At 33.2% G+C, this 144,179-nt stretch overlaps 7 protein-coding genes, 1 long non-coding RNA gene and 1 other non-coding gene across 11 annotated transcripts; 4 read left to right on the forward strand and 5 right to left on the reverse strand.

Moving 5' to 3' along the window:
• Positions 1 to 28,740: 28,740 nt before the first annotated feature.
• Positions 28,741 to 43,463, reverse strand: LOC112802118 (uncharacterized). Of its 2 annotated transcripts, none has more exons than XR_003202198.3 (4): positions 43,148 to 43,463; positions 42,765 to 42,904; positions 42,511 to 42,670; positions 28,741 to 29,000 (listed from the first exon to the last, which is right to left on the reverse strand). It is a non-coding gene; the product is annotated as an uncharacterized lncRNA (long non-coding RNA). The 2 variants fall into 2 exon arrangements; XR_011882284.1 differs by lacking the exon at positions 28,741 to 29,000 and adding an exon at positions 40,788 to 41,062.
• On the forward strand, positions 30,810 to 36,565 carry LOC112802117 (transcription factor bHLH68). The gene is made up of 9 exons (XM_025845169.3): positions 30,810 to 31,807; positions 32,167 to 32,461; positions 33,057 to 33,134; positions 33,492 to 33,557; positions 34,289 to 34,354; positions 34,619 to 34,678; positions 34,934 to 34,981; positions 35,249 to 35,296; positions 35,986 to 36,565. Exons 1-9 carry the CDS (start codon positions 31,566 to 31,568, stop codon positions 36,118 to 36,120), a joined length of 1,038 nt encoding a protein of 345 aa, XP_025700954.1. The 5' UTR covers positions 30,810 to 31,565; the 3' UTR covers positions 36,121 to 36,565.
• Positions 43,464 to 60,961: 17,498 nt separating the features above from the next.
• On the reverse strand, positions 60,962 to 61,564 carry LOC112803817 (uncharacterized). Its single transcript, XM_025847275.1, has one exon. The coding sequence runs from the start codon at positions 61,562 to 61,564 to the stop codon at positions 60,962 to 60,964; it is 603 nt and encodes a 200-aa protein (XP_025703060.1).
• Positions 61,565 to 62,935: 1,371 nt separating this feature from the next.
• Positions 62,936 to 67,148, forward strand: LOC112802119 (bark storage protein A). Its single transcript, XM_025845170.3, has 5 exons — positions 62,936 to 63,435; positions 64,596 to 64,663; positions 64,746 to 64,901; positions 65,612 to 65,872; positions 66,649 to 67,148. The coding sequence occupies exons 1-5, from the start codon at positions 63,258 to 63,260 to the stop codon at positions 66,994 to 66,996; spliced, it is 1,011 nt and encodes a 336-aa protein (XP_025700955.1). The 5' UTR covers positions 62,936 to 63,257; the 3' UTR covers positions 66,997 to 67,148.
• Positions 67,149 to 67,600: 452 nt separating this feature from the next.
• On the forward strand, positions 67,601 to 75,216 carry LOC112802120 (putative E3 ubiquitin-protein ligase LIN-1). 2 transcript variants are annotated; one of them, XM_025845171.3, is made up of 15 exons: positions 67,602 to 68,496; positions 68,699 to 69,124; positions 69,214 to 69,299; positions 69,422 to 70,549; positions 70,632 to 70,776; positions 71,215 to 71,472; positions 71,553 to 71,859; positions 72,063 to 72,187; positions 72,268 to 72,384; positions 72,627 to 72,758; positions 72,849 to 72,971; positions 73,279 to 73,389; positions 73,471 to 73,617; positions 74,017 to 74,271; positions 74,575 to 75,216. In XM_025845171.3, the coding sequence occupies exons 1-15, from the start codon at positions 67,726 to 67,728 to the stop codon at positions 74,590 to 74,592; spliced, it is 4,149 nt and encodes a 1,382-aa protein (XP_025700956.1). In that variant the 5' UTR covers positions 67,602 to 67,725; the 3' UTR covers positions 74,593 to 75,216. The 2 variants fall into 2 exon arrangements, with proteins under 2 accessions (XP_025700957.1, XP_025700956.1); XM_025845172.3 differs by lacking the exon at positions 68,699 to 69,124 and having other exon boundaries at positions 67,601 to 68,496.
• Positions 75,217 to 91,896: 16,680 nt separating this feature from the next.
• Positions 91,897 to 92,000, reverse strand: LOC112804920 (small nucleolar RNA R71). The gene has a single exon (XR_003203536.1). It is a non-coding gene; the product is annotated as a small nucleolar RNA R71 (small nucleolar RNA).
• Positions 92,001 to 101,974: 9,974 nt separating this feature from the next.
• LOC112803818 (uncharacterized) lies at positions 101,975 to 102,676 on the reverse strand. Its single transcript, XM_025847276.1, has one exon. It carries the CDS (start codon positions 102,674 to 102,676, stop codon positions 101,975 to 101,977), a length of 702 nt encoding a protein of 233 aa, XP_025703061.1.
• A 4,553-nt stretch (positions 102,677 to 107,229) lies between these two features.
• LOC112803819 (protein MAIN-LIKE 1-like) lies at positions 107,230 to 107,634 on the reverse strand. Its single transcript, XM_025847277.1, has 2 exons — positions 107,575 to 107,634; positions 107,230 to 107,505 (listed from the first exon to the last, which is right to left on the reverse strand). Exons 1-2 carry the CDS (start codon positions 107,632 to 107,634, stop codon positions 107,230 to 107,232), a joined length of 336 nt encoding a protein of 111 aa, XP_025703062.1.
• A 29,826-nt stretch (positions 107,635 to 137,460) lies between these two features.
• LOC112802121 (peroxiredoxin-2B) lies at positions 137,461 to 140,059 on the forward strand. Its single transcript, XM_025845174.3, has 3 exons — positions 137,461 to 137,808; positions 138,299 to 138,378; positions 139,641 to 140,059. The coding sequence occupies exons 1-3, from the start codon at positions 137,654 to 137,656 to the stop codon at positions 139,892 to 139,894; spliced, it is 489 nt and encodes a 162-aa protein (XP_025700959.1). The 5' UTR covers positions 137,461 to 137,653; the 3' UTR covers positions 139,895 to 140,059.
• The last annotated feature ends 4,120 nt before the right edge of the window (positions 140,060 to 144,179 follow it).

Genomic DNA, 144,179 nt, shown 5'->3' on the forward strand with positions numbered 1-144,179 from the left:
CCATATCATTAAACTATTTCTACTAAATATTTAACTAATAAGACATATATGAATAATTATACTTCTAAAATACTAAATAAACAACATCAACAGGATGCATAATATATTGTAGTTTGTATCGGTGTCTTTATTTAAAAATTCGGCCATGATGTTGATTTTTGTGATGTGTTTCACCTACTAAACCCTAAATTTTAACGTATCACGTGAATTGATTATTTCACCATAATTTTAGCACCGAATGGTTCCTGTTCCTTTGTTTCTTTGAGAGCATACATTATTGAGGCACCATGCAACTCCAATGTGATGGTGTTCTGATCAAGATTGAGAAATTGATAATTAGGATTCTTAAACTTTTGAAGATAAATGGAATATTTAAATATATATTTTTTTAAAAATAAGTTTGATATTTGAAATTAAGAAGATTTTAATTTTCCAAATAGACACTAAAAAAAACAGAAAAATAAAGAGATTTTAAATTTCAGTTTTTAAATATTTGTTTGTCATAATTTATGAAGTATGAATATTTATTCATCTAGAAGTGGATTTGAGTACGAGAAATAATGGTTTGCAAATCAATAGGTACAGAGGAGACAAAAAAAAAAAAAGGAACCCTAATCCTAAATACGGAACCGACCACCACAAAGTACAAATCACAATCTCTTGCTATATATTTATTTTGTTTTCTTCATCTAATATGTTGTCTATGATAAATCTTTTAATACTAGAATAATAATCATATTTGGGACCAACAAAAATCAGTTAAACTAATTTAAAATTATTTTATTTTATATTTTTAAATAATTTTTTACGTTATTTTGTATTTATTAATTATCAATAAAATAATTGAATAATATTAAATATAATAAATATATAATTATAAATATTACATATATAAATTATAGATATTAAATTAAATAAAATAATTTCGATTAATATTACCCTGACATGATCGATAATAGAATTATAGAAATAGTTATATTTATAATAAAGTCTCGATTTTGTAATTTTTTTATTTAGTCAATATCAAATTGCTTATTATTTAGACCAATCTTGTGTTGATGTTGTTTATTATTCTTTATTCTTAATACCATTTTTTTATAATTTATAGAAATATTAAGAAATATAAAATTAATAATGATTATCAAATTAATATTGATTAAAACACTTTTATTTAATAACTAATTTATTTTAGTAATTGCATTAGTATTTTATTGCCTATTATTTGATTTTACTTTATGTTTGATACATTTTCTTAATTTTATGTTGGAGGTTCTAAAACTAATTTATTATTGGTGTATTTGTTGTTATTATTTAATTTTGATATGTTGCACATTTATATCTTTGTTTGAATTGGAAGTTATTGATAATGTTAAATTGTATATTATGTAGCACCTACTGCATATTTTAGATTTTGATTAATGATTATTTTCTTTTATATTCAATGAGGTGGATCGATGGAGTTTCTAAAAAAAGTTTTAAAAACTGATTTTTTTTTTCCGTCCTTACCGACAAATTTTATCCATCACAGAATAAATATTTTGTGTTAAAAAATTATTATCGACAACAGTAATCTGTCGCTAGTAAAAAATTATTATTTATTTATTTATTATAGACAGATTCAATCCGTCGCTAAAAAATAATGACTTTAATATCTAATAAGTGACTAATATTGTTAAATAATTTGTTGCTATTTTAAAATTTGATGCTAATCGCCAATGACATCACTTTTAGCATTAGAATTTATCCGGTTACTATTTTAATCATTAACACTAATATCCGTTGTTAAATTAAAAAACTTCGTCAGTAAAATTAGCCAATAACTAAAAGATTCTAGTAATGTCTTTTTTTATTGGTTTTGCTAAAGATGAGTACTGTAAGTAATATTAAAATAATTTTTTAATATATATATAATTAAGTGAATTAATAAGAAAAATTTAATTTTCTTTGACAAAATTAAAGTTCTCAAAACCTCTTAACTAAATCCTTTTCTTATTTGCTTGCGTGTTTAGAATGTAATTTTACTAGATATATAGAATGTCAAAGCTTTAATTAACTTTACTTAATACACTAATTTTCAGTCCATGCATGAATATCATAAAGGTAGATTTTTGCAATAGTTGCATATCCAAATCATATGCAATTAAATGTACACGTGTAATTAGAGAAGAAATATATGTATAAAAAACTACATCCAAAGTGTATGAAAGTTTAGCTTTTAAAATTAATGAACGTAAAGTTTAATCATGAAATTGGACACAGGAACTTTAATTTGTTCGGAACTAAAAAGCAAGAGGCGTGCGTGCATGCCATAAAGGAAAGGATGATAATACTTTTAATAATTCTAAATGACTCTCTCTTACTGATTATGACTCAAACTAATTCAAAGTTTATTCCTCATTTGAATTCTCTCTTCGAAAAATCGGATCAGTCATCGAATCAACTTTGTCATTAGTTCACTAGTTTAATGGTTCAACCAATCTAACTGTGGTTCAATCAAAAAAATCGTTTTAGAATAAAATAATAAATAAATTATAAATATATATCCTAAAATTATAATTATAGCTTTTGGTAAAGATTTTTCTACCAATCTAATTCAACCAACAAACACCAAACTAAAAAAATATAAAACTGATTTCACTCCAAAATAGCTTCTTCTAAACTAACATCAAGTACCAAATCTTCGATGACGGCGACACTGTCTCCCTCCTTGCCGTGGTGGTGGAGGCTACTGTAAACTAGGGTTTCTTTTTGGGAGAAGAGAGTTTCATTTGAGAGAGTAAAAGTTGAGAGGAGTTGGAGGAAACAGGAGTTGGAGAGCTCAAGAACGACGACGATAGTGTCTCCCTCCTTGCGGCGGCGGTGGAGGCTACTGCTAGTCTGCTTGGATTTTTGTTTTGCGGGGGGAGAGAGCTACTTGAGAGAATGAGAGTTGAGAGAATGCACTGAACATCTGAAGGCTTCACATTTTTTCTTTTATCCAAAACGCGAAACGACACCGTTTTAGATAAATCAGACGGCTCTCTGTTTGGTCTGACCGACCAATTTTCAGTCGGTTCAACAGTTTCTAAACGTTTTTGTAGGACGATTTTATAAATTAAATCAAACTGTAAAACATTCAGTTCGTAGTTAAACTGATTGGATCGGCCGATCTGGTCCAATTTTCAGAACATTGCTATATATATATATATATATATTAAAAAAGATAATAAGAGCTCTGCTACGGCAACAAATTAACAAATTTTGAATATATTAATAAATCTTTAAGATTTAAAATATTTATGAATATTTATTAAATATAATTAATCATAATCTGATATCACATATTTTGTTAAAAATATAATGATTATTCATCTATCTTATTTTATCAATTTAAATTTTTAAAATAAACAAATAATCACAAATTGCAATTTTTTAATGGAAAAGATTTAAAACTAACTTTTCTTTTAGCTAATAGTTAGGTAATATTTTTTTCTTTTTTTAAATTTTTTTCTCTTTATATTATCACTTAAAATCTTTAACTTTTTTTGATCTATTATTTTATTAATTGTGTCGTGAAATCATCCATCCTAAAAAATTAAGCTAATAAATATGAGGACAAAAAAATCTGTAAATTATGCCTTATACTTGCAGCATCTTTTAAAGATTGATATATTTTACAGTATACTCACTTTAAAAAAATGTTTTCTATTCTATCATTTTTTGTAGAAACACTATTTTCTCACGATTTTAAAATTTTTTGAGACACTTCAGAACTTTACTTTATAAAATAATTTTACGTAATTGTCCTTAAAACTATATTTAAAAAAAAAGCATAGAGTAATAATTAAATTATGCAAATTGAAGGCTACCAATCTTGAGTTAGATCATAGAAAAAAATAAAAAGCGGTCCACGCTCATAAGTAATGCTTATATATTTGGCATAACCTGCTAGCTATATATATATAGGAGCAACAAAATTTGAGCTTAAAGATGATATCATCAGTAGTGGAACCCATAAAGGATATAACAATTAACCTAAAAGGCTAAAACAGCCACATACGTTCTTGTCTGTTTCTTACCTAAGAAGATAACCAACTTGTTCTTCTTACACATTTTCTTTTTTGCTTTCTTTTTTGTTCTCCTTTAAAGGGGAGATTAAGAAAAGAAAGTCGGAATAAGCTTATACTATTCTACGTTTTTATGGACATCATATAAAGCTTACTTGTTAAATTAAAATAATCCGTCTTGGGATCATCAAGCCGAATAATAATGCGAGTAATATTTTTATTTTGATTAAGTATGAATTCTAATCACTAGACAGGAATCCAATGAGGAAAATATATGTTCTCTTTGGGTATGTATGTGTTCCACAAGAGAAATTATCAATGGAAAAAGCAGTTATTATGCTTATAAATGTTTCGGTAGATTTTAATTGTCCCTACTTTTTTCAATTTGTTAAAATATTTTAATTTTGTTATTGTGACATTTCAATTTTTAACAGAAAAAGCTGTATAATGTTGAAAAAGATTTACTTGTTAATTGACTATTTAATTATATTTGAATGGGATGATATTGTTTGTCATTGTCTTTTTTTCGTGTATATAACTCTTCATATCACTCTTTTCATTCGTTTAAATTTTTAGAATAAAAATAATTTTATAACATGATATTAAAATTTTTATGACGTAAAGATCTATAGTTCAATTTGTATTCATTCTAAAAAAAAGAATTTTAACATAAGACAATTAAAATAAAAGAAAACTTCATGTTAAAATTATATAACTATTCGGATGTCTTCTGCTACTTAATCAGATGGATAAGAATAAAGAAAAAAAAAAAGCCGTATAGACAAAATTGATATCATTGTAAAATATTAAAAACAAAAATTATAATTTTTTGAATTATAAATCCTTTCAATTATTACTCTTTTGGGCTGTCCATGATATTTATATTTTAAAGTTAAATTTTTGTTTAAGAATATTTAGCATTTTAAAATTTCAATGTACTATTAATTAATTTTAAAAATGTGTCCTTTTTTAATTTTTTTATCAATTTGTAATACTTATTTCATAGTTTATTATGTAGTGCTTTTTCGCCAAAATTAACATAATTTTTAGAGTAATTACCCAAATTGGTCCTTGAGGTTTTTAAAATCGGACACTTTAGTCTCCAACTTTTGAAATACACAAAAAACTCCCCCAAGTTTAACTCCGGCGGACAAATCAGTCCTTGGCAATCTTTCTCCGTCAATGACAAACGGAGAACGCTGACGTAGAGCCCTGGGCTGGCACACGTGGCAGTTAGTGGTCCACGTGTGCAAAAAGACAGATCAGTCCCTGGGCCTAAACTGTGTCGTTTTGTAGTTTGGCCCCATGTACATCCCTCTTCTCAAAACCAAAATACTCAAAACCCACCCTTTCTTCTTCAATTTACAGAGAAAAGACGTAACCCCTCTTCATCCGTTTCATCTTCAACCTCTGTCACCCACATTCAACCGTCAGCATTTGGGGATGGAATCCCCCTTTGCGTGCATCTAGAGCCCTATTATTTGCACTCTATAATGGCCAATGTTTCAGCGACCGTTAGCGGCGAAAGCTCTGCTGCGTCTAGTCGCCGGCGAGGGAGACTAAGCCAGGATAGCATGGGCGAGAGAGGATTAAGCAAAATCGACTTCGCAAAGGGAAAACACCCGAATTGCTTCTGTGGGTATCACGCGATAATATGCAAGTCGACTACTACGGAGAATCCTGGAAGGTTGTTTTTTGGGTGCCCCATGTACAAGGTAAGAAACCCAAACTATTGCATAACAAGCTTTTTGGATTTGTAGAATGGTTCTAAGTAGAATCAGGAATTGGGTTCATTGCAGGAAAATCAACCATATTGCAAGTTCTTCGCTTGGGTTGACACTGTTTTTTATCTCAGCTTCAAGAAGGCTGCTGTGAAAGAACCTAGTGAATTGCAGGATTTAGTGGTTATTGTTGGTGGGTTCCAAGATAGATTAATAGAGTTGCAAAATAGGGTGTATGCACTAGAGATGTGTCAAAATACAGAGGCAAAAAAAGAATGCAAGAAGAGTTGGTTTAAGGCGGTTTACTTTATTTATGTATTTTGTGCTGCAAGTTGTGCTATTGTGTTTAAGTATATTGTTGGATCTTAGGTTTTTAGAAAATGTTAGTTATTTGGTGATGTAAATTGAAACTTATGAATGAATGAAATCCTTAAAAATTTCATTATTTTACTGAAGAATTTTAGGGAGTCAAACATTTTTGTAGGTTAAAAAATATTTGGAAATTTGTTGAAACTTAGTTGTAAAAGAACCATGATTTCTTAAATATAAAGATAATAAGCATATGTTATTTCAATTAGGACCATGAATGTTGAATCATTCCTGTGCATCAAACAATCATTGAATCTGTTACTGAAACAATAGTTATTATTGTATTTTTGCATTAACATATTATCTATGCACTAAAAATGAATACGTAGCACCAAATGAATAATGGAAAAAAACAACACCACCATTACTTATAACAGCGAATATATTGCTTTAATATCAGTTAGCAACTGCAAAATATAGGATGCAAGTCGCAGATTCAACCTAATAAAAACAACATAACTGTGACAGTAGCAACTTGAACTAAAGTCAGAAATTGGCCATACATTAGCCGAAACATAAGCCAAAAAAACAAATTAAAAGCTCTTATCAATCCTAAGTTACGAGTATTTTAAGTTTAGGTCCATCAACTTAAAAGCTCATTATCAAAATACAAACGAAACTATTACATCAAAAAAGCATAATCATTTGCCTTCAATCACTTTTGTCTCGGATGCTTGAACCCGGGATTGGGAATAAACTGGAACATCCTTGATGTAGTGCCCTTACTTGCCGCTGTAATTGTTGCTGCCGAGACGCCTTGACTTGGTCTAGGTGGTGGAATAGGAGGTGGAGTGCTAGACTGGACTGGTGCAGGATAATGTGGTCTAATGATAGGCTGCTTGACCCTTGCACTATGGGGAATTGTTGCTCCAGAATTTGCTGCACCCTGTGATAAAGAAGATAGCATATGCAAAGAGTAGACAATTATATGTTAGCAAACCTAACAGTGTAGTAACACAATGGGTGATTTTTAACTCCAATTTGACTCACCATACTAGACACAAAACCTGGTGCATTAGCTGCAGGCTGAATTGGATTAGGATGATCAACCACATTCTGCAATAATGAAAAAATAATCCAAATATAATTCCAAGTCAGTCCTTGTGGAATTTAGAAAAAGACATATAAGTCCCCAATGATTTTAAAAATATCCAACTAAGTCCCTATGGAAGCATGAAAAACCCAATTTAGTCCTCGCGATCAATAATTAGTACATTAATTATGGTGGTTTACCTGCACCTGGGGTGCTGATTGTGAGACATGCATCTCCTCTGCTGCTTGGTTAGTGGTTTTAGCCGTTGACTGAGCATTTGTACTTCTTCTTAACTTGGTTGATCTTCTATTTGGAGCGGCTGGACCTTTGCATGTTTTCTGGTTATGTCCAGTCTCTCCACATTTAGAGCATGTAACCCGAAATGTCTTCTTCACCTTTGAACCGCTTGTCTCATTCTCAAATGGCTCCTTCTTTCTTCTCTTCACTGGTCTTCCAACAGGTCTCTTCAACTTAGGTGGAATTGGATTAATAACTTCAATCTTGTCCCAATTCTCTTCTGAGTTCACCGGTTGGATGCAGGGTTGGTATGTGGTCCTTGCTGTCCCAATTTTCAGTAATGGATGTACATAGCCTTCAGGCCTGTCACCCCTCCTAGCAATAGCAGCTAAAGCATGAACGCACGGAATACCTGCAGTTTAACAAGTTTTGAGATTTTGTTACAAACATATACAATTATCAAAATTGTAATATAGTATATTATTGGAGTTTTTTACCAGTCAATTGCCACACGTTACATGTACACTTGTTCTGGGCCAAGTCCACAGACAGATTTTTTGTACCTCGCTGGACCTCAAATACTCTCCTCTCGTCATCACCAACCCACATTGGGTGCCAATACTTCACCTCCTTCATGATATCATCTAGTCTTTTCTGCTGCGTAGGAGCCAAGTCAGTACCTCCAAATGTGTCTAACACCTGTTTGTACTTTGTCATTCGTCTCATAATGTAACAGCGAAGCTCCTCACACATTGTGAGAATCGGTTTGGCTCGGTAGTTGACTATCTTTGCATTCCAAACCTCGCAAAGATTGTTGGTTAGATTGTCAGCCTTTGGTCCATGGCTAAAATGGGATTTTGTCCAGCATGCAGGGTCGAACTTCACAAGGTACACCTGATGAGTGAATTTTTGTCGGTATAGAAATTATCAAGTAATCAATCGTAGTATAGTCTAAACCGGTGCAAAATTCATCATCAAACAAATCTACAATCTATAATCGAGAGTATTAGTCCCGAGTCGTCTTCCCTTGGAATTGCCAAAATGTGCATCTTATTGCGTAGAAAGATTTGTTAAGGTTCTTTTGAAAGTTTTAGCAACGTAGTAGGGAATAAGCAATCAATCATTAAAGGACTTGGCTTAGAGTTGGCACTTGAATACATATCCTTATAGTTCTTTCAATGAAGATAACAATTAGGCCTTGCCTCATTTAGTTATCCCCTAGGTGTAGAGGAAAGTCAAATGAAGGTAATCAACTTGAGTCACAAGTCCTAGCTTCACCTCATGGGAATCTAGCTTTAGTGCACTCCAAGTCAATTAGCAATCCCTAATTCCAAATCAACAATTGACACAACTATTCAACTTCTTCTAATGATCCAACCCTATGCCAAGTGAGGATTCTCTACTCCATAACTAGTGTTGACATTTTATCAAACATGTGATGAGCAAGAAAGAAAGTCATAGTAAAATGAGAAGAAAAGTAGAATTAAAGGTATTGCAATACAAGGAATTAACAACAATTGTCAAAGAGCAATAATGAGGATCAAAATCTCAAAGTATTAATGAAATCCAAAAATCATAAAGTTGAATCCTAGATCCAAGGAATTTTAGCAATTACAACTACAACTTGAGATTGGAAAAGAAAACCTATTACATGAACAAAGTGGAGTGAAAGTTGCAATGGATCTCACCAAGGAGTGGGTGAAAATCCAGAATTTTGATGAAGAAGAACCCTAGTAAGAACTTGAGTCCTCTCTCTCTTCCCACAAGAGTGAAAACTCTCTCTCCAAAATATCTCAAAAACTAGAAAATGAACTAAGTGTCTTTGACCCTTGCCCCCCTAGTCCTCTTAAACTTTTCCCGCCAATACACTCCCCAAAAATTAGGATCTCTAACCAACTCCATGCCTGAGTCACGTGACTTCTAAAAAAATCATATTCGAACATCGGCGCGTACGCGCAAGGTACGCGCGCGCGCCATAGATGCATTTTGGAGTGTGCGCGGAGGCGAGACGTACGCGTGCGCGCCCAAGAAGATCATGGCTTAGCCGCTACGCAAGCCGACTCGTGGCTTGACTTTTGGCTTCGGCTTCTAGTTATTCTATCCACGCGGACGCGTCAATTGCGCGCACGCGCCCATGCTGAGATTTCCAAGGCTTGATTCTCTTGCTCCCTTCCTTTGCTCCCATCTTCCTTCTCTCTTCCGGTCTACTCCTGCCCTGTATTCTGGAACCACTTAACACACGGGTCACGGCATCGAATGGCATCGAGAGAGAGGATTAGAAATGTATCTATTTTAGTGCAAAATAAGTATGTTTTCATCCATGGTGCAAAACTAGGAAAGGAATGCAAATCCTTGTATTTTCATACAGAAAGTTGGTGAAATCATTGATAAAACCCTTGAAATTAGCACAAGATAATCCTTCAAAATGGGGTTTGTCAACACCCAGGCCTCTTCATTCACTCTCCGCAATCTCTCCATGCTTGCCTTGAACTCTGAAACAGTTGTGCACTTTGCACATTCCCAAACCATGTTCTTCACTCGCTTGTCCTTGAATCTGTTACTGAAATTCTTCCAAATGTGTCTGACACAGTTCCGGTGATGTGCATGCGGCATCACCTCCTTCAAGGCTGGTAACAAGCCCTACACAAAACAGTGAAATTGTATTCTCTATATCAATTTTTTATTTTAATTGTATATATCAAGTTTTTATTTTAACAAGTGTACATCAGTAAGCCTTAGCTTCTCAATCTCCCTGTCAATAATTAAAAAGATAATTTCACATCTTTCAAATTGAGTCATCTATCTCAGACCATTTTGAATCGGGTCAAGAAAGAAAACAAGATGAGATCTTCAAAGGTTATAACATGAACCAAATATATAGCCAAGGTTGAAAAAAATAATTACAGCCCATCATCAGAAATAAAAGAAATACTGTAAGGTTACTACGAAGGCAATGAACACATATAGTGTAGCATTATATAATAGCATTAAACTTCACACATATAGTATAACATTATATAATAGCATTATATAATAGCATTAAACTTCACATATATAGTATAACATTATATCATAGCATTATATGATAGCATTATATAATAGCATTAATCTGACATCCCATTTTATTACCTTCAGCAGATTATTATCAAACTTCACGAAGCAAGATTCTATATAATAGCATTATATATAATAAGGATTAAAAATGCTGTTTATTAATTTAAATGAGGATTAAAACAAAATTAAGTGAATTGACCTTTTGTTGATCGGATATGAAGTTCCAGCCATGAATGTAATGATCTCCATGGTCCTCTTGCAGTAAGGTAAGAAATCACTTCCAATTATCTTTTGTCTCACTGTCAACCACCGCATATGCAATCACATAAAAGTGATTATTCGCATCTTGTCCTACGGCTGACAAGAGTTGTTCACCAAAATAACCCTTCAGGAAACACCCGTCAAGCCCAATCAGCTTTCTACAACCGGCTTTAAAGCCTCTCTTGCAAGCGTCTAGACATATGTATAGATTGTTGAATATCGGAGGAGATTCAGGTATTGGTGTCACACCCAACAGTGCAGTGCTACCAGGATTACTCCTCAAAATCTCAAGAAGGTAATGTCTCAGCTTGCTGTATTGTGCTTTCTCATTCCCAATGACACGCTCTCTGGCTTCTTTAAGTGCTCTATAAATCATCTTCCCGTTGATCATCACATTATAGTCAATTTTGATGTGCTCATAGGCTTCATTCAATGTCATGTGTGGTTGAGTCAATAGCCTCTTTTCCAACTTCTTGGCAACCCACTTCTGGTCAGCCATATTACTCCCAAACTCTCTGCCACATGTATGATTAGGAACATAAGTCTTGATCTGGTATGACTTGTGTTGATTATCCCAAGCACAATAGATAAGCCATGGACAAGGATTTAGAATGATAACCTGAGTTGTCCCGGATACTACAACGGTAGAGTCATTTGTCTCTTTAGCAGTTTCTTTACTTCCACCATCAACATGTCCCTCTTCCACAGTTGCACGCTCTTCAACATTCCCAGAGTCACCATCAATTGCATCTTCACCATTGTCCTTGTTAGACTCTTCATTTTCTTTAGATGCATCATTGTCTTTCTTGGATTTCCTTGGCTTCTTAATCCTCTCAACCCCGTGTTCACAATCACATTTGACTCTCCTTTGATCATTCTTGATATACCTAATCTTCCTCCCCTCAAATATCACATGGTCCTTTAAAGCATTCTTGAAGGACTCAATTGTTGCAAATTCCATGCCCAACTCAAAATACACCTCTCCAAAACCTGATGCTTCATTGTATTGTGGAAACTCATACTTCTCTCTTTCATCTTCAGAGTTTTCTGGTGTCACTAAAGTTTCTGACTCATAGTCAAATACAGGGTCAGGCTCAACCTCTTCTTCAGCCTCTTCTTGTTCATATCACTTGCTCCAGCCATTCTTGGGCCACCACCACTTGACCCAGCATGGTTGTGTCTAGTTGCACTTGGGCCACTAAATTTAGGCCCAATATCATCAGACTGCCTAATATGAGGCCCATCAGTAGTTGGCCCAACATGAGGTTTGTTGTTAGTTTTTGAAGCCTTTGTAGTCTTGGAGCCCTTATTAACCTCCTTCTGAGACATCTTCTTCTTCATAATTTGTTGTTTCCTCCTCGAAGCATTACTTATACTCTCTGTTTTTTTTCCTCCTCTTTTAGGCTTTTTCTTCAGAACCACACACTCTTCTTCACTGCTTTCATCATCAAAACCTGGGGGAGGTGGTCTATAAGGCTCATCCTCCGTGCTTTCATACCCATCGTCACTAGACTCATTGCTAGACTCATCACCAGCTTCATCTCCAGCTTCATCAATAGGTTCATCAACAGCCTCCTCAACTGGGGTTTCCATGACTCGGTGATCAAAGAAAATGCACATTTCATCAGTTTCCCTGTTCTTCATTAACCCTTCGCGCATTTGATTAATCTCTAAGTCTCCTTTAATAGGATGCAATCCAAACTCCATATTACCAGCAGCTTGATCATACCAATACATCTCTTTGTAATCTATATATCCTAAACCTTTGAATAGAGTCAGCAGATCAAAAAAACAAATGAGATCAATGTCCATCCTTGGAAACCTCTCTACTTTACCATCCATATATAGTAGTGCTCCATTGTTATCCCTCTCAAAATGACCACCATGGTGGAATACAGGAACCACAAAATCCTCCATCACTGGACATAATGCATAATAATTTATTAAAAACAAGCACCACTGCAAAGTTCAATGAGAATTCCTATTTGCTAGTTTATTTTTTTTCGTTTTATGTCATAATAATAACCAAAATAGAGAGGATGAATAACTATTACAATATTCCATCACAGATTTCTAAACCCTAGGCCAAATTATAAAATACTCATCACTATTACTATAATGGTAGCTAAGAATAATTAACGAGTTTCTAATCTTCTTCAATGCAAGTCTTCAGTGGTCACATCCACTTGTTTGTTGCGTCTGACTAGGCGCTAACAGTAATGGCGACGAACGGAATGGTGACGTTGGGGTGACAAGGTTGAATGTGGGTGATGGAGGTTGAAGATGAAACGGCTGAAATGGGATGATGGCGATGATGTGGGCAATGACCTGGAGTTTAACGTTGAAGATGAAACGGATGAAGAGGGGTTACGTCTTTTCTCTGTAAATTGAGGAAGAAAGGGTGGGTTTTGAGTATTTTGGTTTTGAGAAGAGGGATGTACATGGGGCCAACCTACAAAACGACACAGTTTAGGCCCAGGGACTGATCTGTCTTTTTGCACACGTGGACCACTGACTGCCACGTGTGCCAGCCCAGGGCTCCACGTCAGCGTTCTCCGTTTGTCATTGACGGAGAAAGATTGCCAAGAACTGATTTGTCCGCCGGAGTTAAACTTGGGAGAGGTTTTTGTGTATTTCAAAAGCTGGGGGACTAAAGTGTCCGATTTTAAAAACCTCAGGGATCAATTTGAGTAATTACTCTAATTTTTATAGTAGTAACAGCCTTTTTATTATTTATTGATTCATGTACAAAATTTTAATAAACAGTTTGCGCTAACAGAACATATCAACACTCAAAGAACAAATAATACTAGTACTAGTACAAGATTTTGAGTCATTAATTCAACAATCCAATGAGTATTATCTTTGAACATGACAAAAAGTTTGTGGACACACCATTGTCGGTGGTGGGTGCTAATATTAATTCTTTTATCGATTTCGTCATGACAAAAATGTTTGGCGACATACACACCTCAAGTTCTTTATTTATATATAATTGTATAATCTATTATATATTTATCGATATTATTATATATATTATAATGTCAGTTATATAATTTTTTTATGGTAATTAAAAAGATTTTTATTGATAATCGTATAATGGTCGTTAAAATTTATTAACGATAAAATATAAGACGACTAATATCTAATTATCGATAAATATTAACAGCTAATTTATTACTGTTAAAAATAAAATAAAAATAATTTTTTTTAGAGTGTAGTTATACTAAAAAAAATAATATGATACATTTTATATGCGGCAATCAAGTTAAATTAATTTTATTTTGAACATATTCATTTGAAAATAAAAAAAGAAATATAATTAAATAAACTGCTATACTTAAAAATTATAAAAATGTTATTCAATTAAGGCTTGTCATAAAATTATTTTTTTATTAAACAATTCTTTTAAAAAAATTTAAGTTGATAAAAATATATAATTTTTAACATAGTTTTTTTAAATAAGAGTCTCTTTTTAAATTTTTTTATATATAGATCTTTTTTTTTGTTTTATATGATTTTTTTTAAATTCACTAAGAATGAAATTTGATCTAGAATTCTAATATAATATTATGACGTAATTTTTCTCAAAAATTTAAATTAATAGAAGAAGACAACACAAATAATTATATATCTAATACATTTTTTTCAAAAATTTAAGCCGATGAAAAGAGACAAATAAATAGTTATTATATTTTTAACATATTTTTTTATACAATAACTTTTTTTGGATTTGCATGAATTTTTATATAAGTTTATTTTTTCTTTTCATAAGTCTTATTCTGATTTTTTTTATAATTTAATAAAAATCTAACTCTAAACCTTTAAATCAGAACAATTTTAATACTGTATCATTAAATTTCTTCCAAAAACTTAGACTCTCAAAAAAAAATTTAAATAATTATATCTTTAACAAATCTCAAATATCTTTTCGGCCCAAACACATCTGTGGGGCATCGCAAGATAACAAGATACCATAATCAAAGTATATTTCAAGACCAAAAAAAAAAAAAAGTATATTTTATCATATTCGACTAAGATTTATTAAAAATATTCCTCCAAACTCATTAGAGACATGATATAAATATTGGGTGAAATAATCATCCATTCATCTATGTATATATATTTTTTAAACAATAAAAGTAGATGCAACATATATGGGATTTTTTATTTAAATAAATAAAATAAATATAATAATTATCGAAATAAATAAATTTAAAAATATTTATCATTTTCCATTTTCAAATTATATTTCGTTTACAGTGTAAACGAGATGATATTGCATATATCTCATTTACAGTATAAATGAGATACGACAGGTTAGCGGCAACGTGGCTATCTCGTTTACACTGTAAACGAGATACATAAAATGTTCATCTCATTTACAATATAAACGAGATATATAGAAGACAATTGAAGCAGCTATAAAAGAATGTCTAACTCTTAGTATTTTTCATAAACTTTTTCTATCCTTTTTGAATCTCATATTTCTCACGAATAGAAGGCATTAATGGCCAGTAATAGTCCATACATAGTTTTGCTTATTTATCCGAATTGTTGTATGAGAAATGACGAAAATGGGGTGACATTTGAGTGTGAGGATCCGATATTGTTTCGCACTCAGCGTGTGGAAACATTGTCGGATTTGAAGAGTTTGATATTGAGCAAGCTCGGTGGAACACAAGCGAGAAAAATCGGAAGCGTGGCGTATAGGTTGCTGGCATCCATGGGTAACAGAATCTTACGATTTCGACCATTCCGACTTCAAGGGGACGAGCATGTGCGATTGATGTTTGACATCCATGAGAGGATCATGGTGGAGCAGGTAATCGAGCTTTCCGCAGAGGTGGTGGGAGTTCCGTACACTCGACCTATGTACAGGACGACCGACCTCTCGCACCACCGCCCTTTCATGTCGCCATTCCAGTGGATGAGGCAGAGGAGGGCGAGGAGGAGTCGGACAAAGATTACGTGGCGGACAGTGCGGACAGCGACTCGTCCGATGGTGGGGATGAGGATGAGTGTGTTCCGGAGACACCTGTCTAGACTGTGGTGTGCCATGTCCTGCCTCCACCTCACCCAATTCCGCCACTATCGGCAGTGCCAGCTCACTATCACAGTCTGGATCTGGACGCCATGAATGAGAGGACTCCGTTTCCTGACATGGGTGAAGAGGATTACAACCTAGACGGCGGTGTAGAGTTTCAGGTCGACTACAAGTTTGGAAGCCAAGAGGCAGTGTTCCAGGGTGTGAATAACTACAGTATTCGCAGGAGTGCGGAATACCGCGTAATCGAATCGGAATGGTTAAAGTACCATGTGCAGTATCGTCAAGCTGATAATGGAAGTCAATAGAGCCTTCGTGTATCCCTTCGGCAGAATCTCGGATATTGGTAAGCTTAAATTTAGTTGCGCTTTTCAGTACTTCTGTATGATATATTAAATAGGTGTACGACATGGCTAAATACTATAAGAAAAAGCAATATTTGTAACAAAAAAAATTGTTACAAAAAATCGAAAGTTTGAAACAAAAGGATTTTGTAACAAAAAAAGGGGCCGTTGCAGTATGTCCCGTTACAAAAAGTTTTTGTAACAAAAAATTGGAACTGTTACAATTTAAAGTAATATTTTGTAACAAATTTTTCTGATACAAAAAACCAAAAGTCATTACAAAAGTGATAACAAATTTTGATCTTCAAAATGTTTTTCGTAACAATTTAAACTTTTGCGTCATAATATTTTGTTACAAAATACTACTTACTTTTGTAACATTTTTTTATTCTTAGTTACAAAAATAGAAAATTCATTTTAAAATATTTAATTAAATAATTGATATATCAATTAATTTTCTAAACACACTAACTTAACATTTATATAATATATAATCATATAGATAATTAGAATATCTTACGTGTCATTAAGATTTTTTTTACAATAAAATAAGTTCTACAAATTCAACTAAACACAACTTTTTTCTAACATAAAATTGTATCATATCAGATTTATAATTCTTGACTCTTCTAGCATATTTCAGTCAATATAAAGTCTAGTATGTTAGCATCAATTTTATACCCCTGCAAATATGAGCAATGAAAACCAAAATTAAAAAATCACATATAACACTATCTTCATCAGAGTAAAAATAAAATTAGAACTTACAAGTTAAAATTAACTAATTCTTTAAGAATCTATTCTCAAAGTTTAAAACTAGCCAATCAAAAATGCAAAGTATCAAAAATTGACAATTCAATATATAAACTCGACCTAATTAATCATAATTCAATTCATTAAATTTACATAAGTATCAATTGTCTAAAAATCACTACAAAGTACAATTTCCACCGAAATCCTCATAACAAATATACTTGACTTTTGGAAATAGTTTGGAAATAGAGAAGTATAGCAAGAATGGAAAAATAAAACCGAATAACAACTTGACAGCTAAGTCACACTATCTTGAACTTTTTTGACAGCTACGCCACACTAATTTAGAGATCTCTTTTGCCACCTAAATTACTTTTATATGATTTTTTTTAAAATCGGCTACTGATTTAGTACACTTCAGAAAAACAGCAAGAAGTAACCAATTTAAAAAAATAAAATAAAATCTATCTTTTATTGGATTCTCCTAAATTTTAGTGTGATTGAACTAGAATTACCCATCTTTCACTCAATTCAAGTCCCAGAGAATTTTTACTTCTTTAGAAAAAATTATGCCTCTTAAAATATGGTTTTGTTTTAAGGAAATAATGCTGTCACAGTAGTGAACAGCGCTGCTTCCAGAAAGCACAACTTTCTATACAAAACTCGAATTGTCCTGAAATTTGGACATAAAATACTAGACATCTTAATATTTCAGTCATCTTTGGTTTTATCTCCAAAGAATTTCAGAGTATTAAGATATGTGATTTTAAAGTTGCTGTTTCAGAATTCGGACAACAATATTTATGCAGAAAATGACCATTTTCTAAAAATCATATCTCCCAAACCACACATCGAAAAGTTCTGAAATTTTAGAGGAACAATATAGACATATCAAAGTTTTATAGAAAAATAATTTCACCCATTTTGAGTGGCTAGATTGCTCCCAATTTTATTCACAAAGTGCGGTCCAAAATCGCATAATTCTGTAACATGTAACCTTGGATTTTGAGAGGTCAAAAATTGATTCCTAACTTTTCACTCACTCTAACCTTGCATTCTAACTTTCTTTTACCTATTGTGACTTGTTGAAAAGATTAAATTACCCCCAAGTGCTCAAGATTGATAAATCACCATTTTAGTCATTTTTCACATTTAAACATACTCATATGAAATCAACAATTTCTGCATTACTTAACACAATCCAGCCACAAATCACTCAAACAATTCACATATATTATCATCAATTTACTACATCATATATAACAAATAGTCCAACTTCATCTCAAGTAATCATTAGCATGTATCATCAATTAATTCAATCATGAAACTTGACTTTTAGTCTTTTAACAAATTCTGTACTCTAACAAACAGAATTTTTAGCATCATCGTCATTTAATAAATCAAACACAGCATCATTTAATTAGTTAAAACAAAAAAAATTTCTAAAGTTGCAACTAGCTTTTGATTTCTTAGCCCCTTTCCTAACTAGTTTTATTTCTTAACTTTCATCATTCTCAAAGGTCATCATGCAGTGGTATTTATTTACACACAAAAAATATAAATAAAAATTAACTAAACCAAAATAGTAGTAACATCACAAAATGAGTTGAAATACTAAAATATATATGATCATCAAACTATTCTAAAATAATAAAATAAATTTAAAATTCGTATTAGAATTTAGATTTGAAACAACAAAAGTAGCTTGAATAGCAATCACTAATTAAAAATTTCTTAACCAATATCGTTTGGTGTGAAAAGACTAGATTCTACTACTATATGAAAAAGCCATAAAACCATTAGCAGGTACTTTCAAAATCAGATAACAACTTTCATATAACTATAATTAACAAAGAGACGGCTACTTACAATTATGTTTCTCTTGCAGTTTGTTGCTTGTTTAATAATGTATACATATTTCTGCATGACTCCAAAAATAGAACAATAAAAAAATTATACTATATTATCTAAATTTTATTCCATTCATTGAGTCAAGCACACAATTATAGAACCCTAATGAAGCTCCAATCTCTTAATCTTCAATTCTTTAACATAAAAGCAAATAAGCACACACACAAATAAGCATTCAGCCATAAACCAAAGAAATCCACAAACACCTCATAATCTATTCAATTAATCCATCATCCAAAACATAATCTATGCAGTACCAATCCAAAATGCTCTCATATTTGAATATTATCATTAAGCATTCTAAAAATGCCATCATGAAAAAGTAACTACAGGACATTAAGCATTCAAAAAATGCTATCATGTTTATTTGAGCTAACATCAGTAGATTATCATGTAACTAACAATACAGTTAACAATACTCAAATAAATTGTACTTACCTTCAGCAGAGAAGCAATCGAACCATACTAGACCAGCAGCAGAGGAAGAAAAGCCGAATCAAACCAGCAGAAGCAGATCAGAGCACAATGTGCAGGACGCAGAGGAGCAGAGATGACGGAACGGTGACCACGAACGGCGCCGACAACCACCACCACGAAGGCCACCACAACGACGACCACACCACACAACTACGGCACACAAGACGGGACGAAGACCACCGAAGACCCCGACTCCAATGCACACGACACGACGGTGGAGTAAACGATGGTAGAAGAGGAAAGGAGACGAAGATGAAGCAGACTGTTCACTATCAGAGGCTACGCTGGTGTTTCATCTTGCCGCAGGAGCTCCATTATGCTTGGTGAAGTAGACAGCGCAGAGATGAGTAGTGAGGCGCGAGTTAGAAGTTGAGCACTTAGGATTTTCTTACTGATTCACCCTATTACTTTTTACATTCTTGCAACTTGGTAACTTAGTTTTTTTTTCTTTTATATTTCATTATTGGAGTTTATAAATATAATTTAATTAAATTTTTTTATGCTTTTTTAAATTAATTTTTAGTTAATATTAAAAATCTGATTATGAATAAAAATTATATATTAACTTTTTTAAAAATATAAAATAATATTTACAATTTTTAAAAATTAATGAATATAAATAATATGTAAAAAAATTTAATTTTTTATACAAAATAAAATTATTCTAAAAGAGATTATATAAACAAATTTTTTTTTATTTTCAAAGTATTTAACATTTTGAAAGAAAAATTTTGTTATAAAATATACTTACATTTTGTGAGAAACAAATAACTTATTACAAACAATATTGAATTTTGTGGCAAATTTATTTTTTGTTACAAAATAATTAGAGTTTTTGAAACAAAAAAAATGTTACAAAACAATTGGAGTTTTTGAAACAAAAGGTATTTTGTTACACAATATTACGAATTTTTGCAACTTCTTTATTATAATATTTTGTAACAAAACAACAGTTCGTTACAAAAACTAACATGATTTGTAACAACTTATAATGTTGTTACAAAACATTCTTCTTCTGTAACAATTACCAATTATTATTACAAAAAATCATTTTTTTGTAATAATTTTAAATTTGATACAAAATTTTTGTTACAAATGTTTCATTTTCTTGTAGTAAAAGCAATACTATTTTGTTGTGTTCAGGGAGATTCGAAGGGTTGGTGGAGTGTACAGTTGTCCAGCACCTACCATGTCTCAAGACCATCGTCAGTTAGACAGCAGTCTGATCTGCAGGGTCATCTTGCCGTTGATTCAGTCCAACCCCTCTGTAAGCATTTCAGTTTTGCCAGGTGCGGTTCAGACAAGCTATCACTTCAAACCATCCTACAAAAAAGGTGTGGATAGCCAAGCAAAAGGCAATTGCACAGATATACCGAGATTGAGAAGAGTCATACAATAAGGTACCGAACAAGTTCGACTCGATTCAGATCTTCATGAGACGGATCTTTCTGTTGGATTACAAATCTTCAATTGATTTTGTGATTTTATTGTCCGATTAACCAATTTTTTCTTTCTAATTTTAAAATATTTTAAAATTAAAACAAATCAAAATTTAAATTTAAAAATAAAATAATTAATAAATCAAAACCTAAATCTACTTACCGTTTGTCTTTGGTAGCTTACTTATTCACTAGCTTAAAATTTTTTATTTTTTTAATAATTACATAATTTTAAGACTTTTTTATGCAACTCTATTTACTCTTATATTTACAATATGATATTTTATTAATTTAATATATTATTTAAATTTTAATTCACAACGTATCCTAAACGTGTCGTATCCAATTTTTTATAAAAAGAACGTGTCGGCGTATCCGTGTCGTGTCCTGTCCGTATCGCGTGTCGTATCGATGCTTCCTAGTATGCGACTGCAGTATGTTCGATAAGGTATTTTAGGCTTTCCCGTCATGTGTCGAAGCCTTCAAGCATTGCAAGTCCTTTGTCTCTGTAGATGGTACGCATCTGTATTGTAGGTACGGTTGAGTGTTGCTTATTGTGGTGGCGTAAGATGGGAATAGCAACATCCTGCCTATTGATTTTGCCATTGTGGACTCCGAGAGCACCGAGTCATGGTCGTTCTTCCTTACTAATCTGAGACGCCGAGTCATGGCTGCGAGTTTCATGACTTGGTTCAAGTCAGTCGAGGGCAAGAGATACCTCATTAACGTTGCTTATAGTCCAAGCAAGGCTGGGTACAAGTGGTACATGGATGTCTTGAGAGGAGTCTCCCCGTCGATAGTGGACTGGGTGGGTTGTTTCAACAAGGAGATTTGGCTACAACATTGCTACAGCGAGCGGCGGTTTGGTCACATGACCAAAAATCTGTCCGAGTGCATCAAAGCAGTGTTGAAGGGGACCCAATACTTGCTGATTTCTGCCATTGTGCGCATCACGTACGAAAGGATTGCAAAAGTTGTTTGTGATGAAGGGCAGAGAGACGCAGTTACAGCTGGCGGCTGGATGCTGATTCTCACAGAGACTCTTGGTCGCCATTGAGAAGAATAGAGAAGGGATACTGAAGATGCATGTCACTCATTGTGACAGGCGGGCCTCTGTGTTTGTTGTGGAGGAGCTAGAGCCGTTCGAGGGATGGGAAAATTCCTTTCCGTGTTCGGCTATCGGACGGTACGGTGATTGTAGCTTATTCCAATCTGTCCACTATCTGTGCCGCCACACACTTGCCAGGTGTGCCGCAGCTAGCATTGAGTGGGTCCCGTATGTGCATCATGTGTACAAACAGGAAGCTATGTTCAAGGTGTACGAGATGGAGTTTCCCCCTATCCCTGACGAGTCGATGTGGGCGGAGTGTAAAAAAAAAAATATTTAACTTATAAAGAGATAATCATACATTTTTGTAGTCTATTTAAGAACATAGAGCTACTTCTACTTAATAACATACTTCCATGTTTCTAGTCTACACATGTGTCTAAATTACATATGCCAGTAAGCAAATCCTAATTAAGTCATAACAATCTTACACAAGCAAATACGGTTCTAAATACATCCTGCAAACCAATCCCTAAAGCATTTTACTCAGTACTTGTCACTACAGGACTACCCTAACAATGTCCACATAATTAGATTAACCAAACAGAACGCAACTAACCTCGAAGTCTGCTGGTTCGGCGTAATGCGACGTCTCGTTCAGTCTGTTGATGTCTCCGTCGTTTTTCGCCTAGCGTGCCATCACCGTATCAGTTTTAAATATGGTAGGAAAGGGTGAAAAGAGCGAAGAAAGTGGTTGACTAAGTCAAAATGTGGCCCAAACACACGCTGTAAACGACTTATACTTATAGGCGCGGTCAGACTCTATTTTGTTTACAGAGTAAATGAGATAAGGGGTCTATTTCATTTACAGTGTAAACAAAATAGCTGCAGTGCATCTGACGTGTCTTTTCTCGTTTACACTATAAACGAGATACATGCAATGTCATCTCGTTTACATTATAAATAAGATATGACTTAGAAATACAAAACGGTAAATATTTTTTAAATTATTTATTTTGATAATTATTATATTTATTTTATTTATTTAAATAAAAAATCCAACATATATGTTATTAGAAAGATCAAAACTAAAATTGGCAGCACTACCGTATTCGTGAATATCTATCATGCTCTAAATTTTCAATCCTATTGGAGCGGTTGATAACCTGACCTAAAACGAGTAGAGTTGGCTTGGAGCAAATGAAGTTGCAGAGGTGAGATAGATTCCAGTGCAAGATTAATCTTATCCGATTAATGCGCATCTCTATGTGGTGTTCAACTATTCACGTTGATATATATATATATATATATATATATATATATTAGAACTAAAATGATAATCAACTCGATCACACAATCGGATTATTAATTCAATCGTTGAGTTATTAATTAAATCGGTTGACTTGGTTTAATTAAATATAAATATAAAATTATAAAAAAATTAAATTTAAAATTAAAAGTTTAAAAGTATATCTTTACAAATACATTAACAAAAATTAAGTATTAATTTTTAAATATAATTAATATTATAAAAATATATAATAAATTAGTTATTAATATAAAATAATTTTTAATTTAAATAAAAAAATATAACACAATAAATAAATTAAAGTTCAATAATAATTTATAGTAACAAAAAATTTAACTACAAAAATAATTTACAGCAACAAAATCATGTTCTATAAAATGAAGGCTAGACATCTCTTTACCTAAGCTTTTTGGACCACTAATCTAGACATGCATATAAAATCAAATATATAAAAATAACATTTAATTACCATAAAAATAATTTTTTTTTGCAATTAGGACCAGATGAAAAATTACTTTGCAAATAGAATTCGAATAGAAAAATTTTAAATCCGCAAATAAATAGAATAAGTGTTTAAAAAATTTTTAACTTGCAAATAAAATTAGAATAGTATTTAAATTCTATCATATCCAAAGGGAGAACTAGAACTAGAAGAGAACTAGCATGCTGTCAATGGTAATGGTCCCTGCCCATTTACCATTTTAAGTCTTACAAAGAGAAAATATGTATTCCCTATTAAAAGAAAGCAAGAAAGAAAGAAAATGAACTAGAATACAAGAATCATCATCAAGTAGCCATAACCAAAAAAAAAAAAAAACAGCATTAAATTCAAAGTGCAATTGCAATGGTAATTTAAAATATGAGTGAGATACATATAAATGAATATACCCAAATTAAAAACATTTTAATACTAGAATAATAATGAATAAGGGGGAATATATGAGGAAGAAGATGAGGACAAGAAGGAAGTGTTTGTTTCTTGGGAAGACAAGGAGGAAAGCCAAAGAAAAAAAAAAAAATAGAAAAAGGTTTGGAGGATAAAAGGTAATGTTGTATGCTACAAAAGACACATAGCCTCCGACAAAGATATGGCATTAAGGCGATGACAAAATGCCATTATTTATTCCTAGCTAGTAAGGTAGCTTCCTTCACCCTTCCCTTCATATTTGATCAATTATTATGAGAATGTGAATATTATGGAGGAAACTATAATCTATAAAATCAGGTCAGGGGAGTAGTGGATGTTAATTATATATTGCTCGAGATTTAAGGGTTTGTTTGTTTGTTAGTATCATCAAAATGCGGTTTAAAGGAATGTTTGCCTCTGGAATTTGAACTCATTAATATATAATATTATTTTTGTTGATTTGTGATGGATTTAGCTTGCCAAAGGAATAACTCAACCATTGGTTTTTGTTCTTTTCTTTACTGTATATGCCAAAGAATGTTCATAGAAATAAGAAATTGCAGGCAAGCATGTGTATGAGTGATCTAGGGCTTCCTTCAAAAATAACAACTTGTTGGGAAGAAAACTTATTCTTAACTGTTTATATTTATCATAAATTTACCATTTTTTTTAAATTTAAATCAATGGAAGAATGTAATACATTTTTAACACGTTCTCTCATGCAATAATTTTTTTGGATGTCAAAGTATAAATTGTGTATAGGTCCTTTTCTTTCGATTTTAGTTTGTTGTATATTGAATTTATTATTTTTTTAGGAATAACAAAAGTTTAATTTTAAATTTTTTTATTATAAAAATTCTAATACTATATCACAAAATTACTTTTCTAAAAACTTTAAACTAATAACAGAAATAATTACACCTGTAATAATTTGCTAGATTATTTATTTCATTATTGGAATATACAACTTAAGAATACAGTACATACACTCTTTTATTGGGTCGATTTAATTCAAGCAAACAAATTTTGGTGAGCATGATAAGAATATTATAATTAAGGATAAATTATTATTTCGATCCTAATGTTTAGGTTAAAATTTAATTTGATTCTTAATATTTTATTTTTGTCTTAAAAAATTTTAAACGAATTTAATATTATCATACTATTAATAAATTTGACAAGAATAATTAACGAAATGAGTGACATAAATGTTAACAATATTTTTAAGTCATATTTTTTTTTGTGTTAAAAAAATATAATCAAAATTTTTTTATAATACTTTTCTTCTCGATATCCTTTTTATAGAAAAACTTTAAAATTCTATCTATTAATTAATCATCAACGATCCATAATTAAAAAAAAACTTTTTAGTTATAATTAGTGAACTAATTTTACTTATATACTGAAATCAAACATTATTATTGATATGAGAAATGAGTTAACTTTTAAATTTCTGTTTAATAAATAAAAATGGAGGAATTTGTTACGGGAATTAGTCTCCCCATAAAGTATTAGTATCTTTAACTTAATTAATAGTTTAACATTCTATTTTTAAAATTTTAAACATAACTAAATTAAATTTACTTAGTGAGATTATACATTACTATTTTTCAATATCACACACTGCAAAGGTACTAGATACCGAAATTAATTATTTTTAGAAAGTAGTAAAGATATTGGTTTATTAAACTTTTACTTTATACATAAATATTAAGGAATGAGATTCTAATAATTTGAATGCCAAAAGGAATGTCTAAAAGGTTTGGTTCGGTGGCAGTTTAAAATTCTTGGAAATTGGAAATCAGTTTCTTGAAGAACACTAGCAATTGTTTTGAGCCTTGACCTCTTTGGTAAGTGTGGTGTCAGCTGAAGTTGTTCCTCCTCGATCTCTCACGTTACCCCAAAATAATATATACTCACTATTTGCAATTTGCATGCTTGCTTTTCTCAAATACTCAAAGAAAAATTTATATTCCATCCCTCTTTCTGTTTCAAAATATGCTTTATAAGAATTACAATGCCCTGTCCATGAAGTAGTACTGTTAGAGATAAAAATATATTAAATAATATTAGTCTCATTGGACATGCACAAATATTATTGACGGTAACGATTACTGAAGTTCCAGCTGTTGATAAAAAATTAATAAAATAAATTTAAATTTAATTTATATATTGAATATCACTGACGAATGTGAAAAAAATTTAAATAAAATAAATGGTTATAACATTACAATTTATCGACGGCTAAATTATTTATCCCGTAATTTTATCGACAATTTAATCTTCAATAAAATAAATTACTGACACTAAAACTATCAATACGATTCATGATCCAAATCTTTAATGTATTTGCTTCAATAATCACTAATTATTTATAAATATAATAGAGGTAATAATAAATCGGATTATTTCATTATGAACAACTTTTCTTGCACTCTAGGGTTTTAAATATTAGAAAATTATGTGGTTTAGGGATAACAAGGTTTAACCTGTATTTTAATTACTTATATATAGTAAAATGATTTACTTGATCGATTTTATTGAAAAATTATTAATTTGTTTTTTAAGATTTTTTTTAATAATGTTTGGTATATATAAATATGTTATTATGACTTAATTAAGTGAGACTCTAATACCAAACACAAACAGGCTATTACTAACAATCTAACATATTCTTTAGTGATACATAGAGTTTAATCATTAAGCCTAATTAAATATTTCGTTACATGACTAACTTATTTTAGTAATTAAATTTAACTAAATTAATTTAATAGTTTATTTGTACAATAAAAATCAATTGAAGAAAATTGAAGAAATACATGAGAAAAAAAATTATTGATTAACCTTGTTTACAAAAATAATTGAATATCCATATATATTATTGAGTTATTCTTTTACTGAATATAAGATTCATGGTATCACCATTAAAAAAAAAAAAACGATTCACTTATCAATGCAATATTTGGTATAATAATGGTCTCACTATCCTATCCTATTTCAGATTATTTAATTGATAGATATATATTCCTTTAAGTATAGTTGAAAGTGAAATTTCGTTGAAAAATCTCTCTATAATATAATTATTAAACTTTTGTCCTCTCTTTGATCAAATTAAACTGGACCCTAAAACTCATCATCAAATCCATCTAATCAGAATTTCGTAACCCTAAATATCAATTATAATGAATAAAAATTTGGTTATATGACAAAACTAGAACAAATCTTCTCATATGTGATAATTATAATCACCTGATGACTTAGCTTCGCCTGCTTAATAATAATTATTATTGATTAGAAATTTTCTTTTAATTGCTATCATCACAATCATGTTTAATTTGATATTGTTATATTTAGTTAGATCTTAACTAATCTGAGTCCAACAGCAGGCATGACTTATTAACTATTAGCATTATATATATATATATATATATATATATATATATATATATATATATATATATATATATTCATGCACAAAAGAGCTAGTTTTTTTAGTCAATATTAACTAACATTTTTAAAATTATTATTTTTATCTTAAATTATAAATCCCAAATATTAAATATTAGAGTAATTCTCCACGTACAAGTAATTTTCCATACAAGTCATACAAGTTATTTATAAACACGTCGTTTTACGTTTTTTTTGTACCTCTTTTTCTTCTTTTTCTTTTTCCGTGCTTCCTCTTCCTCTTCCTCTTTTTCTTCTTTTATTGTGTCTCTTTTTCTTCTCTTCCTCCTTTTTTTTTATTGAAATTTCTTCTCCTCTTTTCATTTTCTCTTTCTCCTTCATCAAAATCACCAGAAAAAACGAAGAAACATTATTCAAGGTACGTTTTTTGCCTTCTCTTTCTCCTTCTTCTTCTTCTTGCTACACGTTCTTCTTCCTCTTCCTGTTATTCTTCTTCATTTATGTGCTTTTCTCTTTGTTTTCTTTCTTCGTTATTCTCGGTTTCCATTGTTTTTTGACATCAACCTCTGAAATCGTTTTTGAAGGAGAAGAAGCAGCAGCAGAAGATGAGGAGGAAAAAGAGAAAGAGTTCTGAATTATGCATAAGGTGTACTTCAACGAATTTTGGGTGTATTTCTTAAATTCTTTGGGTATATTTTTGTAATCCTTTGGGTGTATTTTTATAATTCTTTGGGTGTATTGATTTCAAGAAGAAATATACTGTCTCTCCCTATATTGGGTGTATTTCTTAAATCCTTTGGGTGTATTTCTGTAATCGTTTGGTTTATTTCTGTAACTGTTTGGGTGTATTTCTGTAATCTTTTGGATGTATTTCTATAATCGTTTGGGTGTATTTTTGTAATCGTTCGGGTGTATTTCTGAAGTTCCATCATCTTCAAAACAATTTCAAAGCTTGATTTCAGAAATCATGAAAATCGAAAAAAACAGAAGGAGATCGAAGGCAAAGAGAGAACGCTTTTCCATACAAATCATACAAGTCATTTATATTCACGCTTCTTCTTCTTCTTCTATAACGTACGTGTTAGGTCCAACTTCTTCTATGTGTTAGGCCCAACTTGTAAGACTTATAAACAAAAATGACTTATATGTGTAACACTCCTCTAAATATTAAATATTCAACCATAAACGTTAAATTTTAAATTTTAAATTATAAATTTTTTAAAAAATAAGAATTTTTACAATAGAAGTAAAAATTAACCAATTAATAATCGATTCTTTATACTAATTCTTCTAAAAGAATACGTACTAAATATAACAACAACAAAATATTATCCCACTAAATAGATTCAGTATAATAATACATACAAAATAATTTAAATTAATCAAGATTATGAGATCATTGAATGTAAGAGGAGGGGACATAAGCTACCAACTAAAGTACAGTATTGTTATTTAATTGGAAAATACTTAATTATTTAATATTTTGAATGAATTCCGTAACATTACAACTATGCATATGAAGCATGAAATTTTGAAAAGCTGAAGTAACAGCAGAGATTGGCGCTATGCATTTGAAGCCAGCCATAACCCCTTCACATCAAAAACCAGTGTGGTCGTTGATACCATTATCATGTTTCTGATTCATTGGTCAATCATAGAATCGTTAACAAAGTTATTTCATTTGACTTATGCATGACTTTAATTTTCCAATAATGTATTATATACATACAATCTTAATACAAAGATGTATGTGGAAAAATTAAAAATAGAGAATTGTTATACATAGAAGAAAATTAATTTGATTGCTTTAGGTAAACGTTATTCCAACAACTTAATATTATATGCTTAATACACTAGGCAATACACAATAGGTTTCTCTTGCGTCTAACATTCTTCTAGTTTTTTTTTTTTCTAATTTAATTTTGATATAAATTAAAAAACCTCATGGCATCATAATTAATGTGCAAATATATAATAATTAAATAATATTTCTTTATCTCTGTTGATAATAACTATAGGGGCGGGGGAATCGGTGGAATGATCAATGATCACACTTTTTTGTTTTTGGAAGAACTATTTATTAATTTTGCAGGTAAATAAAACAGAGAAACTTTTGAGTTGGATCAGTCTTATGAATCATCCCATCACAAAGCATTTATTAGGTGAAGAGAAAAAATGCATCCATCGTTTATGTAGTTAGTTCTAAAAATCATATAGGGACAAAAAAGATTAGTTATTAATCAACGGTCGAATAAGAACACATATGAAAATATAATAATTATATATTTACATGAATAATTAAATTTATAGACAATATAATTAAAAATGATAAATAATATAATCAAATTTCATAAATTATATCGTGAAACTAGATTTTATATTTATCTACGAATTAAATATAATAAAATTTGACAAAAATTAAAAAAAATAAAAGATATATAGATTAATTCTTTAAAAATCTTAATTATGAGAAGGTAAAATAGCAACAAATTTTAAGAGTTTTACGGCAGTTTCAAATTGTCACAATATAGATTAACGGTGTTTGGTGAAATGACGACTTTTAGGTTTTAAGATACCAGCAAATAGATTTTTAATAATTACCAACAATCCCTAATATAACCGTCACTATATCTAATATCGTGTGGTTTGTATTTTCAGAAATTTTAAATAGTTATTATTTGAAAACATGAAATTTTCATTGTTGCCTTTCTATTTTCGCCTTTATTAAGATTTAAGACAATTTGTGTTTCCCCACATACACGATACAAACATGATAGTCAATTGCCATTATGATTTAAAGGTGCGCTAAAATTTGACTTAATTTATTTGATTTTGAGATTAGGATTAGGTTCATCTATATTATGTTGCTAGTGTAAATGTTTTACCCGTGCGTAATAAACATTTTGGTATAATTTATACTTGAACCTCAATCAATCTTTTATTCAAAGCAACTTTACGATCTAAAAAAAATTATGAGTAAAGAATAAATCGGTCTCTATATTTTATCTTAAAAATAAATAAATTATCGACTAATTAAAAATATAAAAATGTATTTTAATTTTTAAAATATAAAATTTTTAAATTCATTTGAGGGACCGATTTGTCCTTATATATTTTACACGAAAAAATTTAGATGTCTCATATTTTAAAATGTCATATTTGTTTTTATATTTCTAATTAGTCAATAATTTATACATATTCGAATTAAAAAATTAGAGACTTAATTATAAGTATACAAAGAAGGTTTAATTAATTATTTTAAAATATTACAGTTATTTTCTTAATTCAAGTTAATATTCAAATTTGAATACTTATTGCCATGGACAACCACTTAATGGAATGAGTATGATTGTTTTGAGTCAAGGATGAATAAGAAGGTTTGTTTAGCTTGGATAAGTCAAATTAATTTGTTTTAAAAACATCCATCCTTAAAAGTTCTTGTAATGTGAAAGCCTTCATAGAATGCCACGTGGCTCGATATGATCGAAATATCATTCACCTATATAGTTATTTTTTCTGAGACGTATGCATATATCTTGAAAAGTTTGGAAAATATATACCTTCTTAAATCATTTTCCTAAATATTCATTTAGCTTCCAAATGAGAGAAATTGTTTTTTTTTTTTGGTTTAATATATTTTTCAAATATTAAATACATAAAAAATTTCACTATTTAAAAATTAAAATAATAAAACATCATTAGTTTATTATTACACATATTAAGAGATTTTATCACTGCTCTCCACATATGTTTTTGGGTTTTCTTAATTATGCGAAATGCTACCACCTTTTCTGTCCCACTTTAAGATAAAGCAAAAGCAAGAAAAGAAATTACACGAAAGGAAGAAACAAATAAAGAAAAAAAATGGAAAAAGAAAAGCAATAAAGAAAGGAAAGAAAACAAAGACTCAAAGCTCCATGATTATTCAAATTCTTTCAAAAACAGCTCCTTGGAGTGGTGGTGTTCTCCTTACTACTTAATCAACCTCAAGGAGCACCTCTCAAAGTTTCTACACAAAAGAACTTTATTCTTTTTAAGAGGGGCAAGAACATCAAGAAAGCAAAGGGAGGGAAAGAAAAAAAAAAAAGAAAGGAAAAATTTATTTTGTTCCTTTCTAAGACGAAATTTTTTTTTTTATAAAAAAACGAAAGAAGAGGAAGAGAAGGAGAAGCAGAAGCAGAAGAAAGAAGAAAGACAAAAAATGAATAGAGGAGTTGTTCATGGGTCGCCGGTGCAACAAATAATGGCGGCCGGAAACCCTAATTGGTGGAACATCAATAGCATGAGGCCTCCACCTCTTCCACAAGCTCCTCCTTTCTTGTCTACAACTCCTAATTCTTCAAACTTTCTCACCCAATATTCTTCTTCTTCTTCCTCTCTTCCTTTGCCTCCTTCTTGGCATGAAAATCAAGAGCTTCCTGAGTCATGGAGCCAGCTACTCATGTATATATATATCTATATCTCTCTCTTTCAATTCATAGCTTCTTAGCTTTTTAATTTCCTCTCTCACATGTAGTATACACACACTAAAGATCACTAACAACATCACTGCATGGCAGGCCTAACAATTATTATTTCAAGAAACAAAATTTTATTATCTTTTAAAAATTTCACATGATCTAAGTAAAGTATATCACATCTTTATTATTATTATTAATTTTTTTTTTGGAATTTTTTTAGTTCTTGCTTAATATAACTCAACTAATATTAAAAATATCTGAAAATTTTCCACACAAGAATCTTTATTTATTTATTTATTTTCCTTGATGGTGTGGTTTTAATTTGGAGTTTTGGGTTGAAAGGGGTGGACTTGTGGGTGAAGAAGATCATCATCAAATGCTAAGTCATCAAGGTGCAAATAACAATGCTTCTCTTGTTGATGTTAAGCAAGAAAGCTCAGTTAACAGCTATGTATATGGCCATGGTGGTGCAAATGAAGAACTTCAGCCATCAAAGACTGCATCTTGGTCTCCAAATTCATGTGTCACAAGCTTCAGCAGCAACATGCTTGATTTTTCAAGCAATAATAATAGTGATCATAAGACTAATATTGATGCAAGGCATCCACCACCACCACCACCAGATCGATCATCTGAGGTACCCATATTAGTCAACATTAATTACAATATTTGTTTTTTTTTTTTCCTTTCTTTTTTTTTTTTATATAACTACCAACTGAAAAATGTTTAACTCTCTTGAATAAATAATTAATTACACCAAATAAACTTGCTTTTTGATGAAACTTAATGAAGGATTCTTGATTGAATTGAGCTTCTATGTATCAAAAAAATTAAAAAAAAATCTGTATTTTTCATTATTAGCTTTTCTTGGTCAATGAGTTATTACACCAACTTACTTTCTGATGAAACTTTACCAATTAGCACCTTTGATTTTGTCCATAGAAAAGCTATCATATTTTACAATATTAAAAAATATAACATTTTCCATAAAAACATCCACTAAAGGAAATTAAATAAAGAACCATCTTCCTCTCCTTTTTTTTTCCTGATAAAAAAAGTGATGATATCACATTTTATTTTTTAAAAAAATGTTGATTAAATTTGTTTTCTTACTATTAATTATGTCTTACAACTACAAAAATTCCACATTTTTTTTATTTCAGTTTAATTCAACAAATCAATTTTTGTTATAATTAATAAAACTAAAATTTCTTTGGTTGTGAAAATTAAAGTGTAACAGCAGTGGAAGTGGTGGGGCAGTGAAGAAAGCTAGGGTTCAACCTTCCACAACTACTCAATCCACTTTCAAGGTATGTATGTATGTATGTATGTATCTATGTATGTGTTAATGCAAACTAATAACTATGAAGAAACTTCCAACCCTTGAATTCTCTTTCAGGCAAAAAAACACACACAAAATTAGAACATCATGTGGATGCTAACTGTTGTCTTTCTTGGTTGTCCATTACCCAATCATGATTATTCTCTTTATCTCTCTTTTTATTTTTTTTCTTTAACATAGCCCTTTTTTTTTCCTTATCATAAAATGGAAAAAAAAAAGGAATCGGAAAAAGTCAAATGAAACAAGAAAATAGAGCCAATTTTTGAGCATGTGCTTGAGCCCGACACAAATTAACATGTTATGTTCATCTTCTCATGAATTTCAGGTCAGGAAGGAGAAGTTAGGTGACAGAATTACTGCACTTCATCAGCTGGTTTCCCCATTTGGGAAGGTAATTAATTAATAATTTTATTAATTAATTAAGCCTTGTTTAATCAGTTCAATATGAATGCAACCATGCATATTGATTAAATAAATTAATAAAATAGGCCCATTTTATTTTAAAATAAAAAATAATGACTATAAATAAAATGTGTCTGAATTACATTTTATTTTTAAAATTTTATAAAAAAGTTAAAAATAATAAAAACAGAAAAATGTTAGAGCAAAAAATTGTAAAAATAAAAAAATAAAAAGACACATCAAAGGCAACCTAATTTTTTATTTAGTCTATCTTATATATCCACTAGCGAGCAATAGTTGATGTAATCATCCACCGTCCAAAGGAAAGAAATTAATTTTTTTAAAATATACATAGTATGTTTTTTAATATATTATTAGAGATATAATTATTTATACCGTCTTCTTTTTTTAGTTTAAGTTTTTGAAAAGAGAGATTTTATGATATAATATTAGAAGTTTATATCCAAAAAATTTAAAATTCGATTCTTGGTAAACTTCAAAAATAAAAAGATAGCATAAGATAAAAAAAAAACATACAAAAAATGAAGTAAATTTAAAAAAAACTCTTACTTAAAAAAAATATTAAAAATATAATCATTTATACTGTTTTCTCTTATTAACTTAAGTTTTTAGATGAGTGGTTTTATGATATAATAAAATATGACTATGGAGGATTTAAATTTTATGGTGTGTGGTATTTATATTTTACTTTTTTTGCAGACTGACACAGCCTCAGTGTTGTTAGAAGCTATCGGGTATATCAGATTCCTTCAGAGTCAAATTGAGGTCATTTATGTTCCTTCAATTCTCACATATTTGTACCATACATACACATTCCTTTACTAATAATCAGTTTTCCCAAACAACTATGATGAGTCAGTGATATATATATATATATCTGTGTGTGTGTGTACATAGCACGCTGTTAAAGGTTCACTTTACTTTTTTTTTTCAACAACACACCCTTTATTATTTATTATTTATTGAAGTTCTAAAACTATGTTAAACTATTTATTTTTTATTAAAAAAATTCCTTGGATATTATTTCAGGCCCTTAGTTTACCATACTTGAGCAATGGATCAGGGAACACAAGGCATCAACAACATTCTGTAAGAATATTATATATTAATTTATGATAAATCCATTTCTGGTTAATTAATTAATTTAGCATTAAGTATAATTAGCACTTCTGATGAAAGTAATTATGAAGAATAATATCACACACTCTCTAGCTCTGAGCCTTGTTGATTCTTTTTGTTCTTGCAAGTGCATCTGTGAGAATGTTATTAATTAATTAGAAATTGATGAGTAATTATGTGGTAGTAATTGAGTGATGATTGTAATTAATTATCTAATGTTATTAGGTTCATCAGGGAGAGAAAAATTGTTTATTCCCTGAAGACCCCGGTCAGGTATGCTTTTTACATTGGATCCATTAAATCTTTTAAGGGTTTTGGTGATTTTGAATTTCGAAATTTTAAAGAATTTACCTTCATTATATATTATTAAATAAAGAAAAGCATATAATTAAAGAGAAATATTGTATCAAAAGCGAGCTTTATCTGATATAATATTATTTTAATTAAACTAATGTCTTCCTTTACTACTTTACTAATTGCAAAAAGTTGAACATGGTTTATTAGATTCTCATTTTAATTTGTTTTACTTTTTGGTTATAGCTACTGCATGAAAACTGCTTGAAGAGGAAAGCACCTACTAGTGAACAGGTATGATTATTGCCCTCTTCAACTTTAATATTTTAATTTTTTTTTTGGGTTTTCTTTCATGATTTTACAATGAGAGTTTCTGTTTCATAACCCTCTTCTACTATTTCAGACCCCTTTTGTAGTATATTTTTTTATTTTAATTTTTTTGTGAATAAAAAAAAATTAAGAAAAAAAAATTACTTCTGCTTTAACAAATCTTGAAAACAAACAACACTAAAAATATAAACAAAAACAAAGCATTAATTATGTGGTAAAAATAAAATATTTTCTTCCTTAACCTTATACTCAAGGGCAAAGTCCAAAAAAGAAAAAATGCTTTAGGATACTGATTTGTGAAACTCTTTTAAAAAATTACATCAATATTTTTAAATCTTATTCTTATACTAAGAACAATGTTACATGGTTAGTAAATATTATTATTTTTTATTATTATTTATCCATCAATAATTTATATCTATATTTATATAAATTTTACATATAAACTATATTTATTAGAATTTATACACATAAATCAATATATTTTGTATTCATATTTTTTAAAATTTGTACACATAAATTATTAAAATTTATTTATTAAAAATAATATAATATTTATACTAATAAATTGATGATAACAAAAATATTAAAAATTACTGGTCCGTTAGATTTTCCTTACGCTAATTTTATTGCCTTGGATGTTATCTAATTAGGATTCTAAAGAAGAGACTAAGAAGGACCTAAGGAGTAGAGGGTTGTGTTTGGTTCCGGTTTCATGCACACTTCAAGTTGGAAGTGACAATGGTGCTGATTATTGGGCTCCAGCACTTGGTGGCGGTTTTCGGTAGATCAAGTTTAATTAATTATAATTAATTAATTAATTAAGTAGGGGGCAGCATATATATATATATATAACTAATATATATATGTTTGTACATGCATGGCATCATCACACATAAAAGTAAAATTCATGAACATGATATAACATCATGAGCAGTCAATCTGCTAAGGAAAACAAACTAAGGCTGATTGCTCATGATGCTATACTTCATAAATCCTGAATAATAATAAAACAAAATGTGTGTTCTTGCTTGCTGTGACAAATTAAATTATTAATGTATTTTGCAAGCCCTTGGAGTGCTTTATTTAAATTCATGGAAATCATGATCATGCTCTTATATTTATTTTGTTAGCTTAATTAATTAAGATGCTGGTACAATATGCAATATATTTCAATGTATATGCAAATATTTGTATTATTAATCATTTCATGCTACTCCTTTTCTAGCGCCATTATTTGAACCGTTCATTATTATCTTCATTTTCATTTATATATATGCTAATGTTAGGAAAAAAAATATTAGAACTTACCTTATTATTTAGTATTTATTAATTATTATAATAATTAATAAATTTTAAATTAAATAAAATAAATTTTAATTATTTTTAGTTAATTTTTGTTACCAAATATTTTATATCTCATTAGATTTATCTTGCTAGCCAGGACACTATACTACTATTTTCATATAAACAAATTGTTCAATCCCATTGGATCCTTTATAAATTCACTTCTTTTAGAAGTTTGAAGTAACAGAAAGTAGTATATAAACGATTATATTTTTAAAGTCTTTTGAAATTTGGATGGATTTTTTGTTTATATATATATTTTTATGTTAAAGTTTTTTTAAAAGTCAACTAAATTAAATTTGAAATTTTTTTATCTAAAGCTTCTGATAATATATTATGTATTATTTTTTAAAACATTTAAATTAATAAAAAATACATATAAATAATTATATCTCTGGTAGCAGAATTATTACAGAAAATAGGAAAAGGTAATTAAATTAAAAATTATGAACTATAATCATGATGAGCTACTATATAATAATCATTTGAGAAGAACAAAGAATCTTTATACGTACGTCTTAAGCTCTCTTAACTTTTGGATAAAAAAATATATATTAGTATCCTATATTAAGTGCACATCTAAAAAATACTGACCATGAACAAAATTCAATAAGATTCCGGGGTACTTTAATTTTTGAAATATGGTCAAGTTGTGAATGGTACACTTTGGGTACATAACAGCATAGTTAACTATTCATCACAAGTTATTAATATTCGTACGTCGTTAAAGTTAGTTTAGGGCCACATGTCCACAATCAAATATATTCTATGTACTCTACCTTTTCTTTTGAAAAATCTTAGTATATAGACAGATAAACTTTTTTGCTTATTGTTCATGTCGTGAATGAACAGAAGTAAAGGTGTTCACACTTGGAATAATATGTCACACTTATATAAAAGCTCACTCACTAGCTAGTGTACATTGCTTTAGATTATGGTTTAATTACCAAATTTATATGTAACCCTAATAACTTGACTAGGTTTAGGGTTAATACATCAAGGACTATATAATATTCCTATTTGAAACAAAGACAAAATATGTGTAGCTAGTAATTAATTAATTAATTTTTTAGTTATATATAGATATAGTGAAAGGAGTACTAATTCGGGATTAGGGATAATATAGGGGAAATTATTATTATTTTGACTGTGCTTCTTTAAAGATAATAGCTAATCATGTTAATATAAGATATAACTAATCTTTTATAATTTGATCTACAATTTGCCTTTTCTTTTTTGGCCCTTTTAGGAGATTGAGACCTAGCTATCTAGTGTTGAGTTTAAGATTATTTGAGTTTTAATTAACATCAGCTTTAATTTTCGGATGCATAATCGTAAAAATTTTGATACTATATTATGATATTATTTTTTTAAAAATAAATGCTCTTTTCGATCCTTAATCATTTGTTTGATAAATTTTACACTTCTTAACAAATATAAAAATTCAAATTAATTTTTATTTATTTTAATATATGTATATTTCAGTTTCTGTAATTGATTTCAATAAGGTCATTTGCTGACGTATCAGTCACTTACTTGTTCATCTTCTTCATTATTGTAGGAACAAGTTACTGACACATATACTAAAGTAACTTATTTAAAATTAGAGACTAAAATGTATATATATTAAAATAAATAAAAATTAAATTGAATTTTTATATTTATTAGGAAGTGTGAAGTCCATCAAACAAATGATTACAAAACGAAAAGAACATTTACTTTTTTTAAAAAAAAATTATGCGGAGAAGAGTAGACACATGATATAGATATAAGTATAGATTTTTCTCACTATATATATGTACATCTATCACGCTTCTATATGTATAGATATCTAAAAATAGCCATATATATATAGGCCATCCTATCAATCTAATTGAAACCCAAAACCATTTAAATAAGGAAAAGTATGAGGAGCCAATGAAATATTTATACAATGTGCACAATGGAGATTTATGGAGTATTAGAGATATAATTATTAGTGTTACATTTTTTCATCAGCTGAAGCTTTTGGGATGAGTGGTATCATGATATGGTATTAAAGTCTTAGATCCGAAAGATCAAAAGTTCGATCCTTGGTGAACCCAAAAATTAAACTAATTTTTCGAGAAGATGTTTATTATCCCTTGTACTCGGATGGTTATTGTACACATTGTACAAATAGTCTATTGTCTCCCTAGCTGGATCCTTTAAATAATTAATTTGTCCTCATTAGTAGTAGTGTAGAGAGATTATTAAGAAATTAAATTGGTGACGAAACAGCTACACGTGATGACATGAAAAATATCTGTATTTACATATGAGAATATAAGGATACTTAATCTTTCATTCAGCACAATCTTAGAAAGAATATACATTGAAAACGAAATAGCAACCCCCTATCACATCTAGTACGTACATGTTTTCCGTCTTTGCTTCAAACTATCCTTTAATTTATTCCTATCCAAGAACATATGCGTTCATACAAATTAATTTGTTCCATCCCAAAAGTCTCACCACCCACACTTTAATTCATTTTTTATATTAATTTAGTCCTAAACATTGTTCATTCTTCCGTCTTCATAGAGCAAGAGTTCTATTTTTTTTTTCTTTGTAATTAAGAAAATAAGCATGGTAACATTTTTTCAATTTTAATCGCTCGTATTTATTAATTTTTTTATAACCATTCATGTGATTTTTTTTATTGGCTTAAATTTTTAAGAGAAGTAATTTCATAACATGAAACCAAAATTTCTATGGTCGAAACGTCTAGAATTTGATCATTGTTTAATCCTATAAGAAAAAATAATTAGCATAAGATAAATTAATAAAAAAAGATAAAATTTACCACAAAAATTTACACAAATTTAAAAGAGACTCTTATATAAAAAAACGTGTTATAGATATAATTATTATATATCTTTCTCTATTAACTTAAATTTTTTAAAAAAGTGATTTTAGGATAAAAATTATAAAAGTAATTTCAAAAGACTTTAGATTTTTTAGTTAAAGAAATTCTGATGCATTATGGTATGACACTATTTGCTCTAAAAGTTTAAACTAACAAAAAAGTATATAAATTAAATAATATATTTTTATTGATTTTAATGTGCGTCATATAAGTGGACAGATGTCAATTGCTTATTAGCCACTAAACCTGTAGATAGCTTAGCTATTCTAATTTCCAAGTATGGATATCATGAAAGTGAGCTAATATTAATACGTAAGGTAAGGAGAGAAAACATATATAGAAGAAAATGATGGCCGGCAAATAAAAGCAAAAGCATAATTTTATGGAAGATGTGAGGAATTAGCTAGACTTGAAACAAGCATTCATCCAACCATGGGAGAGACCCTTGTTCTCATCTTAACTATATCTCCAATTATTGTTTATTTTGATTTATGTTATTATTAGGATGTGACATACATGCATGCCTTGTTGCGTTGGTCATAGTTTTCTTGTTTCACGTTTGTTTCTGCTTTCTATGTGATGTGCACAGTGCATTTCTTCTTGTCTTTCTATCTTTGTATTAAAGTTAGGTTTCACTTTCCAATGAGATTAGCTAGAGGTGTAGATATTGGTATTTTTGTGGTTTTATTTATTAATTTTAAAATTTAAAATAAATAATTTTATAACATAATATCAAAGATTCAGAATTTTTATGATTAAAAAATTTGGAATTTGATATTTATTTGTCAACCAAATTTCAAAGGAAAAAACTATTATTTGTCGCCCTAAATAAGGTGAATAATTCAATGGTCCTCAATCCTCATATAGTTTTGCACCAATAATAGTGAAATGTAATTAAACTGCCAATGTGTTGGGTCCATTTTTATTGCAATTAGGCTTTTTCTCTTTTTTTTAATGTAAATTTCAGTATAAGCCCAATAAAACTGTTTTTTTTTTAATTCTATTGCGAATCACAAAATCTTCTCTGTACATAATCCTTAATTATAGGTTGTCAAAGCTTTTTGTCTTTTTTTTTTTGTTTTTTTTTTTGTAAAAAAGCTCATTTTAACAAAATTGGAAGGGGGAGGGGGAAAAGAACCATTGTTGATTATTGGACCTGGAAACAGGCCCACAATGCTACGGAGCTGAAACTGCAATAACTAATTACATAAAGAAGCCCAGTTAAATAGAGATTATGTTATTGAACAAAGATGATAAAGTAAACAAAAAAAAAATGGATAAAACAGAAGGTTAGTATCCAGCCCAAAAAAAAGGTTAGTCTACGCCCAACAAAAATATAATGCACATTATTTTTTAGTAGATGTAATATTAGTCAATAGTCTTTTTTCTTTCCGTACCATCTCTCTAGCCTTTTCTAACGGTCAAATCTCTTCTTCCTAGCCGGCCCCATAACCGGACCGGAATCACTGAAAGACCCATCTGAACAGGAGCGAGATCTGCTATAGCGGAGTGTGAAGAAAGTGCGAAAAAGAGACATAGAATTTTCTATACTGTAAGTACTGGTTCCAAAATTAAAAGACTAGATGGAGCATGTTAAGAAAGGAACACTAAGCAAGTCATATGTAGAAATTGTTGCGGGCAAGGACCAAAATTTGGAAGATGACCCCTTGGAGTTTGAAAATGACGAAATGGAGAGTGACGAGGAGATAATCTTTAAATCAGAAAACAACAATGAAAATGATCATCCAGAGAATCAAAAGAAAGAAAATAGGCAAACCTGAATTCACTGTAGAAGATATGGGGAACGGTCTCTACAATATCATCATAAATGAAGAGGCAAAAAAGGACTATGGAAGCCATGGTGGAGGTTCCTTATCGTTAGACTCGTGGAAAGGAAAATTGGCTATGCAGCCATGAAGAGGAGGATAGAAAATATGTGGGGAAGACTAGGAAAACTTGAGTCATTGACTTGGAAAATGACTTTTATCTGGTTAAGTTCTATGGCCGGGAAGATCTTGATTATGCCCTTTTGGAAGGACCTTGGAAAATATACGATCATTCCTTGGCTGTGAGATTATGGGAGCCAAATTTCAACCCCCTCATGACCACCATCGATAAAATCACAGCATGGGTGAGACTTTCAAGACTTCTCATAGAGCTATACAGTGAGAAAATACTAAGAAAAATTGGTGATCTAGTTGGAAAAACATGCAAAATCGACTATAACACTTCTCACCTATGCTGGAGAAAATTTGCTAGGCTATGTATTGAAGTAGACCTAACTCAACCACTAATAGGGAGATATATGGTAAACGGCAAAGAGTACAGTGTAGAGTATGAAGGAATTCACCAAATCTGTTTCACATGTGGGAGAGCAGACCATGAACAAAAGACTTGCACCATTTGAAAAGAGATAATCGAAAAAACTAAGAGAAATCAAATGGATGACAAAAAAACAGCAGACAAGAAGAGGGAAAAAGCAGAATCCAGGAGATGCTTCATGAGAAAAATTAGAAAAATGATCAAAGAAGCCAAAACAAAGGAAAGGTCATTCTGGAAGTGAATAGCGATAATTATGGACCATGGATGGTGATCCAAAAGCATAAAAGAAATAGAAAAGAGATAGCCAAAGATGGAGCAGGCCCTAGCAACCCAAACAGAGAAAAAGAGCACAACACAACATCCAAAACTAGATTCAACATGCTTGAGATAGAGCAAACCAACATAGAGGAAGAAGATAAGAATGATACAAATACAATGAGAACCCTGGAGCACAGAAAAGAAAACACAATGCCTGACAAGTTGTCTAGAAAGCTCAAATATCAAATGAGACAAACACTAGAGAATCCCTATCCAAGTCACACAACAAGCAAAACCAAGAAGGCAACATAGCAGTAGCGGAGGCTCAGCCCCAACCAAAAGAAAATAGGGAGAAACAACATACCAATAGAGGAAAAGTGAGCAATATTAGAAATAATCATATAGAAAACTGCATTGCCGAAGATGACGCCACCCCAACATCAGATCAGCATCATGAACAGGAAGACATGAATAACGAGCAACACCAAAATCCCCCTCAAATTAAGGAGCATAAACCACCAGACCTGGATAAACAGGGAAAAAATAGGAGTGAAGATATGGAAACTCACATGCAACACGATATAGAAAACCTTGTTAAGAATGTGAACTTTACCACACCTATCGGTAACAAGCTGAGGCAACTTGAAGCTACTGATATGCAGCTGAATTAATCATCCTGCCAGTTTTTTAATGATTATTTTGGCTTGGAATGTAAAAGGTGCAGCCAGCTCAGAATTCAGGCGCACCTTAAGAGAGATCTGCAAACAAAATAAACCAGATATTGTGATTCTTGAAACAAAATTTAGTGGTGAAAGGGCTAAAACTGTTATCTGAATTTTTGGTTTCAACAACTTGATTATTGAAGAGGCATATGGTTTCTCAAGAGGTATATAGATCTACTGGAATGATAATAGGACGTATATAAATCTACTGGAATGATAATAGTATCACTATTACTCCCATAGAAACTGACCAACAGTACATACACACAAAAATTGAACCTTTTGAAGAAGAGGATTGGTTTATGACAGTTGTGTACGCCGGCCTCCAACCCCAAAACAAAAGATCCCTATGGACGAAACTGTTAAACATTTCCAACAGAACTCATAGCCCTTAGATTGTCACAGGGAATTTAATGAGATAAAAGACGTTACAGAGAAAAAGGGAGGTAGTTGATAAACCACTATTTCATGATTTATTTTGTGCTCAATTGAGTGGATTTTATCAACTCTTTACCCACTTATTCATACTATTCGCATGTTTTACATTTGCCTTCCTAATTATGTGCTTTGATTGAAAACATGCTTCTTTGATCTTATATTTGCTTATTATTAATCCTCCTTTTATACCATTAGATGCCTTGATATGTGTGTTAAGTGTTTTCAGAGATTACAAGGCAGGAATGGCTCAGAGGATGGAAAGGAAGCATGCAAAAGTGGAAGGAATACAAGAAGTTGGAGAAACTGCTAAGCTGTCCAGCCTGACCTCTTTGCACTCAAACAGCAATAACTTTAGCTACAGAGGTCCAAACGACGCGGTTTCAGTTGCGTTAGAAAGCTAACGTCCGAGGCTTCGATTTGATATATAATTTGCCATAGCTGCCCTGACGCCAGGCGACACGAACGCGTGAGTTACGCGGACGCGTGACCTGGCAGGAACGCAACCCGCGTGGCCGCGTCACTTTTCCGCGACCTGTACGGACCAAAAAGCGCTGGAAGTGACTTCTGGGCTATTTTTGACCCAGTTTTCAGCCCAAAACACACAGATTAGAGGCTATAAAGTGGGGGAATGCATGTATTCATAAGGATGCACTCATAATTCACTTTCCATGATTTAGATTTAGTTTTGAGAGAGGGTCTCTCCTCTCTCTCTTAGGATTAGAAATTAGAATTTTTAGAAACTAGGATTTAGGACTTCTCTTAGCTTTCTAGAGTGACTTTCGATCCAGGTTCAATATTCCTTTTTCTATTTAAATCTCTCTTTTATATTTTGATTACCTTGAAGCTTTTATTATGTTTAATTGATGTTGTCCAATTGGTTGTTGATATTTTCCGTGTTAGAATTGACATTTTTATTTAATGATATTTGAGGTATTTCAGTTTACTATTGCTCTCTTTGATTTATGTTATTGTTGCTTCGCATCTGAGGATATTTTCACTCTAGTAATTTTACTTTTTTCCCCTTTTGGCTTTGGTTAAATAATTGGTAACTCTTGATTTATCAAACTCATTGTTGATTGAAAATTGGAATTAATTCATCCACTTAACTTACCTTCATAGTTAGAGGTTAACAAAGTGGGAGAAGAATCCAATTCTCATCACAATTGATAAGGATAACTGGGATAGGACCTCCAGTTCTTATACCTTGCCAAGAGATTTTATTAGTATTACTTTATTTTACTTATCATATAACATATTCGCACCTTACTTCCAAAACCCCAATTTACAGACTCATAACCAATAATAAGAACATACCTCACTGTAATTCCTTAAGAAGACGACCCGAGGTTTAAATACTCGGTTATCAATTTTAAAGGGGTTTGTTACTTGTGACAACCAAAACGTTTGTACGAAGGGATTTTTGTCGGTTTAGAGACTATATCTACAACGCGACTGTTGTTATGAAATTCTTTACTGGCAAAAATCCTAACGTCAAAATGGCGCCGTTGCCGGGGAATTGCAAACGTGTGCCTTATTATTGGTTATTGTAAATAATAAAAAAAAAATTATTTTGCTTGTTTATTTATTTTTGTTTTTAATTTTTATTAATTACTATGAATTCTCACCCCTCTCGCTTTGAGTTTGGTTCTAATTTTGTTGAAGGAGATAGAAACCACAGCAGGAATATGCATCAAGGTCAGACCAATCAAGGATGGATAGAGCCAAGAGGATCTAATCAACCCTTTAGGCAACAACACCATCCTAGATATCATGGACAAAGACTAGGCTACAATGCATCCCAAGCTGATAGATATGGTGGACCAACTTGTAGCTACCAACAAGCCCCACCCTATGCTCAGAGATCATCCTTTCAACACAACCCCAACCCACCACACTCACAAGCCCCTTTCCACCATTCACCTCCATATAACCCTAACCCTTAACCACCATACCAACCACCTTATGAGCCATATGAACCATATATAGAACCACCCCAATTCCAACCTAATTACTCACAAGAACCACCACTTCAATATTCACCATCTCCATATCCATCAATCCAAGAGCATTATGATCCTACTTATGAAAACCGAGTGCATCAAGAGGCAAAGGATCGTCTCAAGGAAATAATGGATCGATTTCAGGCAACCACTCAACAACTAGGGCAAGTATTAATTCAACGGGCTTCTAGACGCTTAAATACACAAGGATCAGCCACAGCCCCATGTGGACAGTCTAGTGAAGAGCATAGCATAAAGGAGATACCAGAAACTCCAGTGGAGAAGACAGAGCGTGAATTCATACTAGAACAAGTAGAAGAAGAGTTGGTTAAAGACTTAGGAGACGCAGAACCTCCATGGGAAAGACAAGACATAGAGCCTCCTTCTAAGACGGTTGAAATTGATGCTGAAGAGGGTGTACAACCTCCAAAGCATATCATAGTTGAAGACTTGGAAGAGGTTGATCAAGAGATGGAGATTCAAGAAGAAAAAGCACAACCTCCCATGCCCTTGGAAAGCAATGAAAAGGAGATTGAATTGAAAGAGAGCTACCAAGAGGAAGAGGTTGAAATTGAAGAAGCTTGCAAAGAGGTGGTAGTTATCCGAAAAGAGCACAAGGGAGTAAAGCTTGCAATTTCATTAAAAATACCTCCCCCTAAGTTGCCATCATCCTTCACAACATTCAAGTGGGTAAAATTCATATCCCTTAGCTTTCTAATTCCACTTGAATATGGGCTACTAGAGACGGATGGTCAACTTAGAGCTCTTTGTGGCATTAAGAGTAAAAGGAAGATGGTCAGTGGTAAGAATTGTTCTGCAAGGTTCATCATGGTTGGAAGCTTTAAGTTCAAACGCAAAGGTTGGTATAAAGCTCAACTGAATGGGTTTAGGAAGCTGTTTGGTCGCTGCAGTGAAAATTCAGATCACCTTTCACCCGGCCGGAAAAATGCAGATCGAAACAAAAACGGGTGTAAAAGTAAAGTTTGGGATCCTGGAATCTGTTCTGGCATTTGTCACCCCAGGAGCCTAAGAATCTGTTTGAAGCTTCTTAAGGGCTTTACATGCTTAGTTTGGGACCCCGGAGGCTACTGGAAATACAAACATTGGTGGGGATTCCTGGATCAGTACAAGCATAAGTCACCATGACAGGAAGCTCATCAAATGTCCAACTTAAGGACTTTAACTAAAAGTGCTAGGTGGGAGACAACCCACCATGGTATGATCGTCCTTTTTCATTTTCATTTTTATTTAGTTTTATTTGTTTTTGAATTTTATTTTATTTTGTTATATTGAACCTGGAATTTTGCATCTCATTCACATTAAGCATTGCATTCTGCATTCTGCATTTTTCAGTTATTAAAAAAAAATTTTCGCTACGCGACGCGACCGCATCAACGACGCGTCCGCGTCACAAGGGGAGAAGAGAAAAAAAAACGAACAGAGAGTCACGCTGGAGCATGGCTGGAGGCGTGCCAGTGGCACAAATCGACCCACGCGATCGCGTCGTTGACGCGTCCGCGTCACATGGGCATAATGGCCTCCCACGCGACCGCGTGACCCACGCGGCCGCGTGCCCTGATTTTCGACGTCAAAAAGGTGCATGGCCGAAAGTTGTGCTGGAATTGGGCTGGACTCGTGCTAGAAGCCCAAGCCCTCCCACGTGACTGCGTGCCCCACGCGGCCGCGTCATTTTCCAAAAATGGCCATCCACGCGATCACGTCACCCCAATTTTGGCAAATAAATTAATTTGAACAGAGAGTTGTGCAGGCGCAAGGCTGCACTCGCGCCAGAAGCATCACATGGGTCACGCGACCGCGTGACCGACGCGACCGCGTCCCCTTACTTAAAGCGCAATCACGCGAACGCGTGCCCCACGCGTCCGCGTTGCCTGCGCCGCACAACATATCCCAGTTTGCCAAATATCTTATCTCTTCTTCCCTAATCCTAATTTTTCCCTCCCTCTTTTCTTCCTTACTTCTTCTTCCCTTCTTTCCCTTCTAATTCTTCTTATTTTTCTTTTTATTTTATTTTAATTCATTTGCATACTTTCATTCATTGCATTATTTTCATTGGTGTTAGAAATTTATTTGGGTAATTATTTACCATATTTTGCTTGTGGATTATTAAGGGAATTGTTTGACAATTATATTAATTTTTAAAGGGTTGCTTGCATGTTCAATTTAATACTTTCAAATAGATTATTTCCCGTGCATACTATGTGTTTGTGAAAACGCCCGTATGGCATTGTGCACTATTTTTAAGATTTCTTTTAATCTACTACTATAAATGCCTGATTTTCACAAATTTTCTTTACTATTTTATTAATTAAATATAATTGTTAATACAAACGTTATTGTTAGTTTCTCACGACTAACAATACATTAAAAGCTTTTGATGCTTGATCTATGCTACTCATGCCCTTGCCGGCATGCTAATAAACATCTTGCATCCAATACTCCCCATGCCTTGCTATATTTCCATTGATGAACTGATCACATGGAATCGCGACCATGTCTTTCATTCACTATTTCTTTTGCTTGGCATGATTATCACTCGTACCGCCCTCCTCTTTGCTCCACCCCTTTGACTTCATGTGCCTTTCTCTTCTCTCTTTTTCAGGCTGGCCACCAAAACGGGTAAAGAGAAAGCCTCTACAAGAGAGCACCAGCTGAGGAACCACAACGCCCGCCCACCTGTACTTCTCAGCATGCACCGAGGACGGTGCAATCTTTAAGTGTGGGGAGGTCAATACCGATCTCCACAGGTTCGTTAGCCCCTTCTCAACACCAAATTTTTGTTTTTCATTGTTGCATTTGCATGCTTGTTTCTTTTTGTGCATATTTTACCACTTGGTTAAAGTAATATTTTCTTTTTCAAGAAATTTTTTAGTATCTCACTAATTTGAATAAAATTTTTTGAAAAACTTGTATGAAAGAAATATTATTTTGGAACATGGTTTAAAGCTCGAACACACAAAACCAGTGAGATCTTGAGCCTATTTGGTTGGTTGTATTTTATCAACCAATATTTTATTTTTGGTGTGTGTTTCTCTCTCTAAAATTGTGATCTTTGTCTTGCTTAATTCTATATTTCCATTGTTTAATGTATGCATACACTTATATGATTGAGGCCTTGTTTCACTGAGCTTACATACCCACATGGCCTTAACATTTTCATTATCTATTGCAAACCAATTTTGAGCCTATTTTACCCCTTTTGTTCTTTATTTTAGCACATCATTAACTCTAAGTGAAAAATAATAATGTCCTTAATTTGAATCCTTGGTTAGCTTAGACTAATGAGAATGCTTATGATTTAAGTGTGGGAAAGTGGGTTTCGAAACATTTGGTTTGAATAATTGGGTGTTGTATATTTTAGTGAAAATGTGCAAAATAATGGTTGAGCACATGTTATTGCATTCAATACTTTAATCATATGCATTGAAAAAAAAAAGAAAAAGAAAAATAAAAAAAATAAAAAGAAAAAAAGAAAAGAGCAATTAATAAAAGGGGACAAAATGCCCCAAAATAAATAGTGAAATCAATGCATATGAGCTGTACTCAAAACTTTGAATGCATAAACATGTGAGAAGCACAGTTAATGGGAAGATAGATTTTGTATTTTAATTAAATGGATTGTCTTAAGTTAGGTGGAAAGTTTATGTTAATTAAGGATTCAAATTTTAGTCCACTTGGCCAAATACAATCCTACCTTGACCCTAACCCCATTACAACCCTTAAAAGACCTCTTGATATGTGTATTTATGCATTAAATTTATGTTGATTGTTAGATGAAGAGCAAGCCTTAGAAAGCAAGGTTAGTAGAGAATTGAGAGAATCGAACCTAAAACACTTGAGTGATTAGAGTGATATACACTACTAAGTGAGGGTTCGATGCTCGATTCTTTGTTCCCGGCTTTCATGAGCTATTTTCTTCTACAAGTCTATTTGTACTTCATTTTTATGATTTGAATTAGTGAAATCTAGTTCATATTTATTCTTGGGGATTTATTTGCTTTTAACCAAGTAAGTAGAAATATTTTTTATTTAGTTGCATTCATAGGTTGCATTTCATGCATTCTACCATTCCTCTTCATTCCTTTATAGTTTCTCTTGAGCTTAGCATGAGGACATGCTATTGTTTAAGTGTGGGGAGGTTGATAAACCACTATTTCATGGTTTATTTTGTGCTCAATTGAGTGGATTTTATCAACTCTTTACCCACTTATTCATACTATTCGCATATTTTACATTTGCCTTCCTAATTATGTGCTTTGATTGAAAACATGCTTCTTTGATCTTATATTTGCTTATTATTAATCCTCCTTTTATACCATTAGATGCCTTGATATGTGTGTTAAGTACTTTTAGAGATTACAAGGCAGGAATGGCTCAGAGGATGGAAAGGAAGCATGCAAAAGTGGAAGGAATACAAGAAGTTGGAGAAACTGCTAAGCTGTCCAGCCTGACCTCTTCGCACTCAAACAACAATAACTTTAGCTACAGAGGTCCAAACGACGCGGTTCCAGTTGCGTTGGAAAGCTAACGTCCGGGGCTTCGATTTGATATATAATTTGCCATATCTGCCCCGACGCCAAGCGACGCGAACGCGTGAGTTACGCGGACGCGTGACCTGGCAGGAACGCAACCCGCGCAGCCGCATGAACCATGCGGCCGCGTCACTTTTCCGCGACCTGTACGGACCAGAAAGCGCTGGAAGTGACTTCTGGGCTGTTTTTGACCCAGTTTTCAGCCTAGAACACACAGATTCGAGGCTATAAAGTGGGGGAATGCATGTATTCATAAGGATGCACTCATAATTCACTTTCCATGATTTAGATTTAGTTTTGAGAGAGGGTCTCTCCTCTCTCTCTTAGGATTAGAAATTAGGATTTTTAGAAACTAGGATTTAGGACTTCTCTTAGCTTTCTAGAGTGACTTTCGATCCAGGTTCAATATTCCTTTTTCTATTTAAATCTCTCTTTTATATTTTGATTACTTTGAAGCTTTTATTATGTTTAATTGATGTTGCCCAATTGGTTGTTGATATTTTCCGTGTTAGAATTGACATTTTTATTTAATGATATTTGAGGTATTTCAGTTTACTATTGCTCTCTTTGATTTATGTTATTGTTGCTTCCCATCTGAGGATATTTTCACTTTAGTAATTTTACTTTTTTCCCCTTTTGGCTTTGGTTAAATAATTGGTAACTCTTGATTTATCAAACTCATTGTTGATTAAAAATTGGAATTAATTCATCTATTTAACTTACCTTCATAGTTAGAGGTTAACAAAGTGGGAGAAGAATCCAATTCTCATCACAATTGATAAGGATAACTGGGATAGGACCTCCAGTTCTTATACCTTGCCAAGAGATTTTATTAATATTACTTTATTTTACTTATCATATAACATATTCGCACCTTACTTCCAAAACCCCAATTTACAGACTCATAACCAATAATAAGAACATACCTCCCTGCAATTCCTTGAGAAGACGACCCGAGGTTTAAATACTCGGTTATCAATTTTAAAGGGGTTTGTTACTTGTGACAACCAAAACGTTTGTATGAAAGGACTTTTGAAGGTTTAGAAACTATACTTGCAACGAGGATTTATCCGCAAATTTCTAGACCACGCAAAAGTTCTCTCATCAGTAGTACTAATGATAATAGAGCATGCAACTGTTTTGATAACTGGATCAATGACAGCGGTCTTATTAATCTAGGTTTCAATGGAAATAGATTCACCTAGAAGGGTCCGCTTTGGAATGGTCATGAGAGAGTCTTCAAGAGACTTGACCGTGCCCTTTCTAACTCAACTTGGAGACTTCTCCGTCATGAAGTAGTGGTCAAGGTCTTGCCGAGAACTAACTCGGACCACCACCCTCTCCTCATTACGAAAAATGATTCTGGAAACCTTAACCACAAAAGACCTTTTAGATTTGAGTTAATATGGACACACCACCTAGAGTTTGATTCTTTCCTAACACAAAAATAGAGCAACAACATCAACAACAGCCTCTTGAGCACTCTCCCTAATATTAAACAAGAAATGATCACTTAGAATAAAGAAGTTTTTGGAAATATCTTTAAAGTTAAGAGGAGGATCCTGAACAGATTGGTAGGCATACAAAGATGCAACAGCTTTGGCCAAAACCCTTTTCTGGACTAGCTCGGAGTCAACCTTTATAAGGAGCTCAATAAAATTCTTGACACAGAAGAAACGTTCTGGCTTCAGAAATTCAGAGAATAATGGATAGTTGAGGGAGATAGAAACACCTGGTTCTATCACACCAAAATTGTCATCAGAAGGAGGAAGAACAAAATCTTAAAGCCGAGGAACCTAAATGGTAAATGGATAGAGGATGAACAAAGCTTAAAAAACTACATAATCAGTTTCTTCCAAAACCTTCATAAAGAAGATGTAAGCAACTGTTCTTTGGTTTTTGACTCCATTACTATACCTAACTTGGATCCCCTTTTTGGTAGGTGTATGGAAGCCCCTCCTACAGTCGCAGAAATAAAAAAAGAACTTTCTAGCATTGGGTCCACCAAAGCTCCCGAAGAAGATGGTTTTCCAGTAGCCTTTTTCAAACACAACTGAAATCTCATAAAAAACAAGATTGTGGAGTTCACACAGACCTTTTGGGTAGAACCCACTACCATAAAAGAAACCAATGTAACTCTCCTAGCCCTCATACCCAAAACACATTACCCAGAGTTCATAAATCAATTTAGACCCATCGTACTCTGCAATGTGAAATACAAGATAGTTTCTAAAGTTATTGTTCAGAGAATCAAATCCCTCTTGAATGATAGAATATCACCTCACCAATCTAGTTTCATACCGGGACGGAAGATCCATGACAACATCGTCATAGCTAAAGAAGTGATGCATTTGATGAGGAGGCTGAGAGGGAAAAAGGATACACGGCGACAAAAATCGACTTTGAGAAAGCTTATGATAGGATCAATTGGAACTTCATTCAACAAACTCAAAGAAATTGGAATTCCTCACAAACTCAGCAGCATAATAATGGAAGGAGTGAGATCAGTTGATTACAATGTGCTTTGGAATGGGGACAAAACTGAGACCTTTTATCCAACAAGAGGAATAAGACAAGGGGATCCATTATTCGCATACTTCTTCGTCATCTGTATGGATAAACTCTCTCAGTACATTGAACAGGGAGTAAATGAGGAATTTTGGTCTCCGTTTATATTAGAAAAATGGTATTAACATATCTCATTTAATGTTTGTTGACGATTTGTTACTTTTTGTAGAAGCAGCAACTGAACAAATAGAGAACATTAAAGAAACCATATAAATATTTTGCAAAGCAGGGAGCTTGAAAATTAGCACAGCAAAATCTTCTATAATTTTTTTAAAAAATACCGATCCGGCCACCAGAAGAAATATTTTAAATCAGATAGAGTTCAAAGAAAGCAAAACACTTGGAAAATACCTTGGAACTATGTTAAACAACAAGAGGAAGGGAAAGGAAAATTTCAAAACAATGTTAGAAAGAGTGCAAGAAAAATTAAAAGGGTGGAAGAGAAAATGCCTTTCCATAGCTAGGCGGATAACCCTTGCACAATTTGTCACCAGTCCAAGTGTAAAGTTTGATATGCAACATGAAAAATTAAGTCGGTGTGCAATGAAATCGAAAAACTACATAAAAAACTTCGTGTGGGGAGAAACAAACAACAAAAGAGGTCTTCATGCAGTGAATTGGAAAACATTGTGCCTTCCAAATCATGAAGGAGGACTAGGATTCAAAAAGCTAGAACTTATGAATGAGGCTTTTTCGCTAAAGATCATTTGGCAGCTATAAGAACAACCTAATATTCTATGGGCAAAAATTTTTCATTAGAAATACAATAACAGCATCAATAATAGTACCACAACTCAACAAATTACCAGAAAGTTAGATTTTGACCTATGGAAAGAACTAATGAAGACCGGGCCAACTTTTCTGAAGCACTCAATTTCTTTCATTGGAGATGGGCGCTTAACTTTCTTCTAGACAGACAATTGGGTGGAAGGCGGAGGGACTCTGGAAAATTTTGCAACCCATACCAATTTAGACATTCATAGCAAAGTAGGAGAATAGGGAGACGATACTAGAGGATGGAATTTAATCAAATTGAGCAGTGCTTTTCCTGATGATGCAGTGCAAAAAATCATAGCTCAACCACCTCCAAGAAGCAACGGCAAAGAAGACAGGAGGGGCTAGAAGCTATTAGAGGATGACGACTTTTCTATGGCAGCCCTAGCAAATTAGATAACCCCTTCAAAAATCATATGGATAACGATATGGAGCTGGAAGGGTCACCAAAAGGCGAAACTCCTAATATGGAAAGTGATGCATGATCGGGTATTCACAAATCAGAGAAGGAGTAGAATATTTGGGGGAAGCGGAAATTGCCCCTTCTGCGAACACCAAATGGAGAGTGCGATCCATACCTTTGGGGATTGCGTGAAAGCTGCCACTATATAGAATCAACTCATTAACCTGAATGCAATGCAGAGCTTCTTCATGATAAATTAGGACCAATGGCTGGAGCTAAACCTCAGAATTCGATTGAGCAAACATGCAACTCAAGAATTGCTAGACTACTTCATCGTCACTTGCTGGAAGCTATGGGATTGGAGAAACAGAAAAGTTTTGGCTACACTAGGCCACCTACTCCCCACCACGAAATTGAGAAGAAAGTGAAGGAAATTCGAGAGGCTTTTGATAGGAGAATGAAGAAGAGAATTATCAACCAAAAGGAGAAAAGACAAATTAAATAGAATCCACCTCTTCAGGGCTGAATAACTCTAAATATAGATGGGTCTAGACAAAATAACAAAGTTGGATGTGGTGGGATTCTAAGAAACAAAATTCGCAAATGGGTAGGAGGATTCTCATACTACATAAGAGATTGTACAACATACAAATCAGAACTGTGGAGAATAGACCAAGGATTGAAGATTGCTTGGACTTTGGGGCTAAAGAATATTATTGTGGAATGTGATTCTAGAGCAGTCATAGCCATCCTCAACAGCAACAAAAACCTAACAAATCACCCAAATGCACTAATTAGAAACATTCACAATTGGAGAGAAAAGGAGTGGAACATATATTTTGTAAATATCTACAGAGAATGCATCAAATGTGCTAATTGTTTAGCGCGTAAAAATCTATCCTTAGAATTGGGGTTACACTTTAGGGATATACCTCTGATAAACCCCGATTTCATGGTTTATTTTGTACTTAATTTGGAGGATTTTATCACCTTTTTCCACATTTATTCAATAAAATAGCATGGTTTTGTAATTCTCTCTTGAATTGTGCTTAAGTGTAAAAACATGCTTTTTAGGCCTTAAATAGCTAAATTTGACTCACTTTAATTACATCCGATGCCTTGATATGTTGTTGAGTGATTTTAGGTTCATAAGGCAAGTATTGGATGGAAGAAATAAGAGAAAAGTATGCAAAGTGGAAAATGCATGAGGAAACAAGAATTGGAAATGCATCGATGGGTGCGCACGCGAACTAGGCGCGCGCGCGCAAAAGTGAGTTCGCCTCGCCATGCGCACATGGCGCGTACTGGTAGCGCGAAATTGTGATCAATACTTTTCACAACACAAATAATCCCCGGTGATGAATCCAAAAACTTGGTGTTCAATACCATGGCATAAACACAACTTCGCACAACTAACCAGCAAGTGTACTGGGTCGTCCAAGTAATAAACCTTACGCGAGTAAGGGTCGATCCCACAAAGATTGTTGGTATGAAGCAAGCTATGGTCACCTTGTAAATCTTAGTCAGGCAGACTCAAATGGATATGAATGATGATATACGAAAACATAAAGGTAAAGATAGAGATACTTATGTAATTCATTGGTAGGAATTTCAGATAAGCGTATGAAGATGCTTGTCCCTTCCGTCTCTCTGCTTTCCTACTGTCTTCATCCAATCCTTCTTACTCCTTTCCATGGCAAGCTTATGCAAGGGTTTCACTGTTGTCAGTGGCTACCTCCCATCCTCTCAGTGGAAATGTTCAACGCACCCTGTCACGGCACGGCTATCCATCTGTCGGTTCTCAATCAGGCCGGAATAGAATCCAGTGATTCTTTTGCGTCTGTCACTAACGCCCCGCCTTCAGGAGTTTGAAGCTCGTCACAGTCATTCAATCATTGAATCCTACTCAGAATACCACAGACAAGGTTAGACCTTCCGGATTCTCTTGAATGCCGCCATCAGTTCTAGCCTATACCACGAAGACTCTGATCTCACGGAATGGCTGGCTCGGTTGTCAGGCGAGCACTCGGTTGTCAGGCGATCAACCATGCATCGTGTATCAGGAATCCAAGAGATATTCACCCAATCTAAGGTAGAACGGAGGTGGTTGTCAGGCACACGTTCATAGGTGAGAATGATGATGAGTGTCACGGATCATCACATTCATCAAGTTGAAGAACAAGTGATATCTTGGAACAAGAACAAGCGGAATTGAATAGAAGAACAATAGTAATTGCATTAATACTCGAGGTACAGCAGAGCTCCACACCTTAATCTATGGTGTGTAGAAACTCCACCGTTGAAAATACATAAGTGATAGTGTGATCATTGGTTTCGGCCCCAGAGAGGGAACCAGAAGAACCAAGATGATAATACAATAGTAAAAGGTCCTACTTATAGAAAACTAGTAGCCTAGGGTTTACAGAGATGAGTAAATGACATAAAAATCCACTTCCGGGCCCACTTGGTGTATGCTTGGGCTGAGCATTGAAGCATTTTTGTGTAGAGACTCTTCTTGGAGTTAAACGCCAGCTTTTATGCCAGTTTGGGCGTTTAACTCCCATTCTTGTGCCAGTTCCGGCGTTTAACGCTGGAAATTCTGAGGGTGACTTTGAACGCCGGTTTGGGCCATCAAATCTTGGGCAAAGTATGGACTATCATATATTGCTGGAAAGCCCAGGATGTCTACTTTCCAACGCCATTGAGAGCGCGCCAATTGGGCTTCTGTAGCTCCAGAAAATTCGCTTCGAGTGCAGGGAGGTCAGAATCCAACAGCATCTGCAGTCCTTTTTAGTCTCTGAATCAGATTTTTGCTCAGGTCCCTCAATTTCAGCCAGAAAATACCTGAAATCACAGAAAAACACACAAACTCATAGTAAAGTCCAGAAAAGTGAATTTTAACTAAAAACTAATAAAAATATACTAAAAACTAACTAGATCATACTAAAAACATACTAAAAACAATGCCAAAAAGCGTACAAATTATCCGCTCATCACGTACGCGCCGATACTCGCACGTGACTCACTTAAAGGCAAAATGCTGGGGACAATTTTTGAGCAGTCCAAGCCCAATTCCAACCTGTTTCTGAGTGTATTTCATGCAGAATTGAAGCCCAAGCAAGGGGGAGCAATTGATTGTAGCATTAGCATCATGTAGTGTAATTTCTAGAGAGAGAAGCTCCCTCTTCTCTCTAGAATTAGGGTAGATTAGGTTAATTTCATCTTAAATCTAGTTCCGATTTCATGTTCTCATCTTATTTTCTCTACAATTTCATGTTTCTATTCTTGATCCCTCTTAGTTTTCATGTTAATTCCCTTTTTTGCTATCTTTTGTGATGATGAACTCTTGTTGGATTTGAACCTTTTCTTTAATGCAATTTAATGTTGATGCTCTTTTATTGTTGATTTGAGTTGAGATTTTACCTTCCTTGCAATTGGTAGTTGTTAGATTTCACTAATTCTTGCCATTTATTATGCTTTCCTTTTATGCCTTCCAAGTGTTTGACAAAATGCTTGGAAGGATTTTAGAGTAGAATTCTATGCTCTTGGCTTGGGAAGATAATTTAGGAACTCTTGAGTTGCTAATGTCCAAGTGATTGATGATTGGGAGCCATTGACCTTAGATCTCACTAATTGAATTGGTGGAGACCTAGGACTTATGGACTTGGATTGACATAACTCATTTGACTCTCCTTTATTAGTTAGAGGATGACTTAATGGGGTTGATCCTTGCCAATTTTCATGTTGTGGTTAGTGATAAGGATAGAGATCCTTGACCACCAACCCTTGCCAAGGCCCTTTTGTTATTTGAGTTTCCTTACCATTTATTTTTCATGTCTCTTATTCCAAAAAACCCCAAAATATCCCTTCATAGCCAATAATTGACCACTTCATTGCAATCCTCGTGAGACGACTCAGAGTCCAAATACTCCGGTTAATTCTTATTTGGGGTTTGTACATGTGACAACTCAAAATTTTTTATTGGGAGAATTGTTTGTTGGTTTGGAGCTATACTTGCAACGAAGTAGTTCTTATTTCTATAAGAAAGAAATCTAAACTGACACTCAAGGCTCATTATTAACCTCCTCGGGAGGTTGTTCACATCTTTTTTGATGCACAAATCAACTTGGGTTGGTCGTCAGCTCACTTGTTCACTTAAGCAAGTGTTAGGTGTTCGAATCCCGTCTTATGCATACAACAACTCATTGGACAGTGGCAGACCTTTAAATAGAGCTCAGATCCACAACAGATTAGTCTTTGATCTGTCGGATTAGGAGATACTGTGGGCAACAAAAAAAAATATAATGCACAAAAAGAAAATAAATAAATCAAGAATTGTGAAGAAAAAGCTCCATGCTAAAAGGTTTTATCTGTACGGCCACTATGGCAAATTATATATCAAATCGAAGCTCCGGACGTTAGCTTTCCAACACAACTAAAACCGCATCATTTGGACCTCTGTAGCTCAAGTTATGGTCATTTGAGTGTGAAGAGGTCAGGTTGGACAGCTTAGCAATTTCTTCAACTTCTTGTATTCCTTCTACTTTTGCATGCTTCCTTTCCATCCTCTAAGCCATTCTTGCCCTGTAATTCCTGAAATCACTTAACACACATATCAAGGCATTGAATGATAATAAGAGAGGATTCAAATAAAAGAAAATAAAAGCCAAAGAAGCATGTTTTCAATCATAGCACAAAATCAGGAAGGAAAACGTAAACTCATGCAATTAGTATGAATAAGTGTACGAAAGATTTATAAAATCCACTCAATTTAGCACAATATAAACCATAAAATAGTGGCTTATCAACAAGCTGCACATCCCACCATACCAGCTTCTTCAAGAGCTCGCCAACATACTTCTACTGTGTGAGAACTAAACCTCCATCTTTTGTCTTGGTTACTTGGATTCCAAGAAAATAGTGCAGATCTTCCAGGTCTTTGAGAGCAAACTTTGAATTTAGCTACTGTATTACTTCCTTAACACTCTCAGCTGATTCATCAGTTACAATTATGTCATCTACATATAAAAGGATGTAGGTTTTTATATTGGTAGCATTTCGAATGAACACTGCTACATCTAAATTTGTGGCTATAAATTCAAGCTCCTTAAGGCCATTAGCAAGCCTACAGTACCACTCTCTTGGAGCCTATTTCAGCCCATAGAGAGCTTTGATGAGCTTACATACTAGTGAAGGGTCCCCTTGTTCATAGTCTTGGGGATGCTTCATGTACACTTCCTCAACTAGATCACCATGTAGAAAGGTATTGTTTACATCTAACTGCCTGATTATCCATGACTTTGATAGAGCAACTGACAGTAACATTCTTATAGAAGTAGGCTTCACCACTGGGCTACAGGTTTCTAAGAAATCAGAACCTGGTTTTTGAACAAACCCTTGAGCAATTAGTCTTGCTTTATGCTTTTGCAGGGAGCCATCTGCATTATACTTGATTATGAAGACCCATTTGCTTCCAATGGCATCTTTGTTTGGTGGAAGCTTGACTAGCTCCCAGGTATTGTTCTTGATCAAGGCTTCATATTCAAGATCCATTGCTGCCTTCCATTCAGGTACCTTGAGAGCGTGTTTGACACTTCTTGGTTTAACACTTGCCAAGAAGAGTTTTGACTTAACAATTTCAGCTTTGCCTTTGGTTATCATAGGCTGGATGTTTTGTGGAGCTGTTGTGGGGGCAGGTTCAGGTTCACAGCTAGTAAGCACAATTTCAAAGTCATTTATAGGAAAGGGGACTGGTATTGATGATGCTGCTATGGGAGCTTGTGGGCTGGGTGAAGGGTTTAGTGATTGGAGGGTGCTAGTAGTACTGCCATTTACAGGTTTTTGTTGATTTTTTGAAGGCTGGTTTAGGCAGGAGGGAGACTGATGGTGATTGCTTTCAGGTAAGTTTGGTGAGAGCTTTGGTAGTTTTGGAATTGTAGGCAATAATAGTTTATTTACTGAGGGTTCTGGGTTAGCTTTGATAGTGTTTTGGTTATAGAGAAATTGATCTTCGAAGAACACAACATTAGGAGTGACTATGACCTTGCCTTGTTGAGTGAGGCACTTGTACCTTTTATGTACTATTCCATAGCCAATAAAGGTGCAAGGGGACGACATGAAATCTAATTTGTGCTTGTTATATGGTCTTTAATGTGGGAAGCACAGGCAACCAAACACACGCAGGTTTTCATATGAAGGCTTCCTTCCAAATAGCTTTTCTGTCGGGGATACACCATTTAGAACTAGTGTTGGGAGGATATTAATCAGCTTTGCAGCAGTGCAAAAAGCTTCTCCCCAGAACTTGGTAGGCATAGAGGCTCCAGCTAGTAGAGTGAGTCCCATCTCTACAATATGCCTGTGCTTTCTCTCTGCTGATCCATTCTATTGATGGACATGTAGGCAGGAAAACCTATGCAGCACTTCCTTTTCCTGCAGTATCTTTGATAGACTAATGTACTCAACAGCATTATCACTTTGTAACATTTTGAATTTAGTGTTTAATTGCAATTTAACTGTTTGTTGGAAATTTTCAAAAACTGTTTTCAATTGAGCTCTAGATTTGATTAAATAAAGTCAGGTATATTTTAAAAATGCATCAATAAAGTTGACAAAGTACCAGTTTCTATTACTATCTGACATAGGAGCAGGCCCCCAAATGTCTGACTACACAAGTTCTAAAAGGTATTTATACAAGATTTGTGAAGAGGAAAACGGTAAATGATGAGATTTTTCAATGCAACAAGCTAAGCAATTAATTTTCTCAGGTAAGGCAGCAATTTTACAAGCTTTCAGGCCTTTAGAGACAACTAAATGGTTGGCATGGCCTAATCTAGCATGCCACATCACAAATTTGTTCTTGTTTCTTACTGAAGAGGTATAGGTAGCTAGTATTTGTAGGTTGTAAAGATTAGTAAATCTATAAAGACCTTTGTTTATAGTGCGTGGAAGCACCACCTTCCTTGTCTCTTTAGTCTTTATACAACACCTATCATTATGGAATTCAAAGAAAATTTGATTGTCATAGCATAATTGATGCACACTCATTAAATTCTTTGTAATTTCAGGCATACACAACAGTTTTCTCATGTGCAGTAATCTAGAGCTCAAATTAGTCTTAAAACATGAATTTCCAACAAAAGAAATTTGCAAACCTATGCCATTGCCGATTACAATCTCCTCTTTGTCACAGTATTCTTCTTTTTCCATCAGATTTTTTGCATCATGTGTCATGTGATGTGTAGCACCTGAGTCAGGATACCAGCTGGAATCTTGCACTGTTGCTAGTGTTGCAGAAGTTTGCTTCAGGTTGAGACACCTGATTATTGCTGTTATTGTAGACTTCTCTTCCATAATCCTCCTTTTAATATTGATCTTCACTGTATCTGTACCAACAGGTTCTTGCAATGTGTCCAACTTTGTCGCATAATTGACACTGTGGCCTATTACTATTTTCCCTTGCATTGTACATTCTTTGCCCTCTGCTGTATTGACCCCTTCCATTTGAAAATTGTGCATCATTGTTGAACTGTCCACTACCTGTTCTTTCTTGCATCTGACTTCCTTCAGAGTAACTCCTACCTCCTCTAAATGTTCGACCTCCTCTTCCTCTGAAACTGCCTCTGAAGCCTCTCCTAGCTTGATAATTTTGATCATAGTTCCTGAATTGTGCTATATTAGCTTGCATAAACACCTTAGGTTTTCTAAATTTTGCAAGCATGCTTTCATGAGCAAGCAATAGTGCCTCTAATTCTGCCACAGTAATGCTTTTAGATCTAGCTAGTACTGATGTATATACTGAAGAATACTCCTCAGTCAAGCCATGCAAGATTGCATTAACATGATCACTTTCCTTCACTAATTCACCTACTAAGGCCAATGCATCACTTGTACCTTTGATCATTAAGAAATATTTAGTTACAGATCCTCCAATTTGGAGAGTGTTGAGCTTGTTCTTCAACTGCATCACCTTAGCTTTGATCTATGAGGAGAAATGATCTTCCTATCTTTTCCATACTTAATGTGTATACACGCAACCTACCATTTTTGTAGTGAAAAGTTTGCTCATTGAAGCCAATAACCACGACTTAATTAAGGAGTGCATCTTGCCGTTTCCATTGTTGATAATCTGGATTGATTGTTGTGTCTATGCCATTCTCCAAAGCTATGAACTGCTAAGGAATTCCTCTCTCTCTGTGACATGACTTAGCATATCATTTCCTTCTATAGTTGAGATTGCTTGATCCTTCCACCGCAAGAAGTTGTCCTTATCTAGTTTTATGGAGATTGGTGTTGCGACGAAGCTTTGTGCCATTGTTGATTGAACGGCTTGTAGTTACTTGTGGCGTATTGAATCTTGTGAAGCCAATGGCTCTGATACCATAAAAAGTACTAAACTCCAGAGGCAACTTTTAGAAGAAGAGTAAATAGAAAGGAGAGAGTAGAGTTAAGGGTAAATGGAATTTCATTGAACTGAAAAACTTGAGCAGTAAGTTACAGAGAGTGAGAACATTTATAGATAGTTGAAACCTTCTGGTACATAGACTAATTAACTTAGCACTCTGATAACTAGCATCTATTTGTAACTAACTGAGACACACTTCTAAAAGTTTTTGTAAATACAGTTCAACAGAAAGCACAAAAAAAAAAATAACTAAAAAATAGAATAATTAACTGAAATAGAGAGAGGCAGAACTAGTGAGCCTTCCTTGCTGCTAGCTTAACATGACCTCTAACAATAAAAAAAAATACAAGACCAAGTCAAAAGTTACGATTTTAAATAGAATATATATATAGGTGAGAAAAACTTAAAAGAAAAAGTATATAATATCACAGTTTTGGTCTTGGAAGTTAGAGCAAAGTATTAGTCTACTCTTGCATAATAATTCTTTCAAGGAATCCTTATGATTATTGATGTCATTTAGTTTAGTGAAGTCCTTAATAATGTTCAGAACAAAAACTCGTGTATCTTACATTCTCATATTTCAATGATTAAGACCGTATATACAAAGTAATTATCAATTTTATTTAAAAACTTTCGTGTCCTAATATATAGTTCTTTATTTTCAATGGACACTAGCTAGTTAGAGGTCAACTTCTATCACCGTGAAGGAATGGACAATGGAGAGATACAATTCAAATTGCTCACTACGTCATCATTATCAAGTCTTCTCCATTAGGCTGTAGTATTGATAAACCTTGATTGGGACATAGCTTGGGGCAAAAGAAATGATAATACATTATATTTTATTTTTAAAAGATTTGATGATTGGTCTTTGGAAGCTATTGGCTTGCTCCTGTTTTCAAATATAGCCAGTTGGAATTAAGGACACAACGTAACTAATTAAATTAAAAATATTCCCATTTTTTTTTCCATAACCAAAGGCCACGATGCTTTTTGCTTAGTACGTAGTCATAGGTTTATATATATATATATATATATATATATACGTGGACACGTGATCAAGTTGTATACTTCTTCTTATACTATATATGCATGAGATAAAATAAACTTTATTATTAAAATATTATTAGAATCGTTAACAGTTGAAAATGAAGTTAATAATTAATAAATGAATATTTATGAGGGTAGTTGATAATATCCTATATTTATAAAATTTGTAGTTGGGTTACTATATGGTGTTGTGGTATTGGGAATAATGATGATCTATGTGTATGGTTCAGTTATTCCAGAAGCTACATGGAAAGAAATAATGAATGTGAATAAGGAAGGGACATATATTGGAATAGTGGTGCCAAATGCCTTTGAGCTCAAACCTCTTCTTCAATCACCTAGCTTTGTGCCTCATCACAAGTTTCCTAACCTTGATTTTGCCGGTAACATTTTATAAACTCTTGTTAATTATTTGATATTATTATATGAATTTAATTAGTATGCATTGATAGTGTAAAATATTTTATAAAATCATCTAAGTATATCTGTTCTTTTAAATGAATATTTATACGATTATGTAAACTAACATGCATGCATCAAAATTAATTCTACTTGATATTGTTATGTGTGCTTTTTAACTATTTTCTTCCTCTTTCTTGTTCATGCAAAATTAAAAGCTGGTTATTGTTCTTGGGAAGTTGGTCTTTTAATTTTTTCATAAGTAAATCTTTAATCTCGTCACTCGTTCGTCATTAAAAGTAATACCTCAAGATCGAAAAGTAAAGAAAAAATTGTTCATCATCATCAGAGAAATTTGTCTCTAGTTATTTTTTACTGGATAAATTTATTTGCCCTTCACTAATTGATCAAACAAGTGATATATTTGTTCTCTTCATACATGTATGAATTTTATACCATATGACTAACTTGTTATTCTTTTTCGAATGGTGGGAGTCAAATTTATTGTGAGGCACATGTTTTTCTTTTTTCAAATTATATTTTTATTACACATACATTTTTTAACATATTTTGTACGATATGACTAATATTGTATTATATTTATACCTACATAATTTTAGTATTTGAATTAAATAAATTACATTCATATCTAAATATATAAAAGTTAGCCCATTAATAATTACAAATTAGATAAACACTTAATTTTGTTCAATCAAACACTTAACTCTAATAATTTTTATTATTCTAAATTTTTTTTAAAATTATTCATGTCAGACAAATTAGTCTGATTTATCCGTCATTTTGAACGGAGGCTAATTTATCTTATAATAATATTTATTAAATTTAATAATCATCTTATAATAAAATTTATTAATAATTATTTGTTTAATATACATATATTGAAAATCTTAATGAAAGCGGCAAAAAGATCAATTTGTTGAGAACGTTTAAAAATAATAAAAAAATTATTAAAAATAAAAATATTCGATCTAAAATTATTAAAAGTAATTTAAATATTTACTCTTAAGAATTTGTTTGATCTCATTGATTTTTAGGGTGTAGATAATAATAATAATAATAATAATAATAATAATAATAATAATAATAATAATAATAATAATAATAATAATATATAACAATGCAGGAAAACGTTTTCGCATTGGTGAATTGAAAAAGAAGAGGGTTGTAGTTGTTATGTCAGGTTTGAGCATGGTAAGCTTCGGTTTAACTTTTGATTTATATTTCCATTTTTTTTTAATTGTTTGTCTAAGTTTTTTTTTTTCTTCTTATGTAGCTTAATTCCGGGCTTTCAACTCAATTGTTGCTTACTCTCTTCAATGTAGAAGGAGTTCTTCATTATGGAATTGCAGGAAATTTGAATCCAAATCTCCAGATTGGAGATGTTACTATTCCTAAGTATTGGGCCCACACAGGACTTTGGAATTGGCAGGTAGACTTATATTACATACTTGAATAATTATATATATATATATATATATATATATATATATATATATATATATATATATATAATCTCTTAATCCTTTTCCTAATTAATACCTATTCTACTAATTTATCTACAAATAAGTAAATGAGACAAAAAATTAAGATATGTTTAATATTTTTAGAACAAAAAAATTAATCAAGATTTTCCTTGTTTATTAATTAGTAATTAGAGTGATATATCATTATCGTATTTGAAAGTAACTTATAAATAAGTTATTTTGTATTTGGATTTTTATTTTTAAAAATATTTATTTAAAAAAAAGTGATAAAAAGTTTTTTATTTGATAAATAAGTTAATCATCGCATGGTAAATAAATTGATCTAAAAGCTTATTATCACAATATTTTTTCTTTATAAAATTTAGTAGGGACTCTATTTATTATCCATAACACAATCAATTTAGTCCTAGTTAGTTGTATGTTACTAGTCACCATTATTCAATAGTCAGAGCAATAGAAAAGTTCTAAACTTAGAACTGAAAGCCATGTAAACCAGCCAAAACTATAGTTTATAGTGTAATAAATGAGAATTCTTGGGACAAGTAATTTTTAGTATTTTTTTTATTATTTAGTTAACATAAATATTAAATTATTTTTAACATTATTCATAATAAATTTGATGTGACTACTAATCTACTATGATATAAGTGAGCAGAGGTTTGGAGATGGTCCTAATGATGAACTTGCTTTGGAAGTCAATGGTGATTACAGTAGAAAATATGGTTATCTTAAATTTTCCAATTACAATAACTACACAAAAGATTCCAATTATTCTAAGCCAGTGAGGAATCTCCTAAACAATGTATGGTATCAAGCAGAGGAAATTTTCCCAGTGAATGGTGTTCCTGAAGTTAGGCAGCATGCTTTCTGGGTTCCAGTTCACAAGAAATACTATCAAATCGCAAAGCAGCTTAAGGTAAAATATAATTTCAAACCCAATTTCCCCTTGTAAGAAAATGTAGAACTTTTTTTGGTTAAATTATTCTAGACATGCCTATAATTTTATTTAATTTTTAGTTAGGTATTTTTAGTTTAAAAGTGTGTAATGATGTCTTTGTATTATATACATATTTTTTAACCTAATCTCTATAGTGCAAATTATTAGAGTATTATTAGAATTGTTAGTAGTTAGAAATATGGCGGTTGATAATTCTAGGTTTATCTATGATAGTTAGTTATGTCTCTATAAATGACTTTGTATTGTCTTATTATTATGAATATACAATTCATTTTCTTAGTCCCTTCTCATGAGTTCTAACATAAACATTGCTAATCATATTTATATAGATTAAAAATTTTGTATTCAAAACCTCTGTATTGGATGATAAATTTGTAGGTTTTCTAAAAAAATATGTACCATATAGAATTTAAATTAGAAAGACTTTTTTAAAAAATGTTTGTATAATGTTAAGATAGTTAGAAATAATTAAAGTTATAGGAATTTGATTGAAAAATTCTACACAATATAAAATTTAATCACAAGATTTTAAATTAATAGAATGTAATTAAAAATTTATTGAGATAACAACTATCTCAAAAACAGTTAATTAAATCTGATTACTGATATATCAACCTAACTATAGGCCTAAATTTATTATTATAGAACCCAAAAAAAAAAAAAAACTAAACTTTTCCTCAAATTTTAATCTCTAATTTTGTGTAACTGATTGCTTTGTTTATGATTCACTACAGAATGTTAAATTGAGTGGCTGTGTGAACACTACAACATGCTTGCCAAGAAATCCAAGTGTGGTGAGAGTGAAGAAAGGGATTACTGCCAATGTGTTTGTTGACAACCAAGCTTATAGAGAATTCTTGAACTCCAAATTTGGTGCCACCCCAGTGGACATGGAAACCGCCGCAGTTGCTTTAGTTTGTTTTCAGCAGAGAATACCTTTCATTGCCATTAGAGCACTATCCGATTTAGCTGGTGGCGGTTCTGCATTGTCCAATGAAGCAGCTTTGTTCACCTCTTTAGCTTCCCAAAATGCATTTGATGTTCTTCTCTCATTCATCTCCCTATTGAAAATTAATTCTTAGCTTTGCCTTCCTTTGTTTTTTTTAATTGTTGAATTAGCTTTTCAATTAATCAAAAAGTGTAACCCCTAGTTATTCTCAACGGTTATGGGAATTTTACTATATTATTGTTTAACTTTCTCTTAATAATCTAAAATCAAATCACTCTTGTTTAACTTGCTGGTGAAGGGAATTGTTTGGTTCTTTATAATAATAATAAGAACAATATATGGTGATTAATTACTTTCTTTCCTTTAAATATTTCTGAATTAAAAAATTAAATAAATATCTAAATTAACCTTCAAAAAATTTTAGATCTAACATTTAGATTCTTATATCTTTTAAAAATCTTCAAAAATTACTCTCGTCGAACATATTAATTCCATTATTATTTTAAAAATGGACTAATTTATCTTATAATAATATTTTTGAGACATAATTATTTTATAGTAGAATCTATTAAGATTGTATTTATCTAACACATATATTAAAAATTTAATTAAATGAACAAATTTTCATACAAAAATATAATTATCAAACATTTTTAGAAAATAAAAATGTATTCGATTTAAAATTTTATGAAAAGTAATTTCGAGGTTTTCTCTAAACAATCTGACTAGAGGGTGCAAATGGTCATTTCACATTGCCGTCCAAACCATTTCGCGCCTTCAAATACCATCAGAATATTACTGAGTGTACTATACTCAACTGAAATCTTAACCGTTATTTCCGTTAGAACCGTCCTCCGCCGCTATGACTACAGCCGTCACGGCCGCCGAGATTCTCCGCCACACCACCGCCTTCCTCTCCGACGTCATTTCCAACCGCGATCTCCGCCACCGCCTAATCTCCATCCTCCACCGAGACACCACCACCGCCGCAATCTCCGACGAATCTGCCGCAAAACTCGCCGCGGATACTCTTGAAACCGCGATCATGCTCTCCAACTTCGCCTCCCGCTCCTGCTCCCTTTCCCTTGCTGAGAAGCTCCTCCTCCCTCTGTCCGACCACCCGCTTCCTTTCTTCCTCCTCTCACTTGTCCACACCCTCCACAACCGCCACCTCGATGCCGCTGTTTCTCTCCTCCGTTTCTTCCGTTCTAACCCTTCCCTCGCCCGATCGGAGATCGCACCGGTCCTCTACGACCGTCTTTTCTCGCTACAGCTACTCTCCGTGTTCCGGTGGCTGCTGGAACGGAGAGCGCAGATCCTCTCATCATCTTCAGTTTCGGAAGACGCTACTCACTCGCTGTCGAAGGTGAGCGAGGAGCAGGCGTCGAAACTGAGGGAGCTGGAGAGAGAGTACGAGGAGATTCTCGATGAGAATTGCAGGGCTGTTGCGGCGCGTTTCGAAGAGGTTTTGGCCAGTGAAAATGCGTCCATTAGTCCACCATTGCTGGCGAGGAAGAGCTCCGGGGAAGCCGGCGGGGCGGAGAACAATGTGGAGGTGGAGGAGGACGAGGAGGAGCAGTTAGTGATGGAGGAAACAGAAATGATTGCGTTGAAGAGCGGACACTACGATAATGTAAGGATTAATATGCTAATTTTTTTATGACCAACAGATTAATTAAACTGAGACTTCTTTAACATTGAAGGTTTAGAATTTGATCATAATTTTTTTGAGAGAAGCCAAATTAAACCATTCACTGCTCTATAAACAAGAGACAATTAGGATTCTCTTGAATTTGGTTGATGAGTTTTGAACGATCATTATGTCACTGTTGTAGCCAATATGGAGCGAAAGGGAAGAAGCCTCCATTGAGTTTTTGAGCAGTGGTTCTTGCAGCAATTCCTCCTACGCACCATTTTATCCACGAAGAGTCTCTCCCACAATCCTCAAACCCCAAAACTCTTCACAAAACTTGGCATCACTCGCTGATGAAACCGAGTCTTCATTGGTTGACAAGAGTTTGACTAGTTCCTCCTCAGAATCAGAAGCAGAAAGAGAGATCACTAGTACTTCATGTTCGAAAAGGACCCCGAATCTGGTTAGAACCGGAAACAAATCCTTGAGTACTCCCAAAATCCTTAAACCACAAAAATCTGCAAAATGTTTGAAACCACCACCCTATTTAACAAACTTAGCTGATGAAGCAGAATCTTTGGATAAGAATTTACCTTGTTCATACTCCGAATCTGAAGCAGAAAGTGAGGTAGTGGGGACTAAATTTCTTATATATGATAGCCATTTTAGACTTTTAGTGCTATAAGCTGCTGAACTGGTGAAATTTTGTCCCTGTAGGAAAAGGACGAAAAGATATCACTACTGGAGCCTCAGAAATTCCAAACCCCAAAACAAACAAAAAATATTTGTTCAGGATCCATGTGGTATGTCATGCTTAATTGTTTCTGCATTTTCTAATTAAAAAAAATTATGGCTATATATACATGTACCTTAATATTCACCTAAAAAGTTTCATTTTCTAAGCTTGCATTTCTCCTGTTTTTAGTTCTCCAGATTATAACATGGAAGACGAACATGTGCCTCCAGAGGACTTTGTCTGTCCATTAACAAGTAACCTATTTGATGATCCTGTGACCCTTGAGACAGGACACACATTTGAACGCCATGCTATTGAAGAATGGCTTAAAAGGGGAAACTTAACTTGTCCCATCACTCGCAAGAAGCTGCGAAAGACTCGCTTACCGAAAACAAATCTCGTGCTCAAACAAATAATCTCAAGCTGGAAAGAACAAAATCTCAATTCAGTAGTCGAAATGCCATGTGACAGTCCACATGGAGATACCGAGCTGAAAGTGGAGTGTTCAACTTCTCCTAACAGTGTCATATCAGAGGCGACGCTTGACGGAATGATGAGCGAGTTGCGCAATGCAATCAACAAACTGTATATGTCAGAGGTGCTTGCGGAATCTGAAATGGCTGTGCTTCAAATTGAGAAGATTTGGAGAGAACTGAACCTAATAGTTGTTGATATCCATAGTATGCTATCAAAACCTGCTATCATCAATGGATTCATGGGGGTGCTTCTTAAGTCTTTTGATCCAAAGGTGCTGCAAACAGCAGTTTTCTTGTTAACTGAGATGGGTTGCGTAGACAGTAATGTAATTCAGACGCTTAGCCATGTTGACACTGATGTAGAATGGATCAAGACTCTTTTCAAGAAAGGTGTAAAAGAGGCTGTGGTGTTAATGTATCTTCTGAAACCTTCCACTATCATTCTTTCAGATATGGCAACAGTGGAGGCTCTCATTGCAGTTGTAAATATGAAAGAGGAAGAATTTCTAGAGATGTGTTTGAGTCCCAAAACGGCTGCAGTGCTTTTACTTGCGCAGGTTGTTGGAAGCAGTGAAGAGAGCATTGCATCTTCAGTTGCACAGGCTGTGTTATCCGAAAGAGAAATTGAAGCTATAGTTGGCAGTTTGGGAGCAGAATGGGCAGAGGAGAGGGTTGCTGCGGTTGAGATCTTGTTAAAATGCATGCAAGAAGATGGTACTTGCAGGAATATCATTGCTGATAAGGCACAATTATCTACCTTTTTGGAAAGCCTTGTAGGTGCAACTGAGGGAGAACTTTTCAAGATAGTTAAATTTTTATCTGAGTTGGTAAAACTGAATAGGTAAGTTTACATTTTACAAACATGAATTAAGCTGTATTGTTTATGATTGGGGTTTGATTCTCTCGTATATGGTTCTGTCCAGGAGAACATTCAATGAACAAATCCTTCACATTATAAAGGAAGAAGGTCCTTTAAGCACAATGCACACTCTCCTCATTTCTCTGCAGACAGCTCATCAATTCCATTTTCCAGTAGTGGCTGGCCTCTTACTCCAACTTGATCTTCTGGTTTGAATCTGTCTCTTACTGCCTGATCCTGACTATATCCTCTTTGATCCCTTCATCTTTGTGCAAGTCACTTTAGAGTTCACTAACTTATAGACTTATTGATAGGAAAAAAATTGGATGTTTTCTGGGATACAATTCTCTGAATGATTGCCTCTAGGTCCGAAATGCTGAATTTGTTAGATAAACCATAAAAATTGAATGTTTTCTGGGATACAATTTCTGAATGATTGCCTCTAGGTCCGAAATGCTCTGAATTCGTTAATAAACCATAAAAATGGAATTTCATCGCAATATGTAAGATGAGGCTCTCCAAGGCCTAAACATGCTCATGTGAGGGGGTATAATAGATATAAAACCTTTTGGGAGAGATGGTTTTGTGATAGATATTTTATTGATAATAGAGAGTTAATATTCACTTCTTGCTCATGGCATTTGCAGGTGGAGCAAACAAAGATGAGCATATACTCTGAGGAGGCAATAGATACTCTTATCTCATGCTTGAGAAAGACTGATTACCCTGCTGTCCAATTAGAAGCTGCCAAGATAATTGCGTCACTGCAAGGGAGATTCAACTATGCCGGAAAGTCTCTTAGCCGAGAAGTCCTTCTTGAACGTGCTGGTCTTGACAGAAGCTACAACAATTTTCTACAGATGGACCAGATCAGCAACTTCAACGAAGGAATTGAAGCATCTATGGTAATGTACAGTTCCAAAGAAACCGTGTTTCTGAATTAATGATAAGAAATGCTATAAGCCTAATTAACCATTATCAACAGAAAGAAGAGAATGCAGCTGAGGACTGGGAAAGAAAAGCTGCATCAGTTCTAGTTAGCCATGACTGTGGTTTACTTTTTGAGGCTTTAGCAGATGGCTTGAAGAGCCAAAATGAAGAACTACGCTCTGCATGCTTTATATCAGCTACATGGCTCATATATATGATCACCATTCTACCAGATACTGGAATACAAGGGGCAGCACGAGTCTTCTTTCTCAAACACTTCATATTCATATTGAAATCTGCCGAGGACACTGAAGACAGAATCCTTGCCATGCTTGCTCTTAAGAGCTTTCTTCATTTTGATGGTAATTCTTGTATATGTTATTTTTGCCTTCTGAATTACTTAATTATTCAAAAAATTACAGTATAAAGCTGTCTCTGTATATATATAAGCCTTCCAGTTCCAGCAGAATAATTTTCTCTATCTGTTTTGAAATAAATACTCGAATGCTGGATGTCATTGGTTTAAAGTTTAGGAAATGATTACTGTGCTTCTTTTGAATTTCAGATGGCTTACGTGATCTTACTTCCTATGCGAAGGATATCCTCAAAGCACTGAGAGAATTAGAGGGGTTCTCTCCCATGGCATCAGAAATTATGAAGGTTTTGGTTGAAGAACCTGAATCTAAAGCAGTAAGTTCAATTTGTGCTTGAACCATTTTTAAGATACAGGAATAGAAAATCACACACTTTAACGTCCTTGATTGGAACAGGACATCTGGATTCATAAAGAGGTAACTAAAATAGATTGCAGTGGGAATGGAGAAGTTCTTTCTATCATTTGCTTTGAAGATAAAATCTTTTCAGGGCATTCAGATGGAACTATTAAGGTACTTAAGAGATAAAAGATTGTTCTTGTCTTCTTAATTCTACCGAGTTGGAACAATAGTTGAGTTGTCTCTTTGTGGTCTCACGAGATCATGAGTTCAAATCCTGAAATAAGCCACTGATATAATTATTAGATTAGGTGCCTACATTTTACCTTTGGGTGTGGTCTTTTCCCGAATCTTGTGTTAATGTAGGATGTTTATGCACCAAATTGCCCTTTAATATTTATTGTGCATGTTTGAAGGTGTGGAAAGTAAAGGAAAGCATAGTCGATCTCTTGCAAGAGATTAAAAGGCATACGAAGGATGTTACAAGCTTGGCAATTTCGGAATCTGGCGACAGATTATACAGCGGTTCACTTGATAGAACTGTAAAGGTAATATATTTTAATTTGCAGCAGTAAGTAACTAATTTCAATGACATGCAACATGCTTATGTAATATGTATGTGATTTCTTGAATATCAGGTCTGGTCCATTGAAATGGCTGCAATACATCATGTACAAGAACATGATATGAAGGACCACATTCATAATTTAGTTGTGACCAATAGTATGTGTTGCTTCAGTCCTCATGGAAGTGGCATCAAGGTACTCAATTAATCATTTGTTTACTCAGCGATGACAAAGTGGTTAATATGTGAGATATGCCATATCCCAAGATAAATGTAACTGATAAATAAATATCATGCTTGACACGTTTGTCGGATCTGCAATTTGTACTACTCCCTCTGGTGTACAATATCCATGACTTAAGTAGATAAACTTTTGTCTAATTTTGGAACAGATTTAGATACTTCACCCAAATAATGGAAATTCTTTGCATGTAGCCCTTCCTCTCATACTAATAGAATCATCACTGTTATGCACTAAACTACTTTATTTGCAATTTCTTCAGGTTAAGTCATGGAATGGAGAATCTAAGTTGTTAAATTCTAATAAACATGCAAAGTGCTTGGCTCTTGTTCAGGGGAAATTATACTGTGGATGCCATGATAGCAGCATTCAGGTATGAAACTATCAACAGTAGTTATGAATTTTGTGCAAGTCCATTGTGATTCTATTTCAACAGGACATTGTTATATTTCAGGAGATCGATTTAGCCACAGGAAAACTCATCAGCATTCAAAGTGGTTCCAAAAAGTTACTTGGGAAAGCAAATCCTATTCATGCACTGAAACTTCATGGTGAATTCATATACGCTACTAGCTCTTCCTTTGATGGATCTGTCATAAAGGTATTCTTTGATTTTTCAATATAGCACATTAAATATCAACCATCTCATTAACGTTTTTTTTTTTAATTCTCCTTATAAACATTATGGTTTTGTGTGTGCAACAAATTTTTGGATGTTCATATGTTAATATAATTACAACGAAAAAGAAAATAATTTCTTAAGATTCAAGTAGTTTATTATTAATTTAAACTCTTATTTAAAATGATATTTGATTTTATGATTTATGAACACAATTCACATGATACCCCAAAAATACAGAAGAATTTCTCCTTGAATAATGACTCCATAGAAACATGGTGAATATATTATATATGTAGCATAGAAGATGCTTTGACTAGTTGATCTATGTGTTTTTCACATCTGATAAAATGTTAATTTCTAAAACAAATATATGTACAGATATGGAACACATCCAATAATAATCGTATACATATGGTTGGATCATTGCAAACTTCATTGGAAGTGCGAGCTATGGCAGTAAGCTCAGAACTAATTTATTTGGGGTGTAAGGGAGGAGCTGTGGAAATCTGGGATAGAAAGAAATACAATAGAATTAACACATTGCACACCGGATCCAATTATAGGGTTGTTTGCATGGCTTTGAATAGCACTGAGGATATTTTGGTAATTGGAACCTCGGACGGTCAAATTCAGGTAATGCTGCCGGCTGCCCTTTTTCAATAAAAACTCTAGTTTGAAAAAATTAATTTTTTTTTGTTCATATATAAAGTTAGCATATCAAAGCTTCCAATAACTGCCACAACAGTTTTTGAAATTACATATAAGCAATCATTTCTATAGAAGGATTGACTACTACTAGTAAATTTAATCCAATTATCACCATGATTTTGGTTAACTAAACATTTTTCTTTTCTTTTCTTTTTTTCTTTCATGCTACTCCCCCGTTTAAGACTTACAATACAAGTACTAATAAATTAATCTCTGGTAATTCCGCAGGCATGGGGTGTCAAGTAAAGAAGCTAAGGCTCGAAGTTTTGTTAGAGAAGGCAACATAAATTTGAGTTAATATTTAAAGTGGTTCTTAAATTTGTAGTTAAACTTTAATGTTGTCTCTAAATTTAAAATTGTCTAAATTTATTCCTAAATTTAACAACGATCGTTTAGACAGAAATCACACTGAAAGTCATGCTAGATCAGTAAAACGTTATTATTTTATTTTTGGCACTTAAATAGAACATAAATGACGTCGTTTAGAGTATTTTGAGAAATTTTAGTATGTTTGAGGGTAGAAAGCCCTCAAGATACTCTAAACAATGTTGTTTCTGTTCTATTTAAAAACAAAAAATGTAATGATGATATTTTATCCGTTCAGTGTAATTTCTATCTAACTACGTCATTATTTTATCGGCAAAAAATACTTTAAGGATGACTATTGTTAAGTTTAGAAACAAATTTGAGACGATTTTAAATTTAAAAACAATATTAAAACTCGACTGTAAATTTAAAAATCACTTTGAGAATTAACTCTATAAATCTAGCTTAAATGTGAAATGAAATACATTTAACATTATGAAGGCTTTCTATTGGAATATCCTTCATTACAATCGTATATGACTGAAAAATTATATTTTGGTCCAATTTCTTGAAAAATATGTGCTGTAACGAATCGGTCCAAATCAAAAGCGTTTTTAAGATGTAGTGAAATTAATTAAGCGAATTAAGAATTTAAATTAAATTAGATTATTTCATAAAAAAAGAGAAAAAATTATATGGTGATCTTTTCTACTCTTGAGATGTCAACTAATATAAAATACACATTAGTGAAAACGATTGAAACGAAGAAAATATACCGTAAAAAAGGTTACAAAGACAATATTTTTAAAATAAATGGTCAAATTAATTTCTAAAAAATTATCTATTTTTTAAATTAGCTCTTAAAAAAATTTTTTAATCAAATTTATTTTTTAAAAATTTTAAATTAATTTTATTAGTCTTTTCGTTTTTTTTATTGTTAAGGGTGTCAAAGTTTATTGATGTTATAGGTTAATTAACATCACAACATACCTAATAGTTCTAATTTATTATTAACATGATTAATTTATGAAATTGGATCAAATCAACTTTAAATTGAAAAATTTTAATACACCTCAAGTTCTTTCTTCAATTAGGCTTTAATTTGATCAAATTTCATAAATGTATTATGTTAATAGTCAATTGAGATTTTTAGGAGTGTGTTGTGATGTTACTTAACATGCTACATTAACAAATTTTGACATTGTCAACAAAAATTAACATGACTAGTTTAAAATTTTTAAAACACAAATTTAATTGAAAAAATCTTTTGATGACTAATTTAAAAAACAAGTGATATTTTAAGGCTTAATTTAACTATTTACTCAATATTTTTATCAATACTAGTTAATTCTTTAGAGCTAACGTTTTAATTTTATATTATTAGAATTTAGAGTTTAAAATTTATGATTTAGAATTTAATATAAAAAATTTTGTTAGTTATGTATTATGATACATCGATACTGACACAAACATGGGACACGATATGATACGGGATACGCTGACACGCGAATTTTAAAATCTTAGATGACACAGAAACACGCATACATATAAATATAAAGTATTTTTTAGATAAATCGTAATGATATTTTGATATTTTATTGATATTAAAATATAAATTAAAATTTTTAATTATTTTTAATATCTCATTTTAATTATATAAAGTATTTAAAATATTTTTTGTTTTAATAAAAAATAATATATACTATATTTAAATTTATTTTAAGAATAAGATTTCACACACTAACACATGATGATATTTAAGTGTGTTTATACGTGTCCGGAAAAAAACTTTTTATTTTTTATTAAAACACGGTTGGACACAACAGATACACATGTTAAACAAATGTTAATAAATATCATATCCAAAATATATCTAACACATAAATACAACAATTAAACAAAATATCCATAGTTTATAGCTTACGTAACATTGTTCATATTAGCCAGAGATTGGTCTGGCTACGCGACGGATTTCCTAGTTCAACTCGATTTATAATTAATTAATTAATTAAATTTAGAATTAAAATTAAATTAGATATTTTCATGAGAATGTATTATACTGTGGCCTGCCGTTATTTATGAATCTTTACTCGTGAGGTCAACTAATATAAAATTCACCATGGGGTTTAACGATTCATATGCCGTAAAATATTCTAAAAAAAAAAACACATAGATAGATCAAGGAGTATACCATTAAGCATAGCAAATATATCTAAAAACCACTCCAATCATTTAGATATATTTATCCATCTATCTATCAAATTATTGATTTTCATCCTCCTCGGCCCTCACAACTAGAAAAAAAAAATGGCTCCAATTAAAGTAGGTGATTCAATTCCAGATGGCATTCTTAATTACCTGGACGATAAAAACAATGCACAAAGAGTATCCATTCCCTCACTTGCAGGTGTGATCTAAATTTGATGCTTCACCCCTTGTGCTCTCTAATTTGGGAAAGAAGTTTTTCTTCTTTGTATTAGGAGAAGAATGATTTGAAAATTTTTTTTTTATTATTATTAAAAATTACACAATCACTCATTTTAAATAATAACTCAATTACAAAATATCTTATTATAGTTAAAATATTAATTCTAAATTAAAGTAATTCAAGTTACTAATATAGTTAATAATCAAATTAAAATATTATATAATTAAAAATTGATATATTATAGAAAGTAAATTATAAATTAATTTAGAAAAAAAGTTAGATAAAATTTATCTTATCATAATTATATTTGATTTTTTAATTAATGACGACTATTCTAAATACCATACATGATATGCAATTTTCTTTATCTTTAATTTGTTCCTTTGTCAAGTCACCAAAAAATAATACGTAATATGCAACTTATTCAAAACTATGAATCATATCCTTTTTATTACTAAATACATTTTTTCATTGTTTGAAATTGATTTAATTTTATCTCTAATATTTGAATAATTAATACAATATGTCGAAATATTAATAGAATTAACTTTTTATTAATTATTTTTAACAACACTTTAATTATTCTTATTCTAAAAAATATCATTCATTATGCACTATTTTTTTTATACTAAACGGGGCCTAAGGTCCAAAGCAACAAAAAAAAAAAAACTAAACAACAATATTTTTAGAAAACTTCATCCCTTTTTCATCTGCACAAACCAACGGTACTATCATGGCTGGAGCTTCTTTAAACCACCTAATCCCCTTTTCTATAATTTGTCCATGCTTAGCCAAAGCGTCAGCACATTGGTTAGCCTCTCTGAAAACATGCCGAATCACCACCCTGTGCGGTCTAGTCATAAGCTCTTTTATGAAACGCACCAACGAAACTCCCACATGATTCTCCATCACGGCACTTGAAGAAGGTGAACGGCGCAACTAGAAGCAGACTCCACCACAAGGTAGAGGATGCTCATTTCCACAGCTAATTTCATACCCAAAAAGAACCCCCAAAATTCTACAATTGTGATTGTACACTTCCCGATGTTCATGCTAAATCCGGCGAGAAACTTACCTCTGAAGTCACGGATGATGCCGCCATTAGCTCCTCTGCTACCTGGTTGTAAGACAGAGCCATCAACATTTAGCTTGGCCCAGTCCTCTTCAGGTGGTTCCCACCCAATCTCCACAGTCCTGATAAGTCTGAGAATTTTGCTACTCTGTTCAGTAATGCTGAGAATGTAATTGTAGTTTGCTGCTAGAATTGTAACCATATGTTGAATTGGGGCTTGTTGACTATTCTGATTATTGAAAACAAGCTCATTTCTGCATCTCCAAGCTGTGTTGCAGGTAGTAATAAAGATGATGGTCCATGGTGTACCATTGTGGGGAGGAGTAAACTTTAAAAGATTACTCTCCAGCCATTCCTTGTGGGTTTGGTTGAAGAAGTCAGGCTTCAAGTTACTATTGACAATGCTATTCCAGACGGTGCGGATGAAAGGACAGTCACGCAACACATGGAGCAGAGTCTCATCATCATTTCGGCATCTTGGACAGCTTCCATCATTGGTAAGTCCTCTCTTTTTTCTCTTGAAATTTTTCATCAGAGCATCATGAGTAATCAACCAGCTAAAAGACTTGAGTCTTTGTGGGAGTTTTGCTTTCCAAATATGTTTATAGAGTCTGTTGTCTTCTCCCCTATCACTGTAGAAAGTTTCATATGCTGATTTGACAGAAAAATTACCGCTCGGATTAGCTAGCCAGCTGATGAAATCATCTCCAACATAGGGATTGGGTGCTTTAATAGTATGAATAATGTCTGTGACCTCCTCAGGTAGGACCATATTTAACGCTTCCCAGTCCCACTCGCCATCTTCTGTTACATAATCTGCTACTTTTTCATTTAGTTTGTTTTCATCTAACTCAACCAGAGACACTTTCGACGGCTCTGTAAAGCCTGGAACCCATTGTTCTTTCCAAAAAGAAGCCATACCTCTATTTCCCAGCCTCCAAATAAGGCCACTTTTAAATTTCTCTCAAACTTTAGCAATCCTGAGCCATGCATTAGAATCACTTGATCTGCGTTTAATATTAGGCATGATACCTTCGCCACAACCATACTTTGCCCGCATAACCTTGACTCAGAGTGCTTCTCTATTGTGGATGAGGCCCCAAGCAAGCTTCATTAGGAAAAGGGAATTTGATTCTTGTGCCTTTATGATGCATAACCCCCCTTTTCTTTCGGTTTACACACGCTGTCCCAGCTAAGAAGATGAATTTTCTTCTCCTCATCACTACTTCCCCATAAGAAATCTCTGTAAATTTTGTCTATCTTGTTGCACACTGCTACTGGAATCTTCATGGTTTGCATGCAATAGCTAGGAATAATTGATAGCACTGATTGCACAAGTGTGCACCTTCCAGCTAAGGAGAGAGTCTTTCTATTTCAGCTAGATAACTTGCTTTGCATCTTGTCAATAACAAATTAAAAGTGTTGTTGCTTGCATCTTTCAAGAATGAGAGGGACTCCTAAGTATTTTCCCAAGTTAGTTGTGAGGTTGATTCCTAGGTCCTGGCTCAGCATTTGTCTCATGGTATGATTAATATTGTTGGAGAAGTACACACAAGATTTTCTAAGGTTGATTTTCTGTCCCGAACACTCACAGAAATGGTTTAAAGCCTCCTTGATAATCTGAACTTGTTTCCTATCCATTTTTGCAAATAGAACTAGATCATTTGCAAAACAGAGATGAGAGATTTTAGGTCCCCCTCTTGATAAAGTTATAGGTTTCCATTTCTTATCATGAACTAACTTATTTATCAAATGGGATAAGCGTTTAATATACAAAACAAAGAGGTATGGGGAAAGAGGATCTCCCTGTCTGATTCCTCTATTTAGAATGAAGCTTTCTGATGGAGAGCCATTCCAAATAAGGTTCATGGATGTCGTTGATATACAAAGGCTAATAACACTTTGAATTGGATCTGGGATCCCTACGTCTTTGAGGGAGTCCATCACAAAGAGCCAATTCAGTCTGTCATAAGCCTTTTCAAGGTCTATTTTTATCGCCATCAAACCTTTTCCATGTTTTTTATTCCTCATGGTGTGAACTACCTCTTGTGCTACTAAGATATTATCTGCACTAACCCTGCCAGGCACAAAACTTGACTGCCTATTAGAAATAAGAGAAGGCATATATTTTTTCAATCTAGATGCAATGAGTTTAGTCACTATTTTATAGCAAACATTACAAAGACTAATAGGTCTAAAATGCCCAAAATTTTCCGGTGAGGGAATTTCAGGAATAATAGGTCTAAAAGAGAGTTTAGTCTTCTCTTTGTATTCCCCCTTTGCCAAGTAAAAGGGGTCCAGAGAATCCTAAATCCTTAAGCTCACAATTAAGTAAAACATCATTAAAAATACTAGTATCAAGAGAAAGGTTAAAAGAACCCCTGTATCATTCATCGAAAGAATAGAGTTGAAATCTCCTCCTAAACACCAAGGTCCATTAATATTCTTAGCTAAATACTTGATCTTTGTTCAAAACTCTCTTCTGTTTCCGACCCTAGGGCTGGCGTAAATAGCAGTAAAAAACCAAGGAGCATTATTTTGCCACTGTATTTCCATATGAACAAATTGTTTGTGAATGATGAGTGGCTTTATGTTCCATAAATTTGACCTCCATAGACACCAGATGCCACCTGAAAAACCTTTAGCATCACTAATACACCACGAGTCAAACCCCAATTTTTTTATAATAGCCTCAGCCTTAGTGCCCGAGACATGGGTTTCCAACAAGATACAAAAATTAGTTTTGTATCTAAACATAAGATCATTTAAGATAGATTTGAAGCCTTTCGAAGAGGCTCCTCTACAATTCCAAGATAAGATATTCATAGATATTAAAATTAAACAAAAATAAAAATCCACTCGGAGATAAGAAACTCCTTGGTGCAAAAGAGTCCCCTCTATGCTTCCATAGCCTTAGGCTCTGATAAGCGGATAATTTATACGCTTTTTGGCATTATTTTTAGGTAGTTTCTAGTATGTTTTAGTTACTTTTTAGTATATTTTTATTAGTTTTTATGCAAAAATCACATTTCTGGACTTCACTATGAGTTTGTGTATTTTTTTGTGATTTCAGGTATTTTCTGGCTGAAATTGAGGGACCTGAGCAAAAATCTGATTTAGAGGCTGAGAAAGGACTGCAGATGCTGTTGGATTCTGACCTCCCTGAGCAAAGAGGTAGCATTCTGGGTGTTAAACGCTAGAATGGATAGCATTCTGGGCGTTTAACGCCATGATGGCACAAGGGAGGTAATTTTGTTTCCAATTCGATTTTTTTCAATTTTTCATGTTTTAATTCATAACTTTTTACATCAAACATATTTTAAACTTTCATTTTTCATTTTTCATTTAATGTTTTTAAAAAATTTCAAACTAATTTTTCAAAAATCTTTTTCTTAATCTTATCTCATATTTTCAAAAATCCTTGTTAACAATTAATGTTTTGATTCAAAAAATTGCAAGTTGTTACTTTCTTATTAAGAAAGGATCAATCTTTAAATTTCAGAATCATATCTTTTAATTTCTTGTTAGTCAAGTCATCAATTTTAAAAATCAAATCTTTTTCAATCATATCTTTTCAATCATATCTTTTTAAAATCATATCTTTTTCAATCAAATCTTTTTTTAATTATATCTTTTTCAAATTTTGATTTCAAAATCAAATCTTTTCAATCATATCTTTTTAAAATCAACTCTTTTTCAATCATATCTCTTTTAATTTGATTTCAAAATATTTTTTTCCCTAACTTCTCATCTTTTCAAAATTATTTTCAAATCTTTTTCAACAAAATACTATTTCTTATCTTTTTCAAAACCACCTAACCACTTTTTCACTTGCAATTTTCGAAAATCACCAACCACTTTTTCAAAAATCTTTTTAATTAACTAAATATTTTAATTTTCGAAAACTCTCTCTCTCATCCCTTTCTATTTATTTGCTAAGACCTCTCTTCTACTTATAATTCGAACCCTCTCTCTCCCTTTGTATTCAAATTCTTCTTGTTCTTTTTCTACCTCATTCTTCTATTCTTCTTTTCTTCTGACACATTAAGGAATCTCTATACTGTGACATAGAGGATTCCACTACTTCCTTTTATTTTCTTCTTTTTCATATGAGCAGAAACAGGATAAAAATATTCTTGTTGAAGCCGATCCTGAACCTGAAAGGACTCTGAAGAAGAAGCTAAGAGAAGCTAAAGCACAACGCTCCGAAGAGGACCTTACAGAGAATTTCAAAAAAGAAGTAGACATGGCAACCGAACCCAACAACAATGCTAGAGATGCAAAAAAGATGCTTGGTGACTATGTTGTACCAACTTCCAACTTCTATGGAAGAAGCATCTCAATTCCTGCCATTGAAGCAAACAACTTTGAGCTTAAGCCTCAATTAGTTTCTCTAATGCAGCAGAACTGCAAGTTTTATGGACTTCCATCAGAAGATCCTCATCAGTTCTTAGCTGAATTCTTGCAGATCTGTGATACTGTTAAGACCAATGGGGTTGATCCTGAGGTCTACAGACTTATGTTTTTCCCCTTTGCTGTGAAAGACAGAGCTATGACATGGTTGGACTCACAACCTAAAGAAAGCCTGAACTCTTGAAAAAAGTTAGTCAATGCCTTCTTGACCAAATTCTTTCCACCTCAAAAGATGAGTAAGCTCAGAGTGGACGTCCAAACCTTCTGTCTGGTGAATCCCTCTACGAAGCTTAGGAAAGATACAAGCAATTAACCAAAATATGTCCTTCTGACATGTTTCCAGAACAGAGCATCATATGTATATTCTATGATGGTCTGTCTGAAATGTCCAAGATGTCATTGGACCATTCTGCTGGTGGATCTCTTCATCCGAAAACCCCTGCAGAAGCCCAGGAACTCATTGAGATGGTTGCAAATAATCAGTTCATGTACACTTTTAAAAGGAATCCTGTGAATAATGGGGTGACTCAGAAGAAAGGAGTTCTTGAGATTGATACTCTGAATGCCATATTGGCTCAGAACAAAATATTGACTCAGCAAGTCAATATGATTTCTCAGAATCTGACTAGATTGCAAGCCGCATCCGACAGTGCTAAAGAAGCCTCCTCTGAAGGAGAAGCTTATGACCCTGAGAATCCTATAATGGAAGAGGTGAATTACATGGGAGAATCCTATGGAAACACCTATAATCCTTCATGGAGGAATCATCCAAATTTCTCATGGAAGGATCAACAGAAGTGATGAGCGGATAATTTGTACGCTTTTTGGCATTGTTTTTAGTATGTTTTTAGTATGATCTAGTTAGTTTTTAGTATATTTTTATTAGTTTTTAGTTAAAATTCACTTTTCTGGACTTTACTATGAGTTTGTGTGTTTTTCTGTGATTTCAGGTATTTTCTGGCTGAAATTGAGGGACCTGAGCAAAAATCTGATTCAGAGACAGAAAAAGACTGCAGATGCTGTTGGATTCTGACCTCCCTGCACTCGAAGTGGATTTTCTGGAGCTAAAAAATCCCAATTGGCGCGCTCTCAACGGCGTTGGAAAGTAGACATCCTGGGCTTTCCAGCAATATATGATAGTCCATACTTTACCCAAGATTTGATGGCCCAAACCGGCGTTCAAAGTCACCCTCAGAATTCCCAGCGTTAAACGCCGGAACTGGCACAAGAATGGGAGTTAAACGCCCAAACTGGCATAAAAGCTGGCGTTTAACTCCAAGAAGAGTCTCTACACGAAAATGCTTCATTGCTCAGCCCAAGCACACACCAAGTGGGCCCAGAAGTGGATTTTTTATGTCATTTACTCATCTCTGTAAACCTTAGGCTACTAGTTTTCTATAAGTAGGACCTTTTACTATTGTATTTTCATCTTTGGATCATCTTTAGATCTTTGGATCCTTTGATCATCTTTTGATCATTTTAGATCTTTTGATCATGTTTTGGGGGCTGGCCTCACGGCCATGCCTAGACCTTGTTCTTATGTATTTTCAACGGTGGAGTTTCTACACACCATAGATTAAGTTGTGGAGCTCTGCTGTACCTCGAGTATTAATGCAATTACTAGTGTTCTTCTATTCAATTCCGCTTGTTCTTGTTCTAAGATATCACTTGTTCTTCAACTTGATGAATGTGATGATCCGTGACACTCATCATCATTCTCACCTATGAACGTGTGACTGACAACCACCTCCGTTCTACCTTAGATTGGGTGAATATCTCTTGGATTCCTGATACACGATGCATGGTTGATCGCCTGACAACCGAGTGCTCGCCTGACAACCGAGCCAGCCATTCCGTGAGATCAGAGTCTTCGTGGTATAGGCTAGAACTGATGGCAGCATTCAAGAGAATCCGGAAGGTCTAACCTTGTCTGTGGTATTCTGAGTAGGATTCAATGATTGAATGACTGTGACGTGCTTCAAACTCCTGAAGGCGGGGCGTTAGTGACAGACGCAAAAGAATCACTGGATTCTATTCCGGCCTGATCGAGAACCGACAGATGGATAGTCGTGCCGTGATAGGGTGCGTTGAACATTTCCACTGAGAGGATGGGAGGTAGCCACTGACAACGGTGAAACCCTTGCATAAGCTTGCCATGGAAAGGAGTAAGAAGGATTGGATGAAGACAGTAGGAAAGCAGAGAGACGGAAGGGACACAGCATCTTCATGCGCTTATCTGAAATTCCCACCAATGAATTACATAAGTATCTCTATCTTTATCTTTATGTTTCATTCGTATATCACACATATCCATTTGAGTTTGCCTGACTAAGATTTACAAGATGACTATAGCTTGCTTCATACTAACAATCTCCGCGGGATCGACCCTTACTCGCGTAAGGTTTATTACTTGGACGACCCAGTGCACTTGCTGGTTAGTTGTGCGAAGTTGTGTTTATGCCATGGTATTGAACACCAAGTTTTTAGGGTTCATTACCGGGGATTATGAGAGTTGTGAAAAGTATTGTTCACAATTTCGCGCACTAAAAAGCCTCAACAAGGCTTCAATAACAATAATGGTGGGAGAAACAGGTTTGGCAATAGCAAACCTTTTCTATCATCTTCTCAGCAACAAACAGAGAATTCTGAGCAGAGCCTCTCTGGCTTAGCAAATATAGTCTTTGATCTATCTAAGGCCACTCTTAGAATGAAACAAGATCCTCCATCAGAAATTTAGAGGCACAAGTGGGTCAGCTGAGTAAAAGAGTTACTGAAAATCCTCCTAGTACTCTCCCAAGCAATACAGAAGAGAATCCCAAAAGAGAGTGCAAGGCCATAACTATAACCAACATGGCCAAACCTGGAGAGAGTGAAAAGGCAGTGATTCTTAGTGAGAAAGATCTCAAGGGACGTCCACTGACCAATAAGAAGTTTCCTGTTGAGGAACCAAAGGAATCCGAGGCTCCTACAGAGACCATAGATATTCCACTGAACTTACTATTGTCATTCATGAGCTCTGATGAATATTCTTCCTCTGAAGAGGACGAAGATACTGTTGAAGAACACGTTGCTCAGTATCTAGCAGTAATCATGAAGCTGAATGCCAAGTTATTTGGTAATGAGACTTGGGAGGATGAACCTCCATTGCTCATCAATGAACTGAATACATGGATTCAGCAAACATTGCCTCAAAGGAAACCGTATCCCGGAAAGTTCTTAATACCTTGCACCATAGGCACCATGACTTTTGAAAAGGCTCTGTGTGACCTGAGGTCAGGTATCAACCTCATGCCACTCTCTGTAATGGAGAAACTAGGGATCTTTGAGGTACAAGCTGTAAGAATCTCACTAGAGATGGCAGACAAATCAATGAAAAGGGCTTATGGACTTGTAGAGGATGTCTTAGTGAAGGTTGAAGGCATTTACATCCCTGATGACTTCATAATCCTAGACACTGGTAGGGATGAGGATAAATCCATCATCCTTGGAAGACCCTTCCTAGCCACAGCAAGGGCTGTGATTGATGTGGACAGAAGAAAGTTAGTCCTGTAACTGAATGAGGACTACCTTGTGTTCAAGACTCAAGGATCTTCCTCTGTAACCATGGAGAGGAAGCATGAAAAGCTTCTCTCAATACAGAGTCAAGCAGAGCCCACACACTCAAACTCTAAGTTTGGTGTTGGGAGGTCACAATCATGCTCTGAGCATCTGTAAAGCTCTATAAGAGCTTCCTGTCAAGTTATTGACATTAAAGAAGCGCTTATTGGGAGGCAACCCAATTTTATTTATCTATGTTCATTTAAGTTTTCTATAGAGTGATGATCATGTGAAGTCATAAAAACAACTGCAAAATTAAAGCAGAATGAAAAACAGCATCAAAAATAGCATACCCTGGATGACAAGCTTACTGGCGTTTAAATGCCAGTAAGGATAGCAGAATGGCCATTTAATGCCCAGTCTGGCATCATTCTGGGCGTTAAATGCCAGAATTGGCAGCCAAACTGGCGTTTAATGCCAGAAAGGGCTGTCTGGTGTCTGGCTGGCATTAAACGCCAGAAAGGGGCACTAGCCTGGCGTTTAACACCAGGAAAGGGAGTAGAATTGGCGTTTAACGCCAGATTTGGCACACAGTGGGCGTTTAAACCCCAGAAAGGTGCAGGGATGAGAATTCCTTGACACCTCAGGATCTGTGGACCCCACAGAATTCCCACCTACCCCACCTCACTCTCCCTCTTCTTCACATCTTTCCATAACATTATTCCCCAACACCCACCTACCTCACCATTCAAATTCAAACCATTTTCCTCCCAAACCCACCCATTCTCCACACAGTTACCCTCTCTCCCTTACCCTATAAATAACCCTCCTTACCACCTTCCATTTCACACATCTCCAACACTTAACCCCCTTGGCCGAATTACCACACAGTTCTATCTCCTCTATTTCTTCTTCTTCTCTTCTTTTCTTTCTTCTTTTGTTCGAGGACGAGCAAATCTTTTAAGTTTGGTGTGGAAAAAAGTGTTGCTTTTTATTTTTCCATAACCATTAATGACACCTAAGGCCGGAGAAACCTCTAGGAAGAGAAAAGGAAAGGCAGTTGCTTCCAACTCCGAGTCATGGGAGATGGAGAGATTCATCTCAAAAGCCCATCACTAGAAAGAGGATGAGGCAAATAAGAGAGCCCACTCATGAACCTCAACAAGAGCATGAGGAAGTCCCTCATCAAGAAATCCCTAATATGCCTCAAGGGATGCATTTTCCTCCACACAACTAATGGGAGCAACTCAACACCTCTTTAGGAGATTTGAGCTCCAACATGGAGCAACTACGGATGGAGCACCAAGAGCACTCCATTATCATCCATGAAATTAGAGAGGACCAAAGAGCCATGAGGGAAGAGCAACAAAGGCAAGGAAGAGATATTGAGGAGCTCAAGCACTCCATAGGATCTTCAAGAGGAAGAACTAGCCGCCATCAGTAAGGTGGACCCGTTCTTTAATTTCCTTGTTCTTATTTTCCTGTTTTTCGGTTTTTTTGTGCTTTATGTTTTGTCTATATTTGTGTCTTTATTACATGATCATTAGTGTCTAGTGTCTATGCCTTGAAGTTATGAATATCCCATGAATCCTTCACCTTTCTTAAATGAAAAATGTTTCTAATTGCAAAAGAACAAGAAGTACATGAATTTTGAATTCTATGTTGAAATTAATTTAATTATTTTGATGTGGTGGCAATACTTTTTGTTTTCTAAATGAATGCTTGAACAGTGCATATTTTTTATAGTGAAGTTTATGAATGTTAAAATTGTTGGCTCTTGAAAGAATAATGAAAAAAGTGAAATGTTATTGATGATCTGAAAAATCATAAAATTGATTCTTGAAGTAAGAAAAAGCAGTGAAAAATGCAAAGCTTGCGGAAAAAAAAATAGGCAAAAAAAAGAAGAAGAAGAAAGAAAAAGAAAAAGTAAGCAGAAAAAGCCAAAAGCTCTTTAAACTAAAAGGCAAGAGCAAAAAGCCAGTAACCCTTTAAACTAAAAGGCAAGGATAAAAAGGATCCAAGGCTTTGAGCATTAATGGATAGGAGGGCCCAAAGGAATAAAATCCTGGCCTAAGCGGCTAAATCAAGCTGTCCCTAACCATGTGCTTGTGTCATGAAGGTCCAAGTGAAAAGCTTGAGACTGAGTGGTTAAAGTTGTGATCCAAAGCAAAAAGAGTGTGCTTAAGAACTCTGGACACCTCTAACTGGGGACTCTAGCAAAGCTGAGTCACAATCTGAAAAGGTTCACCCAGTTTTGTGTCTATGGCATTTATGTATCCGGTGGTAATACTGGAAAACAAGATGCTTAGGGTCACGGTCAAGACTCATAAAGTAGCTGTGTTCAAGAATCAACATACTAAACTAGGAGAATCAATAACACTATCTAAATTCTGAGTTCCTATGGATGCCAATCATTCTGAACATCAAAGGATAAAGTGAGATGCCAAAACTGTTCAGAAGCAAAAAGCTACTAGCCCCGCTCATCTAATTAGAACTAAGCTTCATTGATATTTTGAGATTTATTATATATTCTTGATGAGCGGATAATTCATTCACTTTTTGACATTGTTTTTAGATAGTTTTTAGTAGGATCTAGCTACTTTTAGGGATGTTTTTATTAGTTTTTATACAAAATTTACATTTCTGAACTTTACTATGAGTTTTATATTTTTCTGTGATTTCAGGTATTTTCTGGCTGAAATTGAGGGACCTGAGCAAAAATCTGATAGGAGGCTGAAAAAGGACTGCAGATGCTGTTAGATTCTGACCTCCCTACACTCGAAATGGAGTTTCTGGAGCTACAAAACTCCAAATGGCGCGCTCTCAATTGCGTTGTAAAGTAGACATCCAGGGCTTTCCATCAATATATAATAGTTCATACTTTATTTGAGTTTAGATGATGCAAACTGGCGTTCCATGCTGCATTCTGGAGTAAAACGGCAGAAACACGTCACAAACCAGAGTTAAACGCCAAAAATACGTTACAACTTAGCGTTTAACCCCAAGAGAAGTCTCTGCACGTGTAAAGCTCAAGCTCATCCCAAGCACACACCAAAGTGGGCCCCGAAAGTGGATTTCTACAGTTAGACTTATTTCTGTAAACCCTAGTAGCTAGTTTAGTATAAATAGAACTTTTTACTATTGTATTCGGAGTCTTTGACCGGGTCTGAATTCCCTATTTTCATATTCACATGCTATTTGGGGAGGCTGGCCATTCAGCCATGCCTAGACCTTGTTCTTATGTATTTTTAATGGTGGAGTTTCTACACACCATAGATTAAGGTGTGGAGCTCTGCTGTTCCTCGAGTATTAATGCAAAGTACTATTGTTCTTCTATTCAATTCATGCTTATTCTTATTCTAAGATATTCATTCACACTTCAACCTAATGAATATGATGATCCGTGACACTCATCACTATTCTCACTTATGAACGCGTGCCTGACAAACACTTCCGTTCTACCTGCGAAAGCTAGAGTTTGTATCTCTTGGATTCCTGACCCACGACGCATGGTTGCCTTGCCTGACAACCGAGCCTCCCATTCTATGAGATCAGAGTCTTCGTGGTATAAGCTAGAATTATTGGTGGCCATTCCTAAGATCCGGAAAGTCTAAACCTTGTCTGTGGTATTCCGAGTAGGATCTGAGATGGGATGACTGTGACGAGCTTCAAACTCGTGAGTGTTGGGCGTAGTGACAAACGCAAAAGAATCACTGGATTCCGACATGATCGAGAACCGACAGATGATTAGCCGTGCTGCGACAGAGCATTTGGACCATTTTCACTGAGAGGACGAGAGGTAGCCGTTGACAACGGTGAAATCCAACATATAGCTTGCCATGGAAAGGAGTAAGAATGACTGGATGAAAGCAGTAGGAAAGCATAGATTCAGAAGGAACACAGTATCTTCATGCGCTTATATGAAATTCCCACCAATGAATTACATAAGTATCTCTATCTTTATTTTATGTTTATTTATCTTTTAATTATCAAAACTCCATAACCATTTGAATCCGCCTGACTGAGATTTACAAGATGACCATAGCTTGCTTCAAGCCGACAATCTCCGTGGGATCAACCCTTACTTGACGTAAGGTTTATTACTTGGACGACTCAGTGCACTTGCTGGTTAGTTGTGCGAAGTTGTGAAAAAGAGTGATATTACAATTGTGCATACCAAGTTGTTGGCACCATTGAGATCACAATTTTGTGCACCAAGTTTATGGCACCGTTGCCGGGGATTGTTTTAGTTTGGACAACTGACGGTTCATCTTGTTGCTCAGATTAGGTAATTTTCTTCTTATTTTGTTTTCAAAAAGTTTTCAAAATTTTTTCTTCTTTTTCATTTTTCCACAATTAATTTTCGAAAAATCCAAAAAAAAATTTTAAATCATAAAATCAGAAATATTTTTGTGTTTCTTGTTTGAGTCTTGAGTCAAATTTTAAGGTTGGTATCAATTGCATATTTTTAATTTTCTAAAAAAATTTTCGAAAACTCATGCATGGTGTTCTTCATGATCTTCAAGTTGTTCTTGGTAAGTCTTCTTGTTTGATCTTCATATTTTCTTGTTTTGTGTCTTTTGGTAAGTCTTCTTATTAAGAAAGGTTCAATCCTTAAATTCTAGAATCATATCTTTTAGTTTCTTGTTAGTCAAGTAATCAATTTCAATTTTAAAAATCAAATCTTTTTAATCTCCTTTTCAAATATTTTTCAAAATATCTTTTTCAATCATATCTTTTCAAAATATCTTTTTCAAATCATATCTTTTTCAAAATTGATTTCAAAAATCTTTTCTAACTTCTTATCTTTTCAAAATTGAACTTCAAATCTTTTTTAACTAACTAATTGACTTTTGTTTGTTTCACTATTTCTTATCTTTTTCAAAACTACCTAACTACTTTTCTCTTTCTAATTTTCGAAAATCAACCTCCCTCTTTTTCAAAAATTTTTTAATTAATTAATTGTTTCAAATTTTAAGTTTAATTTTATTTCTTCTCTTAATTTTCGAAAATCACTAACCATTTTTCAAAAACAATTTTTGAAAACTCCTCTCTCATTTCCTTCTATTTATTTATTTATTTATTTACTAACACTTCTCTTCTACTCATAATTTGAACCCTCTTCTCTTCTATCTATGTGTTCGAATTTTTCTCTTCTCCTTCTTCTATTCTTTTCTTCTTCTACTCACATAAAGGAATCTCTATACTGTGACATAGAGGATTCCTCTTCCTTTTCTGTTCTCTTCTTTTTCATATGAGTAGGAGCAAGGACAAGGACATTCTTGTTGAAGCAGATCCTAAAACTGAAAGAACTCTGAAGAAGAAGCTAAGAGAAGCTAAAGCACAACAATCCAGAGAAAACCTTACAGAGAATCTCGAAAAAGAAAGAGACATGGCCGAACCCAATAACAATGGTGGAGGTGCAAGGAGGATGCTTGGTGATTATACTACACCTACTTCCAATTTTTGTGGAAGAAGCGTCTCAATCCCTACCATTGGAGCAAACAATTTTGAGCTGAAGCCTCAACTAGTTGCTCTAATGCAACAGAACTGCAAGTTTCATGGACTTCCATTAGAAGATCCCTATCAATTTTTAACTGAGTTCTTGCAGATCTGTGATACTGTTAAGACTAATGGAGTAGATCCTGAAGTCTACAGGCTCATGCTTTTCCCTTTTGCTGTAAGAGACAGAGCTAGAACATAGTTGGACTCACAACCTAAAGATAGCCTGGACTCTTTGGATAAGCTGGTCACGGCCTTCTTGGCCAAGTTCTTTCCTCCTCAAAAGCTGAGCAAGCTTAGAGTGGATGTTCAAACCTTCAAGCAAAAAGATGGTGAATTCCTTTATGAAGCTTGGGAAAGATACAAGTAGTTGACCAAAAAGTGTCCTTCTGACATGCTCTCAGAGTGAACCATTTTGGATATATTCTATGATGGTCTATCTGAGTTTTCTAAGATGTCAATAGACCATTCTGCAGGTGGATCTATTCACCTAAAAAAAATGCCTGCAGAAGCTCAAGAACTCATTGACATGGTTGCAAATAACCAATTCATGTATACCTCTCAGAGGAATCCTGTGAGTAATGGGACGTCTCAGAAGAAGGGAGTTCTTGAAATTGATGTTCTGAATGCCATATTGGCTCAGAACAAAATGTTGACTCAGTAAGTCAACATGATTTCTCAAAGTCTAAATGGATTGCAAAATGCATCCAACAGTACTAAAGAAGCATCTTCTGAAGAAGAAGCTTATGATCCTGAGAACCCTGCAATGGTAGAGGTGAATTACATGGGTGAAGCCTATGGAAACACCTATAATCCCTTATGGAGAAATCATCCAGATTTCTTATGGAAGGATCAACAAAAGCCACAACAAGGCTTTAATAATGGTGGAAGAAACAGGTTTAGCAATAGCAAGCCTTTTCCATCATCTTCTCAGCAACAGATAGAGAATTCTGAGCAGAGCCCCTCTATTTTAGCAAACATAGTCTCTGATCTACCTAAGGTCACTTTAAGTTTCATGAATGAAACAAGGTCCTTCATTAGAAACTTGGAGGCACAAGTGGGTCAGCTGAGTAAGAAAATCACTGAAACTCCTCCTAGTACTCTCCCAAGCAATATAGAAGAGAATCCAAAAAGATGGTGCAAGGCCATTGATATAATCAAAATGACCGAATCCAAAGAGGAAGGGAAGGACGTGAATTCCAATAAGGAAGACCTCATGGGACGTCCTCCAGACAGAAAGGAGTTCCCTATTGAGGACCTAAAGGAATCTGAGGCATATATAGAGACCATAGAGATTCCATTAAACTTTCTTCTGCTATTCATGAGCTTTGGAACTATTCTTCCTCTGAAGAGGATGAAGATGTAACTGAAGAGCAAGTTGCTCAATATCTAGGAGCTATCATGAAGCTGAATGCCAAGTTGTTTGGTAATGAGACTTGGAAAGGTGAACCTCCCTTGCTCATTAGTGAACTAAATACATGGGTTTAGCAAACTTTACCTCAAAAGAAACAAGATCCTGGTAAATTCTCAATACACTGTACCATAGGCACCATGACCTTTGAGAAGACTCTATGTGACCCGGGATCAGGTATAAATCTTATGCCACTTTCTGTAATAGAGAAACTGGGAATCTTTGAGATACAAGCTGTAAGAATCTCATTAGAGATGGCAGACAAGTCAATAAAACAAGCTTATGGATTGGTAGAGGACGTGTTAGTGAAGGTTAAAGGCCTTTACATCCCTGTTGATTTTATAATCTTAGACACTGGGAAGGATGAGGATGAATGCATCATCCTTGGAAGACTCTTCCTAGCCACAGCAGGAGCTGTGATTGATGTTGACAGAGGAGAGCTAGTCCTTCAATTGAATAGGGACTACCTTGTGTTTAAGGCTCAAGGTTATCCTTCTGTCAACATGGAGAGGAAGTATGAAAACCTTCTCTCAATACAGAGTCAAACAAAGCCCCCACAATCAAACTCTAAGTTTGGTGTTGGAGGCCACAACCAAACTCTAAGTTTGGTGTTGGGAGGTCCCAACAATGCTCTGAACATCTCTGAAGCTCCATGAGAGCTCACTGTCAAGCTATTGACATTAAAAAAGTGCTTATTGGGAGGCAACCCAATTTTTATTTATCTATATTTCTATTGTTATTTTATGTTTTATTAGATATATGATCATGTGGAGTCACAAAATAATTGCAAAAATTAAAAACAGCATCAAAAACAGCAGAAGAAAAAGCACACCCTGGAGGAAGAGCTGTCTGGCATTTAAACGCCAGAAACAAGCATCAGGCTAGCGTTAAACGCTAGAAACAGGCTACATTTGGGCGTTTAACGCCAGAAACAAGCTGCAGTCTGGCGTTAAACGCTAGGAATGCATACAGAGGGCATTTTACACGCCTAAAAGGTGCAGGGATGATAAATCCTTGACACCTCAAGATCTGTAGACTCCACAGAATCACCTCAGGATCTGTGGACCCACAGGATCCCCACCTACCCCCACTTTTCTCTTCTTCACACAATCCAATAACATTATACCCTTTACCAATCACCTTAATCTCTCTTCCCCATTACCCCTTTACCAATCACATCCATCCACTCTTCCCTATAAACCCCACCTACCTTCAAATTCAAAATCTCTTTCCCACCCAAACCCACCTTAAATGACCGAAACCAAACCCTTCTCCCTCCACTATATAAACCCCTCCATCCTTCTTCATTTTAACACAACACCACCCTCTCTTCTCCTCCTTAGCCGAAACCCATACCTCTCTCCCTCTCCTCCATATCTTCTTCTTCTTCTTCTTCTATTCTTTCTTTTTTTGCTCGAGGGCGAGCAACATTCTAAGTTTGGAAAGGGAAGAGCGAGCAATATCCTAAGGCCAAAGAAACCTCAAGAAAGAGGAAAGGGAACGCAATTGCTTCCACCTCTGAGTCATGGGAGATGGAGAGATTCATCTCAAAAGCCCATCAAGACCACTTCTATGAAGTTGTGGCCAAGAAAAAGGTGATCCCTGAGGTCCCTTTTAAGCTCAAAAGGGGTGAATATCTGGAGATCCGAAAAGAGATTAGAAGAAGATGATGGGAAGTTCTCTCTAATCCTATTCAACAAGTCAGAATCTTGATGGTTCAAGAGTTCTATGCAAACGCATGGATCACTAGGAACCATGATCAAAGCATGAACTCAAACCCAAAGAATTGGCTTACAATGGTTCGGGGGAAATGCTTAGATTTCAGTCCGAAGAACGTAAGGTTGGCGTTCAACTTGCCTAGGATGAAAGAAGACGCACGCCCCTACACTAGAAGGGTCAACTTTGATCAAAGGTTGGACCAAGTCCTCATGGACATATGTGTGGAAGGAGCTCAATGGAAAAGAGACTCAAAAGGCAAGCTGGTTCAATTGAGAAGACTGGACCTTAAGCCTGTGGCTAGAGGATGGTTGGAGTTCATCCAACACTCCATCATCCCCACTAGCAACTGATCCGAAGTAACTGTGGATCGGGCCATCATGATCCATAGCATCATGATTGGAGAGGAGGTAGAAGTTCATGAAGTCATCCCTCTAGAACTCTACAAAGTAGCCGAAAAGCCCTCCACCTTGGCAAGGCTAGCTTTTCCTAATCTCATTTGCCATCTATGCAACTTAGCTGGAGTTGTCATAGAAGGAGACATCCTCATTGAAGAGGACAAGCCCATCACTAAGAAGAGGATGGAGCAAACAAGAGAGCCCATTCATGGATCTCAAGAGACGCATGAGGAAGCTTATCATCAAGAAATCCCTAAGATGCCTCAAGGGATGCATTTTCCTCTAAACAATTATTGGGAACAACTCAACACTTCTCTAGAAGGATTGAGTCATAACATGAACCAATTAAGGGTGGAACACCAAGAACACTCTATCATTCTCAATGAGATTAGAGAAGATCAAAAAGTTATGAGGGAGGAGCAACAAAGGCAAGGAAGAGACATAGAAGAGCTCAAGGACACCATTGGTCCTTCAAGAAGAAGGCGCCACCATCACTAAGGTGGACTCATTCCTTAACTTCCTTATTCTTATCTCTCTGTTTTTCGATTTTATGCTATATGTTTGTCTATGTTTTGAGTCTTTACTACATGATCATTAGTATTTAGTAACTATGTCTTAAGGCTATGAATAATTCCATGAATCATTCACCTTTCTTAAATAAAAAATGTTTTTAATACAAAAGAACAAGAAGTACATGAGTTTCGAATTCATCCTTGAAATTGGTTTAATTATATTGATGTGGTGACAATACTTTTTGTTTTCTGAATGAATGCTTGAACAGTGCATATTTTTTATCTTGTTGTTTATGAATGTTAAAATTGTTGGCTCTTGAAAGAATGATGAAAAAGAGAAATGTTATTGATGATCTGAAAAATCATAAACTTGATTCATGAAGCAAGAAAAAGCAGTGAAAAAGAAGAAGCTTGCAAAAAAAAATTTAAAGAAAGAAAAAGAAAAAGCAAGCAGAAAAAGCCAATAGCCCTTAAAACCAAAAGGCAAGGGTAAAAAGGATCCAAGGCTTTGAGCATCAATGGATAGAAGGGCCCAAGGAAATAAAATCCAGGCCTAAGCGGCTAAATCAAGTTGTCCCTAACCATGTGTTTGTAGCATGCAGGTCCAAGTGAAAAGCTTGAGACTGAGTGGTTAAAGTCGTGATCCAAAGCAAAAAGAGTGTGCTTAAGAGCTCTGGACACCTCTAACTGGGGACTTTAGCAAAGCTGAATCACAATCTGAAAAGATTCACCCAGTCATGTGTCTGTGGCATTTATGTATCCGGTGGTAATACTGGAAAACAAAGTGCTTAGAGCCACGACCAAGACTCATAAAAGTAGCTGTGTTCAAGAATCAACATACTTAACTAGGAGAATCAATAACACTATCTGAACTCTGAGTTCCTATGGATGCTAATCATTCTAAACTTCAAAGGAAAAAGTGAGATGCCAAAACTGTTCAGAAGCAAAAAGCTACTAGTCCCGCTCATCTAATTGGTACTAAGTTTCATTGATATTTTGGGATTTATAGTATATTCTCTTCTTTTTATCCTATTTGATTTTCATTTTCTTGGGGACAAGCAACAATTTAAGTTTGGTGTTGTGATGAGCGGATAATTTATACGCTTTTTGGCATTGTTTTTAGGTAGTTTTTAGTAGGATCTAGCTACTTTTAGGGATGTTTTCATTAGTTTTTATGAAAAATTCACATTTCTGGACTTTACTATGAGTTTGTGTATTTTTCTGTGATTTCAGGTATTTTCTGGCTAAAATTGAGGGACCTGAGCAAAAATCTGATAGGAGGCTGAAAAAGAACTGCATATGCTGTTGGATTCTGACCTCCCTGCACTCGAAATGAATTTTCTGGAGTTACAAAACTCCAAATGGTGCGTTCTTAATTGCGTTGTAAAGTAGACATTCAGGGCTTTCCATCAATATATAATAGTCTATACTTTATTCGAGTTTAGATGACGCAAACTGGCGTTCGACGCCAGTTCCACGCTGCATTCTAGAGTAAAACGCCAGAAACACATCACAAACCAGAGTTAAACGCCAAAAATACGTTACAACTTGACATTTAACCCCAAGAGAAGCCTCTACACATGTAAAGCTCAACCTCAGCCCAAGCACACACCAAAGTGGGCCCCGGAAGTGGATTTCTGCACTTAGACTTATTTCTGTAAACCCTAGTAGCTAGTTTAGTATAAATAGATCTTTTTACTATTGTATTCGGAGTCTTTGACCGGGTCTGAATTCCCTATTTTCATATTCACATGCTATTTAAGGAGGCTGGCCATTCGGCCATGCCTAGACCTTGTTCTTTTGTATTTTCAATGGTGGAGTTTATACACACCATAGATAAAGGTGTGGAGCTCTGTTGTTCCTCGAGTATTAATGCAAAGTACTATTGTTCTTCTATTCAATTCATGCTTATTCTTATTCTAAGATATTTATTCATACTTCAACCTAATGAATATAATGATCCGTGACACTCATCACTATTCTCACTTATGAACGCGTGCCTGACAAACACTTCCGTTCTACCTGCAAAAGCTAGAGTGTGTATCTCTTGGATTCCTGACCCACGACGCATGGTTGCCTCGCCTGACAACCGAGCCTTCCATTTTGTGAGATCAGAGTCTTCGTGGTATAAGCTATAATTATTGGCGGCCATTCCTAAGATCCGGAAAGTCTAAACCTTGTTTGTGGTATTTTGAGTAGGATCTGAGATGGGATGACTGTGACGAGCTTCAAAATCGCGAGTGTTGGGCGTAGTGACAGACGCAAAAGAATCACTGGATTCTATTCCGACATGATCGAGAACCGACAGATGATTACCCGTGCTGTGACAGAGCATTTGGACCATTTTCACTGAGAGGACGGGAGGTAACCATTGACAACGGTGAAACCTAACATACAGCTTGCCATGGAAAGGAGTAAGAATGACTGTATGAAAGTAGTAGGAAAGCAGAGATTCAGAAGGAACATAGTATCTTCATGCGCTTATCTGAAATTCCCACCAATGAATTACATAAGTATCTCTATCTTTATTTTATGTTTATTTATGTTTTAATTATCAAAACTCCATAACCATTTGAATCCGCCTGACTGAGATTTACAAGATGACCATAGCTTGCTTCAAGTTGACAATCTCCATGGGATCGACCCTTACTCACGTAAGGTTTATTACTTGGACGACCCAGTGCACTTGCTGGTTAGTTGTGCGAAGTTGTGAAAAAGAGTGATATTACAATTGTGCGTACCAAGTTGTTGGCGCCATTGAGATCACAATTTCGTGTACCAATTCTTTTCTTTTTATCTTATTTTGTTTCAGTTGCTTGGGGACAAGCAATAATTTAAGTTTGGTGTTGTGATGAGCGGATAATTTATACGCTTTTTGGCGTTGTTTTTAGGTAGTTTCTAGTATGTTTTAGTTACCTTTTAGTATATTTTTATTAGTTTTTATGCAAAATCATATTTCTGTAATTCACTATGAGTTTTGTGTTTTTTTGTGATTTCGGATATTTTTTGGCTGAAATTGAGCAAAAATCTGATTCAGATGCTGAGAAAGGATTGCAGATGCTGTTGGATTCTGACCTCCCTGCATTCAGAGTGAATTTTCTGGATCTACAAAAGACCAATTGGCGCGCTCTTAATTGCTTTGGAAAGTATACATCTTGGGCTTTCCAGCAATGTATAATAGTCCATACTTTGCCCGAGATTTAATGGCTCAAACTGGCGTCCAAATGCCCACCAGAGACCCTTTTCTGGCGTAAAACGCCAGAACTGGCACCAAAGCTGGAGTTTAACTCCAAGGATGGCCTATGCACATGAAAGCTTCAAAGCTCATCCCAAACACACACCAAGTGGGCCCCAGAAGTGGATTTCTGCACTATCTACTCATTTTCTGTAAACCTAGTTTACTAGTTTAGTATAAATAGCACTTTTTACTATTGTATTCATATCTTTAGACTACTTTTCGATCCTTTGATTAGGTCTTCTTCCCCTATTTTTGAATTCTTATGCCATATGGGAGGCTGGCCATTCGGCCATGCCTAGACCTTTTGTTCTTATGTATTTTCAACAGTGGAGTTTCTATACCTCATAGATTAAGGTGAGGAGCTCTGCTGTTCCTTATGAATTAATGCAAGTACTATTATTTTTCTTTCAATTCACGCCTACTTCTTCTCCAATATATACTCTCGTATTTAATTCAGTTAAGTCATACTGAAGGGGTGATCCGTGACAATCACCCCTTATCTTCAGTACTCGCTTAGCCAAGATCCGCGTGCCTGACAACTACAAGTGATCTACATGCTGTTCAATGTACTCATTGGACGCCAGTTGGAGTATATTCTCTTGGGTCTCTGATCCATGCGTTTGACTATCATCTCCTGACAACAGAGCATTCAAATCAGTGAGATTAGAATCTTTGTGGTATAGGCGAGAAATAATTGGCAGCATTCCTGAGATCCGGAAAGTCTAAACCTTGTCTGTGGTATTCTGGGTAGGATCTAGGAGGGGATGAATGTGACAAGCTTCAAATTCACGACTATTGGGCGCAGTGAGAGTGTGCAAAAGGATCAATGGATCTTATTCCGACACGAGTGAGAACCGACAGATGATTAGCCCTGCGGTGAGAACCGTAGCCGGACCATTTTCACTGAGAGGACGGATGGTAGCCATTGACAACGGTGATCCACCAACTTACAGCTTGCCATGGAAGGGAGTGCGCATGATTGGATGGAGACAATAGGAAAGCAGAGGTTCAGAAGCAACAAAGCATCTCCAAACGCTTATCTGAAATTCTCACCAATGAATTACATAAGTATCTCTATCTTATTTTATGTTTTATTTATCTTTTAATTATCAACACTTCATAACCATTTGAATCCGCCTGACTGAGATTTACAAGATGACCATAACTTGCTTCAAGCTGACAATCTCCGTGGGATCGACCCTTACTCACGTAAGGTATTACTTGGACGACCACTTGCTGGTTAGTTGTGCGGAGTTGTGAAAAGTGTGATCACAATTTCGCATACTAGGCTCCTCTTCGATATCTGCTGCATTCCCACTTGGAGCAGTTTCTTCTATGCTGTCAATGTCAATGGCCATCTTGTGTGCTTCTCCACCATAGCTACTTGCTCTCGGAGGGTTTTCTTTATAATCATAGTTGTAAGAACCGGATCGGACCGGCCGGTTCGACCGAAAAATCGGTGAACCGGTGGTCCAGCCGGTTCAATTTTAGCTTTAGACTGAAGAAGGAAGCAAACCGCTTAAACCCGGGCGGTTCGTCACAAACCGGACAAAACCGGTCGGTCAAAACTGGCCGGTTTGATGCAATCCGTGAACCGGCCGGTCCTATGGTGCTCAAATATTCAAAAATGCATGCAGTGGGCTTCGAACCTATGTCTCCTTGCTAGACAAGGATAAGAAATACCACCAAGCTAGCGTGTTCATTTGGGAATTTATGTGCTAATTATTCTATATATTATATACATACACAACTAAATTATTTTATATTTATTTAATTTAATTTTTGTTTTATACTCTTTTTTTTAATTCTTTAAAATTTATAGAATTATTAAAATAAGTATCAAATATTTTAATATTTACATTTACATATTAAAATGTTAGTAAAGATATTTATTTTAAATTTTTTAGAGTATTGAGTTAGTAGGTCTTCGAAGATTTCGACTTAAAACTAATTAGTAGGGACATCTAAACATCACCACTAAATTTCACATGAAAAATTAATAAAGGGACGTAATGTGTTCATCGTTTGCTATCTTGAAGGACTAAATTGATATTTTATTTTTTTTCAATGGCTAATTAATTTGAAGTAACAAATTTTAAGGATGGACCTAATTGTCACTTTATTCAATTTTTTCTATTTTATATTTTTTATTTACGTACGACCGGTTCTATCGGTTCAACCAGAGACCCACCGGTTGAACCAGTGACCCAGTGACCCAGTAACCTGACCGGTTCAATCACTGGTTCGGTTCTGACAACTATGTTTATAATACTCATTGTTTTGCTCTATAATTCCCCCTCCCATAACCCTTGCTATGTGAGCATCTAAGATAGGATCATTAGTATCATAAGTCGGGATATAATATCCATCTTTGTGGCTTGAATAAACTGCTTTTGAAAGTCTGCTAAGTTGTCTCCAATATTCCTTATGCGTTTGATCCTTCTCTTTGTTTTGTTTTCCTTGAGAAGGATGACTCGGTTCAGCAGTCATAATTGTCTTCTGTTTGTTCTGGGATGAGCTTGACGATTTCACCTGTTCTTCATTGATTTTTATGTTTATCTCTGAGCCTTTTTCCTTTGTGTTTTGATTAGCAAAATTTACCTTTTGGCCTCCTTTATGATTTTGATTCTGTGTGACCAGCTTGTCAAATTGTTAACTTGCTTTGGCATTTACCTCGCTTTTCTGCATCTGCTTGGGCTGGCTTTTCTGGTACTTTTCTTTTCTCTTATCTTCTCTTTCCTGAGCTTCTTTCTCATTCAGAAGAGCATCAAACCTATTATTAGAAGTTTCTTTTTTGATATCCCCATAATTCCTCCCTAATTCTTGCCTATTTTTTTCTGGGGCTTTTTGACAACCATCCAGGGACCGTATAGACTTTCCTCATTTATAGCAGTTAAATCTGATTCTGTCTCCCCAGATTGGTGCTTGTGACTTTCCTTAAGTGTACCAATGGCTACTTCCATCACCTCCGGATTTTCTATTGCAATCAGATCTTTCCTAAAATAATTTATTGTATTCACCGTTGCTGGCTGGCCTTGGGCCGCGGTGGCGTTTTCCCCCTTTCGGTGGTTCTGTTCATCGGTAGCTGCTTGAGATTATGGTCTGTCCTTTGCTTCCTTTATCTTTTTCGGACATCCATCATGTTTATGTCCATATCTACCACAATTGAAACATATGAGATGAAGACCTTCATATTCTAGTCTAAAATATTTTCCTAAGGTTGAGAAAGATGTCACCAGCTTTTTCCTTAGGTCAACTTCCATGCAGATACGTGCAAATTTTCCTCTTGAGTGAATAGACGTATGTTCATCGACTTTGAGCATGTTTCCAATAGATTTTTCAACCTTCCATAAGAAATATCTATTATACAATTCGGCTGGGAGATTGGGAATCCTGATCAAGACAGCAACCCTTTTAACCTCACTCTCTTGGGGTATGAATAAAGGCCGCCACCTTTGAACCAAGAGGTAATGATCAGCGATCATCCAGGGACCCTCAAAAAGAGCGTGTGAATAATCCTCTTGGTTAGAGAATCTTACTAGGAAGTACCCTCCGACCAGGTCCATCACACGTACTACCTCCTTCTTTGTCCATCTCCTATTTATCCACTGTTCCATAGTCTGTAAGTTCAGATTCTTCCCTAAAGGCTTAACGATGAGTGCTTGCTTCCACGGCCTGCACCATTCATCATATTCTTCCAAAGACACCTCTATAACAGGATTTGGATTGAAAGGAGTTTGTGATTCCTCCATATGTTCCATCGAATCTTCATCAGAGATGTAGTCTTCTGTGACCATCTCGATGATTTCATATGGATTCAGCTTTCCAAGCCCATCCGTTCATCAGCCTATCCTTGTAGGACATCTTGGAACCTTCGGATGCACTATTGCCAAGGGTACCAACATTCTCCAGTGAATCTTTAGACTCTTTAACAAGCTCTGACTTTTCTCCTTCTTGTGTGATCTCCATATGTTCTGCTGCTTGATCTTCTCCATCTATCTTGACTTTTTTGTGCTCTTCATCACCAGATCTTTCTCTTCTGGTGATTGTTTGTCAGTTTCGACGATAGTGGTTAGAGGGTTCATTCAGAGCGGACTTCTGGCGGGGCCTTCATTATGCACTATTAGCTATAAGTTTCAACCATATTTTTTTTTTGTTCAATAAAATCATATATCATCATACGATTCCACAGATGTAGTATATATCATCTTAATTTTTTTTTTCAAAATCTAATTAAATTAGCATAAAAATGTTGTTAATGGTGATGAAAGAATTGCACTATTTGCAAAAATATGAAGAAAATTCAACAAGGCAGCCGAAAATTTCAACATTACCGGCAACTGCCATCTGATCTATTTCTTATTAATGCCAACCATGTTTCAATTTCGTGCCTTCAAGTAGGTGACGGAAAATTTCCATGGTTGAAGCATAACGGAAACTGTTGGTGAATGCACTCTTAGACCCTAAACAAATTAAACAACCTCTTAATTAAATTACAAGAAGCAGCATTTTTATTTTGCTATCCTCTTTTTGGTATCCCTCGATCCGACAGATCAAAAACTAATTCGTCGTGAATCTGAGTTTCATTTAAGGGTTTGCGGTTGGCCAATAAATTGCTATATGTACAATGCGAGATTCAAACTCTTGATATTTATTTAAGCGGACGAGTAAGCTGATCATTAAACTAATCCAAGTTAAGTTTTTATCTTGCTATCTGAGTGGTATTTTTTCAACTCAGTTCTTTATGTTGATTAGACTTGTTTGGTTTGATGGATTTAATGATATTTGGCAATTATGTCTTCATGTTTGACTTCTAATACACCTAATTCTTTTAAGACAACGGATATGAAATTTAAAGGTCATGTAGCAATATTTAATTAAATATCACTAATCTTAGATAGAAATTAAATTCTTTTTGTAGTCTTTTTTGTTGATAAGTTTTAAATCAAATGTTTTTTTCAAAAAAAATGGTAGCTAGATAAATAAATCATCATTTATGATGTTTTACTTTAAATATTACGGCCATATAAATAATTATATCAGTTGATTAAATAAAGTTGTTGCTAATATGCACCATATCATATTAGTTGGTTTAGATAAAGTATTAATCACTATATTGTTAATTATTTTATAGTTTCATTATATATTTTTTAATTTTATTAACATAAAAATATAAATATGATACAACATAATAATAATATTTTAACAATTTAAAGTTTTAAAATTTATTTAAAACCAAACCTCTTTGACACAAATGGATATAAACAAATGTTATTGAAAGGATTTTTTTCGATTATGAAATAAAATAATTAATTAATTCTCCAGAAAAGATTTTGCAGCTTTATTTTTAAGGATACGATTTTTTTTTTTGGAAATAAGAGCAAGTTTGCCGCACCCAGGGCAAACTCTATGATGAGTTTGGAAATATAAGCAGGCCTATTGGAGAGAAAGATCAAGTAGCCACAATTCTTCTGTTTACTTTCTTTCTCACTATTAACATTGTCGCTACGATGTCAGGAAATCCATTGTTATCCATTCATTACGATGGTGAAATAGTGTATGATGAAGAAGGTTCAATTGTCTTTAGATCGGGCCAACTGATAATTATCTATATGACACCGGAAGTCAACAGTTTAACCGCTTTGAAGAATGTGATATTGAATTCCGTCGGACAGCAGGAATCTAAAAAGGTGAAAAAAATTTACTACAGATATCCGATCGAGTTAGATGGCAATTTGTTTTATAAAAGGTATATTATTATAGTTGTGTTGTCTTTGTCTCTGTTACTTGTATATATATATCATACCATCGTTGTGAGCGATATTTCTGTTGTTTTGAATTAGGTGCCGGTTGCGTGACGACGAGGACGTACGGCTTATAAGGTCATGGCACAACCGATGGACCAATATTCATCTGTTGGAATTATACGTGTTTCTTGTTGACTTTGGTAGCCGAGAATCATCTGTAGATACTGTCGATGATAGTCCGACGAGTGGAGTTGTTAGACGAACTATCAGAAGGACGATGGTGGATCTAAATATGCCACTCGAGGGTAGTCAGGAGGGGTCTAATGTTGAAGTTCGTAACGTTGACTTAATGGATGACGGGCTTGAAAGTCATTACGGTTCTGCTATCAGAGATCCGATGATGGAGCAGTATGAAGTCAACCCCGATGATGGAGATGATGCTGAGAAAGAACCACCCGAAATCCTTGATGACGGTGAGGAGGAAGAGGAGATGAACTACTACGGTGACACAGATTGCTCTGACACGGCCTGTCATTTCTCGACCATATGACCGGCCAGATCATTTCACGAGGTTGAATCTCGATGCAATGACCTCGGACTGGTCGTTTACCCAAGGAGGTCCTGAAGAAGACCCAAGCAAGGATTTTGAGGTTGGACAACAATTTGGGAACAAGGAAGAAGTCATGTTGGCAGTTAAGCAGTACAGCATATTAAGGAGGGCTGCAGAGTATAAAATAGTAGAGAGTGACCATTGGAGGTATAATGCACGATGTATCCAGTTCGAACCAGGTTGTAATTGGAGCATACTTATATCATATCGCCAAAATCAAGAAAGGTGGGAGGTTAGGAGATACACTGGTCCTCATACTTGCATGCAAACTTCGATGGGGCAAGATCATCGTAGGTTGGATTCGAAAGTGATTGCACAACACATTTTCATGATGGTCAAGGCCGATCCAACAATCAGCATCAGGGTTCTACAAGGAGGTGTGGAGAATCACTTTGGTTACAAGGCGTCTGATAAACTACTATTTTATGGTTTATATTGTGCTCAATTGAGTGGTTTTTATCTATTCTTTACCCACTTCTTCATACTATTTGCATGGTTTTGTATTTGCCTTCCTAGTTATGAGCTTTGATTGAAAACATGCTTCTTTGGCTTTTATTTCCTTTTATGTAATCCTCTCTTATTACCATTAGATGCCTTGATATGTGTGTTAAGTGATTTCAGGAATTATACGGAAAGAATGGCTTAGAGGATGGAAATGAAGCATGCAAAAGTGGAAGGAATACAAGAAGTTGAAGGAACTGAAAAGCTGTCAGCCTGACCCTCTCGCACCAAAATGATCATAACTTGAGTTATAGAGATCCAAATGATGCGGTTCCACTTGCATTGGAAAGCTAACGTCCGGGGCTTCAATTTGATATATAATTCGCCATAGTGGCCATACAGATAGGTGACGCGAACGTACGCTCCACGCGGACGCGTCACATCTGCGAATCTCATTCCACGCAAACGCGTGGATGACGCCTCCGCGTCACTTTGCCGCAACCTATACGGACCAGATTTCACAATCAGCGATTTCTGGGCCATTTCTGACCCAGTTTTCGGCCTAGAGAGCACAGATTAGAGGCTATAAAGTGGGGGAATGCATCCATTCATAATTATGCTTTCATAATTCACAATTTTAGGTTTTAGATGTAGTTTTTAGAGGGAAAGGCTCTCTCCTCTCTCTTAGGATTTAGGATTAGGATTTTTAGAAATTAGGATTTATCTCATCTTCATATCAGGTTCAATATCCTTTATTTTGACTTCTCTTCTACTTTGAGATACTTTAATGCTTTTATTTGTATTTAATTTATGTTGCCCAATTGGCTTATGAACTTTTCCATGTTAGATTTTACTGCTTTGAATGAATGTTACTTGAGGTATTCCAGATATTTATGATTTCAATTTAGCTTTCCACATTATTGGCTTTAATTGATTAACTGGAAGCTCTTGAGTTATCAACTATTCATGATTGATTGTTATGTCAGCTAATTAACTGGAATTCCACTAACTCTAGTCTTTCCTTAGGATTTGGCTAGAACTTGGGAAATCCAACCAATTGGTTCACTTGACTTTCCCTTGCTTACGCAAAGGTTAACTAAGTGGGATTAACTTCCATTCTTATAGGAGTAACTAGGATAGGACTTCCGAATTTTCATATCTTGCCAAGAGTTATTTTATAGTTAATTATTTATTTTATTTGTCCTTTAATTTACTTGTTCCCCACTTTCAAAACCCCAATTTACAAAACCCATAACCAATAATAAGAACATACCACCCTGCAATTCCTTGAGAAGACAACTCGAGGTTTGAATACTCGGTTATCAATTTTAAAAGGGTTTGTTACTTGTGACAACCAAAACGTTTGTAAGAAAGGTTGATTGCTTGGTTTAGTAACTATACTTACAACGAGAGTTTACTATAACTTCTAAACCATCAATCTTCAATTCTTCAACGTCGTACAGAAAGGTTTGGCTTACAAAACAGAGAGCCATCGCTAAAATATATGGCGATTGGGAGGAGTCATACAACTAGCTTCCTCGGTGGTTATTCGCTATGCCAGCACAGCCGAACCCCACGACAACCGGCCACACGCATCAAGATCCTCCACCAGGGGAAGCCACCTGATATGCACCCGAGAGTCAAATGCATCTGGAAAGAGGATACCCCCTATCAACTGCATGATGTATCCTTTCGTGTACCTCATCAGGCGCTCCTCTGAGGCATCCTGCTCCAGCTCTCCACAAACCATGTTGTAGAACCAAGTGAGTTTCACAGTCCACTTCGTCTGTGACTGTCTGTTCTCTGGGATGGGAACAACACCCAGAATCTGCTCACATAACTCCTCAATAGTCCGTCCCTGATGGTGCTACTCCCACCCACCTATGCATCCACTCACAGGATCACCGTCAATCCTGAGTCCCAACTGATAGGCCACGTCCTGCAGAGTTTTAGTCATCTTCCCGCGCGATAAATGAAATGTATGGGACTCAGGCCTCCACCTCTCTATCAACGCCAAGGCAAGCGACTAGTCGTGCTTAAACTCCACCATATAAGCCACGTACTCAAACCCGGCTCATCTCAGATATGGCCTAATCTTCTCTAGCGACCGTGTCATTAGATTCCATCTGGTGCGCAAGATCCGAGGCGCCTACCAAACGGAAAAAAATAAATTAATAAAAAAAGGTACCGTGAAGAAATATAACAGCAAGTTCACTTTTTATTCAATACAGTAAAATTAAAAAAAAAAGTTAAAAAATCATACCACTCGATCAAGCCTCCCATCAATGAGCTCAGCATGATCCAATCTATACATCTCATGCTCATAATATAATCCAATAACTGATGCTTCATCGAAACATAATCTAGTAAAATAAAATCACACACTACATTACTAAAAAAATTAACTAAATGAAAAATAGCTTATAACCCTACTAATTTTAAGTTTACCTTAGTTAACTGACGTCGTCATGTAACTAATTATTTTATAACTAACTCAACTTTAAATTTTATTACTCACGTTACTTTCTTATCTAAGTTAACCTAATTAATTATTCCACTAATTACCTTCTAATTCACAACGCAAGCTAATAACTCAGACTAAATTAACTAATGATATACTTTCTTATATTCATTAGCATGTTTGTAGTCAATAAATAGTAACTATACTAAAAAACGGTAACATAAAATAATCTACACCTAACATAACAACACTTAAAAGTACGTTTAACTAACTAACTAACTAACATGCAAACAGTAAATCTGTTATTCTAACCAACAAACAATCTATACCTAACAATTTTATCTAACATGTAAACAGTAAATCAAATAATTCTAATTAAAATAAAAAGATAGACTATTAGTTACTAACCTGGAAGTGAAAAAATCGTCCACACTAAACTTCATAGATATCGAAAAGACAGAAAAGAGTAGCAGAAAAAATTTAGAAGAGAGAATGGATGAAGAAAGGGACAAACCAAAATGGTCCCACCAGCTTAAATAATGTGCCGAACTCATCATAGAGTTTGTCGGGAGGTGCAGCAAACTTGCTCTAATTTTCAAAAAAAAAATCGTATCTCTAAAAATAAAGCTAAAATTTTTTTCTGAAAAATTAATTAATTATTTTATTTTATAAACGAAAAAAATCCGTTGTTGAAAAGTTTAACCATATAAAAGTGAATATGATCATTCGGTACAATCATCATGACATAGTCAATTGGGAAGACCAGTTTCGAAAAGTACAAGACGTGAAAACGCACACTCAATTAGTTGAATTAAATTGAGCTAACCATTTTCTCCTTTGTAAATTAATTGTCTTTTTTTAGTCATGCATAATTATTAAAACAATCATTAAAGTATATTGAATATGTATAAATTAAACAAATGCTAAAAACTTTTTTATTAATCATAATATATTTTTTGTCTTTATAATCATAATCTCTTCTAATGTTTTCCTTTTAATAAATTAAATACTTAAAAATATAATAGGTCTAAATTAACTATATTTATAAATGATTAAAATCTAAAAATGATAATAATCTAATATAAAATAAAATTAAAAATAAACACTTGTTATCAAAAAGAATAAATGATTTCTTTTTAAGGGTGGTTAGAAATTTGTTCTCCTATAAGGTTTCATTTGTTTATTAGTCCTTAAATGTCTAAACTTTAACGGTAAAACACATTTGTCTAAAAAAAGAAAATTTTAATTCTCATTATAAACCAGAAACTACCAAAATTTATAAAAAGAAATTATCATTTATAAATTTAGAATTAATGGATTAATAAAAATAAAGATAAATCACACAAACAAATTAAATGGGGATCAATATTACACAAATATATTAAAATGAAATGGCTTTCATGCATTTTCGATTTTATGTTTATGTAAATTGAATCACGCTTTTTCAATATAAATCAAATCAATTAGATTCGATTTACTATATATGCTATATTAATAGTAAATTGTGATTCGATTTACTACTTCTGCAATATATACATGTAAATCAAATTTAGTTGATTCAATTTAATACTGATATAGGTTATTGATATTTATTACTTTTAAGTTAATATATTAACTTTAAAACATAAATATCAATAAGAAAATATCCTCTATTTGGATTCAAATAAAATATTAAAAAATCAAAACGAATAAAAATAGAAATCCAACTTTTGTGTTTTAGTACAAATTCCAGAAAATCTACATTTTTATAAACTTATGAATGTAAAACGCAACATTAAATGATTTCTAAAAATTTATTAAAAAACATTATTTGAATCATTAGCATCTAAAAAATAATTACCGAAACTTTTGATGTTGAAAAAATTAACATAAAGTATAGCCCTCCAATGTGGTATAGGAGTTAACACTATAAGAAAAATGTTGAGTACCATCTGATTTACCATCAGATTTAGAGTCGCAAAGTAGCGGCGTCTTTACCGACAGTTTAGGCGTGGAATTCGTAGTGTCAAAATATTACCGGTGGATTCTCATTTTCGACGGTAAATTCACCAATAATAATTTGAGAGAAAACGGGAGAGACAGGCGTGACAATTAGGGTCGTATTTACCGTCAGAAAATTTCGACGATAAACCCACTTAGTGAAACATTGGATTTTGATAACGGCAATATGTTACGGTTGGATTTATCCATTGGTAAATTCAACGGTAATTGTGTCCTAAATTCAAACCACGAACCCTCTTCTCCCTCATTTAAATTCTTTCTCTCTCTTTCTAACCCTCTCGCCTCCCACTCTCTCTCTATCCCTCTCATCTCTCCGAAAGCCCCTTCCGACGCCATCAGCCTCCCTTTTGTCGACGCTGTTCGTCGGCTCTATTCGTTACCGTTACTGCTGTCGACCTCTTCTTCTCGACGCTGGTGTTCAGGCAATGCTTCTAAACTTCTCTTTCTCTAAATAGGAATAAGGTCTGATTTGTTATTAAAATTTTGATTCTGATTTTTTTTATTTGTTATTATAATTTTGTGTTCATTATTTTATTTCTGATTTGTCATTATAATTTTGTGTTCCTTATTTGATTCTGATTTATTATTATAAATTATTATAATTTTGGTTCTGATTTGTCATTATACTTTTGTATTTATTATTTTGGTTCTGATTTGTTATTATAGTTTTGTGTTTATTATTTGATTCTGATTTATTATTATAAGTTTGGTTCTAATTTGTTATTATAACTTTGTGTTCGTTATTTGATTCTGATTTATTTTTATTCTAATTAAAACATGTTTTGAGGTGTTGTTGATAAAGTTATTAGTTTGATTATGAACAAATTAAAATACCTAAGTAGTTAGGAACTCAACTAATTAGTTAACTGATTAAATTATTTTGGATATGTTGTGGCTGTTTGTAAGTTTTAATTCATGATTGAAGTTGGTAGGATTTGTGTGAACCGTAAAGGTGGATATATGTCCAACTTTAGGGGAGGTTATGCCAAAATTTTTTCCAAAATTTAAAGTGTATATGAATTTTATCTTTGCTATTACATTATTTTTTGAGATTAGTATTAATTGATATATATTCTCTTTGCAAACATGACAACAGGTAGAGGTGTCATGGATCGACCACGTGGTCGTGGTGGAGGGAGGGGTTCTACTGGACCCCCAGGACTTCTCAATCGTCCGCCTCTATGCCGACTACCCCTGTGATGTCACAGGCAATGGGTACACAGGACTAGCTATTCATTATGGTCCCTAACTCTAAATATGTGGCTCCTACTACTTTGCTACCCTTGCAAGCAGGAAGTCGTCCATCTGTTTTGTCAAATTGGACTCCCCTACCACCTCCATCCGCGCATCAGCGCACTACCTCGACGACGCTGCTCCAGCGACAGACACTGCGCCGCCAGAATCTTCTCACGGATCCCAGCTAGATGTCCCTCTACCACCTCTCATCGTACGGATGACGATTTGCCTTGATGGGTGGTGGACGAAATTGTGATCAATAATAATTCCAGGTACTGTTAGAGAAGCTTTTTCTTTTCACAACTCCGTTCAACTAACCAGCAAGTGTACTGGGTCGTCCAAGTAATAAACTTACGTGAGTAAGGGTCGATCCCACAGAGATTGTTGGTATGAAGCAAGCTATGGTCACCTTGTAAATCTCAGTTAGGCAGATTAAATTGGTTTATGGGTTTTTGAAAATAGAAATAAGAAAATAAATAATAAAAGGGATAGAATACTCATGCAGATTCATTGGTAGGAATTTCAGATAAGCGAATGAAGATACTGTATGGCTCAAGGACGCCTGCTCTCCCACTGCTTCAACTCAATCCTTCTTACTCCTTTCCATGGCAAGCTGTATGTAGGGCATCACCGTTGTCAATGGCTACATCCCATCCTCTCAGTGAAAACGTTCCTATGCTCTGTCACAGCACGGCTAATCATCTGTCGGTTCTCAATCAGGTTGGAATAGAATCCCTTGATTCTTTTGCGCTTGTCATCACGCCCAGCCTTCAGGAGTTTGAAGCTCGTCACAGTCATTCAATCACAGAATCCTACTCGGAATACCACAGACAAGGTTTAGACTTTCCGGATCCTCATGAATGCCGCCATCTATCTAACTTATACCACGAAGATTCTGTTGGGGAATCTAAGAGATACACATTCAAGCTCTTGTTGCATGTAGAACGCAAGTGGTTGTCAATCACGTGCGTTCATAAGTGAGAATGATGATGAGGGTTACTTATCATCACATTCATCATGTTCTTGGGTACGAATGAATATCTTGGAATAAGAATAATAGGGATTTGAATAAAAGACAATAGAATTGCATTAATACTTGAGGTACAGCAGAGCTCCACACCCTTAATCTATGGTGTGCAGAAACTCCACCGTTGAAAATACATAAGTAAAAGGTTCAGGCATGGCCGAATGGCCAGCCCCCAAAACGTGATCACAGGATTCAAAATACAATCCAGGATGATAATATGATAGTAAAAGGTTCTATTTATAATAAACTAGCTCCTAGGGTTTACATGAGTAAGTAATAGATGCATAAATCCACTTCCGGGGCCCACTTGGTGTATGTTTGGGCTGAGCTTGATGAATTCACGAGCTGAGGCTTCTCTTGGAGTTGAACTCTGAGTTATGACGTGTTTTGGGCGTTCAACTCCGGATCATGACGTTTTTCTGGCGTTTAACTCCAGACAGCAGCATGAACTTAGCGTTCAACGCCAAGTTACGTCGTCAATCTCCGAATAAAGTATGGACTATTATATATTGCTGGAAAGCTCTGGATGTCTACTTTCCAATGCTGTTGAGAGCGCGCCATTTGGAGTTCTGTAGCTCCAGAAAATCCATTTCGAGTGAAGGGAGGTCAGATTCCAACAGCATCAGCAGTCCTTTTGTCAGCCTTCTTCAGAGTTTTGCTCAAGTCCCTCAATTTCAGCCAGAATTTACCTGAAATCACAGAAAAACATACAAACTCATAGTAAAGTCCAGAAATGTGAATTTAACATAAAAACTAATGAAAACATCCCTAAAAGTAGCTCAAACTTACTAAAAACTACCTAAAAACAATGCCAAAAAGCGTATAAATTATCCGCTCATCACAACACCAAACTTAAATTGTTGCTTGTCCCCAAGCAACTGAAAATCAAATAGGATAAAAGAAGAGAATATACTATAAATTCCAGAATATCAATGAATATTAATTTAATTAGATGAGCGGGACTTGTAGCTTTTTGCTTCTGAACAGTTTTGGCATCTCACTTTTTCCTTTGAAGTTCAGAGTGATTGGCGTCTCTGGGAACTCAGAATTTCGGATAGTGTTATTGACTTTCCTAGTTAAGCATGTTGATTCTTGAACACAGCTACTTATGAGTCTTGGCTGTGGCCCTAAGCACTTTGTTTTCCAGTATTACCACCGGATACATCAATGCCACAGACACATAACTGGGTGAACCTTTTCAGATTGTGACTCAGCTTTGCTAGAGTCCCCAGTTAGTGGTGTCCAGAGCTCTTAAGCACACTCTTTTGCCTTGGATCACGACTTTAACCACTCAGTCTCAAGCTTTTCACTTGGACCTTCATGACACAAGCACATGGTTAGGGACAGCTTGATTTAGCCGCTTAGGCCTGGATTTAATTTCCTTGGGCCCTCCTATCCATTGATGCTCAAAGCCTTGGATCCTTTTTACCCTTGCCTTTTGGTTTTAAGGGCTATTGGCGTTTTCTACTGCTCCTTCTTTTTCTTTCTAAATTTTTTTCGCCACTTTTTTTTTTCGCAAGCTTCCTTTTTCACTGCTTTTTCTTGCTTCAAGAATCAATTTCATGATTTTTCAGATCATCAATAACATTTCTCTTTGTTCATCATTCTTTCAAGAGCCAACAATTTTAACACTCATAAACAACAAGATCAAAAATATGCACTGTTCAATCATTCATTCAGAAAACAAAAAGTATTGCCACCACATCAATATAATTAAATTAAATTCAAGGATAAATTCGAAATTCATGTACTTCTTGTTCTTTTGAATTAAAACATTTTTTCATTTAAGAGAGGTGAAGGATTAATGGATTTTATTCATAGCTTTAAGGCATGGTTACATACTAATGATCATGAAGTAGAGACACAAAACATAGATAAACACAACATTAAAAACCGAAAACAGAAAGAAATAAAGAACAAGGAATGAATCCACCTGAGTGAGGGTGGCGCCTTCTTGAAGGTCCAATGGTGCTTTTTGAGCTCCTCTATGTCTCTTCCTTGCTTCTGTTGAATGATTCCTAGTAATTTTGGTGTTTCTACCCTTAGTTGCTTCCAATATTTGTGTGGAGGATAACTTATTCCCTGAGGTATCTCAGGGATCTCTTGATTTGCAGCCACATGTTCTACCACTGAGCTATGACGGCTTATAGTCTTTCCATCTCCCAAGACTCAGAGGTGGAAGCTTTTGTCTTCCCTTTGAGGTTTCTCTGGCCTTAGGTGCCATTAATGGTAATGGAAAAGCAAAAAAGCTATGCTTTTACCACACCAAACTTAAAATATTGCTCGCCCTCGAGCAAGAGAAGAAAGAAGAGAGGAAGAAGAAGAAGAAGAAAATGGAGGTGAGTGAGGGGAGATGGATTCGGCTATATGGGTGGGATTGGGTGGGAAAGAGAAGTTGAATTGTAAAGGTAGGTGGGGTGTATGGGGAAGAGTGGATAGATGTAGGTGGTGAATGAAAAATAGAAGGAATGACCATGAATGGAAAGAGAGAGGGCGAGGTAGGTGGGGATCCTGTGAGGTCCACAGATCCTGAGATGATCCTGTGGGGTCCACAGGTCCTGAGGTGTCAAGGAATTCCATCCCTGCACCAAATAGGCATGTAAATTGCCTTGGCACACCATTCTGGCGTTTAAACGCCCATTGGTGCACGTTCTGGGCGTTCAACGCCCATGTAAAGCATGTTTCTGGCGTTGAACGCCAGTTTCATGCTTGTTACTGGCGTTCAGCGCCAGTTTGTCTCCTCTAGGCACATTCCTGGCGTTCAGCGCCAGGATGTTGCTTGTTTCTGGCGTTCAGCGCCAGAATGGTGCTCTGTTCTGGCGTTGAACGCCAGCCTGATGCATCTTACTGGCGTTGAACGCCAGTCTGCGTGACCTCCAGGGTGAAAAATTTTTTTCTTCTGTTTTTGACTCTGTTTTTAATTTTTTTGATTTTTTTCGTGACTCCTCATGATCATGTACCTAATAAAACACAAAATAACAATAAAATAAAAATTAGATAATTAAAATTGGGTTGCCTCCCAACAAGCGCTTCTTTAATGTCAATAGCTTGACAGTGGCTCTCATGGAGCCACAAGATGATCAGGTCAATGTTAGTGTGTAGTCCCAACACCAAACTTAGAGTTTGGATATGGGGTTTGAACACCAAACTTAGAGTTTGGTTGTGGCCTCACAACACCAAACTTAGAGTTTGACTGTGTGGGTTCTTCTTGACTCTGAACTGAGAGAAGCTCTGCATGCTTACTCTCTTCTGTCACAGAGGGATGGCCATGTGCCTTAAACACAAGGTAGTCCCCATTCAATTGAAGGACTAACTCACCTCTGTTGACATCTATCACAGCTTCTGCTGTGGCTAGGAAAGGTCTTCCAAGGATGATGCAATCATCCTCTTCCTTCCTAGTGTCTAAGATTATGAAATCAGCAGGGATGTAAAGGCCTTCAACCTTTACTAGCACGTCCTCTACTATTCCATAAGCTTGTCTCAATGACTTATCTGCCAATTGCAATGAGAACAAGGCAGGTTGTACCTCAATGATCCCTAACTTCTCCATTACAGAGAGTGGCATAAGATTTATCCCTGACCCTAGATCACATAGAGTTTTGAAAAAGCTCATGGTGCCAATGGTACAAGGTATTAAGAACTTGCCAGGATCTTGTTTCTTTTGAGGTAGAGTTTTCTGAATCCAAGTATCTAGTTCACTAATGAGCAAGGGAGGTTCACTTTCCCAAGTCTCATTACCAAACAGCTTGGCATTCAGCTTCATGATAGCTCCTAAATATTGAGCAACTTGCTCTCCAGTCACATCTTCATCCTCTTCAGAGGAAGAATAGTCTTTAGAGCTCATGAATGGCAGAAGGAGATTTAATGGAATCTCTATGGTCTCTATATGAGCCTCAGATTCCTCTGGATCCTTAATAGGAAACTCCTTCTTGCTTGAAGGACGTCCCAGGAGGTCTTCCTTACTAGGATTTTCGTCCTCCTCCTCCCTTGTGCATTCGGCCACTTTGACTAAATCAATGGCCTTGCACTCTCCTTTTGGATTCTCTTCTGTATTGCTTGGGAGAATACTGGGAGGAGTTTCAATAACTTTCTTACTCAGCTGGCCCACTTGTGCCTCCAAATTTCTAATGGAGGATCTTGTTTCATTCATGAAACTGAAAGTGGCTTTTGACAGATCAGAGACAATGTTGGCTAAATTAGAAGTGTTTTGTTCTGAATTCTCTGTCTGTTGCTGAGAAGATGATGGATATGGCTTACTATTACTCAGCCTATTGCGTCCACCATTGTTAAAGCCTTGTTGAGGCTTTTGTTGATCCTTCCAGGAGAAATTTGGATGATTTCTCCATGATGGGTTATAGGTGTTTCCATAAGGTTCACCCATGTAATTAACCTCTGCCATGGCAGGGTTCTCAGGATCATAAGCTTCTTCAGAAGCTACCTCTCTAGTACTGTTGGATGCATGTTGCAATTCATTCAGATTTTGAGAGATTATGTTGACCTGTTGAGTCAACATTTTGTTCTGAGCTAATATGGCATTCAGAGCATCAATTTCAAGAACTCCTTTTTTCTGAGGTATTCCATTATTCACGGAATTCCTCTCAGAGGTGTACATGAATTGGTTGTTTGCAACCATGTCAATGAGTTCTTGAGCCTCTTCAGGCGTTTTCTTCAGGTGAATAGATCCACCTGCAGAATGGTCCAATGACATTTTCGAAAATTCAGAGAGACCATAATAGAATATATCTAATAGGGTCCATTCTGAAAACATGTCAGATGGACATCTTTTGGTCAACTGTTTATATCTTTCCCAAGCTTCATAGAGGGATTCACCATCTTTTTGTTTGAAGGTTTGAACATCCACTCTCAGCTTGCTCAGCTTTTGAGGAGGAAAGAATTTATCCAAGAAGGCAGTGACCAGCTTATCCCAGGAGTCCAGGCTATCCTTAGGTTGTGAATCCAACCATATTCTAGCTCTGTCTCTTACAGCAAAAGGGAAAAGCATGAGTCTGTAGACTTCAGGATCAACTCCATTCGTCTTTACAATCTCACAGATCTGCAAGAACTCAGTTAAAAACTGATAAGGATCTTCAGATGGAAGTCCATAAAACTTGCAGTTTTGTTGCATTAATGCAACTAGTTGAGGCTTAAGCTCAAAGTTATTGGCTCCAATGGCAGGAATGGAGATGCTTCTTCCATCAAACTTGGACGTTGGCTTTGTGAAGTCACCAAGCATTCTCCTTGCATTATTATTATTATTTTCGGCTGCCATGTCCTTCTCTTGTTCGAAAATTTCTGAAAGGTTGTTTCTGGATTGTTGTAATTTAGCTTCTCTTAATTTTCTCTTCAGAGTCCTTTCAGGTTCTGGATCAATTTCAACAAGAGTGCTTTTTTCCCTGTTCCTGCTCATATGAAAGAGAAGAAAACAAGAAAAGAAAGAGGAATCATCTATGTCACAGTATAGAGATTCCCTTATGTTAGTAGAAGAAGAAAGGGGTTAGAAGAATGGAGATGGGGATTCGGATTTTTGGATGAAGAGAGGTGAAGAGAAGTGTTAGTAATTAAATAATTAAATAGAAGAAGAAAAGAGAAGGAAGATTTTGAAAATAATTTTTGAAAAATAGGTTAGTAATTTTCGAAAATCAAAGACAAAATATAATTAAAATTAAAATTTAAAACAAAAAGAATTTTTGAAAAAGAGAGGGAGAATTTTCGAAAATTAGAGAGGGAAAAGTAGTTAGGTGGTTTTGAAAAAGATAAGAAACAAACAAAAAGTTAGTTAGTTGATTGAAAAAGATTTGAAATCAAATTTTGAAAAAGATAAGAAGATAAGAAGTTAGATAAGATATTTTGAAATCAAATTTTGAAAAAGATAAGATAAAAGATAAAAAGATAAGATAAAAATTTTAATAAAAAGATATTTTGAAAAAGATTTAATCTTTAAAAAGACTTAACTAACAAGAAACTACAAGATAAGATTCTAGAATTTAAAGATTGAACCTTTCTTAACAAGAAAGTAACAAACTTCAACTTTTTGAATCAATCACATTAATTGTTAGCATATTTTCGAAAATTAGATATAAAAATAAGAAAAATATTTTGAAAATATTTTGAAAAAGATTTTTGAAATTTTCGAAATTTATATAAAAAAAATTGAAAAAGATATGATTTTTGAAAAAGATTTTGAAAAGATAAGATTTTTAAAATTGAAATTTTGACTTGACTTGTAAGAAACAACTAATTTTGAAAATTTTTGACCAAGTCAATCCCAAAATTTCGAAATTTTGGAGGGAAATAAGGAAAAGATATTTTTTTATTTTTGAATTTTTTAAAGAAAAACACAAAAATGACCCAAAACATAAAAATTTTGGATCAAGACACAAGATGCATGCAAGAATGCTATGAATGTCAAGATGAACACCAAGAACACTTTGAAGATCATGATGAACATCAAGAACATAATTTTGAAAAATTTTTTTGATGCAAATAAAACATGCAAGACACCAAACTTAGAAATCTTTAATGCATGGAAAATATGAATGCAAAAGTGCACATGAGAAACAACAAACAACACAAAACAAGAAATCATCAAGATCAAACAAGAAGACTTGTTAAGAACAACTTGAAGATCATGAAGAACACTATGAATGCATGAGATTTTCGAAAAATGCAAGAAAAATTTTAAAAGCATGCAATTGACACCAAACTTAAAAATTAACACAAAACTCAAACAAGAAACACAAAATATTTTTGATTTTTATGATTTTCTAATTTTTTTGGATTTTTATTATTATTATTATTATTATTTGAAAATATTTTTGGAAAAACGAAAAATAAAAGAAAAATTTTTGAAAAAGATTTTTGAAAAGAAAATTACCTAATCTGAGCAACAAGATGAACCTTCAGTTGTCCATACTCGAACAATCTCCGGCAACGGCGCCAAAAACTTGGTGGACGAAATTGTGATCAATAATAATTCCAGGTACCGTTAGAGAAGCTTTTTCTTTTCACAACTCCGTTCAACTAACCAGCAAGTGTACTGGGTCGTCCAAGTAATAAACCTTACGTGAGTAAGGGTCGATCCCACAGAGATTGTTGGTATGAAGCAAGCTATGGTCACCTTGTAAATCTCAGTTAGGCAGATTAAATTGGTTTATGGGTTTTTGAAAATAGAAATAAGAAAATAAATAATAAAAGGGATAGAATACTCATGCAGATTCATTGGTAGGAATTTCAGATAAGCGAATGAAGATACTGTATGGCTCAAGGACGCCTGCTCTCCCACTGCTTCAACTCAATCCTTCTTACTCCTTTCCATGGCAAGCTGTATGTAGGGCATCACCGTTGTCAATGGCTACATCCCATCCTCTCAGTGAAAACGTTCCTATGCTCTGTCACAGCACGGCTAATCATCTGTCGGTTCTCAATCAGGTTGGAATAGAATCCCTTGATTCTTTTGCGCTTGTCATCACGCCCAGCCTTCAGGAGTTTGAAGCTCGTCACAGTCATTCAATCACAGAATCCTACTCGGAATACCACAGACAAGGTTTAGACTTTCCGGATCCTCATGAATGCCGCCATCTATCTAACTTATACCACGAAGATTCTGTTGGGGAATCTAAGAGATACACATTCAAGCTCTTGTTGCATGTAGAACGCAAGTGGTTGTCAATCACGTGCGTTCATAAGTGAGAATGATGATGAGGGTTACTTATCATCACATTCATCATGTTCTTGGGTACGAATGAATATCTTGGAATAAGAATAATAGGGATTTGAATAAAAGACAATAGAATTGCATTAATACTTGAGGTACAGCAGAGCTCCACACCCTTAATCTATGGTGTGCAGAAACTCCACCGTTGAAAATACATAAGTAAAAGGTTCAGGCATGGCCGAATGGCCAGCCCCCAAAACGTGATCACAGGATTCAAAATACAATCCAGGATGATAATATGATAGTAAAAAGTTCTATTTATAATAAACTAGCTCCTAGGGTTTACATGAGTAAGTAATAGATGCATAAATCCACTTCCGGGGCCCACTTGGTGTATGTTTGGGCTGAGCTTGATGAATTCACGAGCTGAGGCTTCTCTTGGAGTTGAACTCTGAGTTATGACGTGTTTTGGGCGTTCAACTCCGGATCATGACGTTTTTCTGGCGTTTAACTCCAGACAGCAGCATGAACTTGGCGTTCAACGCCAAGTTACGTCGTCAATCTCCGAATAAAGTATGGACTATTATATATTTCTGGAAAGCTCTGGATGTCTACTTTCCAACGCCGTTGAGAGCGCGCCATTTGGAGTTCTGTAGCTCCAGAAAATCCATTTCGAGTGCAGGGAGGTCAGATTCCAACAGCATCAGCAGTCCTTTTGTCAGCCTTCTTCAGAGTTTTGCTCAAGTCCCTCAATTTCAGCCAGAATTTACCTGAAATCACAGAAAAACATACAAACTCATAGTAAAGTCCAGAAATGTGAATTTAACATAAAAACTAATGAAAACATCCCTAAAAGTAGCTTAAACTTACTAAAAACTACCTAAAAACAATGCCAAAAAGCGTATAAATTATCCGCTCATCAATGGGACTTCAGCGTGAGTATTATTTTAAGTATTTTATATGAAAACCATTTTATTTAATTAGTTTAATTTAGTTATACTCAATTTTACTAGTTTTACTGACTTAGGTTGTTAAGATAGTTTAAGTGAATTGTTCATGGATGTAGTTTTTGGCACATTTTAGTTATAGATGAAATTCTATCAGAACTTCTAGAAAAATTTAAATATAATTGAAGTTTATAGATTACTTTGAAGTACATTTTAGTGAACTACTAAACATAAGTTTTGTGTTGATAGATTTATGCCAAATAACAATGCATGTACACAGGAGTGTAGTAATGTCATCAAACTGATGTACAACCACCCATGGCCGAGTTACAAGAAGATTCCAGCTGAGACCAGAGAGCAATGGTTTCAGAAATAGGTGGTAAGAACGCAACATATTCAAACCTATATATCTTCTATTTTGTTTAATTATGCATTTAATTTCAATTAACTCGTGCTAAATGTTTTTTCTACTGGAAAAAATTATATAGAACAAGACTCACGATCTCATGATCAGGAATATCTTCGACCATCGGATGGCTAGGCACTTCAGCAGATGTTGGAGGACGTATGTAAGCACCGCGACCACTTCACAATTAGTTCTACCCGCACATTAAGAAGTTATTGCACATCCATTAGGAGACTGATGAGGGGTTCAAGCATCGCCGTCTCACCAACAAAACTAACAGGGCATCGGCCAGGTCGTCAAAATATACCAGTGAGTCAACGACTTTCATGAAGACTAAGGCCAGGCTGGTAGGTAATTTGCTTCATTTTGTTATTAAGTTCATTTAGTATTAATATAATATTATTATTACTTGACTTAACATGTGGTTTCAAAATGTATAGTCCAAGTCATTGGATCGCAAGGCGATGATGACGGAGACCTTCAAGTATACCCGTATGTTGAAGGATAACAAGGAGAAATTTGCCGATCAGCGGGCGAGGCTTATTATGTGAGTAAACATCATATGATATACCAATTTTAAATTAACTGCCACCTTAATCATAAAATGTATTACATAGAAATCTTACATGCAGAGATTGGAGGCCGCAACCCAACAATCTCAGCGTACTGGAGATGATGGAAGCAACTCCATCGCACCAGCCGTCGATCCTGATAAGGTTTGGCGCAATGCCTTATCCGAGCCGTACAATAATCGCGTGTACAAGTTCAGATTATTCTTCGCTGACAACCTTCACACATTGACGTTGAGGCATTCATCTGCCTCTGCCACCAATTGGCCCGTCAATCCCGAAGATGGCGTCGATTTGCGGGAGCAGGTGCTGCTCTTCACCTGGAGCCTTCACCAATAAGCTCAGTAGCTGTGGGAGTCTAAGAAGAGGTATCAGGCGATCCTCTCACGCATGACAGAGACAGATGACCTCAGGTTGGAGTGGAGGCGGGAGCTGGAGTGGCTTCAACGGATGAAGCGAAATATGGCATCGTACGAGGATCAGATGCGCGCTGGTGGCAGCGGCGCTGCTGGAGGGCTACAGACATCACCGCCTAAGCCGTCGCTTCAGCAGCAAGACCAGTGAGATGACGACAATGACGACGACTTTCAGTTACTAGGGTTTTTTATACACCGTTCGATTATTATATTCTCTGTTATTTGACTTTTCATTTTATTCGTATACTTGATAATTTAATATATTTGACTTCTATTATTTAGAATCTGAATACTAACTATGCAAATAATAAATTTAAATAGAATATTTTGAATTTTACCACTAATTTCATAAAAAATATTAAAAAATTAAACTTACCCTCGGATTCTCCAGCGGAAATATCCGACGGTAAAAATGCGGTAACAAAACAATTTGGTGCCAAATTTACCGTAAAAAAAATTCGCCAGTAACTGACACCATATATTCATAGATTAAAAATTAAATTCGCCGGAAATTACCATCGAAGAACAAAATCCGACGATAGCCGTTTACCGGCGAGGTTTATTTCGTCGGATTGGAACCAACACAAAATCTGACTATAAATTTGTTGCTGTAGGATTATTTTTGTTATTCTAATGATAAACCCGACAATACTCAGCATTTTTTTTGTAGTATAAAACTTGAATTTTTTTAGAGTAAGAAGTAATAGAGTTAGATAGTTATATAATATATAGTGACTAACTATATTTATACAATATGTAATTTGAGAAATAATTAAAGTACTATATCAATTAAATTAACATTTAATTTGTGAAATTAAGTATAAAACTTATACTTTGATGATTTTATGCTCTAAAAAAATCCAAGTTTAAGTAGAAATAACGTTATCAAAGCAATAGATTCTATTTAGCATGTATGTGCTGCGGAAGTAGTAAAAAGTTAATTCGATTTACTAGTGATATATTATATATACTAAATCAAATCCAATTAATTCGATTTACGTTGAAAAAGTATAAATTGAATTTAGCTAATTCGATTTATATAGATTTATTTTAGGACATGTATGTAAACTAATTCACTTTAGAATATTGATGTAATTTTGATCCTCAAATGATTTAACCGTGTGAATTACCCTAAAAATAAATTATTAAAGTACCATTCAAAATAAGTTTTAAAAGGAGTTTAAATTTTTTTAATTAATAATTTAATTTTCATGCACTATTAATTTATCAGTGTGAAGGATTTATATAAATAGTGAATTGTGTATTGAGTTATTAAAATATCAGTAAAAAGTAATTAATTTTCTAACTTGTTATTTGAAAAATAATCTAAATATAAAAATTAGATTAAATGACTCTGTAAATAACAGTGACAATAAATATGATAGAATATGATCGAAACTTTATCTTAATTTTACTCGCGAGTTTAAATCCTTCAACTCAAATTCTATTCAAGTTCTATGCCCTTCAACCTAACCCGGCCCATAAAAAAAACTTATTTTTGTTCAAATACAATATTTAACAGACAAAAAAATATTTAATCCTTTTAAATTTAATTTTATAATATTAAATATTATGTGAGTATTATTAGGAAATTGAATTACTTGTTAGTAACATTAACTCATTAAGTGCAAAAGAAAGAAATTTTGGTTTAAATTGCTGCTCATTCATTATATGTATATATTTTTATGGATATACATATTATATATTTAAAATACAAATTGAATAGGTAAAGCATAGTATGTCTTTTTTCAAACAATCTCTGATCTATTTATATTATTTGATGTTAATAGAACAATAAAAAATCTCCTTAAAAAAGTTGTAGAGTGTCATGTTCCTACTTCAGAGATTGCATCAATGAATTTTTTGTTATCCTGCAACGGTTCAAGTGCATAACATGCATCTTTGAAGGAGTTATAAACTACACGATCAAATATTCTTAGATCAGTAAAATTCGTGCATTCCTTTTGAATGTCAAAAGTGGCCTTAGATAATAATCTTCTTTATTCATTGATGGTATATGAAATATCCTTCATATGGCATACCCTTATTTTTTATGAGTCCACATATGATGCTCTTTATTCCAAACAAACTTTGTTAGAAACTCAGAATAAGTCAGATTTCTTGCATCAATATGCTCTTCATTTGCTTTGAACCATCCAATCAATATGGATTTCTTGAAAAAAAGAGATTTCAACAACTGACTGAATTTTATCAGTATCTTTATAAACAATTAGCATATCATCAAGAAGTTGGAATGACAATCTTATTGCTGCTGATTCTTTCATTTGAATAGGATAACCAAACAATCTCCATGCAGCTTTACATGCTGATATATATCTACAATCATAATAATTACGTATTGCATCTACTTGAGATCCATTATTTTGATGAAATGCAGCTGTCACCCTGTCATTACCTTTGTGAAGATACTTGAACAGATATTTGATTGATGAAGTTTGGCAAGTATACTCAACATTGATGTGACATCCAAATTTTAGAAGAAAATTGCCATTGTATAGAACCATGAAGGAGTTGTCAACCTCAACAGTTTTCTTTGACACAGTTCACCCATTATCTCTTCTTTGATATCTTGAAAAGCCTGCTTTGTCAATAATTGTCCTATCTCTAAATGCTTTGGAAAAAAAAACTTTGAGCATGTACCATTGATCATGTATTGGCTTTTACTATTTAAATGACCACATGGACCATAAACCATATATTTCTCAATAGTAGTATACAATTTTAGATTTTTCCTCTTATTTGGAATCTCTGTCTTAATAACTTTGTCTATGTTATCAATAGTTCATGGCTTTGATTTCAGATGCATGAATAAAAGAATATGGGTGTGAAGTAAATCTCTCTTCTGAAACTCTATGGTTAGACAATCTGCAAATTTAAAGATATGATATTACTAATAATTTGGACAAAGTAAATAAAAATGTATGCAAAAATCTAAAGCATATAAATCTAAGTATATTGCAAATTGATAGTGTGATTTTAAAAAAGTTGATTCTATAAAGAAATAATTGTTACGTGTACAACTAAACTATATAAAACTAAGTATGTAGCGCAAATAAGCATGATAAAATAAATTGAAAAAATTATGCTAAAACAAAATAATATAAAACTATATAAGTGTACTATACAATGAGTTTAAAATAATACAACTAAACTATATAAAATTAAGCATGTAGTGCAAATAAGCACGATAAAGTAAATTGAAAAAATTATACTAAAACAAAATAATATAAAACTATATAGGTGTACTATACAATGAGTTTAAGGTAATACAAACTATATAAGTGTACTGTAATACACTCAAGATAGTGTGATATACAATGAGCATATTATATAAGTGTTCTATATATACATAATCGTTTCTTAATATTGATAGTGTATCATACAATGAGTGTATTATAGATAATTTAGACAAAGTAAAAAAAAAATTGTAAGAAGATTAGTTATACTTACATCCAATAATCTTTTCAAAAAATATTCCTTTTTTCAATGTCTTAATTAATTTATTAACCTTCAATTTGAATATTTTACATAAGATGTCTGGCCTAATTTCTGCATGAAGTCTTTAGGATGTTACCTCTCTTTTTATCTCATTCCATTCTGGATTACATGTCATAATGATAAAGTAACTTGGATATCCAGTATATTTATATATTGTAAAAGTATTTTTGCAATTATTGAACATGTATTTTGGACCACGAGTAAAATTCTTTGGGAGAATAATTCTTTGACCAGTGTTAATGGTGTTAGTTTCACCACGAACCATACACTCATGCAATTGCTTGAACTTGCCTAGCCTCAAGTTTAGTTATTTCAATCGCAAGTATAAAAGACGTTCTGACTCAACCATAGAGTAGGCGTCTACTATGAGTTGTTACAGTAATCTTCTAGACCGCAAAAGGATTTGAAACTCGTTAGTCCTTTTTTGAAGTCTGTATGCAAAGAAGTCTCTCGTATTTATTGTTGGTCTTTTCTCAGTTTTTCTAACATTTGGTCGAGAAGAAGTAGCTATATGTAATCTATAACCATCCTCACACTAATTGAAAAAAAAATGAACTAAAAGCAACAAATTAAGGACAAATAAATGAATAATATAATAAATTACTTATAAATTAAAGAAATTTTATCAATTTATTTTATATTAAATGATAAAACTAACAATAAATGAATATAGCTTTAAAAATAGTCACAATACAATTTCAAATATTTGCATAAATAAATTGTTATTTAACAATAAAATTATGCTATTATATAATTTCTTGACAAAAATTAAAATAAGAAAAAAAGTTTTGTGTAGGTTAATACAAATTAATGATGTACCAAATAAGTTAGATTGTTCATTTGTTTGTCTCAATATATCAGCATGAGCAAGAAAATTAAAATGATTATGGGGAATTCTATGATAATCGACCGTATTTACTATATGCGACTCCCTCTGAAAAGTTATTCTACACACATGTGTAGTCGGAAGATAAATTTCGCTTGATTCCTCAATCAAAAAAGTTGAGAAGACATAGACCTTCTCCTCGATCAGTTCATTCTCAAATATCTTTGTCAAATAATTTTTTATTGAACAATGATAATATCACACTGTAAAACAAATTAAATATAAAAGCTATTAGCACTTATAAAGCTATTAAATTGCAATGTCTTTAATTCGTGCAAGAGTTTACTTATCAAATTAACTTAAAATACGAACAAAAAATATTTATAAACTGGACCTAGCATCACTTGAAAGAATTATGAAAAATAATCAACTAACCTTATCATTCATGAGAACCATTTCTAGCTATATAATCCGTCTTACTCTTGTCAAATTTAGATGGAACTTTCTATAACCTTATAATTCTTGCCTTTATTTTCCAAACTTTTTAATCACGTAATCTACTATAGGTAATACTATTGATAGAATCGTAACTAGTAGCCATTAGATATGAAAAATCAAAAACAGAAGAACAACTATGTCTAAATTATGAATTTTCTAAATGATAAATAATTGTAAAAATTCACTACTACTAATTATATATATATATATATATATATATATAATAATTACACACAATAATAATTAGCCAATATTTTTAATGGAAATACTTGTTACAATTAGGTAAAAATTATGCCATTATGTTTTATTAACCTTTATAGATATTAATATCAATCACAATTTATTATTAATATCCTAATTTTTTTAAAATATGTTTATTTTTTAAAATATAATGTATGTACCGTCTAAACCTTTTCTTCTATTATTATTATTATTATTATTATTATTATTATTATTATTATTATTATTATTATTATTATTATTATTATTATTATTATTATTATTATTATCTAACTAATATCAAATTAAATGGATTATCATTAATGTGTACACCAACTATCTACCAATAAAATTAAATTTGTTAACTAATTGAAGGTAAACAATATTTGACAATTATTTTAGCATTTAATTAAAATTTATTTTTTTGTAATGAGATTGATCAATAATTTTTTAATTATGTTTATCATATATTGTCTCATAACTTACTAAATGATTAATCTTTTTAATTAATCTTGTGTCGATACAATATAATTTCACGGTAATGTTATATTTTACCTTTTTAAAATATTATGTATGTATGGATTTAGGATTTAGGGTTTATTATTATTATTATTATTATTATTATTATTATTATTATTATTATTATTATCTAATTGATATCAAATTAAATGGGTCATCATTAACGTGTGCACCAACTATCTACTAATAAAATTATTGCATATGAATGAGAATTAGAATTATATCAATTAATATAATTAGAATGATTAAAAATATTTTTGATTGATAATTAGTTTAATAATGCATTGAATATGTATTTTATATAATTATAATGAAGATATTTTCTTAAATTAGTATAATCATGCATTATTCACTAAATTCACTAAATGCTACTATTCATTAAATTTATTAAATGCTATCATTTGGGAGGAAAAAAAAGTTGATAAGAAGTTGACACCTCATTTTAATTAGTTGGGATAATAACTCAATTTTAGTATATTAAGCAGATAGATAAATTTCGCTTGATTTCTCAATCAAAAAATTTGAGAAGACATAGACTTTCTTCTCGATCAGTTCATTCTCAAACATCTTTGAAAAATAATTCTTGATTGAACAATGCACTTATGAAACTATAAAGTTGCATTGTTTTTTATTCGTACAATGCTTTACTTATCAAATAAACTTAAAATACGAACAACAAATATTTATAAAGTGGATCTAGCATCACTTGAAAGAATAATAAAAAATAATCAACTAACCTTATCATCCATGAGAATCATTTCTACTATGTCTGTATTATGAATTCTCTAAAAGATAAATAATTGTAAAAATTCACTAATTAGTCAATATTTCTAATGGAGATACTTGTTACTATTAGGTGAAAATTAAGCCATTATATTTTATTAACCTTTATAGATATTGATATCAATCATAATTTATTATTAATATCCTAATTCTTTTTAAAATATGTTTTATTTTTTAAAATATAATGTATGTACCGTTTAGACCTTTTCTATTATTATTATTATTATTATTATTATTATTATTATTATTATTATTATTATTATTATTATTAAATTAAATGGGTCACCATTAATGTGTATATCAATTATTACCAATAAAATTAAATTTGTTAACTAATTGAAGGTAAACAATATTTGGTAATTATTTCAACTTTTAATTAAATTTTTTTTTGTAATGAGATTGATCAATAATTTTTTAATTATTTTTATCGTATATTGTCTAATAACTTACTAAATGATTAATATTTTTAATTAATCTTATATCCATACAATATAATTTTATCGTAATATAATTTTACGGTAATATTATATTTTACTTTTTTAAAATATAATGTATGTACCATTTAGAGTTATTATTATTATTATTATTATTATTATTATTATTATTATTATTATTATTATTATTATCTACTAATTAATATCAAATTAAATAAGTGACTATTAACGTGTATACCAATTATCTACTAATAAAATTATTGCATATGAATGAGAATTAGAATTATATCAATTAATATAATTAGAATGATTAAAAATATTTATGATTAATAGTTAGTTTAATAATGCATTGAATATTGAATTTATATAATTATAATGAAGATATTTTCTTAAATTAGTATAATAATGCATTATTCATTAAATTCATTAAATGCTATTATTCATTAAATTCATTAAATGCTATCATTTGGGAAAAAAAAAGAGTTGATGAGGAATTGACACCTTACTTTAATTAGTTTGGGTAAAAAAACCTAATTTTAGTATATTAAGTAGATAGATAAATCAATTCTGCTTAATTCCTCGATCAGAAAATTTTATAAGACAAAGACCTTTTCCTCGATTAGTTCATTCTCAAACATCTTTGTCAAATTATTCTTGATTGAACAATGAATTTTATCACATTGTAAAACGAATTAAATATAAAAGCTATTAGCACTTATGAAACTATTAAATTGTATTATCTTTTATTCGTGCAAGGGTTTACTTATCAAATAAAGTAAAAATACGAACAAAAAATATTTATAAACTGGACCTAGCATCACTTGAAAGAATCACGAAAAATAATCAAATAACCTCATCATTCATGAGAACTATTTCTACCATGTGTGTATTATGAATTCTCTAAAAGATAAATAATTGTAAAAATTCACTATTACTCATTATATATATATATATATATATATATATATATATATATATATATTACAATTAGGTAAAAATTATATTATTATATTTTATTAACATTTATAGATATTGATATCAATCACAATTTATTATTAATATCCTAATTCTTTTTAAAAATATGCTTTATTTTTTTTTAAATATAATGTATATGTACTGTCTAGACCTTCTTTTATTATTATTATTATTATTATTATTATTATTATTATTATTATTATTATTATTATTATTATTATTATTATTATTATTATCAAATTAAATGCGTCACCATTAATGTGTTTACAAACTATCTAGTATCTACCAATAAAATTAAATTTGTTAACTAATAATTGAAGGTAAACAATATTTGGTAATTATTTTAGCATTTAATTAAAATTTATTTTCTTTTGTAATGAGATTGATCAACGATTTTTTAATTATTTTTATCGTATAATGTTTAATAATTTACTAAATGATTAATCTTTTTAATTAATCTTGTGTCCATACAATATAACTTTATGGTAATATAATTTCACGGTAATATTAAGCTTTATTTCTTTAAAATATAATATATGTACCATCTAGTTTTTTATTATTATTATTATTATTATTATTATTATTATTATCTAATTAATATCAAATTAAATGGATGACCATTAACGTGTGTATCAACTATTTACTAATAAAATTATTGCATATAAATGAGAATTAGTTTAATAATGCATTAAATATTGATGTTATATAATTATAATGAAGATATTTTTTAAATTAATATAACCCTCCATTATGCATTAAATTCACTAAATGCTATTATTCATTAAATTCATTAAATGTTATCATTTGGGAGAAAAAAAAAAGTTGATGAGGAAATGACACCTAAACTCAATTTTAATATATTAAGTAGATAAATTCCGCTTGATTTCTCAATCAAAAAATTTGAGAAGACATAGACCTTTTTCTCGATTAGTTCATTTTCAAACATCTTTGTCAAATAATTTTTAATTGAATAACAGATTTTATCACACTGTAACATAAATTAAATATAAAAGCTATTAGCACTAATAAAGCTATTAAAAATCACACTGTCTTTGACTCGTGCAGGGGTTTACTACTTATCAAATAAACTTAAAATTCGAACATAAAATATTTATAAAACTATACCTAGCATTACTTGAAATAATTATGAAAGTAATCAACTAACTTTATTATCCATGAGATCCATTTCTATGTAACTCATCTTATTCTTGTTAAATTTAGATGGGACTTTACGTAACCTTATAATTCTTGCCTTTATTTTTTTAAACTTTTTCATCATATAATCTACCATAGGTAAAACTATTGATAGAATTATAGTTAGTAGTCATTAGGTATGAAAAATAAAACATAAAAAAAACAACTATATCTGAATTATAAATTTTAAATGATAAATAATTGTAAAAATTCACTATTAATTATTATATATATATATATAGACACTAATTGCACACGAAAATAATTAGCCAATATTTTCAGCAGAGATACTTGCTATAATTAGATAAAAATTATACCATTATGCTTTATTAACCTTTATAGATATTGATATCAATCACAATTTATTATTAATATACTAATCCTTTTTAAAATATGTTTATTTTTTAAAATATAATGTATGTACTATCTAAACCTTTTCTATTATTATTATTATTATTATTATTATTATTATTATTATTATTATTATTATTATTATTATTATTTAGTTGATATCAAATTAAATGAGTCACCATCAATATGTATACCAATTATCTATCAATAAAATTAAATTTGTTAACTAATTGAAGATAAACAATATTTGATCATTATTGTAGCATTTAATTTAAATTTTTTGTAATGAGATTGATCAATGATTTTTTAATTATTTTTATCCTATATTATCTAATAACTTACTAAATGATTAATCTTTTTTATAAATTGTGTGTCCATATAATATAATTTTATGGTAATATAATTTTATGGTAATATTATGTTTTACTTTTTTAAAATATAATGTGTGTACCATCTAAACTTTTATTATTATTATTATTATTATTATTATTATTATTATTATTATTATTATTATTATTATTATTATTATTATTATTATTATTATTATCTAATTGATATCAAATTAAATGGGTAATCATTAACGTGTGCATCAACTATCTACTAATAAAATTATTGCATATGAATGAAAATTAAAATTATATCAATTAATATAATTAGAATGATTAAAAATATTCATGATTGATAATTAGTTTAATAATGCATTGAATATTGAATTTATATAATTATAATAAAAATATTTTTTCAAATTAGTATAATTATGGATTATTCATTAAATTCACTAAATGCTATTATTCATTAAATTCATTAAATGCTATCATTTGGAAGGAAAAAATAGTTGATAAGGAATTGACATCTCATCTTAATTAGTTATGAGAGAAACTAATTTTAGTATATTGAGTAGGTAGATAGATAAATTCCGCTTGATTCCTCAATCAGAAAATTTGAGAAGACATAGACCTTCTCCTCGATTAATTCATTCTCAAACAACTTTATCAAATAATTCTTGATTGAACAATGAATTTAATCACACTATAATACAAATTAAATATAAAAGCTATTAGCACTTATGAAGGTATTAAATCACACGGTCTTTGAATCGTGCAAGGGTTTACTTATCAAATAAACTTAAAATACGAGCAAAAAAATTTATAAACTGGACCTAGCAGCACTTGAAATAATTATGAAAAATAATTAACTAACTTTATCATTCGTGAGAACCATTTCTATGTAACCCGTCTTGCTCTTGTCAAATTTGGATGAGACTTTCTATAACCTTATAATTCTTGCCTTTATTTTTCGAACTTTTTCTTTAAATAATCTACCATAGATAATACTATTAATAGAATCGTAGCTAGTAACCATTAGGTATGAAAAATAAAATACAGACAAATAACTATATCTGAATTATAAATTCTCTGAATGATAAATAATTATAAAAATTCACTATTACACATTATATATATATATATATATATATATATATATATATATATATATATATATATATATATATTACGCACAAAAATAATTAGCCAATATTTTCAATAAAAATACTTGTATAGATATTGATATCAATCACAATTTGTTATTAATATTTTAATTATTTTTAAAATATATTCTATTTTTTAAAATATAATATATGTACCATCTAAATCTTTTCTATTATTATTATTATTATTATTATTATTATTATTATTATTATTATTATTATTATTATTATTATTAAATGAGTCACCATTAATGTATACACCAACTATTTACCAATAAAAGTAAATTTGTTAACTAATTGAAGCTAAACAATATTTGGTAATTATTTAGCATTTAATTAAAATTTATTTTTTTAATGAGATTAATCAGTGATTTTTTAATTATTTTTATCATATATTATATTGTCTAATAACATAATAAATGATTAATTTTTTTAATTAATCTTATGTCCATCCAATATAATTTCACGGTAATATTATGTTTTACTTTTTTTTAAATATAATGTATGTACAATCTATACTTTTATTATTATTATTATCTAATTGATATCAAATTAAATGGACGACCATTAGCATGTGCACTAACTATCTACTAATAAAATTATTGCATATGAATGAGAATTAGAATTATATCAATTAATATAATTAAAATAATTAAAAATATTTATGATTAATAATTAATTTAATAATGCCTTGATTATTGATTTTATATAATTATAATGAAGATATTTTCTTAAATTAGTATAATAATGCATTATTCATTAAACTACGAACAAAAAATATTTATAAACTGGATCTAGCATCACTTGAAATAATTATGAAAAATAATCAACTAATCTTATCATCCATGAGACCCATTTCTATGTAACTTGTCTTACTCTTGTCAAATTTGGATGAGATTTTATATAACTTTATAATTCTTGCCTTTATTTTCTAAATTTTTTCATCAAATAATCTACCATAGAAAATACTATTGATAGAATCGTAGCTAGTAGCTATTAGGTATGAAAAATAAAAAATAAAAAAATAACTATGTATGAATTATGAATTATCTAAATGAAAAATAATTGTAAAAATTTACTATTACTCATTAAAATATATATATATATATATAATAATTACACACGAAAATAATTAACCAATATTTTTAATAGAAATACTTGCTACAATTAAGTAAAAATTATGCCATTATATTTTATTAAACTTTATAAATATTGATATCAATCACAATTTATTATTAATATACTAATTCTTTTTAAAATATGTTTGTTATTTAAAATATAATGTATGTACAATCTAGATCTTTTCTATTATTATTATTATTATTATTATTATTATTATTATTATTATTATTATTATTATTATTATTATTATTATTGATATCAAATTAAATGGGTCACCATCAATGTGTATATCAATTATCTACCAATAAAATTAAATTTGTTAACTAATTGGAGTAAACAATATTTGGTAATTATTGTAGCATTTAATTTAAATTTAATTTTTTATGTAATGAGATTGATCAATGATTTTTTAGTTATTTTTATCCTATATTGTCTAATAACTTACTAAATGATTAATCTTTTTTATTAATTTTGTGTCCATACAATATAATTTTATGGTAATATTATGTTTTATATTTTTAAAATATAATGTATGTACTGTCTAGATTATTATTATTATTATTATTATTATTATTATTATTATTATTATTATTATTATTATCTAATTGATATTAAATTAAATGAGTGACCATTAATGTATACACCAACTATCTACTAATAAAATTATTGCATATGAATGAGAATTAAAATTATATCAATTAATATAATTAGAATGATTAAAAATATTTATGATTGGTAATTAGTTTAATAATGCATTGAATATTAATTTTATATAATTATAATGAAGATATTTTCTCAAATTAGTATAATCATGCATTATTCATTAAATTCACTAAATGCTATTATTCATTAAATTCATTAAATGCTATTATTTGGAAGGGAACAAGAGTTGATAAGGAATTGACACCTCATCTTAATTAATTATGAGAAAAATTCAATTTTAGTATATTAAGTAGGTAGATAAATGAATTCCGCTTGATTTCTCAATCAGAAAATTTGAGAAGACATAGACATTCTCCTTAATTAATTCATTCTCAAACATCTTTGTCAAATAATTCTTAATTGAACAATAAATTTTATCACACTGTAACACAAATTAAATATAAAAGTTATTAGCACTTATGAAACTATTAAATCGCACTGTCTTTGAATTGTGCAAGGATTTACTTATCAAATAAACTTAGAATACGAACAAAAAAATTTATAAACTGGACCTAGCATCACTTGAAATAATCATGAAAAATAATTAACTAACTTTATCATCCGTGAGAACTATTTCTATGTAACCCGTCTTACTCTTGTCAAATTTGGATGGGACTTTTCATAACCTTATAATTCTTGCCTTTATTTTCCAAACTTTTTCATCAAATAATCTATCATAGGTAATACTATTGATAGAATCGTAGCTAGTAGCCATTAGATATGAAAAATAAAATACATAAAAAACTATATCTGAATTATGAATTCTTTAAATAATAAATAATTATAAAAATTCACTATTACACATTATATATATATATATATACACACACGCACACTAATTGCACACGAAAATAATTAGCCAATATTTTTAATAGAGATGCTTGTTACAATTAGGTAAAAATTATGTTATTATATTTTATTAACCTTTATATTTTATTTTTTAAAATATAATATATGTACAATCTAGATCTTTTCTATTATTATTATTATTATTATTATTATTATTATTATTATTATTATTATTATTATTGATATCAAATTAAATGAGTCACCGTTAATGTGTACACCGATTATCTACCAATAAAATTAAATTTGTTAACTAATTGAAGGTAAACAATATTTGGTAATTATTTTAGCATTTAATAAAAACTAATTTTTTAGTAATGAAATTGATAAGTGATTTCTTAATTATTTTTATTGTATATTGTCTAATAACATAATAAATGATTAATCTTTTTAATTAATTTTGTGTCCATACAATATAATTTTATGGTAATATTATGTTTTACTTTTTCAAAATATAATGTAGGTATCATTTAGACTTGTATTATTATTATTATTATTATTATTATTATTATTATTATTATTATTATTATCTAATTGATATCAAATTAAATGGGTCATCATTAATGTGTGTACCAACTATCTATTAATAAAATTATTGCATATGAATGAAAATTAGAATTATATCAATTAATATAATTACAATGATTAAAAATATTTATGATTGATAATTAATTTAATAATGCATTAAATATTAATTTTATATTATTATAATGAAGATATTTTCTTAAATTAATATAGTCATGTATTATTCATTAAATTCACTAAATACTATTATTCATTAAATTCATTAAATGCTATCATTTGGGAGAAAAAAAGAGTTGATGAGAAATTGACACCTCACTTTAATTATTTGGGAGAAAAATTTAATTTTAGTATATTAAGTAGAACTAGATAGATAGATAAATTCTGGTTGATTCCTCAATAAAAAAATTTTAGAAGACATAGACCTTTTTCTTGATTAGTTCATTCTCAAATATCTTTGTCAAATAATTTTTGATTGAACAATAAATTTTATCACAATGTAACACAAATTAAATATGTAACACAAATTAAATATAAAAGCTATTAGTACTTATGAAGCTATTAAATTGCCTTGTCTTTGATTCGTATAAATGTTTACTTATCAAATAAACTTAAAATACGAATAAAAAATATTTATAAACTGGACCTAGCATCACTTGAAATAATTATGAAAAATAATCAACTAACCTTATCATCCATAAGAACTATTTCTATGTAACCCGTCTTGCTGGTGTCAAATTTGGATAGGACTTTTCATAACCTTATAATTCTTACCTTTATTTTCTAAGTTTTTTTCTTCACATAATCTACCATAGGTAATACTATTGATAGAATCGTAGCTAGTAGTCATTAGGTATGAAAAAATAAAAATAAAAAAAGAACTTGTCTGAATTATAAATTTTCTAAATAATAAATAATTGTAAAAAATTACTATTACTCATTATATATATATATATACTAATTGTATACTGTAATAATTAGCCAATATTTTTAATGAAAATACTTATTATAATTAAATAAAAAATCTAATTTTAGTATATTAAGTAGAAGTAGACAACTAAATAGATATGACATGTGTCCAAAAATTATTTAAAAAAAAAATAAGAGAAAAAAAAATTGAAATATTCATCATTCTATGTTAGGACTTTGTAGAATTTGTGCTATATATTGAGACACACCCGGGTCACTCTTCAAGTGCTTCCTCAATTGACAAAGACAAAAATTCACAAAACAAAAGCGTGATCTTCCTCTGTTCCTCAAATGGCTCCGATTGCAGTTGGAGATGTCATCCCAGACGGCACCTTGGCCTTCTTGGACAACGATAACAAGCCACAGTCTGTGTCCATTCACTCTCTTGCCAAGGGTAAAAAGGTCATTATCTTTGGTGTTCCCGGCGCCTTCACTCCCACTTGCAGGTTTCCTTTTTTCTAGAACGTTCTTATTGCCACCCAAATATGATTCCCGCAATTGATAATGAAATTATACATGAAAATAGCTTCATGGGTATCTTAGATTCACTTGCTTCTGGATCAAAGTTTCGATTTTTATTCTTTTTAATCCCTTTTTTTTTGGAGATTCGAAATATTCATGGATAATTTGGAAGTGGGGTGGTTAAAGTTTAGTCTTTTTGACTTCCGTATAGTTGTTTAATTTAGGTTTCACTATTGAGTTGAATTTCTAGAAGTTAACGAAAGTCAAAATGGTAGAAACTTTTCAATTTTCTACAGAAAAAGAAAAGTTTCTGAAAGTTCGTTATGACTTTGACTGGATTGAAGTGAAGGGTCATGGCTGTGCTATGGATTTGGGGCTGAATCCTCTATAATTTTAGGCTATACCTTTTGTTGCTTCACTTGTTTTTTATGAAGTTCTGATATTGAAATCTGAGTTTCTTCCGTTTTGCAACAGCTTGAAGCATGTGCCTGGCTTCATTGAGAGAGCAGAGGAGCTGAAAGGAAAGGGTGTGGATGAAATCATCTGTATCAGTGGTGAGTGTCAACTCAATCCTGCGTTTGTTGTTTTTTATACTGAATTGCTGATTGTTTTGCTAATTAACTCAATTCATGCTTGCATTCATTGTTCTTGTGCTGTGATTGAGGGAACATTTTGAATGCACTAACTAGTCCATGGATTTCCTTTCTGTAAATAAAATCTGAAGAGACTAAACTGATTTTGTCAATTATTTGTCAATCCTTGATGCACATGTTAATTTAAGCTATCTGTCCAATACCTGATCAATCCAAGGTTTCTTTCTATATTGCAAATTGCTTGTTACTTGTTTGTTTTCATTGCTGATTATTAATACTGAACATGATGAGGAGAAGAAGCTTTCATTCATTGGCTTAATGTGCTTACAAGTTAGCTTCTATGCAGGTCTTGTTTTGCTAATTTGTGTTACTTTTTTTAACTCTAAAATGATAGTTTATCATGCGGACTGTCCTGTCGGCTGTGGTTGAATTCAATTTGTTGGACATACTATTCTTTGATATACTAACTTTGTTCCTCTTTATTTCCTTTTGGGGTGTTTTTCACCTACATAAATTAAATTAAAATGGTAAATACTAGATTGTCCTAATCTAATTTTAGTTACAATGTTACAGTTTAGTCTTTTTATTAAATCGTTACATCTATTTGGGTTCTACAATTTGTTTATAAACCCTCAAACTCCTGCCACGACTTATGAAAAAATGAAGAAAATGGAGTCTCTTAATTTTTTTTATCTCAATTAATATTATACAGTGTGATCTCATACTATATAAAATTTCCTCTCGTGTGTTTTTTCTCGGTTTCACTTAAATCTTGTATGGTGACAGTTCACACTTTACAAAATCAATTGATAGAAAGAATTGACATGTCAAATTAATTATGTAAATTGTTACGGAAGATTTTGTCGTTAAAAAACCTTCACCTCTATAGGTTTATGAAGGAACTACGATCCCATAATTCAATATTGTGACTTGTGCATGGTGGAGATAAGTGTCACTTCTCAACAAAAATAAACTGAAAACTTATTCAAGTCTTGCAATGATGTCATATGAGTGGTACATTTCTTAAATCGCTTTCAATAACATTGAAAATGCTCTTGTTTATTAAAAGTATATTGGAGATTTGGAGTTACAAAAATAAAAAGTAAGTCATTCTCTCATTGATTGGACATGTTAATTTGTTCATAAATTGCCAGAAGTGTTTGGGTTTTATGAATGATCCTTGGTAAATTTCTAACTTGTGATTAAAAATGTAAATTTTACAGTGAATGATCCCTTTGTGATGAAGTCATGGGCCAACACTTTCCCTGAGAACAAGCATGTGACATTTCTTGCTGATGGGTCAGCCAAATACACACATGATCTTGGGCTAGAGCTTGATCTCTCCGATAAGGGGCTTGGGATCCGGTCCAAGAGGTTTGCGCTGCTCGTTGAAGACCTCAAGGTGAAGGTTGCTAACATTGAGAGTGGTGGAGAGTTCACTGTGTCCAGTGCTGAAGAGATCATCAAGGCTCTTTAATTTCCTGAAGAAGCTCTTTTGATGAGAGAGTGTGTGTGTGTTATCTTTACTAGAACATGTTGGAGACATTTTGATTCATAGAATATGTGATGTGTGCTGTAATTGCTGTTTTAATATTGGACCTATGGTGCCTGTTATGGAAATAAAATTGCAGCTTTCAGAGTATTTTAATCTCTCCATCTCTTTTTTCCCCCACAAAGTTAGTGGGGAGCATTGAGTTTTCCTACCAAGTGATTTGTTGGTCCTTTTTTTTTTTGTTGGTTTGCACCAGGATATCCATCATGCCGGAAGTAATCCTTTAGGTATTGCAGAGGCACACAAAGTGAGCGATCCTCCCAAGCAAGCAAGTTCCATTCTCATCCTCCAATGAGTATCGAATCCGGAAAAGATGGTTAAGGGACACAGACTCTCATCCATTTGTGTCAACTTGCGTTGGTGATTTGTTGGTCCCTTTTAATTTGAACAATTGAGGCATCTTTTAAAAGGTTAGAAAAGATAATATACTCAATTTGGTTCTTAAACATGCACGTCAATCTCAAATTAATTTCTAAAGTTTTAACTATGTCTACTTAATTTTTAAATTTTGCGAACTTCATGTTTTATTTTTTTTTTGGTCGATCGAACTTCATGTTAGTTGCTGGAAGAATACAACGTCGTATTAGTTTTGGGCTAGCATTAGTTTCGGCCATTGGTATTCGAATGGCCCAAAATACAAGGTTATATGCTTGGGAAACACATGCAACACGTTTTTCTCTCTGTAGCAGGTGGGTCGGTCTTGGTTCTCTGTTTAGTTGAAGGCAATTAATAATAATAGAATGTTTAGCTTGTAATTTAATTTGTGGGCTTTTTTAGTTGGTATGGATAGAGATGGAGAGAACTTTTAAATGGTGGATTTGGGTTAAAACAAGCCATCAATTGAGAACAATGGATTTGATCCATGAAATTAACGTCCAAAAACGCAAGCCATAAGAAAGTAAAATAATATAATTAGGGGTGTTTGCGGATCGAATTGGATCGGATATAGCCGAAAATTTGATCCGATTCGCACAATTCTCATAACATCGGATCGGATATAATATTCGTATTTTTTAGTATCGGATCTGATCCGTAAATGTGCAGATCGGATCGGATATCGGATATCGAATATATCCACATAATTGAATCTTCTCTTTTTAATCATATTTTTATGTAAAAAATTCAATAAAAATATTTCTTTCACACTTTTAAATTTATTTATTCCTAAAATATTTTTAATCAAAACTTTTTCTAAATAACAAAAATAAAATAATACAATATATAAATAATAATTACTAACTAAAACATATAAACAAGTAAATATAATACCAAACATATATATATATATATATTTATTATTATTATTATGCGAATCTGCGGATCGGATCCTATCCGATCCAATCAATATGCGGATTGGATCGTATCTGCAATTTTTCGGATCGGAAGCGGATATTTACCGCGAATTTGCGGATACGATCCGATCCATGAACACCCCTAAATATAATGTCCTAAAGCCTCCGCCTGCCAGCTCTGCCTCGGCAGCTCGGTGCTAGTGCTTAACCTTCATTCACCCTCTCTTTCACTTCTATTTTTGGGTTTTTTTAATTGGAATTCTTTAAATAATGTTTGAATTAAAGTTGTTGATTTAGTTATTTGAGATGAGTTTGAAAAATATCAATAACTATATATATTCTAACCCAAAACATAAGTCAGACCCACTAAAGTTGAAAGGCCCAGTAAAAAATGTGGCCTCTACTGCTTATCCGACCTATTTAAGAAGGTCGGATCCGACGAAAACAGGCAGTTTACACTCATCCAAGTAAGTAACTGCCTCCCTAAATATCTCATCTTCTTCTAAAAGAGAGATCTCAACAACGCTAAGATAAAGGGATGGTTATCTACCATTAGAAGTGGAACGACTCCAACAGTGGTTATTGGCACATCACCCATAAATATACTGACATCCCTCAGGTATCTTTAAGTTCTAATACACTTAAACTTGCTTAACCCCTTGCTGACTTAGGCATTGGAGTGTCTTGCAGGTACCACCCCCCATCTTTCCAAACACATAACTCGAACGATGGCTCCTTAACGTGGAACAAGTTGGAGACCACCTTCCTTGAACGTTTAGGCCTCACAAATAAATCCAATCATCATCCGGTCTCAGGTAACCCTCAGAACACTGGCGCCGTTGCCGGGGATAGACCCCGAGTTTATGACACATAAGTTAGCAGTCCACCCGGGATCTCGACCTATCCAATAAAGAAGACAGAAGCTCAGACTAGAACGAGCTCAAGTGGTCAAAGAGCAAGTACAAGCCTTGCTAGAAGCCGAGTTCACCAGGGAAGTCAAGTACCCGGTGTGGCTGGCAAACGTGGTGTTGGTCAAAAAGCAAAATAGAAAATGGAGGATGTGCGTCGACTATACCGACCTCAATAAAGCATGTCCAAAAGACCCATATCCTCTGCCCAACAACGATGCTTTAGTGGATTCTAGCTCAGGATACCAATAGCTATCATTCATGGATGCCTACTCGGGATACAATCAAATCTCGATGTACAAGTTGGACCAGGAGAAGACATCGTTCATCACACCCAGAGCGAACTATTGCTACGTGCTCATGCCATTTGGATTAAAAATGCAGGAGTCACATACCAAAGGTTGATGAATAAAGTGTTTGTACCTCACCTTGGAGACCTAATGGAGGTATACGTAGATGACATGCTAGTAAAGACCAAGGATGAGGCCAGTCTCCTGACCGACCTCTCACAAGTCTTCGATACCATAAGAAGGCATGGGATGAGGCTAAATCCTACCAAGTGCACCTTTGCAGTAGAAGTTAAAAAATTTCTGGGATTTATGCTAACACAAAGGAGAATTGAAGCTAAACCCGATAAGTATAGAGCAATCCTAGAAATGAGGAGTCTGACCTGTCTAAAGGAAGTCCAATAGTTGAATGGCTGACTTGCAGCCTTATCCAGATTCTTAGCAGGATCAGCTCTGAGATCCCTGCCACTCTTTTCATTGCTTAGGAAAGGATGCCAGTTTGAATGGACTTCTGAATGTGAAGAAGCTTTTCAGGAGTTCAAGAAACTTTTAAGCCAACCTCCCATCCTTAGTCGGCTAAAAACGGGAGAGAAACTCATATTATATTTAGTTGTCGCCAAGAAGGCTGTGGCGTCAGCCTTAATACGAGAAGACAAAGTCTGACAGCATCCCATCTACTTCACAAGCAAAGTGTTGCAAGGTCCCGAGTTAAGGTATCAAAAAATTGAAAAGTTTGCATATGTCTTAATTGTATCATCCAGGAGGCTCTGACCTTATTTTCAGGCTCATACCATAAGAGTCCGAACAAACTAGCCCATGAAACAGATCCTTCAGAAAACGGATATTGCGGGCAGAATGGTTCAATGAGCTATAGAACTATCCGAGTTCGATTTGAAATATGAAACCCGAACAGCAATCAAAGCTCAATGTCTTACCGACTTTGTCACAGAATACACAGGCGATTATATGGAGAGCTCCACGACTTGGGAGCTTTATGTAGACGGATCTTCCAACAAGGTTAGAATTAGAGCAAGCATAATATTGGACAACAAAAAGGGAACTCAAATAGAAGTATCTTTAAAATTTGAGTTCCCCGCTTCAAACAATCAGACTGAATATGAAGCCTTGATCGGAGGACTAAAACTTGCTAAAGAAGTCAGTGCGACCAAGGTAATAATCTTCAGCAACTCCCAAGTAGTAACTTCTCAAATCAATGGAGAGTACTAGGCAAAGGATCCTAATATGAAAAGGTACTTGGAAAAAACACTCGAACATCTTAGGCAATTCCTTGAAACCGAGGTCAGACATATAACTCGAGAACTCAATAGCTGAGCCGATGCTCTCTCCAAGTTAGCAAGTACCAAGCCTGGAGGAAATAACAAAAGTCTGATACAGAAAACTCTCCAGGAGCCCTCAGTTACGAAGACGGATAGCAAATTGGACGTTTTACTGGTTTTTGGCTTAAACCTTGGATGGATGACCCCTATAGTCGAATATCTAAAATTCGACATCCTTCCCGAGGAGCAGAAGAAAACCAAGAAACTATTGAAGGAAATACAGAATTACACTTTGGTGCAAAACATCCTTTACAAAAGAGGGATATCCACACCATTGTTAAAGTGTGTTCCGACCTCTAAGGTAGAGGAGGTCCTAGAAGAGGTACACAACGGCATTTGCTGGAATCACCTCGGAGCAAGGTCTCTAGCCAGAAAGGTGATCTGAG

This window comes from Arachis hypogaea, chromosome 5, assembly GCF_003086295.3.
Source record: "Arachis hypogaea cultivar Tifrunner chromosome 5, arahy.Tifrunner.gnm2.J5K5, whole genome shotgun sequence".
Lineage (NCBI taxonomy): Eukaryota > Viridiplantae > Streptophyta > Magnoliopsida > Fabales > Fabaceae > Arachis > Arachis hypogaea.

Bases quoted from the DNA above. Each gene is read 5' to 3' on its own strand.
- LOC112802117 (XM_025845169.3), top strand. From the start codon at position 31,566: ATGAATAGAGGAGTTGTTCATGGGTCGCCGGTGCAACAAATAATGGCG. The intron at 34,355-34,618 runs GTCATTTATGTT...ATATTATTTCAG, and splicing joins TCCTTCAGAGTCAAATTGAG to GCCCTTAGTTTACCATACTT. The intron at 34,982-35,248 runs GTATGCTTTTTA...TTTTGGTTATAG, and splicing joins TCCCTGAAGACCCCGGTCAG to CTACTGCATGAAAACTGCTT.
- LOC112803817 (XM_025847275.1), bottom strand. From the start codon at position 61,564: ATGCAGTTGAAGAACAAGCTCAACACTCTCCAAATTGGAGGATCTGTA.
- LOC112802119 (XM_025845170.3), top strand. From the start codon at position 63,258: ATGATGATCTATGTGTATGGTTCAGTTATTCCAGAAGCTACATGGAAA. The intron at 64,664-64,745 runs GTAAGCTTCGGT...CTTCTTATGTAG, and splicing joins TTATGTCAGGTTTGAGCATG to CTTAATTCCGGGCTTTCAAC. The intron at 64,902-65,611 runs GTAGACTTATAT...ATAAGTGAGCAG, and splicing joins CAGGACTTTGGAATTGGCAG to AGGTTTGGAGATGGTCCTAA.
- LOC112802120 (XM_025845171.3), top strand. From the start codon at position 67,726: ATGACTACAGCCGTCACGGCCGCCGAGATTCTCCGCCACACCACCGCC. The intron at 70,550-70,631 runs GTAAGTTTACAT...GGTTCTGTCCAG, and splicing joins GAGTTGGTAAAACTGAATAG to GAGAACATTCAATGAACAAA. The intron at 71,860-72,062 runs GTAATTCTTGTA...TTTGAATTTCAG, and splicing joins GAGCTTTCTTCATTTTGATG to ATGGCTTACGTGATCTTACT.
- LOC112803818 (XM_025847276.1), bottom strand. From the start codon at position 102,676: ATGGTCACAGAAGACTACATCTCTGATGAAGATTCGATGGAACATATG.
- LOC112803819 (XM_025847277.1), bottom strand. From the start codon at position 107,634: ATGACTAAAACTCTGCAGGACGTGGCCTATCAGTTGGGACTCAGGATT. The intron at 107,506-107,574 runs GTGAGTGGATGC...TTATGTGAGCAG, and splicing joins TCAGGATTGACGGTGATCCT to ATTCTGGGTGTTGTTCCCAT.
- LOC112802121 (XM_025845174.3), top strand. From the start codon at position 137,654: ATGGCTCCGATTGCAGTTGGAGATGTCATCCCAGACGGCACCTTGGCC. The intron at 137,809-138,298 runs GTTTCCTTTTTT...GTTTTGCAACAG, and splicing joins GCCTTCACTCCCACTTGCAG to CTTGAAGCATGTGCCTGGCT. The intron at 138,379-139,640 runs GTGAGTGTCAAC...TAAATTTTACAG, and splicing joins TGAAATCATCTGTATCAGTG to TGAATGATCCCTTTGTGATG.